The 144,179-nt window shown below is 33.6% G+C and overlaps 3 protein-coding genes across 7 annotated transcripts; 1 reads left to right on the top strand and 2 right to left on the bottom strand.

The window, feature by feature from the left end:
• Positions 1–193: 193 nt before the first annotated feature.
• On the bottom strand, positions 194–25,213 carry LOC143223131 (delta(24)-sterol reductase-like). Its single transcript, XM_076450643.1, has 8 exons — positions 24,919–25,213; positions 21,610–21,871; positions 20,507–20,625; positions 19,436–19,702; positions 18,863–19,003; positions 15,481–15,678; positions 2,067–2,245; positions 194–1,077 (listed from the first exon to the last, which is right to left on the bottom strand). Exons 1-8 carry the CDS (start codon positions 25,093–25,095, stop codon positions 924–926), a joined length of 1,497 nt encoding a protein of 498 aa, XP_076306758.1. The 5' UTR covers positions 25,096–25,213; the 3' UTR covers positions 194–923.
• Positions 25,214–36,601: 11,388 nt separating this feature from the next.
• On the top strand, positions 36,602–94,195 carry LOC143223130 (E3 ubiquitin-protein ligase UHRF1-like). Its single transcript, XM_076450641.1, is given in 17 exon segments — positions 36,602–36,934; positions 45,722–45,898; positions 46,571–46,648; positions 61,043–61,383; positions 62,219–62,434; positions 65,408–65,541; positions 69,529–69,715; positions 70,338–70,419; positions 70,422–70,568; positions 72,507–72,611; positions 73,654–73,760; positions 79,492–79,654; positions 83,123–83,260; positions 86,019–86,106; positions 86,259–86,398; positions 87,290–87,388; positions 91,770–94,195. Coding segments are annotated over 17 exon segments (2,502 nt in total). The 5' UTR covers positions 36,602–36,781; the 3' UTR covers positions 91,917–94,195.
• Positions 94,196–101,413: 7,218 nt separating this feature from the next.
• LOC143223129 (UMP-CMP kinase-like) lies at positions 101,414–129,724 on the bottom strand. Of its 5 annotated transcripts, none has more exons than XM_076450639.1 (9): positions 129,581–129,724; positions 128,471–128,593; positions 120,951–121,097; positions 117,473–117,610; positions 106,427–106,506; positions 105,517–105,667; positions 104,657–104,753; positions 103,510–103,769; positions 101,414–101,834 (listed from the first exon to the last, which is right to left on the bottom strand). In XM_076450639.1, exons 2-6 carry the CDS (start codon positions 128,585–128,587, stop codon positions 105,586–105,588), a joined length of 564 nt encoding a protein of 187 aa, XP_076306754.1. In that variant the 5' UTR covers positions 128,588–128,593; positions 129,581–129,724; the 3' UTR covers positions 101,414–101,834; positions 103,510–103,769; positions 104,657–104,753; positions 105,517–105,585. The 5 variants fall into 5 exon arrangements, with proteins under 5 accessions (XP_076306754.1, XP_076306755.1, XP_076306753.1 ...); XM_076450640.1 differs by having other exon boundaries at positions 105,517–105,649; XM_076450638.1 differs by lacking the exon at positions 105,517–105,667 and having other exon boundaries at positions 103,506–103,769.
• Between the last annotated feature and the right edge of the window lie 14,455 nt (positions 129,725–144,179).

Here is a 144,179-nt window from a genome sequence, read left to right as displayed (position 1 = left end):
TTTAATTTATATTAGTTCATTCTATACTGCAGTCTGTTAATTAATGTTGGCATATATAAAAATGGCCAATAAATGTTAAAGTTTAGATGAAGAATTTATCTTGTATATAGATATCATTTAATCACATCAAATTCACGACCTTTTAAATAATGTTATCAAATATAGAAAAATAATTATTCATATTCACTTATAAATGGGTGACTATTCAATGAAAAGTTGTTTTTATTTTACAAATAGTAATATTTTATCAAGAGATAACAAGCAAATCAATAACAAAATCTTATCTTAACCCTTAAATAGTGGGAATGTTGTAGGTAGCATCATCAGTTGATGATAGCCAATGTTTAAGGGTTAATTCTTCTCTGATAGAAATTCATTTGTTAAACTATAATAAAAATAAATCAATTTCATTATAAAAACTTATAAAATATGCATTTGCTTACCCCAAATAATCTATTAAATTATATTTTTACCAGATGTGTTTTATATAACAATGTTATAAAACTTAGAAAAAGTGGCTCTCTTTCTCAGTTACCATTTCCTTATTTCACAATGTATAATTAAACTTACTAACATAAATCTTGATTTGTTCTTGAAATTGTTTCAACTGTTATATTAACATGAGAACCTACATTTCTTATGAAAACTGAGCAATAACAGAGTTCAAATAAAAGATAACTGATATTCACATTAAAAAAAAACAATACATTATGTTTTTAATTTGTCTTTTTTAACAAGTATAAGAACCTTAGGTCTCAAGAAAAGGCAGCACTGTTGGTACTAATCATATACCTCCAAGACTTTGAGTACTCACAAAAATATATTATTCATTTTTCTCCAAAACATTATATCATTTAGCATGAATCAAGTTCTTAAATCACAAAGAGAATGAAAAGGCATATGTCCTTCTTCTAAGCTTTCTTCTATGGCTGAGCATTCAGACACACTTTATCATAAACATGAGGAAAAGCTGATTTACAGTTTAGCTGTTCTCTCATTTTGTCATAAAGTTTATGGTCAAACATTTCACAGAATTCATCTTTGGTCATGTAAGAGTCTGCATACAGCATCTGAAAACTATAATAGAAGTATTAATGGACTAATTAGGTTATTGTATAGATTGACAATTAACTATTTTATACTAATGATTTTGCAATGTTGGAAAAACTTGCAGGTCCAAAAAAATCAAATCAATTTAAAACAAAAAAGTTGCAAGTCTTTACACTAATAGCTGGTATTATAAACAACAAAAAAATATTAATGAAAACTATAATAAAGATTAATGGACTAATTAGGTGATTGTATGGATCAGCATCATAAACAATAAAAATAATATTAATGAAAACTATAATAGAGATTAATGGACTAATTAGGTGATTGTATGGATCAGCATCATAAACAATAAAAATAATATTAATGGTGTCTGTTACGTTTGTACAGAAATTACAAAACTTACTATGCATTTTAATACTTATGCTTTATCTACTTAGAGAAGTACTAACAATGGAGCTTAAAGATTGATGTATTATTATTGTCAATATATGGATTTTCTATTTCAAACTACACTAAGAAAATCCTACAAAAAAAAAAAACAGTTGTAAGCCATTCTGAATTAAATTCAACTATTGCCCAACTTTTCAGGTCATGTAACATACAGTAAAAATTAATTTAATTTCTTGATCTTTAACTGACAAAGATTATTTAGCTATGTTTTGATACAACTGAATACACAATGTTTTTCTTTCATTCTGAAATATAATGCATGTTTATTCTCCATGAAAGAAGCCTCTAATATATTTTAAGGCCTCAGTACTTCACTTTTTTGTCTGTTTTTGTGTGATGCAACTGTCCTTAAAGCAAAACTCAAATATATAAACCTAACCACATACCTGAATCAACTTTAGTGTACAAATTGTTCATTCATAAAAGTTACTTCCCTTCAGTCGAACTGTAGATAGGTTATGAATTCAATTTGTGTGCACAAAAAGTAATAATATTTATCACCCAAGTCAACTCAAATGGGCAGATTAATTTAGGTAAAAATCTTTTAACATAAATACTTTTACCCTCCTATTTTCCTGCAATATGCTTCCATCTTTCTCGTATCTCTCACAGCTTGGTAACCCTTCACCTGTGGTTCTCCATACAGGCCAACATCAACATACATTTGGTTATTGTCCTGCTTGGGATGGACCATGCCTGGCTCAACACGAAGCAAAAAAGGACAAAGCCATATAGGATAAATCTAAATGAGAAAAATAGATGACTGGTCTTTAAATTCACCCTGATTATGAACAAAGTACCAGTTAAAAGCGAGTCAAGATTTCATCCATTTTCCTATAGTTAAACTTGTGTTATACTTAAGTTACATATGTTTCACACTTTTAAAAAAAATGAAAACATTTTTTATATAACAAACATTTTCTGAGACTATTATTCATCCATAACAATATTTTTCTTTTACCTTGAAAAAAAATTATTAGATAAAAACTATTAGACTACAAAATATTAAGTTCTGTTTATCTTTACTTAAAATTTGTTTAGATTTCTTTGATAATATCAGTATAATTTAATTTTTCACTGACATCAAATTCACATAGACATACATATAGATCTACTACACATTACATGGTGTTCTACATAATCTGATATTCAATATTTTTAAACTGTTTCAATTACTGAATTTCCAAGCTATATCACACTCTCATCCATTGTATAGCAAGGATAAAGCACAACTATCTCTCAGACTGTGCATAATTAAATATTTTCAGCTTGATAAAAAATAAGATAGGAATAACATTTTGATGTATACAGAAAGTATGAGGAAGTTTATTAACATTATGAGTATCACAAAATGTGACAATGAAATTCAAAACATGAAACAGATTATACACTGTTCTGGTTCATTATGACCTCTGCTGATCTGTTCCCCTGGACATAATTATGTGGATTAAGAAAACAAAAGAATATTAAAGATGAAAATGTACTTAAGTTCAGAGGTGATGAAGAATGTTTTGAATGAATAAACATTTAACTTTTGGATTAGCATGTAACTTTTGTATTAGGTGTACCACAGCCATTTATAGAATGTTGTACATTGTACTACAAGTAATTGTAATACAGCCTTTTTTTAATTTGTTTATTGTAAATGATAAACTTTTAAATGTTACATGCTGTTTCTGAAGCTATGTTAATCTTATAATTATGGGCACCCCTGTGCTGCAAACATGTGATTTTACTTTTTTACACTTAATATTTAATCAAGTAACATTACTATCAATATATACCAATGAAGTTAGCATTAAAATTCACATTATAGTTCAAAGTTTTATATTATTCATGTTTTAATTCCATTATTTCAAATGAAACCTTACAAAATATTCTTTAACTTCAAATTGATGCAGAAGCTTACAGAAGATAAAAACTTTATTTCTCTTTGTACACCATACTTCTATGTACAGCCAGAAACTAAGTTAATTGTTCTGTTTACACATTCTCCTTTCAAGCCCCTTATAAGACATTAGGTTGGTTGGATGATTTGGTGTTTTATGGCACAAACGAATTCATTCCCATGAATACCAACATGGCCTGGTATCCAGAAAAGCTGGATAGAAGTAGATGTTAAAGAAAAATGGACCAGTTGGTTTTGAATATCGGTAAAAACAAGATGTGAACTAAGATGATTCCAGGGCCAGTAGAGAACTAAGAGAGTCAGTATAAATAGTGCAGCTTGAGTACTGCTTAGCTTCTATGTGATCCAGGGCAAGAGATATGGCATATAGTACAGCAGTGAACACAGAAGCTGTAGAGGGGATTCTGCGCACAACCACCGAACTGCAAAAAAATGCCAAAACCCACAGAATTACCTAATTTGGAACCATCCTTATAAATTGGAATGGAAAGATTGTTTGAAAGATGTCCAGTAAATAAAAGACGATACTTCCAATCGGAAGTATCTGCTTTTCTCAGATGACTTAAAGATAGATCACCTTTAGGGACTGTAAGAAGCCATGGTGGGATTGGCTGACCAGTGGATACAGCAATGTTATCCAAGAATAGACCCAATTCATACAAATGCACCTGGATGCAAAGGCCAAAAGGAGCAATGGCAAATCATCTGTTCTGAAAAAGTATGGCCCACCAAGGAAGAAAAATAGAACCCCAGGTAGGTTGCTATGATAAGGAACAAAGTTTTGAAGTATACAGTAAAGACAGTTGCAAATTGCAGACATGCAAAAAAGATTCATGATATTCTGTGTATGAGCTCTGAACTGGGGAAGTGCAGAAGGTCCCAGTGCAAAGCCGAAGTCCTTGATGATGAATGGGGTCTGGCATCTTTAAGGCCAGTGATCCATAGTCGAGTTTCGATTGAATAAGAGCACGATATATCTTTAGCACAGAACATCAATCTGCTCCCCATGTGGTGGAAGAAAAACATGGAAGATGTTCAGTGCTCTTGTACATTACACCCATAGCTGCTTGATGTGTGGTATAAAGGTCAGCTTATGATCAAAGATAAGACCCAAGAACTTTATCTCACGGACCACAGGCAGCACAACTTCACTAATACAGAGTTCAGATTCAGGGTGAATAATTCATTGGTGGCAAAAGTGCTTGCAAAAGGTTATATAGAGAGAGAAGTTAAAGCCATTTGCTGTGGTTCACTTCAGTAAATGATCGAGTGCAGTCTGTAGCTGCCGCTCAATATACCTCACGTTCAACGACTGACATGAGATGTGAAAGTCGTCGACATAGAGCCCTTTTGTAACAGTAAGAGGGAATTATCCAGTGATGGCATTAATCTTTATACTGAAAAGTGTGACACTCAAAACACAGAATGGGAAATTGTCAAACCCACACAAACTTGGAATCTCCTGTCCATTAAAATTTTTTTAATACAAATGGGCAAATGGCCATGTAACCCATATATATATATATGGAGGTCTCGCAAAATGCCATACCTGCATGTTGTATCCTAAGCCTTCTCAATGTCAAAGAATATTGATACAAGGTGCTCCACTGTAGAGTGCTGTCGTCAAAACCCACACTAGGTGAGAGAGAGGAGGTTGTTTGATAGAACATTAACCATCGTCTCTAAGATCTTACAGAGACAGCTCATCAAAGCAATTGGACGGTAATTTGAAGGAATTTTGGGATCCTTCCCAGGCTTCCAGGAAGGCAGAACAGCCTGGCGCCAGGCATCAGGAAAAACATTCTCCTGCCAGATCTGGCTAAAAAACAATCAGAAGAATAGCAAGAGAAGCAAGAAATAGATGGCAAAGCATTTCATAGTGTACATCATCAGTTCCAACCAATGCATTGCCAGACCAATGAAAGGCCAGTTTAAGTCCCACCAATGCAAAGGGACAATTATATTCATGGAGACAATTAACTCAAAAGGACAAAGGCATTTGCTCTGCCTGTGTCTTGATGACTAAGAAGGTAAAGGAAGAAGCAGAAGTAATAAATACCTGGTAAAAGCTTTCACCTAGAGTAATGGCGATGCTTCGGGTATCAGCTACTTCCTGGCCATCAAAGAGCAAGATCAAAAGGGGGACAGAATTATATTTTACACTGACCTTTCGAATCTTGTCCCATATGACTTTGGAACTGGTGGTAGAAGATATGCTGGTTGTGAACATAAACCAAGGTTCCTTCTGGCTTTGACGTCTTACCCACCCAGCACTTGCATGGGCCTGCTGGAAAGCAATACAGTGCGAGAGTGTGGGATACCTATGAAAAGTATCCAAGACCCATTTTTGAGCCTTCAGCGCCATGTGATTGGCAGGATTCCACCATGACAACAAAATCATGGAAAACGTATCAAAGGTTTAGGATACATTAAGCAGCTGCTTGTCTTATACAGTCAGTTACTACTGCCACACAGTTATCTGTTGATGGCTTACAGACAATGGCAAGATCAAGTTCTGCAAGAGCAATGAAAGAGGACCAGTTTGCTTGATCCAGCTTCCACCAGGACACATAGGTTGGGCAGCATTGACCATGGCCAGTCTCTCAAAATTATAGGAAAATGATCGCTGCCTCCTGGATTATTGTCAACCCTCCATGAAAAATGGGAGAATAGCAACTGGGAGCAAATTGAGAAATCAATAGCAGTAAAGGACTAACTAGGTGCATGAAAATAAGTAGAAGAACCAGTATTGAAAAGAGAAAGGTTGTGATCAGAGAGCATATGCTCTATGGAGCGACCCATCCTATCAAAATCAGCCCTTCCCCAGAGGGGATGGTGTTCATTAAAGTTCCCCAGGATTAAAAATGGAGACGGCAACTGTTCAATGAGAACAACAAGATCTGATTGATCATAGGTCTCCCAAGGGGACAGGTAGAGAGAACAAACAGTGATGGTATGACCCAAGGAAACATACAGCCTGTCATTTCTGTACAAAGAAAAACTGCTGAAAGATGACTGTATCGGCAAGTTTTAGAAATGTTTCCTCTAAAGAAAGAGATACAGGATGGTAGGAAGCAATCAGCATTTTGATATCATCCAGATTAGAATGTAAACCTCAATAGTTCCATTGTATGAAGTTGGCCATTTTTATTTATGTGTCGGCAAATTAGATGGAGGACCCTTCTGTTTATGACCACACCTTTTTTCTTTACTGCCTTTATTCAAGGGAGGTCAAAAACACTTTTCATTTGTTTTGAAAATCATTCTTTTGGAGGCACAGAGAGATCTGTTTGAACTCCCACTGCAGTGGTGGAACAAATGCAGCAGCATACGTCCAAGATGAAGTAGTGGATAGCAACTTTTGAGCCTCAGGATAAGTAATGTTATGAATCATTTTTAAATGCTGCACCTCTTTTTCTTTCAAAGATTTATGGCAAGAACAAAAGTAGGACGGGTGAGAGCCATCACAAATGATGCAATGAGGGTCCATTTCACACTCAGAGGCATCGTGGTCCTTGCCACCGCAAAGCCCACACATCAAGGAACTATGACAAGACATCTTTGAGTGACTGAACTGCTGACACTGGAAATATTGAAGAGGGTTTGGAATGTATGGCCCTGCCCTACAATTAAAATAGCCTGCCTTGATGGTAGCAGGTGGACGTAGTGATGTAAATGTCAGAATGAGATACTGGTTGGCACTGTAATTCCATCTTTGCAAGTGGAGATACGCCCCACTGCAGAAACTTCTCGGGTGAAGAAACCAGCAAGAATCTCTGACTCGGGGATGTTCTTCAAATCCCTCTCAACAATAACTCTTCATGATGAATTCAAAGTAGTATGAGGTGTACCCTCAATACGTATATCCCTAATCACCTTTGAATGCAAGAGGAGTTCACTGTGTTGAGATGTGGATGTTTCCACCAATATGTCAACAGATCGAAGCTTCTTCACTGAATTTGGAGAGCCCGGCAAGTCCCTCTTGTCCCTTATGAATGAAAAAAGGAGACATATGCCCCAAAGGTTTGTCTAAAAGTGAATGCAATATAAGAAAATGAGGTACAACAGGTGGTACAGATGGTAAGGATTGCTGCTTAGAATCTTCAAGACATGGTTCTTTACCTATGGACTGTTTTTTCACTACTTTAAGTTTTTATTTAGAGGATCCATAGTAAAAAAAGGAATATTTCGGTGCCCACTAACCCCACTCACCATGAAGCCCTACAAGGGGATGCACTGCAATGTCAAACAATGACAATGCAGCAATGCTAGGTTTTCGTGAGCACTACCCAAGCACCAGCATCAGATACAATGTCCACAACTACTGTTGAGAACACCCAACACTGGTACTTGGCTGACCCTAGTCGCAGTGGTCCAGCTGATTGACCCAAGGGGGCTGCCCCAAGGCAGCCTGTCTACAGGAATTCAAGGCCAAAGTGGTATGTTAGGGTTGGATCCCTCAACCACCAGGATCCTCTCCTCCCCTTCACAGGTCACCATGTACAGCAAACATATGGGTGGATGTTTAGATCCCAGAGGAGGTAAATTGAAAGAACAGAACCTCCCATGGGAGTTCCCCTCACCATGTACAGGAATCCACACCAAGGGGAGGACATTAGGATGAAACAGAAATAAATTAATTTGAACTCTTGACAGATACCATGACCCCTCTCTCTCTCTCTCTCTCTACACACACAGTTTGCAATTTCTCAAACAATTGTACTTGATAAATTGGATGTTTATAACTAATGGAAACACCACATTTTGAAATACTGTTTTCCAACAGTTATCTTAAAATTGGCACAAAGAATTAATTTGAATGCTCTTAGCATTGTTGCTGCTTGCATCCAAGATGGAGCTTTAGCTTTGTTTCTCACCTATATAATTTAGTTATATATTAAAATGCACATTAGAAAGGTCTAACAACGTTTTAGAATATAAGCCAAATTGTCTCAGTTGATCAGGATAATGTGGTAGACAAATGTTCCAACCTTCTGATGACAGCTAAAGTACTGTTGCCGAAGAAACCTTGAAAATGCCCATTTAAGCGTGCACAATAAGTTATAATGCTAAAGGATAGAAAAATAAAGTTAAATATCACAAACATTTTGTGATAAAAAGTAAAAAAACTTAATATTAAGAATATAAACTAAGAAGATTTTCAAAATTATTCAATGAAACATTAAAAGGGTTTGTACATTTTTACTCTTTTTAATTTCAAACATTTCACAACACAATACACTGATGATAAAATTTAAAATAATCAGAGCCAGAGTGTAGAAAACTACAATATAAAAATAACAAGTTTTTAATTAAAATAAATATAATTTTTTTGTGTGCAAAAGACTTAACATTTAACAAAACCTTACCAATATATCTAAGGTTAACCTGAAGATGACCTAGGAAGGTTGAAATACTGTTTTTTCCTTATCAATAAAAGTGTTAATACCCATACCAGCAATTCCGAGATGTATTTTTATTTCAAGTGGGTTTCTCGTCATCAAGAATCTTACCAACTGTTGCAAAGATACATTAAGAAAGCTGAACTATTCTAAGCAATTTGAATAAAAGTAGCCAAATGGATTGAACCTTGTAACCATGAGGAGAATGAAATGAGTTCATTATAACTTATTATGATATTCATAAATTAAATTGAATTAAATATTGGATCAAATGTCCTTTACTGAATGATTCTGAAGCAATAATCTAGTGGTAAGACAATTAGTCACCACCACTGCCAATTCCAAGTCACTCTAATTAAACAGTCACTCTTAGAGTGCACCAACAGCTTGAAGTATCAAAGTGTTTATTGCTCTTTTAAGATGGTAACAGGGCTTGAACAGATATTTACATTTCAGCATATGAACCAATGGCCGCACTTGCCGAGACATAAATTTTATTTTTAAAGAAATTGCACTATTATAAAGAAATTAAGTTTCCATTAATAGTGAATGATACTACAATTTTGATGTTTCAATATTATTTCACAATATTTGTGCAATGTAAACACTGATTTGCAAGGATAATAAATATTTAGCCAAGTGGTAACTACATTTTTGTTGTATTATAAATAACAGTTATAAAAATATGACTTAATCATAATTAGCTATATTTTACTGAAAGAAAATTATATCCCATAAAAATCTGTTTTAGAAAATAAGTACATAAAATATAAAATTAAAAATTTATTATACAAAATTTCTCAATATGTATCTGTAGTAATTTGATGGTTGTTTAATGTTTATTGGCACAAAGCAAGTGGGCCATCTGCACCAAACATCCCATATAAAGGTAAAAAATAGTATCAGTAAAATATGCAAAAAGAAATCATGGTAAAACAGAACATCGTCCAATTTTTAGATTAAAATCTTAAATAGAATTAAAAAGACCAATGACTCTTAAAAATTTAAAAACACAATTATCACCCTCGCTACTGACACTGACCAATGTCAAGGATGAACCCACTGTAAAAATATGTTTAAAATTGTGCTGTTGGTCTCGATTGTAATGACGGTATGACAGTAAAATGTGTGCTATTGTAACTTGACAGCTACACAGACCACACATTAGTGCATCAGGACCAGATAAACGAAAGTGGTAAGTTAAACTATGACCAATGCATAGCCTAGCCAGAACAACTTCCTCCCTCTGATCTTTACGAAAGCAAATCAGCCAAAGAGCAATAGAAAGTTTGATTTGGAAAAGCTTATTATCATGTTGCTCACTCCAAGTTGACTGCCAACTGGCTTGGAGCCGAGCCTTAAATACAGGACCATTGTCCATGTATGGGACAGGCATGGCAGTGACAGTACCAGAGCAGACTCACTTAATTGCGATATCAGCAAGCTCATTCCCTCGAATACCAATGTAGCCTAGTATCCAGAAAAACTGGACAGAAGTAAATGATAAAGAGAAACGAGCCAGTCTGTTTTGAATATTTATGAGAATAGGGTGAGAACTGACGTGAAGCGATTCCAGGGCTAACAGAGAGCAAAGTGAATTGGTATAAATAGTACAGTTTGTGTACTGCATAGTTTCTGTGTGATCCAGGGCAAACGAAATGGCGTACAGTTTAGCAGTGAACACAGAAACTGTAGAGGGGATTTTATGTGCAATAACAGAATCCTGGCAAACCATAGCAGAACCCACAGAGTCATCTGATTTTGATCCATCTGCGTAAATGGAAATGGAAGAATGGTTCGAAAGATGTTCAGCAAATAGAAGGTGATACTTCCAATCAGGAGTATCTTCCTTTTTCAGATGACTCAAAGCAAGGCCACATTTGGGGATAGTAATTAGCCATGATGGGATGGGCTGATCTGTTGATACTGCTGTCATTCAAAGATAGACCCAATTCATCCAACTGCACCTGGATATAAAGGCTAAAAGAACAATGGCGGACTGTCTATTTTGAAAAAGCATGGCCCACTGAAGAAGGAAAACACAACCCCATGTGGGATACTGTGGTAAAAATCGAAGTTTTGAAGCATATATTAAAAACAGTTGCAAACTCTGAACTGAAGAAGTGTTGAAAGCCCCTGTGCAGAGTCGAGGACCCTTGATGGTGAACAGGGTCCAACATTCTCAAGACCAATGTCCTGGCAGAGACATAGACCAGAAACCCATAGTCTAGTTTTGATTGAATAAGGGTACGACAAATTTTAAGCATGGAGCATCGATCCACCCCCAAAGAAGTGGAAGAGAGGACAGAGAGGATGTTCAGTGCCCTTGTACACTTGACACAAAGCTGCTTCACATGTGGAATAAAGGTCAGCTTACAGTCAAAGATAAGCCCCAAGAACTTTGCCTCAAGGACCACAAGAAGCACAACTTCATCAATACGAAGTTCAGGATCAGGTTGAATACTCTGGTGACTGCAAAAGTGCATTCAAACAGTTTTGGAAAGAGAGAGGTTAAAACCGTTTGCTGTGGTTTACTTCAGTAATATGATAGAGGGCAGTGTGTAGCTGCTGCTCAATATACCTCATATTTGACAACTGACATGAGATGTGGAAGTCATCCACAAAGAGATCGTTTGCAACTGTAAGGGGTAGTTGTCCACTGATTACATTAAACTTTATAATGAAAAGTGTAACATTCAAGATACAGCCCTGTATCAAACCCACATGAAATTGGAATTCCCAGTTCATTAAAATATGTTTAATAAAAATCGGTAAATTGCTATGCAACATATACAAGTAGTGATCTTTCAAGTTGGCATACCTCCACATTGTATAATAAGCTTTCTCAATGTAAAAAAATACAGAGAAAAAAATGTTGTCATTTGAGGAACTAAACAAGACAAGCATTAACCACCCTCTACAAGATCTTACAGAAACAGCTCATCAAAGCAATTGGACAGTAGTTTAAAGGAATCTGGGAATCCTTCCCAAGTTTAGGAAAAGGGAGTACAATAGCATAGCACCAAGAATCAGTAAAACATTCTCCTGCCAGATCTGGTTAAAAACAACCAGAAGAATAGCAAGAGAAGCAGGAGAGAGAGATGATGCAACATCTCATAACAGATATTATCAAGTCCAACTGATGTACTGCTAGAAAAATGAAGAACAAGTTTATGTTCCACCAGTGTAAGGGGGTGATTATAGTCATAGAGACAATCAGCCCAAAAGGAAAGAGGCAATCATTCTGCCCGTGTTTTGATGGATAAGGAGATGGAGAATGAAGCAGAAGTACTAGATGCATGAGAAAAGCTTTTGCTGAAAGTACTGGCAATGCTCTGGGCATCAGCAACTTCCTGGCCATCACAAAACAAGATCGAAAGGGGGGCAGAAGTATACTGATCACTAATCTTTCGAATTTTGTTCCATATGGCTTTGGAACTAGTGGTAAAAGAAATGCTAGAAGTGTATTTAATCCTTGATTCCTTCTGGGTTTGACATCTGACCTGCTGAGTACGTGCAAGGGCCATTGAAATGCAATGTGGTTTAAAAATGTTGGATTTATATGAAAGGTACCCCAAGCCTCTTTCTAAATTTTTCTTGTCATGTAGCAGGTAGAATTCCACCAAGGACGAGGATACTGTGGGAAAGGTGTCAAAGTTTTAGGAATACACTGAGCAGCTCCCTGGACAATACATTTAATTACTGCTGTAACACAGTCATCTATCAATGGCTTACACACAATGGCAGGAACAAATTCTGAGAGAGTGATGAAAGAAGGCCAGTTAGCCTGGTCGAACTTCCACTGAAGCACATGGGTCAGATGGCATAAACCACACCCAGTCTCTCTCAATATGACAGTAAAACGATCACTGACCCATGGATTACTCTTGACCCTCCAAGAAAAATAAGTGAAAAATGAATGGAGCAGATAGAAAGATCTATAGCAGTAAAAGACTGACTAGGTGCATAAAAATAAATATAAGAACCAGTACTGAAGAGAGATAGGTTGTGGTTCAAGAGCATATGCTGTATAGCACAACCCCTCCAATCAATATAAGCATCATCCCAAAGGGGATTATGTTCATTAAAATCACTCAATACTAAAAAGGGGGATGGTAACTGTTTAATGAGGACATCAAGGTCTGACTGATTATAGATCTCTTCAGGAGGCAGGTAGAGAGAACAAATTGTGATGGTGAACAAATTGTGAAGGAAACACTGATGGCTACAACCTCCAAGAGTGTATCAAGTGACAAAGATAGGGTGGGCACATGCTAATCAACCAGCAATGCCACCCCACCATACACTCGTCCATCAAGTGACCTGTCTTTCTGTACAAGGAAAATTGCCAAAGGGCGACTGTATTAGCAAGTTTCAGAAACATTTCCTGTAAGGAGAGACACACGGTATGGTAAGAGTCAATCAAATCCTTAATGCCATCTATATTTGGTTGATAACCTCAACAATTCCACTGAATCAGTGACCACTTTTTTTTATTTTTGTGGAGGAGAATGTAGCAGGAAAGCCTTCTGTTTCCAACTACATTTTTTTTCTTTATTCGATGAAGATCTATCAATCTCCATGGATCCTGCTCTGGATCAAGTGAGCAGGTCTCTGTCTGTGGACAGAGATTCCAGTGACTAAGGACATAACCAAATGGTCAATTTACTTCTTGGGGCTGCAGCAGAGGATGGACTTGACGAAACACTTGAAACTGGGCAGTCACTGGAAGGAGTGGTAGGGACAGATATGAAAGTAGACACAAGTGCATCAACTTGTTTAATTATGTAGAACACAAGATTCTTAAGATGTTTTGCAAATGGCTCTGTTGGAGTATGGAAAGATCTCTCTGCACTTCCATTGTGGCAGTGGAATGAAGTGCAGCAGCATATGTCCGAAATGAAGTCAGGGACAATAATTTCTGAGCCTCTGAGCAGGTGATATTATTAAGTCTTCAAGCATTGCACCTCTTTCTCTTCAACCCATTTAGGACAAGAAATAGAGTAAAAGGGGTGTAGGCCACTACAGTTAACACAGTATGGTTCCAGGTTGCACTCATAAGAGTCATGTTCTTTACCACCACAACAAGCACATATTAAAGAACCATGACATGATGTTTTTGAGTGACCAAATCGCTGACACTGGAAACATTCCAGAGGGTTAGAAATGTAAGGTTGTACTTTGCAATTCAGATAAACTGCTTTGATTGTGGCAGGAGAATGCAGTTATGTAAATGTTAATATCAGAACATTGGTAGGGTCTGTAATTCCATCTGTAGGAGTGAAGATTTGGCACACAGCAATAACACCTTGGCTGGAGAAACCCGTGAGGATCTCTGACTTTAGAAATGTTCTTTAAATCACTCTCAACTATAACTCCTTTGGAAGAATTCAAAGTGGCATGGGGAGTAACCTTAATGGGTATATCCCAAATGCCCTTTGATTTCAAGAGGAGTTTGATGTTTTGTGGTGAAGATTTTTCCACTAAAATGTCTCCAGAGCATAACCTTTTTACTGATTTTGGGGAGCTATCAAGCCCCTTGAATCCCTTTTGAATAAAAAATTGAAACATTTGCCCCAAGAATCTCTCAATTAAGGAATGGATAATTAGAAATCGAAGTGCAGAATCTGGCTGTAATATTGACTGTACAACAGAGTCATTCATGCATGGCAGTTTTCCAATGATTTGTTGTTTTTTTTCAATTTTTTAATTTGTATTTACTCTGTCAGAAAGAGAGGTATCCATAATAAAGCTACATTTCAGTGCCCATTGACCCCACCCACCACGGAGCCCTACGAAGGGACGCACTACAATGCCAAACACGGACACTGCATAAACACCAGGGTTTCATGAGCACTACACCCAAACACAAGCATTAGATACAATTTCCACAACACCTGTTGAGAACGTCCAACACTAGTACTTGGTTGACCCTAGCCCAGTGGTCCAGCCCACTGACCCAAGGGGGGCCACCCAAAGGCTGTCCATCTACAGGAATTCAAGGCCAAAGTGGTGTGTTAGGGTTGGAACCCTCAACCACCAGGATCTTCTCCTCCCCTTCACAGGTCACCACACACAGCGAACACTCGGGTGGATGTGTAGATCCTAGATGAGATAAACTGAAAGAACAGAATCTTCCCTGGGAGGTCCCCTCACCACGTACAGGAATCCCCACCAAAGGGTATCTGTAGTGAAAAAAATTATTAATGTGGGCTCTTGTGAGTATGAAGAAGTTTGATTTAGTAACAATTTATATCTATACGAATAATATTTTCAATACAAAATATTTTATAAAATATTCTAGCAATTTAATTACATCATCAGTTGGGTTATCTTTCTGCTGAAACATTACAATTAATGTTCACTATGTTTTTATAATTTAGTTTGACCTTTTTACAAATTTATGAGTCACTTACCTCAATTTCTTTGTGTATTTTTGTTTCTATAAAGCAAAACTACAGTAAGCTCTTTTCTTGGGAAAGCTGCTTAAAAGAACATTATATAATTGGAAAGAATGCAGTTTTAGCTAATAAACATTTAAAAAACTATAATTAGAAATAAAATGCCAGTACATTAAACTATCAAATATTCTCTGTTAATAATATTAATAATAAAATTTACTAAATGAGTACATGCTGTATGTACTGCTTTAGTATAAATCTTCACCTTAACTGTGTCATGCAACACACCCATTGCTTCCCTTAGATTGTTCAGAGGGATCATCAAGTCTTGGATAAATTGATGCTCCTCATACAATTTCTGAATAGTTTCTCCTTGAGTCAGCTTTAGTAGAGACACCTTTGGAGGCATCAACCAGCCAAGAAAGTAGCGGAAACATGGGTTGTTCCCAAATGGAATTATATACTAAAGAAAGAAAGAAAAATTAATTTTTTTTATATAATTAGGCATTACTTTCATTCTCTGTAATAACAGATACTGTTATTTAAAACATCCTGAAACTGCAACTTCATAATTCTAAGTGTTTCATCCAAGAAACTAACAACCTTCATTTAAAAAAACAAAAATACATAAGCAGGGGCTTCTTTAAATAAATTATTTTCTATAAATTAAAATCTAATTCATTAAGTCTGTCAGGTAAAAGACATCTTAAACTAGGCTATAAAAGACTATATAATTTTTTTTGCAGAATAGAATTGCAAAATACAATTTCTGTAAGTAAAAATAAATAATAATTAAAAGACATCCAAGATTCATACAAGTTTCATCTGAATATCAATAAACATTTTAACAATTTTAGTAATAAAATGCTAAGCAGTTTATTTTAAAACAGGTACTTAACACATAGAAGAGTAGGGGGACACACCCCAATTCTTTTTCTAGTTGGTGTGCATGCAATATTACCAACAATTCATGTTTAAATAGGGTTTAAATAGGTTTTTAAAATGAACATGGAATCTTTCAAAGGATCATTTGTTTTTGCCTATTTTTCTCCTAATAGTACAAAATTCTTTGGAGAAAGTATTTTTTTTACCATTATTATTCAATACCGCACCTATGATGCATTATTTTGTACATTATTAAATATTTAATTTGCATAGGTAAGCCATATAGTAATGATAAAAATAACTATTTTTGATGCCAACAACTACTCTGTTCACATTCTTCAGTAGTTCAAGTGGGTAACATAATTATTGAACATTAAATATATTTCAACAGTTAAAGGGAAAACAACTTTCATATGAGTTTTCTGCTCTTGTATACCCAAACTATGTCCGAGCACAACTGGTGTTTCATGCTTACAAACAGTGTAAAAACAATAAAACTAGCAAAATAATGTCTGAAATAAATTTTCATCTTAGCCTAAAGAGAGATTAGGTTGTGTGTATTGAGTTCTTAAAACATTGAATTTTTCTAACTCTGGAAGCTGCTGATAAGGAGAAGAATCACATAGCGTTGAACTTAAAACATTTGTAAAACAAGCATATTATTTACAAAGTAGTTAGCAGATCTATTAATAATAAATTTAGTTTACTATACAGTTAATCTTTTGCACTAAAAATTGTTTGATTGAATCACTTGTTTATACTTTTGATGGAGTGTTTTATGATCGAGAAATATTTTGCGATATATATGACATTATTACAGGATTGAGAGTTACAATCAAGTATTTGTATTTGTTTGTCATAAACACACTAAGAATTATTAAAAAATTACTTAACAGACCAAATTATTTTTATTGAAGTTTGTAAGATATTTTTTTGAATCACAAGCATCTTTAAACATTTATCACTAAGGATGGTCATTTAGTTGAACTACTACATAGTAAAAGATTAACAAGACACAAATATTTTATTTCACCCATTAATATGGTCTCATCTGGAAAGAAAAAAAAGTTTTCTAATCATAAGCTGTATCAGCAGTAATAAACTTATAGTATCATAAGAAACAATTTCAATTTAAAATTTGTTTGCAGACCTCCAAACCTATTGGTGTTTTTCTGCTTTTGTAAAAAAAGAAAAAAAAATGATATAAAGGTACATCACTGATTTTCCAGCAACTGATGGTCTGGCATCTCCTTTAACCCAGACAAAAGTACAAGAGTGCACTATGAAATTCCCACAACCACCAGATTAGTTCATTGGGCGACCACAGATTGTATTACATGTGGCATGTGCTCTTTCAGAACGGGCTACTTATTGACTTTACAGGATTTAATGTATCAAAGGAGAAAGAAGTTGTTCAGGAGTTGCTTGAGTATGCACAAAATATGTAAGTAAGCTTAATGAAGAAAATCTGGCCGAGTAGATTAATGTTGACAAAGAAACATCTGTTGTTCATCACTATACAAACTATGAAATTATGGATATTGTTCCAAATCCTGATAAAAACTATGAAAGTGATGAAGATGACAATGATGAAGATAAAACAGATGCAACTGAATGACTTATTATGAACAAGTTAACAGAGTTGACGGATGAATTAAACAGTGAACAACGTACTTTCATGACAGAACAAGAGCTATTGACTCTTCATTTGCTGTATGAAAAATTACACAGGAAAAGATCAATACACATAAAACAACTTTGTTTGGATGAAATATTTAAAAACATAGCCAAGAATAATGTATGTCATAGCAATGGACCTACATCTGATAATTATGTGGTTTCAACTTCAAGTTCCCCAGATGTTCCCCCTGCAACATCATAAATCCATGATGAAACAGTCAACTATGAAACAGATTGTAATCCTAACAACCCTCAACTTCCAGAACTTTGTGATTAGCTCTACAATTCCAGTAAAATTCTAAAATTCTTTGTAAGTACAGTAACTTTTCATTTATACTGTACTTACGAACCTGTATCATTTATACCTGTACCAAAAGTATTTCATTAATTATTTAATTTACATTTAACACAATTTGTTTTATTTAAGTTTTTAGCAGTCTATGGTGCTTTAGAGACATGGGAGGGGGGGTGTATAATTATTGAGTCAGAGGTGTATTGTTGTATTATTAAGTGACCTCTGTTGATTTGGCAAGACAGATAATCTTGAAAGGCTCTGGAACCAAAGGTGCTGGAAATCGGTGGTGTACCTGTATATAAAAAGTTGTATTCTAAAATTAAATATTTTTTTATCCTATAAATTACATTTTTTAAAATATTTTTATAAAATTTTGGACATGACTCATGGACAACAGCTGGAAAAACATGAGCTATAAAACCTAAAACAACATGTTCTATAGTATATAATTAAACAGACAGCCTGATAACTGCTTTCAAACCAGCCTCTAGGCAGTGTTTTTCAAATGCTGTTATGCTTGTACAGATAAGGATTTGGTTATCTTATTAATATAAGGTATTCGGTTTGGCCTCAAACTTATAGAAAAACGTTATTATAAAACCAGAAATATTACCAGACTCTGCAACATCTAATAACCAATTAAATCTACAATGTATTAGTGAAATTCATCTGAATGTCTGAGGTAAGCTCAAGAATTACTACTTATTATGAGTAATACAAAATTTATAGTGCTTACAAGAGTATTGTTTGATGTTTCAAATCTATTACAAATGAGTTATCTGTTTACCTGTAGCTGCCAAAATAGGCTTCTCGTGTGTCGATGAAAGTAGTCTCGAAGAGGAATGTACTCTTCACTAGGGCCCTTCCTCAGGAATGTTTCCACATGCTTGTAGAACCATGGCTTGTAGTAATGTCCTATCTTGTTTATCTGTAAAACCAAAACCACCAGTTTATCCAATCATATATCACTTACAGTCACAATCTTAGATTTCATACTAAATAATTTAACAATTACCTATTTTGAAAATGAAAACAAAAACATTACTTTCATTATTTCTAATATTAAAATAATATTGCTTAGTAGCAGATAAATTAGGTAATAGCTACAGATAATTCTCATAACAGTAAAAATGAAGAAAAGAGTCTTTACATTAATCATTTTTAATACTTCTTGTAATGAGATTCAGTAAGTAGGCATACAGTGCAGATCTATATTAACTGAAGATTACACGATTCTTACACAAGAGAACAAAAATTAGTAACTATTTGTATCCTAATCAGTTGTATTGTGAATAAAATGGTAGTGTACAGTTTTACACTCTCTGGTGACACAGTTTATTTTTTGTATCCACTGTACTACCTTCTTTGGGTCAAGTTGGTCTGTCATATCAGCCACCATAAGGACACTTCTGTCTGGCCCAAATACTAAAGCTTCAACAAACTGATGGGGGTCCTTCCTGGTACTTTCATATGTAAACTTTTTAATCAAATCATCAAGGGTATAGCTTGGAGTGTACTGGAGTTTCACAAACTTTTTAGCTGGAATGATACGAATTTCAGCTGAAAGTAGAAATCCTAGTGTGCCATGTGCCCAAGGTACAGAGTAAAACAGGTCAGGTTCATTGTTCTGCATTCAAACATATAAAAGTTAAGCACAATTTTTCATTATTCTATATTCTAGAAAATATTATTTTAATATTAAATATTTCACATTTATATATTATTAAGTTCACTATAATCAAATTTAAATGAAACAACTGTAATTCAACAGATATTTTTCTGCCTTGCAAGGAAATTGCTCCCTGTTTGCACAGCAGTAGGTCTGCTGAGTTATAATGCTAAAAACTGGGTTTCAATACCCATGGTGGGCAGAGTACAGATTGCCCTTTGTGTAAACTACAAACAAACAAGCAAAAAAAAATTAATGTGGTGAAAATGCCTGTTGGGCTGTTCCAAGTACTTTGTATCATTTAAAAAAAAAATTATTGCCATATTTTACAAAAAGAATGTATTTTTTGTTCATTTATAGAAGTGTTTAGATACAAAGGAGTGCTGTCAAGTTCACAGAATATATATGATTCTTAGATTCAAAATACAGCAGATTGTTCTACTATATCCTAGTACACAGTCGAGGATTTTTAGCTGTTCTACAAAAAAAGTTTTAATCACGTGATTTGGCCTATAACAAAATATTCTGAAATTTGATCTAGCAGACTGAACAATTATGTCATTAGTATTTTCTTGTGATCTACAACTGTTTTTCTAATTTCAACCCTTAATCTGATTCTTGACAACTGAAACTTTAAACTTAATGTATCAAAACATTATTCCAACATGTAACATAAAAAGGTTTACAAGTTCAAATGTCTACTTAGTTTGTTATACACCTGAACTTCTATAAGACAACTGAAGAACTGGCACAGATGATCACCTTTGTACATGTAACAACACTTCCATCAGACAATAATAATTCATAGGACACACAGATGTGTTGAAATAGGCCATAAATATGCGATGAAGTTTCTACTCCAGTCCCATTTATCAACCCACCTATAAATTATAAAAAAATAAAATAAAAAATTAATATAAAAACTGCAACACTAGCATATAAAAAATATTCTATCTAAGTATAGGATATATAAAAAAATGTTAAGATAACCTAATAAGGCATTTCAATGTTTAGTATACGATACACAAAACCTAAATGGGAAAGATAAATCTCAAAGAAACCAATAATCAAATAAATCAGAAAAGAGATATAATACAAATGGAGAGAAAATATATCATTCCAGAAAAGAAACTTAGAGGTACACTACAATGAAACATAGTAGAATATATTAAAAACAAAATTGCACATAAATATGAAAAGTATTTTGAAGAAAACAAAAGCACAGAACAGGGCTGATTGGGACTGTCCCTTAAATGTTGTTTACCCCTCAACTGATACTTTTCATTATCTTAGGTTTGGTCCCCCATCACATACATCTTACTGCCCCCACCCCAGGTTAAGAAAATCTGAACATGAGACTGGTATAAAGGATATATTCATACAAAAGCACAAAAGTGACAATACTCAAACATATCATGTCATACAGGTTATAAACAATGTTTTCTTCTCATACCAAATTCCAGACTGACAATAATATGTTAATATATCAAAAATGGTATCATCATGTGAAACTCTTGCTTACATTTTCATTTCCAATGAACACTAAGTGTTTTAAATGCACTCCAACTATAGTTGTAGTTTACTTGTAACACAGGTACCAAACAATATATGCATCATGTTGATCAAACTGCAATCTCATGTTATTGAAATAGACTGAAATAACAACTGTTGATACTTACTTTAATAAATAATTATTGTATGTCAAGATAGATTTAATTAAAGTGCTATGAAAATAAAATTTTCTAAATAATTTAATATCCAAAATGCAAGTGGATTTAAGAATCCTATTCAATGCCTTACATTGCAGAACTGTTTGTCTGTTTTTAAATGAACATAACAGTAAACTAAAATGAACTAATTATTACCAACTGTGAGATCATCTAATTCAGGAACAATTGGAAGTGTCCATCCCTGAGATAGCAGAGTAGCTGATAGCTGACCCATAGTTACTAATGGTTCAACTCTAACTACCTGTCGACTAGTGTCTATACTTAAAACATCCATCAATGGAAGGTTTATTTGGTGTAGTTTCTTTTTATATTGACCTAACTTTAGACTCATAGTTAGCCATCCAGGTCGACCTGTACACATTGGAGTTTTACATCCTGCTGTTTGCCATTCTTTTACCTAGATTTGGAGAAAATGATTATTTTATACCTTTATAAAAAATGGATTCATCACATACATGCCTGACAATGCTTATATTCATTATCTTTTTTTATGGATAGTTTTCTTTTCTTAACAACATACAACAAGTGACAAAAGTCAAATCACTAATCAAAATTATTTCAATTAAATCTCAAGTATATTTAAATATATACTTGCAACTCAAAATGATCACTTCATTATGTAAACTGTTTCTAAACATCATCCACTGTAAAATAAAAATTGCTATATAAGCAATCCCATAACCTTCAAGTGTATAACTACTAAAATGTTAATGTGAGCATTACTATTGGTTACAAATTCTGGTTTTGGAAGTTTAGATGTGGGCTTATTCTTAGACACTTATACACATGCAGAAATTAGATTTACAGTCAATATGAATAAATTATAAAATATTGGAAAAAAAAATATTGCACACAAACATAAGGAATCACAGTGCATTTCACCTCTTCTAGAAATTGTAAAAAATTCCTGTCAGAGTGGTATCCCTCAATTGAAAAATGACTACAGGGATATGGAAAGTATTATTTTCAGGAAGCCCCATGACCAGTATTCCCTTTCCAATAACATCCACCGATATTTAAAAGTGCCTTGATCTATGATGATCAAATATACTTCTTCAATCAGTTTTCTAAACAATCTAGTAACAACAAATGGTGTTGATCTTGTGTTAGTCTTGCTATATCAGTATAGCAGCCATTCTATTTTGTGCTTAAATATAAACTTGATTTGTCTACAACTTTGCTGTCCCTTAATGTTTCTTTAAGAAGATAATGGAATGTGTTCTCCAAAATCTCTTACATTTCACCTATATGTCACACAATTCACCCTACAAACGGTTTCAAATTTAATAACAATACTATTTGTGTGTGTGTGTGTGTGTGTGTGTGTGTGATATTGCTTCTTGTAGGAGGTAAACACAAAGAACTACAGATATATTCTTCAATATTTAGTTAATTATCCTAGCAATGCTGATTCATTTTTATCTCATGCTTTTAGACAATTCTTTATGATAAAATAGTTTCTGTTGTAATTAATGTATTACATGGACTTATGCTAATGATAAGAATATACTTTTAAAGTTTCATTAATTCTGTTAAGTGTAACAAAAGATTTATAAAATACTTATTACTACTAAAAGTTTGAAATGTCAAATGGTGATTTCACAAATATATGAACTACAGAAATGGTAAAAAAAACACAAAAACAGGAGGGCAACTCATCAAATGCAGTACACCAATGAAACTATCTTATTCTCCTAAAGAAATAACAAGCTAATTTGTTTTCATTCTTAAAGTAATCTAAAAACACTTAAACAATTCTAACTACAAATGAATATCACATCATGATAAAAGCTTATAGTGAAAATGTCAAAAAAAAAGGCAGCTAATTTTTTGTCCAGGCCAAAATAACACCATTCACGCTCCTTTCTCCGACTTTACAATCTGTAATAGTACCTTTGCTGTCTGATCTCTCTCTAAACATTCATAACATGCACCTCCATTATTTCACCCCAGTTTTAACAATTATTTCATTAAGCCACAGTGAGAAAATATATATGATAAAGTGTGGTGTTTGATGCTAGATACAAACACACACAAAGTGAGAGGAGCCCTTTGGGCATACAAGAATCATAAGAAAGACTTCAATGATATAAGTGTGGGAAATTCTACAGAGATTTTCACTGTTTGTCTGTGATGCATATTCATAAGCTTAAAAAGTACAAGTCTCTTTTGCTTATGAGACTTCCTCCATTTCAGCATTTTTAACACATACTTGAATGCTTTTTCTACAGAGCCATCCAGCTCCTCACTTTGAGATTATTGAAATTCCAAAGATTAGTGACACGACCATAAATAGTATTTCTCTTCCAACTTTCTCATCACTTCATCATACTTTACCAGATATGTAATATTCTGCTCAACACTGAAAGTATCAATGGAATTTCAGATGGCACAAAAATCTCAAATGGCATTCCATAGTTAAAGGTTTGTGGCTGCTGTTTCAAGTTTATATGTGCCTTTACAATTCTTTGCAATTTAGTCAATCCTTTTTAGAATTGAATAACTACCATACTATTACCCCAGGTCAAATAAGCATTATTGGTAAATAAATAATGTCAAATATAATGTGTATTACTCCACATACATTTTTCTTTCACAAGATTCTCTTGTAGATATATTAGTGCAGTAATTACATCAGTAATGGACACATCAAGATTTATACTGCAAAAAGGAGAATCTGAAATATCAGGTGATGATAGCTGCAGAAAATCAATTTGATTTGGAATAACCAAATTAACCAAACAATGGTAAGAAAAAAAACATGGAAACAAAAAAAAGAAGGGAATTTTAATGTTTAACTCTTAAAGAGACTGGTCATTTGTATTACAGCTTGCCCTGTCTAACCCAAAATTTTGGTTCCTAATCTGACTTTAACTTTATAATTTATTTTGTGAAGTATACATTGTAAGTGAATAACACTGATAAAATATTTTATAAATTTAATGGAGATCTACTCCTGAATAAAGCCTAAGGATAAACTTATAAATAATCAAATTATAGAATTATACAGGGTGTTCGGAAAGTCACTGTGCAGTTTTGAAAGCAGCGATAACAGAATTCGTTCAGTCTATTTCAAGTCAGCAACTAATAACGGTGTTTAGAAACAAAATAGGAAGGATCCAAGCCTGTATTGATGGCAACGGGGTCACTTTAAACATTGTTTATAATTGTCATTCATGTTTACTTCTTGTATTCTATATTGAAACATGTTTGTTAATAAATATATAAGTGCACACTGACTTTCCGAACACCCTGTGTAATGCTAATACTACTGGTACTAGGCTATGCTCTATATATATTCAACGTTGAATTGAAAGTTGGAACCCAAGTGTATAACATTAAAATCCTAAATTTAAACTAACTTAGTCGTTATTAATTATAGCATTAATCCAATATAAAAGGTGTAATAAAATATATAAAACATGTCATTCCTATTGACCTTACCTGTCTCTGGATGTCACGAACCCGTTTGCTATGTTTTTCTGGGGCACTTCCCAATTTAAAAATTAACCAATTTCTCGCATAAAACCACACATTATATATTGCAGATAGTGGAAGTAGAAAGAAACAGACAAAAATCCATCTGTAATTTATCAAAATATTTTCCAATAAATTACCCATTTCAATTTGATAATGACACCTCCCTTCATGCAACTACCAGTGTTACCATACTGTCACGTGCATGGTTAGGAATTCTTCGTTCATCTTGTGTCAAAAATATAACTTTATGTTTAAGTTTATTTTTAATTTATTCTTAATATGGGCCATTAAAAACAAGAGTAATGAATCGAATATAACTTTTGCCTTTCAAGGAAGCTTAATATGTTATGCAAATTTTGTTAGCATTGATCATAATTCTTATAATTATATATGCCCCCTTCTTTCCTAGTGTGGCCCAGCATGGCCAGGTGGGTTACGGCGTTCGACTCGTAATCCGAGGGTTGAGAGCTCGAATTCCCGTCACACCAAACATGTTCGCCCTTTCAGCCGTGACGGTGTTAAAATGTCACGATCAATCCCACTATTCGTTCGTAAAAGAGTAGCCCAAGAGGTGGTGGTGGGTGGTGATGACTAGCTGCTTTCTCTCTAGTCTTACTGCTAAATTAGGGACGGCTAGCACAGATAGCCCTTGAGTAGCTTTACGCGAAATTGAAAACAAACCAAACAATCCTCGCTGGTGGCACAACGGTATATATAAAGACTCACACCGCTAAAAACTAGGTTTCAATACTCATGGTGGGCAGAGAGAATAGATAGCCCATTGTATAGAGTTGTGCTTAGTTCCAAACAAAGAAATTTCGTAATTATACGTCAAATGAAAAGCAGTGTTGATATGAGAATGAATGATCCTGTTGCATGAAAGAAATTAAGTTTTCACCGAGAGAACCGATCATCAGTATTATCGTAAACAGTGTATATTACAAATACAAGGTATTAAATTATTATACGTTGCAGAACTATTGCAGAATAACACTAGGTATTCTTAGTAATAAATATACATATATGAGAGCTGTAATATTACCTATTCCTATGTTCATATGATGTAAAATGTCTCCGCAAATTTAGTTTTATTTTTTGTGTGATCGATTTTATTGATATAAGCTATTTTTATAATATTGTAGTTTGTTTCTTAGCTAGAAGTATGTAAAGGATCTTATGTCAAGTTTTCTATAAATAGTAGTGTACCAGTCAGTAAGTAAGCAGTACAGTAACACCCTTATAGCAAGCATTTTCTCCACACGGTCTGAAAACAAAGATGTATTGCGTACAGTAGGGTTTATTTTGCTCACAGGAGATCTCATTGAGTAAGAAGTAAAAAGATACCAAATGGACAGAAACAATGGCTACAGTTGGTAATTCCCCAAGCTCCACATTCTAAAACATTCTATTATTTCCACACCTTTTCAAAATCTGGCTTCTTTAACATTACGAAAACACTGGAACATGTTAAAATATGTTTCTACTGGTTTAGGTACAAAGGATCTTTGGTGTAAAACGTGTGAGCTCTGCTGTGAGTAAAAAATCCATATAAGAATCTGCATCGGCAGATATAGCAGTACAACGCTGTAATACCGCTTGAGAGTTGCTGTTAATTAATATGCTTTGTTCTCAACCACAGGGAACAATGTGAATACAGTACTGTGCAAAATTGTGAGGACAAAAGTAAAAAAGATCCTGGCATGGCCAAGTGATTAAGGGACTCGACTCGTAGTCTGAGGGTCGCGGGTTTGAATACCCGTCACACCACACATGCTCTCCATTTCAGCCGTGGGGGCGTTATAATGTCACGGTCAATCCCACTATTCGTTGGTAAAAGAGTAGCCCAAGAGTTGGCGATGGGTGGTGATGACTAGTTGCCTTCCCTCTAGTCTTACACTACTAAATTAGGGACAGCTAGCGCAGATAGACCTTGTGTAGCTTTGCGCGAAATTCAAAACAAAAAAACAAACAAACACAGGTGAAAGATCAAAATGTCATTCATCTTCATATTTAGTACAACAGAACCTCGATGGTGTATGTTTTCTTATAGCAAAGCCACATCGGGCTATCTGCTGAGCCTACCGAGGGGAATCGAACCCCTGATTTTGCGTTGTAATTCCGTAGACATGCCGCTGTACTAGTGGGGTCAACCTCGATGGAAGTGCTTGAGTTCAGCAGACAGTTAGTGTTTTGTTTGTTCTCCTTTTACTTTAATAACATCAGACGGTAGTTCAGGCATTAATGCAACATATTTAATTAAAGTGTCCCTTGACTTTTTATTCCAAATGTCTTCAATACACTCCCATAAAATGTATTTAGAAGTAACCTGGATGTATTAAGTTTTTTTATCTATCAAATTCCAAAGCTACTCAGTTGGGTGAGATCGGGATACTATGGGGACATTGCATCATTTCAATGACTCAGCAGCTTCGTTCTTAGCTAAGTAATTCCTTTATAGGTTGAATGAGCGTTTGGGGGCATTGTCTTCTTGATAGTATAATCCTTTACCAATAATACGCAAACCAGTGGGTAATCAATGATAGATAAGTATCTGACAGCACTTGTGAAGGTCCATTCCATCATTCCATGTGTGTCTCCTGTCGTCTCAACAGAAAAGTATCCCACAACCAATACACTGCCTCTCCCCATTTTTCATGGTTAGTGCTATACATTGAGATAAGTATCTTTTATCTTTCTTCCACTGGACATACAACATACGCATTGAATTATATATTTCAAACCTGGACTTATCCAACATAACACCCTTTTCCAATCATCAACAGTCTAATATTTTATACTTTTTAGCAAACTTCAGTCTCTAGATAATATTTGTAGATTGAAGAAAAGGTTTTGAAGAAATATTTCATTCTCGTTGGGTCTTTTTGATATTGCAAATCTGAACATTTTTCTATTATTTAATTCATGATCATTTATCTTATGCTTGAGATCAATAGCATTCTTTCTCCTGTCCCGAAGGCTGCATAAACAAAGATACTTAACATCAGTATAATTGAGTTTGGCGTTCTTCCTCTTCCTTTCCTATTTTCAAACTTACCAGTCTTGGTCTTACGATCTAATTTACAGTGTACTTGAAAGAATTTGGGAAACATTTAAAGTCTGAAACAATTTGTCAGAGTCCAACTAGCTTGTTTGTTTGTTTTGTTTTTTTTTAATTTCGTGCAACGATATTCAAGGGCTATCTGCTCTAGCCGTCCCTAATTTAGCAGTGTAAGACTAGAGGGAAGGCATCTAATGTCATCACAACCCAACGCCAACTCTTGGGCTACTCTTTTACCAACGAATAGTGGGATTGACCGTCGCATTATAACGTTTTCACGGCTGAAATGGCAAGCATGTTTGATGTGACAGGGATTCGAACCCACGACCCTCAGATTACGAGTCGAACACCTTAACCCACTTGGCTATGCCAGGCCAGGTCCAACTAGCATCATATAGAGTGTTTACATGAACTCCCTGCTCTACTGATAATTCTCTACGTTTCTTTGGGCTGTGGCAAGACAACGAAACTCAATATATTGTTTTAAACATTGTTTTTATAAAGGTTTATTCGTGAGGTGCTATTACATTAATTTCTTCTGGCATTTACCGGTAACACATGCAAGTGAAAGACTTAGTGTTAAAGCAAGACAAAGGCAAAAAAACACTATATCAATTGAGAAGTACAAAAGAATGAATATAAAATGGCTAATCTGAAAGATGAAAAGACAGAAAAACTCTATTCAAATGAGAATAAATGAAAATGATCAGATTAAATTTTGAAAAAAATAAAATAAATGTTTATTGTGAATAAACTTGGAATTGTTGGCAGTGGACTACTTGAAGAAAGCGTACATTATGAACAGGTTCAATAATTCACGAATTGAAGGTAAGATTTGCATCACACATGCTAATCCTTCAAAACCCCAAAACAACTGTGTTTAAAAACACCAATATTGTAGTTAGCATTCACATTATTTTTGTAGCGAATTATTCACAAAATTGAACTACGGGATCCAGAAATATAACACTTCCATCTGTATACTTAAGTGTAGTTCAAATACACAAGATAAAGTAAAATACATGTATTTCACTTATGGAGCAATAGGTAGCTTCCTTGACTGAGTCTACTAGAGAATGAAATATTTAAGGTTGAATTAGCAAATGCCTTAGAGAATATTTTTAGGGCTTGTTGAATTTCGCACAAAGCTACTCGAGGGCTATCTGTGCTAGCCGTCCCTAATTTAGCAGTATAAGACTAGGGAGAAGGCAACTAGTCATCACCACCCACTGCCAACTCTTGGGCTACTCTTTTACCAACGAATAGTGAAATTGACCGTCACATTGTAACGCCTCCACGGCTGATAGGGCGGGCATGTTTGGTGAGACCAGGATTCGAACCCGCGATCCTCAGATTACGAGTCGAACGCCTTAACCCACCTGGCTATGCCGGGCCAGGGTAACAAGAATCGAAACCACTGGACCAGTAACTAATCAAATATAATACAAAAATAATGATGGTCCGATGTTTCGACTACCACCGGCAGATATTATTCAGGGTTTGACAAATTGTGGCAATTATATCGCTAGTTAACTTTAAATAGCTCACTTTGTTGGCTCCGTAAATAGTTATAAAGGTTCGTGAAGTTGAGTTATTGAAGTTGAATTTCAGTTAAATAAAACAAAGTAGAAAAAAAGATTAACGCATGTCACATTGAAAAAAATTAATGGATGTTGTTGTTACTTGTTTTTTTTTTTGTTTTGAGTTTCGTGCAAAGCTACTCGAGGGCTATCTGCGCTAGCCGCCCCTAATTTAGCAGTGTAAGACTAGAGGGAAGGCAGCTAGTCATCACCACCCACTGCCAACTCTTAAGGCTACTTTTTACCATCGAATAGTGGGATTGGTGGTCACAATATAACACCCCCACGACTGAAAGGGCTATCCCGTTTGGTGTGATGGGGATTCGAACTCGCGACTCACAGAGTGAGTAGAGCGCCCTAACCACTCGGAAATCACAATTAGATTATGAAAGATGCAACACAATTTGTTGATTTTTTAATCCAATTCTATATAGTGTGGTTAACAGATCATTGTACATTCTTTATTTTTAATAAGATATTATTAGAATTACAAATGTAGTCTTCTCCCATCGATATTTTGATTGCTTGACCCATCCAAGAATCTACAGGTAACACATTTCTGTCATCTTCTGTTAAGATAGGAAAGAGGTATTTTAACTTTTCTCCAGCTTACTTTAAAACTAAGCATAAAGTTAACATTCACAGGATTCTCTTCCTATCTTAAAATAGTTTTAAGACAATTTAACAATAATTGTTTTAAAAATTTGTTCAACCTGGTAGTATACTTTTTGAAGTGCATGTTTTCCCACAGAAATCAAGAATTAGGGGATTAACTTACTGGTTCGTCAGCTTTTCTGAATGGTTAGTGTGATTAATTAAAGTAAAAATAACTAATAATAAAAAGTATTTTAATGAAATATTATAACATTTACACCTCACAAATTCAATATATTTTACATCAAAAGTTTTATTTCATTCAATTTAAGTTGATAATGCAAACAACGTTTCAAACACTACCATGTCTGCCATATCCCAACATGTCTAATGATTCCTGAAAGTAGGCGAAACTGCCTTGTCAGCTCTGGGTATAGGAAGTAGAGTATAGGTAACATATTGCTACATATTCTTATTTACTTTAACCAACACATTCTTAGAATTCACCTTATACATAGTAAAATTATCATATGAGTTTTCTTTCTTTCCTAGCACGATTATAGATTATTCGAATGTGAAAGTTCTTAATGAAAATACACCTGTATGTGTATTAAATTTATCTTTACCAGCCGTCATGAGACCATCATCTTTAACTGTATTAAGATCTAGACATTCTATTCATTTCGAGTAACTTGCTATCTGCTAATATTCTAGGTTTATAGCTATCATTGTGACTACAACATGCTCTTCGCTGATGTGTGGTCAAACTAATTATAATGGTTTTTTACCAAAAATTGTAAGTTTACAAATATGTATTTTACAAACTGATTTATCTTCTGTGGTATTCTCATTAAAAACTCATTTTACTTACAAGGCATAGATTAAATGGAAGAATAAAAAAAGCTGCTTTGTCCCGAAGTTATTCCGAGTTCTTTGAGTAACTGATTCTCTGAGAAGGAAATAAACAAAAGTGTAACAATTATACATAAATACAATATCTATTGCTTATTTAATATGCACAAACGTACGGATAATGAATTGTTAATTTTATTGGCTCTTATCCTAGTTTCAGTCCAAACAGCCTGGATAGCTATTCAGTTAAATGTTAACATCAGACTTATCCAGAGCGACTAGCGCTACTCACTTGTCTTGTCATTATCATTCAAATATGAGAGGTTACAGCCTAGTATTTGAGGACAGCGTTTGTTACGCTCATGCACAACGTGTATATATTTACAGTCATACATGCCAACAGGTACACGAAATGTTATCTCTAGAGAATCACAAAGAACAAAAGCAACTCAAGGACATTTTGAACCACGCACTATATGAAAACTGAACATAATAACAAAGAAATCCTGCAGTACTAATTTAAAATAAAAAGGTAGAAACCTCATCAAAATTAGTAAAAACAACGGATAAACTATGTTTTGGGTTGGTCTATTGGTTACGTATAACCAGCGGGTTAAGATACTCAACGCGTAGGGCAAGAGTCAAGGGTTCCAATCCACATCACGTCACATATGCTTTTTTCTCAGCCCTTTATTAACGTAAAGTAACATAGTCAAATATTAACATCTGCAGCTACATGGCCTTATTTTAGTCAGAAACCTAATTCAATTCACGATAAATGAAAATAAGATAAATATTCAAGTAAAATTAATTGGAAAAGGGTAACTGTACAATGTATCAAAATATTGAAACGATCACCAATAGTAAAATTCATGACGTCAAAAAAGCACGTAAACTCAAGAATTATTGATAGAAAGAGATAAAAATGCTATACCTCCAACACTTGAAATGTGGACTCTTATTCTTCAAGGACAAAAGACACTCTGCATTTTTCGATGTCTTTCACTTCATCCTCAGAAGTGAAACATGTAGTGTCTTTTACTACCGTTGACCAGTTTCTAAATAAACGTATAATTGCATATTATACAACGTTGATACTTTGACCATTTTAAGTATTTACACAAGTTCTTTGAGCTTTAACATATGGGTAACAATTTGAATATATCAACAACAATATATATATAAAAATATCCAAAGCTCAATACAGGACAAGCCAGTACGAAATAGCTAAATATATTTACTGTGGTTTATAAGAAACAGCTATACTGGCTTCACAAAATAAATAAAAATAGGTGAAATTAAGTGAAGTAAATACTTTTATGATGTGATTTATCATAGCCTGTGTGTTCTGTTGTATTGTTTAAAAACATAATTTTTCACTGTATTTTTCAAACATTTTTCTCGCAATATTCATCTCAAATGGTACGATCTTGTACGTGCTTAAAAAACAAATTACGTACACATACATCAACACAATTGATCGTAGGTGTTTTCTCACATAAACATCTACCAGTGTTTACCATAAAGTTCTTTTTGAGGACTTGCAAAATAAGAGGTGTTTATCCTTTCAGTTTTCAAATGGATTACATATTCTGTAGCTTATCGCTATTTATTCCAATTGTCTTGACTGTTGTAATCGAGTAACAAAAACAAGATATTATTTAGCTGTTTCACTATGAAACTTCTTTTTATTGCTTGAAAAGCAGAGGGCATGAGTCCTGTTAGAATATTATAACTAGTATTTTTGTTTTCTGCAGCCGCTATGACTGTAAAAATACAATGCACTTCAAGCAGTCTTGGTCACAGTAATACTGCATCATTTCAGTAGGTAGTTTGAAAAAGTAAGAATCATAATATAATCATCGCGGTCGCGCCAAACATGCTCGCCCTTTCAGCCGTGGGGGCGTTATAATGTGACGGTCAATCCCACTATTCGTTGGTAAAAGAGTAGCCCAAGGGTTGGCGGTGGGTGGTGATGACTAGCTGCCTTCCCTCTAGTCTTACACTGCAAAAGTAGAGACGGCTAGCACAGATAGCCCTCGAGTAGCTTTGTGCGAGATTCCAAAACAAAACAAACAAACATAATATAATTTCATCTGTTTATATAATAGTTGCTAACGTTGCACCTCACGCAACTACTGTGATTGAATAACATTTGAATGAATTATTCTTGAGAGTTTTTTTGTTTTCTGAATTTCGCACAATGCTACTCGAGGTCTATCTGCGCTAGCCGTCCCTAATTTAGCAGTATATGACTAGAGAGAAAGCAGCTAGTCATCACCACCCACCGCCAACTGTTGGCCTATTCTTTTACCAACGAATAATGAGATTGACCGTCGAATCATAACGCCCCCACGGCTGAAAGAGCGAGCATATTTGGTGCGACGGGAATTCGAACCCGCGACCCTCAGATTACGAGTCGAACGCCTTAACTCACCTGGCCATACTGGGCCTATTGTAGAGAACCATCTAAAATTTCATAGTGACCAGTTTTAATTTGAGTCGTGTCACATTTCATTTTTCAGGAAGTTATCTGTGTCACCTCCAACTTATGTTCTCTGACTCATCAATCTACCCAACCTCCTATTCGTAGTCTAGCCGTTCTCCGGTGGAACAACGGTAAGTCTTTGAATTTACAACTCCAAAATCGGGGATTTGATTACCCTCGGTAGACACAGCAGATAGCCAAATGTGGCTTTGCTATAAGAAAACAAACACGCTAATGCAAAACAAATTTATCAAAGGCATGTAGAGTTAGCTTGTTAATTAATATGTTTAACACTCTTTCTCGCGCAAAGTATCTGTTTTAGCTAATATTTTGACAAATAAAACTGTGTAAGAATAAAATAAGCATCAGTTTAGCCAGAACTCAGCTGTTCTTGCCCTGCAGGTACATTTCAAACTCATACATGGTCTCGAGACTCCTGTTTTTATTCCTTTGTTTTCTTTGCTTTACTTACCTAAGTTGGTTCACGAAATTGTTCAAATTCGTGTCCTTCTTTACAAAACCTCATTGTATTAGTGAGCTAATCTATTTTAAACTGTCCCATTTATATTGGACAGTAAATACAGTCGCCTATTTGCATCCACTATTGTTAGAACAAGAAGTTTATAGGGAAACAAGTTTATAGATCAGTATAGCGATGTGTTGCGGATGCATACTCGATAGTTTGTAATAGTATCTTCTCTAGCCTTCTGACAGCTTTAGCAGCTCATACTTCAGAAGCTCTTAGCTATACAAAAGCTCACTAATGTTCTGGTAAGGTGTTTTCCATTCCAAATAATGGAAGTGCAGATCGTTCTGGTGGCTTTATCCTCAGGGCTAACTCAAATCTTTTCTTGACCATTTGTGACTGGACAGTGACGGATTTTAGCAATGGTAATTAGTGGTATCCTCAGAGTTTTTCAGAAATGACATCGTCTCAGAATGTCAAAATGTCTTATCACTATGGCAACCAGGTCTGATAACAATCTTCTCCCACAAACTGAAAATAACACTAATAGGTGTGCCTTTTAAGCAATTTGGGGTGTTTCTAGCTGCGGCTCAACTTCTTTGGTCAAAAACTGGATTGAGAATATTGTCATTGCCCTTTGCTTCTGTAATACAAAGTATTTTTAAATCTCAGCTTCATTTCAGTTGCTATTTCTTTCTTTCCATAATTTTGGAGAAAATTGTTCCATCTCAATGAAATATAGTTTCAACGATATAAAGAAAATGTAAGTGAAAAACAAAGAAGCTATTTGACTTAAACTCCTAAAAACAAATTTTTGGTCACAGCATCACAATACAGCGTATTAATTTAGACTGTCATATTCTCAAGTGAAATTAAAGTCAACAAGTAATTTGTATACAGAAAGATGAATAAGTGAAACTCAACCCCCCAAAAATGGGGTTGTTTATTGAGAGCAATAGCATTTTAATGAAGTATATAAAAAGACTAAGTGAAAGTGATGCAAAGTTATTGCATTATCATGATTTGAGCATCTGGCTAGATATTCTGTGGCAAAAACTTGAAGCACTTTTGACAGTTTCACAAGAAATTCGCGATAGATATTCTAATTAATTAATTACATATTTTTTGTGTAACTATTTTCAAATCCATAACGTTTCAGGACTTCCAAGAATGTCATGCTACTCCAGGAAGAAGACAAGAATAATTAGCTATCGAAAAACAAAATAATCTTTTCTGTTTCTCTGTGACAATGTATGTAATAAGCAGATACTACATATCTTTCTCTTATATATGAAGAAAACAATTATTGAATTTTCTAAGTTTTAAACATCCCAAATCCTGTCGAGGTCAAATAATGAACTCAATCTGAGGTGTTACTCTTTTGTAAACTGATTGTTCTATGAACTTTTCTATTGTTTCTTGAGATAGGTGAGCTATGTCTTTCTTGATTTTGTGTTTGGGGATACTTTGAAGTTCTCAAACTTAACAGGGATACTCCTACATCCACGGCCACCCGTTAGTACAGCGGTAAGTCTACTGATTTACAACGCTTAAATCATGGGTTCGATTCCCCTCGGTAAGGTCAGCAGATAGCTCGATATGGCTTTGCTATAAGAAAACATACTCCTGAATCCCGCACCCTTACTGATATATCAGCTGTAAGATTTGGTTTGTTTTGACTTTCGCGCAAACCTACACGAGGGCTACCTCTGGTAGCCGTCCCTAATTTAATAGTGTAAGACTAGAGGAAAGGCAACTAGTCATCAACACCTACCGCCAACTCTTGGGCTGCTATTTTACCAATGAGTGAAATTTACCGTAATAATGTAACATTCTCCACAGCTGAAAGGGCAAGCATGTTTAGTGTGACTAGGATTAGAACCAGAGACCCTCAGATTAGGAATCGAGTGCCTTAACCACTTGGCCAGCTATAAGGAGATCGTGGTTGGAGACACATCTTGTAAATAGTTTTAAGAATTTGGGTTGAGCTTAAGCATAGCGGTTGGCATTGAAGACATGGCCAGGACTTATTGTGAAAGTCCCGTCTTGATCCTGTAGTGCCGAATTATTGAAAAAACAACTATCTGAATATATGTGAATAAAAATATATCCAGTTTCTAACTTGAGAATAGGTTACATGTATTTTTATCATTACAAAGTTACGACTTGTAACTGCTTTTTTACCAAAACAATAAAATTAGCCTGTATTTGAAAATTACGAAAACTTAAAAGCATTTTCAACAAACACCATTAAAATACATGTTAAATATTTGTAATCTCAAATATACTTAATTCATTTTACTGATACAAGCAATGGTTAGTAGGTAGGGAAAAGGAGAACTTTTATCTAACAGAGGAAATGAGATGAACATGATTCAACCAACGAACTCCAAATTTTGATAGTTTCTTAGCTACTCAGTTTTTTATGAAAAATTGTACACATAGTTTATAATGTAATGGAATCAATGATAAAATATCTTAATTTGTTGCAGTGCAAAAAAGAAAACGTTCAACTTACAATTTTAATAGAACAAAATGCTTTTAAAAAAATAGTAGTGATGCTTCAGGACGTCCAATCAAGTTGTATTTCGTCACGCATACCACGTGACTCTTTCCCGCGGATCTCTTTCCCGCCAACTTTTGCACGTGGATTATGTGCGTCTTGTTCATTTTTTTATATTACCGCTTGTGGTTTCTCTCGGTATATCTTAGTAATATTGTGACTTATTATTATTTTACAAGACTGTATAATATATTTTATAATAACTGGAGCTCCTTAAAAGATAAAAATGTGGATTCAAGTGCGAAGTATGGACGGTCTTAAGTCTGCTCGCGTGGATGAGCTATCAAAACTGACAAAAATAGAAGATTTAAGAAAGAAGATAGAAGATAAGTTCGATACACCTCCTGAACGTCAGCGATTGTTCTATCGTGGAAAACAGGTAAAACGTCATAAAATGGTATACTTTTAATTAGCTTGTACGTATTTGTGGTTAGAAAACTGAAAAATCAACACTCGTTTGAAAGAAAAACGTAAAAAGTTGTATGATAATTGATATCGATTCGTTTTATAACTAACAAAGCATATGGCAATGCAGTGCTACCGGTGGACATATAGCAGTTGCTACTATGCGCTGTTGATCTATAGTAATATATTACTATAATTATGTCAGTAGTAAATGACAAAGTGAGTTTTGTTTCAGATAATTTTTCTTGTATTAGTTTGAACACATGGATGTGCAAAAATTGAAAGCCGGGTTGATCTATAACTTTTCTAATTCCAGTAGGACTGATACGTATATTGAGTTTTATTCTGGAACATTTAAGTTATTTTTGCTTTAGTGGTTTATCCTTTTATAGGCCTTAAGTTATATTGTCAAAACCGAATAAAATGAGCATATAAAGTATCAATCACAAGACCATTTTTTGGCTTAAAGTGAGTTAAACATTCTAAGAGTGTGGTTTCTGTCAAGGGCAATATAAATATTTCAATTTCAAGTAATTGCAGCAAAAAGTAAGTGATAACTAATCTGGTATACATTAAATAAAGATTAAACTTACTCAGTGTAAGGAATGAAATGTTTATAGATTTGGGTTTAGGTGTGGGAACAGGTTATTTGAGTTCGAATTATTAACTTGAAGACTTGTGCAAGAGGTTTCTGTGTTTTACAAGGAAAGATTAAGGTTTGCAGTAATTTTGTTTTTTAAACCTTTTTGTCATCCTATATAGTTTTTTACACTAGAAGACAGTATGAAGATATGTTTGTCCAACTGTTCTGCTAACAGTATATATAAATTTCTATTAACATTTATTTTGAGAATGAAGTCATATTGGCATATCCTTAATTTTGACCTTGATAAACTGTGATACCAGTAACTTAGTAGATGTTTTCTTTACAAAATATGATCCATTTAGAAAGAGGAAGCAAACAACATTGTTCATTGACAGCTGGTTTAAGAATCACTCTTAATATTATACAATAAAACTACTTCTATTAAGTCTGTATATGAAAAATATTTGTTTATACATCATCAGTTTAAGAAGGGGTCTATTGGTCCATATACAATATTTTAACCACTGTACTAAATTCCAAAATAAAAATAAAAGAATCAAAGTCAATCCTTATCTTTCATATCTTTATCAAGACTTTCTTTAACCTATTAAATTACTTGCATCTACCACATCTAAAAGCAACTATTAGAAAACTAAAAGTGTTTTAGTTGAAGATGATTTCTACTCTTCCAAAAATTTATATTTGTCTCCTAATCTTGTCATTTTGATTTAAGAAAAAAAGGATGATGCATTAACACTACCAATTCCTTAAACAACCTCAAACTCCTCAATCAGATTCCTTCCAACTCTTCTTTCCAATAATTTAATGCCCTTTCAACTGCAATGAGTCCAAGACTGGACATACTATTACAAATGGAGGTCTATCTAATGACCTATATAACAACATTATAAGCTCTTTAGACTTGTATTTGATATTTTTATAGGTACAACTTAGAATTCTGTCTTTCATGTTATTGGCAACAGCACAGTATTTGGATAGCCTAAGAGACTGATCAACCAGAATAAAATATTTTTTTCCATAGCATCATTAAATTTATTCCCATCAAAACTATACTCATAATTCAAATTGTGATATTCCACTTACATTATCTTACACTTATAATCAAAAGCCATTTATGTTCAATTTGGCAAATAATCCTTTTGTAAAGCAGCAGTATTCTACTCACAGCCAGGAACAAATAAGTAAAATTGGAGAATAATTGCACAGAATAAATATGTTTTGTAAAACTTTTATTGCATTTAGATATGTATGTGTGCTAAATTTAACCTTTTCACCCTGACTCAAAATTTTAGTTCCCTGGCTTTAATCAAGGAAATGTTTCTTAAAATTAGTTTTAATATTACAAGGAAAGTTTAAAGAACAGAATTAAAGATTCATGGAATGAAAGTAAAAATTTTCAAGTTTTGTTTACTCAACATTTAAAATACTCTTCTTGCAAGAATAGACTGAAGAATGTTGTACGAGATAACAGTGATTTGTTGCTGTTAATATGGTTGTTTCAGAAGAGTAATATGGTGAAGTTCAAAATGTTTATTTAAAAGGCATATCTGAGAATTTTTAATTGATCAATATGCTTAATGCACATGTTATAAAATTAATGATTTTGGTAGACCATTTCTGCATATTTCAGTATCCAAGTTTGTTTTAGTAAGAAAACTGAACATTAAATTCAGTGTAACAAGAGTCTAATGCAAGTTAAATTATAAAAAGCATCATACTTTGCTAACCTCTTTCAATGCAGTGAAGCAAATACAAATTTTAAAATTCATTTATAATAATTCTTGCATTTTTTGGGACCATGATGGAATCTGCTGTACACATAGGTGAGTAATATATCAGCTGAACTGAACATAAATTTTCAGTCAGCAAAGATTTCAGTATTTGAATAATTATGGTAATTACATAATAATAATAATAAAAAAAAAAAGATGACAGTCCCTTTAAGGTCTCCCACTTGTACACCAAAACAAGCAATAAAAATGAAATTAAATGCAGTCCTTCATTAGAGCTGGGCAGTTAATGCTATTTGCTAATTAAATACTTGATGGCCTCATACTGTTCTTGCTGTTGAATATGAAAAAATATGATGCTTTAAAACTATCAATTACTTTTACAATCTTAAATATGTCAATCAGATCTCCTCTAACTCTTTTTTTTTTTTTTTTTTAAGAGAAAACAATTTAAGAAATTTCAGTCTCCACTTATGAAAACCCCTCCATTCCAGGCACCATTCTAGTAACTCTTCTCTGAACCAACACTTCAGTGTCTTTCCTAATGTAAGGAGCCCAAAACTGAATACAGTATTTCAAATGTAGCATAACTAATGACCTGTATAGTGAAATTATAACATCTTTAGACTTGTGTTTAGTATTTCTGTAGAAACGACCTGAAATCCTACTTGCCCTACCACTAGCTATGGCATACTGCTTGAATGGCTTTGGAGACTGGTTAACTAATCACCATACTCCTTTACTTATATGACACTCTTAAGGTTATTTCCATCCAAATTATACTTATAATCTAAATTGTGATAACCCACATGCATTACATTGCATTTATTATAATAAAAACCCACCTGCCCAACTCACTAAATGATCTACATTCTTTTGTAAATTGGCATCCTCTTCACAGCTAACAGCAGTCATACCTTAACCCTTTCACTACAGACTTGGTGTAGTGGACACAATTTCATTTTGCACATGTTAAGTATTTACACTATAATTTTTGTTACAACATATGTATCTTCACAAAATGTGGTAGACATTTAGTAAAGATTATATATATTTTGTATATAAAAAATCAAATTTTTCAATGAAATATTTTTACTAAAGACTTATTTGTAAAAATAATGTTTTATTGCAAGTCTTTGTGCAAAGTAATTTCATGTTGTGATTAAAAACTATTCTTTGTCCCCAAAATCTTTAAGACCTAAATACATTTCAAATGCTTGTTTTCAGTAAGACTTTATATTTTCTTATTTTCTAAACTGTGGCTGTGGGGTCTGTCACTTGACCAACCTTATTAACATAATACATATATTAGGAAATAAATATAAATTATGCTTTTTTTATGCTAGAGTGAATACATTATAACATGAAAATAAAAATATTTAGCCTAAGTAGCTTAAGTTTTGTAACATTATACCTTTATTATATTGACCTTCCAGTCATGACTAGCTAACATTACTTAACTTGCATTGATGTAGTGCATGTGCACTCATGTTATGTATTCATTAATATAAAACTGAACTTTAGTCTTCCTTGTCCTAGCTGTGTTTTAGTGGATTAGTATTTTGTAGTATAGTCACATTTCAATTATTTATTGTGTGTACACACACACACACACACACACACAGAGATTATTACTATTTAGAAATCATTTATTTATTTAGAATGTGGTAGCTTTTATACAGATTAAAAAAATGGCAGAGAAAACCATGCTGGGGATATTCTAGCTGTTGATTGGTTATTCACATCATATGTTTTCAAAAATGGAAAGAGGTGAATGGTATCACTGTTTGATTCAGTACATAAAACATATCTCAGCAGAATAAAAAGGCATGAGGTTCTTATTTTATATTCTAGCTTGATAATATTTGTATGAAAATATAGACTAAGTATTTTGACATCACTAACGTCTAATTTTAAATAGTGCTGTATTCAATGTACCACTTGACTCACAAAATTATATATTTAGGTGTGTGTTTTAAATACTTACTTTTAAATTAAGAAAGTAATTCACATAAAATATTAAAGTTTGAATTATAATATACAGTTTGATTCCAGTATTTTGAATGCAAGTCAACAAATGTGATGACATGGCCTTTAACCCATGACCAGTAGCAAAAGGGTTAATACCATCTGCAAATTTAAGTAATTTATTGAGTATTCCTTCATTTTTATCATTGATGTAAATCAAAATCAGCAAGGATTCTAAGACTGAGCTCTGAGGAACCCCACTTGTAACATTATTCCAGTTTGACTGTATTTCATTTGTAAGAACCCTCTCATTCTTCCATCCAGCCACTCTTGTATTCAATTTGTTAACTTATCCCTCACACCTATAAATATTTTACTTTGTTTACAAGCTTTTTAAGTGTGACCTTTCCAAATGCTTTCTGAAAATCTAGATATGCCAAATATACACCCTCACTCTCATTTACATAAGCAGTAACCTTTTCAAGAATGTCAAAAGATATTTAAGATTTTTCCATTAGAGAAACCATGGTGACTGTCTGATAAATGACTTTGTTAAATGATTTTGCAAAATATATTTTAACAGACTTTCCAAAACTTTTCCCATAACAGATGTTAATGAGTCTATAATTACTGGACAATTTTTATCATCTCCATTAAAAAGAGAAGTGATATTAGCTAACTTCCATCCTGTGGTACCTGTTCATTATTCAAGGAATGACAAAAAGTAGTAGTTAGTGGTTTACATATTCAATCTTTAAAACCTTTTGGGAAATATTATTTGGCATGTGAGGCTTATCATTTTTAAACTTCTCAATGTTTTCTTAACTAACTCAAAATTAATGCAATCATCTTTTTTTGCTTATTATCTGTTCAAGATGTGGAATGCTTAAACTTTGTTGGTAAAAAAATGGAGAAAAAAGCAAACTTTAATAATCCAGCAACCTCATAGTTATCAGATACTAGCCTTCCTTTATTTTCCCTCAAGGGTCTTGTCCCTATTTTAATGTTTACCTTTAATGTATTTAAAGAAATCCTTACTGTTAATTTTTACATTTTCAATCACCTTTGTCTCATAACATCCTTTTTGATGTCCTAATTTCCTTTTTCACCAATTTCTTTGATATTTTCTAATCTTCTGAGTCTCCTATTGTACCAGTCAATTTAAATTTCTTAAGTTTAAGATGCTCTTCTACAGTTTTATCTCTTAAACTCTTTGTGAGCCAAATTTTATTTTTACTTTAAATTACTTTTTTCTTTCTATAAGGAATATATCTCTGTGAAGAATTAAAAAATATTCTTTAAAATTTTTCCATGTCTGATCAAATAATGCAGCTGCCAAAATTGCAACAGGTAATTATTGTCATACTCTTTCATAATTTGCTTTTTTGAAATTTTTAACCAAAATGTTATTCCTTATCTCCATATGCAACAAAACATTGAACCTGATAGAGCAATGATCACTTGCATCTAGATATTCTACCCTCTTGATCATTTCTTTATTTGAAGTTAATAAATCTAAAACAGTATTGTTTTAAATATATTCCTTAACTAATTGGTGAAGAAAGCCATCCTGAACAGTATCAAATAACCTTTCTATTTCGTGGTTTGACTAGTATTTCCCACTCTGTATGCCTGAGGTTAAAATCATCCATAATCATAACTTCATTAACAGCCAAAATATTCTCATTTTAAAGTTTCTCACTAATTTCAAAAATAACATTTGGTCATTTACAACAAATTCCCATTAAGTCTTTTCCCTTTATATCTACTAATAGAAATCTAAATGGATTTAGTTCCCTTGCTATTGTCTTTAATATTTTCAACAGGATGTAATAAAGCCACTTCTCTCCCTTTAATACCCTATCCTTATTCAAAAGTCTGCAACCCTGTATTTCATGAAATTTTTGTTACCAAAATCATCTGTATTTAACCATGTTTTGGTCCTCCATTCTTATTAATGCTCTAAAGTCAACAATTTTACTTAACTGTTATTATTGTAATGCTAAAAGTATAAGTCTGTCCTTATAACTCTTTCTATACTTATTTCCTATGCTAAACTTTTCTCTGCCTCTTGTTCTTTTTTCAATTAGTTTTCTTAGCACTCACCACTGGACATTAAGAATTGTATTTTCCTTTATAATTGATTTTGCATGGTTTAGTCTTTCAAGTTTTGAGCAGCCTTGAAAGATAACAAATTAAAGAAATAGATGCTTGTTTTTTCATTCCTTTTTGTATATAAAAATGGGACTGCATTAGCATTCACAAAGTGCTTAGAAAATAGTGTAGTGTTCAGTACCTTTATAAAATAAAATGATTAAAGTCTACAGCTTCTCTCTTTTTTCAGTCTGTGGAAAATCTGGTCAAGGTGACAACTTTTGCTTTCAAGAAGTTTCTCAGCCTTTGCTAAATAGGGCTTTGTTGTCAACAGTAAAACTTAAGAATGTTTATCCACACTTAAAAAAACTGATTAAACAAAGCCATTCTTATTTTTTGTCATTATTGAAAGCACCAGTAAAGTTTTCTTTCACTTCGTAATAAAAATCCTGTTAAAATCTCTTTAAACATCAAGAACTTTACATGTGCCTGAAACTTGATGAAAGTATAGATAAAAATGTTATGAACGTCTGATGAACTGGTTTGTTTTAGCTGTGTAGGCTAGAACAACCTATCCTAGTGGTTTAAACCTGATTCTGTTGTAACTGTGCTACTAGGTTTCAAGGAAACTTCTGATTCTGTTATAAGACATCATGCTTTCAGTAAGTTTATATTATTCTTGAACATATTTAAAGACAAATGTGTGAACAAGCAATGCCACACTACCAGTAATTAACTAGTTAACTCAAGCTCTTTTGTTATCATTTTTAACAAAACAACCACTAGGGAGAAGAAAATTCCACTAGAAGCAATCTCAATGAAAGAGTAAGCTAAAATTTCTCTGCTCTTTTCTTAGCATATCCCATTTCAGTTACTCAGTACATCTAAAGTATATTTAACATTTCACCCACTCTTTTTTTATTTTCCATTGTAATAAGGAAACAAGTAGAATTCTAATTTCTTCAAAACTGAAAGTAAAGTAAATGTGTGATACTTTTGCATCACTTTTTTCTAATTATTCTTTATCTTTTTTACATTGAGTTTAAAAAATGGCAAAATCATTTATGTAGGGCCTGAATGTATGGCTACTTGTGCATTAGTTGAAAGCATTTGTAGAGCTCAAAGCAACATTTTTATTATACTCTACCTTCCAAAAACAACTATATATCAAATGAAGGATTTACCCTGAAGAAAGTCCTTAACTAATGTTTAGTTAGAACTAAAATAAGTTATTTCTAATTATTGGCTATAACAAGTTTTTGTTTCAAGATGAAGAAAAAAAGAGATTAATGATAGACATTTGAATCCACTCAACATTAAGAATTGCATTTTTGTATTTTTTTACTGAATTTAAATGGTTCTGTAGTAAGTTTTTCAAGCCAACTTGTAAGAATGAGAAAAACAAATTTTTGAAGTCTAATAAGTGAATTGAAAGTTTTTGAGACACTACAAGCTAGTATATGTGTAATTAAATTGCAATCACCTTATATTTGTTTTTAATCTGTAGTTATAAACTATAAAATGAAAAACTAATTACATTTTCATGAAATATTTCAACAGAAGTATATTGTACTAACATTTTAATTTGCATTTCACAGATAACATTATTTAGAGAAGTCATGAACTTTAAAGCATAATGAAGTACCTGTAAATCTGAAAAGATAAATATATACAACTAGAACATAACTTATTATTTTAATATTTGAAACTGTAGAATGGACAGCAACTGCCTGTTGTGTAGATGCAAATGTAGAGGACAGTATTTTGAAAGTCTTCCACCTATCATCTTCAGGAAACGTTGTCCTCTACACTTGCGTCTACACAACAGGCAGTTGCTGTTCATTCTACAAAGTTTCATCATGAATACTCTGCTCAAACAGTCTATCAAAGAATGTTAGTATTTGTTGTGACATTAAAAGTTTTAATCAGAAGTTGCTCATGGTCATTACTTACAAGTATTTAGTAGATAATTTTTGTGAATTAACATTGTTTTAATTTATCATTTTATGTGTCATTTTTTCTTTTGAGAAGTGAACCCAAATATTTTGACACTGAAACATTTATGACAAATCATCTATTTGAAGTAAAACTTTAAGGGAATCAATGGAAAACTTCTCATACATAAAATAAACAAATACAGTAGTTTTAAGAATATTTTAAAAAGATTTTCAAATATTCTTTACAAGTACTAGCTCAATTCATCTTTATCACTGTAGTAATAATCAATTAAAGTATGAAATAAACAAATTCCTAATACATCAATATTGTCAATTTCTCAAGTCAAATTAAAATTTGTAGGAATGTTCTTTAATCATCAGTATTATTGCATTTAATTATGAGGAAATCAAAATATTTTTTTTAGCTCGAAGATGGACACACATTATTTGATTATGACGTTGGTCTCAACGACATTATTCAGATCCTTGTCCGTCCCACTTTTAATGAACAACCAATCAGCAGTTTACCGAAATCTGTCAAAGAGGTAGAAGGAATAAGTAGCAGTGATGAGAGCACAGGATCCAACAAAGAAAACAAACTGGTAGGTTGGTTTGTATTTGGTAACAAACTTAAATCTTTTTATTTATTTCAAAAGTATATCTTTTGTTGTAGTTCTAACATTTAGGAATACTGAATTTTCAGACATAAAAGCTCAACACAACATTGGGAAACTAGTTAGTCAGCAGTTTCTTTTTAATATAAATACTGTAACAAAAATATGTATATAGTTGTCTTCTTGTGTGTTTAGAGATTATGAAAAAGATGCAATGAGTTGGTACAAGAGAACAATTCTACAAGATAATACAAATGGTCTAATAGAGATTTTGGATAAGAACTAGTTAATAATTAACATTAGTGATTAAAAAAAAATGGTAAATAATACTTTGAGTTAGGTAATCATATAGACTACTAATTATACTAACAACTGATATTTGATTGCCACAAACATATTGTAAGTACCAGAAATGTCTAAACTTCTGCAGATAAACACTTGGTTGGTGAGTTAGAGTAACTTATATTTGTTACTTTGAAAATATTTTAATTAAAGTAGGCTATGAAAAGGATAAATTCTATGAATTTAGTATTGTATCCTTTCAGTATGTAAATGTTTCATTGTTTTAGCCACAATTAATTATGTTATATTTTTCAACCGTCTAAGTAGTTTAAGGTAATATTGCTGATATGCATGTGTAATTTTTTTTTTTAACTGAAGGACACTGGACATGAAGAGAGCAGCACAGCAGCAAGATCAGTCAACAGACTGGAGCCAAGTCTCAGTAAATACTTCCAGGTTGACCTTTAGTGTTTGATTTCACATACTACTAATTTTTTATTACAGTTATTTAATATATATAGAACAGTGTTCAATGTGTTTGGTCTAGGTTATTTAGTTTTTTATCCCCTGAAAATATATAGTTATCTTGGTGAGTCAGTTTTACACCAGCTAATGAATGTAAACATGTTGATTAATTTACTTTTTCTAAACTTGCACGAAACAAATGATTTGTTCAACTAAGGCATTCATGATCTTTCAGTGTGGGATATAAAACAAGTATAACTTTTACAAATGAAATCACAATAGTCTGTTTTTTTAATTATTAATAAATTTAATGTCCCTTCTCTTAGTGGTACAGTGCATGTCTGCAGACATACAATGCTAGAAACCAGGTTTAAATACCTATGGTGAGCAGAGCACAGATAGCCTGTTGTATAGCTTTGTGCTTAACTTCAAACAAACAAACAAAAACAATTAAGTAATATTTCAGGTTGGCCACATTAAGTTTTCTTTGCTTGTTTTCTTCAGTTATGAAAACAAACAATTTTTAAAATTTTCTATTGTTAGTTCAGTATGATTGTTTATAGCCTTTAAAAACATACCTTTTGAACTCTGACTTCAGTATATATCTTAACAGATTTTAAGTCATTGCTATCCTGTTTAAACATTTATGGTTCTAAAAAAGGGGTGAATATCTTTTATCTTAGGTTTAGGAAAGAAATTATTTGATGATCCTCAAAGGTGTTTTCTTTTTTTTATAAATATTGTTCTGGATTTTGTATCTGATTACTCATGTTTAATGCTGATATTTCTATAACTGAGATGGAATATATAAAAAACAGTAGATCTATTTTGTAACATTTGTTTAATTTTTCTGGTTTAAATGTGGCAATGAGGAAGTAAGTTTTATATATACATACATCTGCTATTTTGGCCTATTAATTAGTTTAATATCTTTGAAGTATTTCATAATAATATAGTGATCATTTCTAGATTTTAAGTGAATATCCTTTATTATTGCTTTCAGTTAAAATGACTTGTCACAAAATAAATTGTAATGTATCAGGCTATTGCATATGAAATGTTGTAATTTCATGTGCTTATTTGAAACTTGATTTTTAGTCCTGAAAGAGAAGCATTATCATAATTTTGTCAGCATAATATAGAATATTATCTAGTTTGTTTCAAGCTCACTTTATTTTTCTTATTTCAGAAACTAAATCATATTTTTAAATCTAATTTTTTGGTATGAGTTCAAGCTTGGTCTCAGTACTGTGACAGTAGCTTGTAATAACAATCATGTGTTTGGTGATGGCACAGATAATGAGCACTCAACACAGCATTGGTTTAGGAGATTTTGCTGGTGACCCAAGCCTTGGGGCTGCCCTTAGACATCCATTAATGAGGAAGAATTGAAGGCCTCAATTGAATCAGATACCTACCAAGCCATGAGAGAACATGCTGACAAACTTAATGTTCATTATTCAACAATTGCATGGCATCTTGATGAAATTGGTAAGGTGAAAAACCTTGAAAAATGGATACCTTGTGAATTGACTGAAAACCTTCAAACAAGTTGGGTTGAAATTTGTTTCTCACTTGCAACATACACGATCCATTTTTTCCATATAATTGTCATTTGTGAAGAAAAATGGATCCTTAATGACAGTCAAAATAGTGGTTTGACTATGAAGAATCATTAAAACATATTAAACTAGCTCTTCACACTAAGAAGCTTATGGTCAGTGGTTGTCAGCAGATGTGGTTCATTATTCATTCTTAAACCCAAAAGAAACAATCACAGCAGAGAAATATTGTTGTGAATTTGAAATTAAATTTTAAAAGTTGTTGCAAAAACATCCAGCAATAGTCATTTGCAGTGGGTCCATACTACTTTGTGACTATGTGTGATCTCATGTCTCGCGTGTTACTGTTCAAAAACTAAACAAACTTCAGTGTGAAACTTTACCTCATTCACCATGTTCACCAAATCTTTTCCTTACAGATTACCATTTATTGTGTTACTGTTGAAAAACTAAACGAACTTCGGTATAAAACTTTACCTCATTCATCATGTTCACCAAATCTTTCCCTTACAGATTACCATTTTTTAAACATTTGTTTTTTTTAAACAAAGAAAGTTGGGAAACCAAAAGTCAATTGAAAGTGCCTTTAAAGACTTCATTGCATCAAAGGTTATCCAACTCTAAAGATGGCATTTATAAACATATAACTCATTGGCAATATTGAGTCTAAAGGAGCTTATTTTGATCAGCTAAATTAAACAACAAAAGATGTACTGGTTCTTTTAAAAATCCAACATTTCATAAGTATAACAGTCTGATACGTAGTTTACATTTTCAAAATATCAGTATGTTTGAAAGTCACTTCTCTTTAGATAACTATATTCAGTAAACCAGTGTTTTGAAACTTGGTGTGTACACCAATTTTATTGTGCAAAAGACTGTTGTTATTGTAGCTATTCATTTTAATTGTATGGTTCAATCCTATTAATTTATTTTTCACATTTGATAAGAATTAACTAAATATTTGGTCTAGTGTAGCCAAAACCTTTGTTGTTTTAAAATCACTTATTGTAATAACCTTTAATACTTGTAGAAAAATGGACTGGTGTATGTAGGGTGCTTGACTTGTAATGTTGGAGTTGTAGAGTCAAAATCAGTCACCAAACATACTTGCCCTTTCAGAAGTTTGAGTTTTATAATGTGATGGTCAATCCCAAAATTTGCTGTTAAGAGTAGCCCGATAGTTGACAGTGGGTGCTATAGGCAAGTTGCATTCCCTGTGGCCAGCAGCAGATAACTTTACTAGTTTTTCTGTAAAGAAATGAAAAGAAAGAAAACAAATAATTAGAAAATGTTTGTGGGTGAGCACATAGCATGAACAAAAACAGTAATATTTTGTTTATTTGCAAAAGATAAGGTCATGGTGAAGGATGATGTTAAAAGTTTACATAATTCAAGAGTTCCTTTTTTTAGTAGTGTCTAGACTCTAGATCAACAAAAACTAAGTTATGTTGCAGTAAAGTATTATTGGTCTTCTATCTGTACCATCTAAGAACTTGTCATGGACAAACAAAACATAAACAGGGAGTTGCCCATTGATTAACCATATCTTCAAACTTCTAGATATTTCTATAAACTTATTTCCCACAAGTAATAAATAGGGAAGTTAATGAGGCAGCTGCTAGTTTCATCAAAATAATACTACACATATTTGTAGCATTATTTATCAAATATGTTTTGTGCAGAAATATAGTAGCAGATTGTAAAAGAACTTTTATGCCATTAGTATATAAATATAGACTATCAGAAAGTGAAATAAAGAACTGACTTTTGTTAGTTCATGGCAGGAATTAAGAAGGTATAGTATTATCAAACACAGGTTGGGAACATGGTAACTCTTTGTGGTTTGTTTAATGTAAGTTTAACCAATACACTTAGGGCTGGAGTTTCATTTATTTGACTTTATAGATATTTCTTACTTGTTATTATTATAATATGCTGAGCATTATTGATGTTTAATTGTAAGCTTTCTTAAAATTAACATTTTAAAACATGTTTACCTCCACAGCACTAGATACTTAAACCCTTATTAGAAGATATGAGAACTAGATTTCTTATAAAAAAGTGTATTCTTACTTCCACACAGTACATCATCCATTTAGGGGTGTTTTTCAATTCCAGCACAAGCCAGGCCCAACCTTCTCTACATCTTTACACTATGGAAAAAGCAGTTCTTCAAATTCATTTGTCTAATTCTCCACTGGCATGCCCAGTTTTTTCCTTTGTTGATGTAGGCATCCTTGAAATCATTCCTTTAAGTTATATGAGGGCTTTTCAGTAAGTTGTTAAAGGACCAGTGGAATACTTGCATAGATGTACTAGATTTTCCAGAGAATGTTGGATTGAGCTGGTGGATGAACAGGACAACACAGATGGCTAAAGATATATCTATTCAAGGCTAGAGTGCTTGTTTAAACAATTTGGTATTCAAGGGATAGTAGACAGTAAAGGAAGCTTCTTTCCATGTCAATCTCTTAGACCTTTCAGCAGTTCAACATGCTATGACTCAAGGCTTTGAATCTTTTTAGGAAAGGTAGTAGTGCTTCATTTGGACAATTCCTTAGTAGTCTTATACACTTCAAAGAAAGCAGGCACTTGTTCTAGATCTCGTTTTCTCAGATTTTTTTCCTTTTTTTTTTTCAGGGGTAAAGAATTTATTGGCTGATTGGTTATCTCTTCCCAAGAGAATGAATGTTTGATCTTCAAATTTTTTGCTGGATTTGCTCTTGTGTAGAGATACCACAGATTGATGCTTTCACTACTCACTGGAATTCTCAGCTCTAGTCCTTGAGGTTTCCTGTACCTCACTTTCTGGCTTTGGAAGTAGATGTTTCTAGCCAGGATTGGATGGGCCTTCATCTTTGTGCATTTCCTTTGATTTGTTTGCTGCCCCAAGTTCTAGCACTGATTTACTCCCTGTCAAGTTCTTTTGGTGGCACCATATTGGCTGCATCAGCCCTGATTTCCACTCTTCCAGTATCTTCTGGAGTGTCGACCTTTTGCATTTCAGGGACCTACTCATCGTTCTCATTTGTATCCCATTCAGTGGTGAGTGTTGCCTGGTCAGGTATACTTTTTTAAATCTGCATTAGTTGGCCAGTGGATTAATAACTAAATTCCTGGTAGCACCTAACTTCATTGAAATGAGGTGTTCCATAAGACAACCTTGGTGCTATCTGGGTGGTGAACAATTATTCTGTCATGTTATGTTTGCCAGTTCTCAGTATAAATACTGTAACAAGTATTTCTTTATAATATACATATATACTGTGTTGTTCTTGTTAGGCTTAGGATTTTTTTGCAGTAGGTGTGTCTGATTTATTAATGGTAAATTCGATAATAAATGAAAAGCATGCACTCCACTTGTTTTCAAAATAATATAAATTTGTATATGTAAACTATTTAAATTTATGTATAACAAATTCTTTACACTGTAGAGATCATAGCAAAAAACACTTTATATTCTATATTCTTCTGTTTTTGTACAAGGCCATTCAATTGCTTTAGAATTTCAATTGATAAACCAAACTACATTTCTCTATTTCTATTGCACCAGAAATCTGTGTATAATTCACTTACTGTCATTGAATTACCAAAGTTGTATACTGTTCCAGTAATCATTTAGTCCTCATACTTCACATATGTTCCTTTTGTCAGAGTACACTTGAACTGGATCAACTACTTTAGAACTCACTTTTATGAAGTAAGCTATAATTGTTTTTTAAAAACTGTTAGATTTCCTAAACATACTAAGTGTTAAGCCTTTCACCCCTGCATCAGTTTATTTTGTGTTTAATTTTCCTTGATTTAGCTGCTACTTTCTGTGATTTTACTTTCTTGTGTGCTTTATCATTCTTTCTGTTTGCTGTGTCCAGCTCATCTCATACTATCACTTTATCACTTAATTGTTTGCCTGCTTTCTAGGAATTTCTATATTCTCAACATCAGTGTATTGCATGAGATGTTCAGAAGGACTATTTCCAATAATAGTCTGCTTTTAACTCTATCATAACAAAACAGCTAAACAATCATGAAATATTAACACAAAATAATTAATTAATAATACTTTAAAGTATTTTATATTATGACATAAGCCCTTCGAGAGAGAAATATTTACAGTATTTTTTTTACTATATACAAAGACTACTCTTCAGTGGTGTCGAGAAAACCCACTTGTAGAGAAAAATATATATGTAAAAATGGCTCGTTTGGGTTGAGAAAATTTTTTTACATAGAGGAGCGAACAATTAACTCCAAGAAAGATCTGACTTGCTGCTTGGTCTCATCAGATTATCTTTCCCATGGCTGTCTGTTGGTCTCCCACTTTATGCCCAACAAATTCCATCAGAGAATATTTGATGTAGCTCTGAGGTGATCTAGTGAGACCTACTGCCATCACTTGTCAGAACAGCTCTCTAAATTTATTCAGGGGATCTTTTCATCTTACAGTGTCATAATGACATTTACATAGTGCTTGATGTTGGTTGTGTTGCACAAAATCTCATCATCATATGGTTGAATGTTGTTGCTGAGTTGATTAACTCAAGTAGTATCCACTTAAATTGGTGTTATCTATCTGATATCATAAATGCTGTCTTCTTTAGACAATCTCAATCAGAATTTACCTGTAATCTTTACTGGCTCTATCTAGTTTTTCCATGATGGTCTCTGTGTTGCTCGTAGGTTCAAAGTTGAACTTCATCACAAGATTCAGCTTCTGGAAGTCTATGCAGAAACATTTTGATCCATCCCTTTTCTTTACAATTATAACTGGTGAACAGTAGGCTGAATTTGAAAACTTCATGACTTCAACTTCCTGTTTTATCAGTTCTTTCATTGGGTAAGGCATCTAAGAGGAATGATCTTTGACTGGATTCCTGGTTATGATATCGATTTTATGCTGTACCAGGCCCATCTTTTTTGCTTTATCCAGGAAGATAATTGTATACTGGCGCAATAGGTCTCATAACTCTTTTCTAATTGCCAGTCAGTTCTTCATTGATGTTAACATCTTGTATTTCATCTCCACCTAATGGTTTTAGGTCGAGTAGACCCACATCTTCTAAGACAAAGTCATTGTCTTTTGGTTCTATATCTTTGGCCACACCTGCAACATCCATCTTTGTTTCAATACCTGTACCTGTTAGGTTTTCTTCTCTCTTGGCATACTTCAACTGATTGGCTTGTTATATCTTGGTTTTCACATTCACCTTGTAGTCCATTCTAATGAATACTTCAAAACATCTTTTCCATTGTAAGATGAGTGTGTCATGGTCTGTGGGCAGAAAACTAAGACCTTCTCTTCAACCTTGAGACATTGATCCTTGGCCATCTTGTCACAGAAATGCCTCTGAATGCTTTGAGCCACATATAAGCTCTGTTGAACATGTTGACAATTATCCTCCAGTCTGCATCTGATGTCTAACATGTTGGTATGTGTTCCTTACGTCTGACTCTTTGTTTCATATTTATAGCTCTATCAATATTTGCATCAGACCCCATACTTTTCTTTTATACATTAACTCAAAGGGTGAAAATCCTGTCCTTGCTTGTGGGATTTCTCGATAAGAAGATAATACTGCTTGCAAATACCTTTCCCAGTCACAAGTTGTATCTTTTCTCTCTTGACACGTCTTCATTAACATGTTTTTCAAAACTATCGACTCTCTCTCAAAATCCATTACATTTAGAATTTTATGAGGTGATAAAGAGCTGCTGAGTAGTGATGAGTCTAGACACTTACTGCATAAGTTTTCAAGTAGAGTGGATCTTTTTGTTATTCTTGATTTTTCTTTAAAAAAACAACTGTGCAAAATATCTTCAAACGGGATTCTTCTACTCTCTCTGTCTCTATCTTTACAAGTGCTTTTTCTTCCAGATAATGTGGTGTATAGTCGATTACTTTCAGCACATACTTGTTGTCCTTGTCAAACACAGATGCTGGTGGTCCAATTCAGTTCACAGCTACTTTGGCAAATGGCTCTTCTATGAGAGACATCTTTCCTATTGGCACCTTGGCAACCTTTCTTCTAGATATTGCCCTTTTTTGCAGATGTGACATAATCTGCAGAATTTGCTCTAATCTCCAATGACTTCCAGCCAACAGAAGTTATTGTTGATTTTATCTGCCATATTCTTTGTAGGTGTCCTTACACAATTGATTCATGAGCCAACTTCATGAGTCCTGTATTCTGTTGGTATTATCTGTTTAACTTCCCTAGTATAACTGCCTTGATAGATTTGGTCCTCTATTCTATAAATATGTTTCCGTCTTTGTTTAGTGCTTGATTTGTTTCAACGTTTCTACAGAGAAGGGTCTTCTATGCTACCTTCATTTCCTGCAAATCTGTGTATAGGATATTGCCTTTTGACTCTTTCATGGACTTGATTTCTTGTTTGCTCTTCTTTTCTTGAGCTCTTGTGGTGACAGCAAATGCTTCAACAAATCTTCTTTCTGGCCAGTTGTTCCAAATTTCTACTACCTGTTATGTTTCTTATCACCAAGTTATGTATTGGTTTCTTGTGGTACATGGCCTCAAAGCCTCCTACATAATATCCACTTTTTTTGCTGTGGGGGAACTTTCTTACTGTCCCATCAATGAGCACCCACAAGCATACTTTGCCTGTCATTTTACCATTGAATACTTGACTGGTTCTCACTGCTGCACTACTGCACCTAGTGTCTCATTTGAACCTTCACTTTCTTATCCCCAACATAACCTTCACATATCATGATTTATTATCACGTTTTGATGTTTGTCACATACTACTTTCATTATTGACACTATTGGTTCATTTGCTAGCTTAAGCTGACCATTAGTCATGAACTGATCAATCATGAATTCTTGTATTGAATCTGATGAGTAGACTTCACTTTCTTCTCTTCTGGCAGTAACATCCGTAGTGCCAGTCACTCGTTTCTTACCAACACCATCTTTTTTAATAGCTCCAGCTGCTTCATGTTGAGGTTTTTGCTGTTGTTTCCTGGTAATGGATGTGCACTCCTTTGCAGCATAGCATCTTTTCTCACCCCTGTCACCTTTGATAGACTCTTGCTTTTGGTCAGCCATTGCTGGTTTTAAATTTAACTGAATATTCTTGGACTTGCCAGTTATGTTACCTTCATGAGCTTCAATATACTGTTCTGTCAGCTTGATCATCTCCTTCACATCTTTTGGTGCTCTCTTTAAGAACATAACATAACAGCTGATCATGCAATTCAGAACCATTCTTGCATTATTAGGTCTGTCATTCCCTGAAAAGTATTTTCACACATGGCCATGTCAGTCCATCTGCAGAAATATTGCCATAGATGTGCCACAAACTGAAATACAGTTTCTTCAGGTTTGGCTTCTTTGAACTTCCAATAAAAACCTTCAGTAAGTTCATATCATTTCAGTAAAGCCACTTGCAAGTTATCATTGTCCATGGCATCATCTAATGTTATGCCTCAATGTACTTGTAGACCTCTCTCTGTGTGAAGTGGAATGAGATAGACTACCTACTCACCTTTTTTCCAGTTCAGACTTTGGATGAATCTTTCATATCTCTGGGAGAGCATCCATGCCATCTGTTTATTACATTTGGGGAGCTTGGGCTAGCTAAGACTTCATTGTCATTTTTGTCAATCTGGGGTTCTACTTCCTTTGGTTAGGTGAGTTTTGCTGTTCAGGTTTGTGCTATTATTCTCTCTATTTTTCACGTTGTACTGTTATTCTTTCTTTCTCTCTTTATTTTAAATTTTCTCATTTTCTCTCTATATCTCTCCTTTTTGTCTTTATTTCTTTGTGCTTGTATTCTTTCTGTTTCTTGCTTCTCCTCTCTCTTTCTCAATTTGTCTCTTTTGTTGCAGTTATTCTCTCTTTAGTTTTCTCTGGACAATTTTTTTTTTCCTATCTCATTGTTAAATCTCAACATGTGAAAATTCCAAGAGCATTCAGTCAGAGGCACAGGAATCAGTTTGGCAGCATAGGCTGTTGCCCATCCTGAGACTGGGTACTAAGGGCATTACACTAAGAAGAAAAACTGTAAAATACTCACTATATTTAAAGTTAAATTCAAACATTCCTTGGGTAGGTAAAAGTAGAGTGTTAACAGATATGAACAAAAACTTGTAACTCATGAAATTACTAACCTCAACTATAAAGCCATACAATCCCGTTTAGGAAAAGGTCCATGATTGGCTTTGTTGACCAAGAAGACCCACCCACCCAAGCAAAATATACTTCTGCTGCATTCTCTAAAAATTACCGATATCTATCTTTTTTGTTGTCTGAAAGATACAAAGTCAAGTTTATGTTTACTGAATAGTGAATTAATATTTGGTAAAACACTAATACTTGTAATACTGTATCCTGTTGTCATTGTTACTTGTATTGACAAATGTTCACATCTGTTTACATATTGCTATTTTCTTCTGTTTTTCTTGACCACCAAGCTCTTGTTCAATGTATAGAATCCATTCCAGTTATAAACATAACACAAGTTTTGTATTTGTTGTTGCTACAGTGGGAAAACCATACACATTGGCACTCATTTCTTTCAACAAGAAGATGGAAAGTCATCAGAAAAAAGAGCCACAGTTTTAATCTGAACACATGATAATTTGTAGAGACCATTTAATCAACAATATCTATTTTAAATACAAGCATTCTGAGCTCATTCTGGAGTGGGTATAAAAGAGATTTAGTGTAATTCTTTAACATTCTGTATGCTGATCCTTGATTATAATCACTGCCTGAAGCCAACAAGGAATGCCTTCATCAAATTTCAGGAGATAATGTGAAATGAAGTACAGGTATTTTGAAATATCACCCAGACTTTTTTTAATTCCAGCTGCATACGTAGTGAAGAGTTGGGCTATAGTCTGAGAGGACATACTAAAAATTCAAGGGTTCTGTTTGTTTCTTTTTTATTAAAATATTCATTTACTATTCTCTATTTGTTTGAGATCATTATTACTCTGGTAAACTTTCTTGTATTAAACTATGTGCAGAAAGAAGGACATGGTAATGAATATATCCCTATATTAGACAAAATCCAATGTCCCATTAATACAGTACAGAAAACAAACTTTGTTGTGGTTAAAAAGCCTCATACTTGGATGCTACCATTACCATACTTAATTGATCACTGCAGATGCTTTTATCTTGTCATGCTCTGCTATAAACATTCTGGCACTTGCTGATTTCTAAGATCTCAAATTTTGAATCATGGATCAAAAGTGTTCTCTATACACAGGTTGTCCAATTTTTGTACTTCATTTTACAAAATTGAGCCTCTAATGTTTGTTTCTTTTTCAGTACAAAGGTTTTTTTCTTGCTGCAGTGCATCCTTGCAATCCTTTTTGGCATATTCTGTTTTGCACTGTAGAAGGGTAAATTTTAATATCAGTGATTTCTTGACAGTTCTGCAACAAGTAGCTGCTGAACTTGTGTTTGTGTATGAGTGAAGTATGTTAAAGACATAAGTATCTGAACTGGAAAACTAAGATGGTCTTCTTGACCTGCAATTATTGTAAAAGTGTTGTTGTTGATGACATTCTTTTATTATTTTTTAACTTGAACTTTTGATACTTTTTTTATAGATATTTCCTACTAACTATATATATTCCTCTTTCTATAAATCTATTATGCTGTCTTATTTCTTCTGAAATTGTTCATCTTAGGTCTGTATTTGATACTTGAAAGAAAATGTTGTTAGTCATAGACTACAGTAAATTATATATACCTTTTACAAAAGCAAATTATTATAAGAATTAAGGAAAAGTTAATACTTTTACAATATAAAATTAAAATAATATGCAATGATGTACCTCAATATAATAACCACATGACAGCTACATGTCTCACCTTTATATATAAAAAAATTAGCATTCCTGAAATTTTTGTCATTTTTTAAGATTAAGGGTTTCAAATTAGTATTATAACTATATTTTACCCAGAACACCTTCTGCATTGGAAACTGAATGCTTTTGTTTTTAATGCAGAGTCAATCAGTTAATATATTTTCTTTTTCTCTGCTATACAGTCTTGACTACATGATAAACACATTTCTAAGTATTATCACTGCTTCTTAAATTCAATTTATAACTTGCAATTTATTTACAGTTTAAAATTTTATGAAGACTAAACCTTTAGTCACATACTAAGTTACTGTAATGTTCTATCACTGTCTGTGACGAGTGTTTCCAAGCTTAAAACTATAAATTTATTTCTTGCAAATGTTTCAACAGTTAACTATGCTTTCACTCTCTTAGATTTTACTGTATGAAGTTTTTTCTTGTGCAGCACTAACTCCATATTAATAATAATTTTTTCTATACAACTCATGGGCTTGCTACCAGAATAATCATTGTACAAAAAAAAATTCTTGCACCAGTAATGTTTGAAAATATGTTTTGCACTTTTTAAAGATTGTATCACTCACCAAGTATAATAAGGCTGTGTTTAATAACAGATAAAATTCTAATTTCAGATTCCTGCCAATGAAGCAATAATCAAAATTTTTGATTTGAACTACTGCCAAATAATTTAAAAACAGATCCAAAACTAGCAAAAATTTGCATCGTAATCCATTTTGAATTTATGTGGAAATAAATAAAATTATTGATGTTGACATAAAAAGCATGAAATTGTAATTTTCAGATATATCTTGTGTACAAGTAACTACTTAGTAAAAGCAGTAATTCTAAAACTGTGACAGGTGACAAAATTTGGAAGCAGGGGTTTGAAATTCATATCCCTGCATTACTGGAAATTTTTACCATTATATTTTGCATATTGGATAAGTTTGTTGTTTTTTTACTCAAATCCTTCTTTCTATTGTTAGAAAAACTTGTAGATATATGTGTAGCCAATGAAGTTCCTGAAAATTCTGAGTTGCAGATGCATGTTACAAAATGAATACCTCTAATTTTCAAATCATTACTACATAAAAAATACATTTAATTCACAGGGGATCCCTGTCAAAATTTGCCAGGTATGACATCACAATGAGGGTCAAGCTATATATAAGGTTCCCAATAATTTATCTTATTCACTACTGGCAAGATTATCAGACCTGAACTCTGGCTGTTGTGGAGAGGAAGGGCAGGATAGAGTATTATCTGAAATACATTTTCAGTCTAGGAAAATGTAAACTTTCAAAACACACCTCTACTCACAACAGATAAAATCCCACACTGACTAGATGGAAGTGCTAGTGAGGGCAAAATTCACACAGAGCATCTGCATAGAATAACAGGTGTGCAAATTTGAGACATTAAAACATGGTATTGGGGGGTCTGCACTACTTCTGAAACAGGATTGCTATTCCCATAGATAAAGTGAAATCTAAATGTGGGCAGTAAAGGACAAGGATGACACTACTCACTATCATGAAATTTATCCAGACTCCAACCACACAGATGAAGTTCCATATTTCATTGTTGAAATTGTAGCTCTAAGAACACAAAGCTAGATCAAAGTTGTAGTGGCTAGAGTGTAAAGACTGCAATATAATATAAGGGAATCCAACCCAAAAGTTACAAGATGTTGCACAGCAAGCTGCAGAAATTACAAAGATAAGACAAGCAATACCAAAGTGAACAAACCCTCATTCCAAGCTGAAGAAATCAAAAATGCAACAAACTGAACTTGGAATTATAGGTGGAAGTACTCAACCTAAGTCTAAATGCAACATAAGAGCCACTGGAATTAGAAATGGAAAGCAAGTAACATTCAAAGGAACAAGTCTTTCCCCCAACCTGAAGAACTCCAGAATGCAGCAACCAAACTCAAAATTACAGAGCCAATTGATGTCTCACTCAACCTCAGGAAACAGAGATCATTCAGTCTGGGATTACAACTGAAATCCTAACTCCTCAACCTAGGAGACAAGGTAACATCTCCTGCCCCTTGGATTACAAGAAGGATGTGGGATAAATGAAGTTCAAACAATGACTTGTGGATGTGACACTTGGCAGGCAAAGTAAGTAGTAGTCAAGGGCTCTCTTCCACAATCATGAAATGTAAGAAAATAACCAAATAGAAAGGCTACACTCATACAACTGGATAGCAAAGTGTCATCTCTGAACCAGAATTACAAGGAGATTCCCATGTAGGCCACACCATCTTTGTTGTACAAAAACTGAGAAAATTATCCAGGGTTAATGCTGAGAAAGTATCCTTTTTACTTTCATGAGTGGAATAGGAAATACCAATATCACTTAGAAGGAATAACCCTCTGTCCATCACTCCAGCAACTGGAAACTCAGAGTAGTAAAAATTTCCTGGAGAGTCTAGAGGAACAACATCCCCTATTTGGAAAAGTAATCCAACCTTGATTTGTTCAGTTCAAGGGTTAGTAGGGATAGGCAAATTCTATTTTATGCTTTACTTATGACAATGTCCAGTATTGTACATCATTTTTGACATAGAATGCCATGATATAAAAGGTTGTTTAATGTTAGTATTATTAATTAATCATTGTATGAGTTGATATTTCATGATTTTCTTTTTTATACTAAAAAACTCGTACTTGCAGAATTGAAAGATGCAGTTTAACATTTTAAGGCAACTAAATTCTTAGAATGTAAAATTTCCTTTTGTTCCTAATATATTTTGCTCAGAATTGGTTAATACCTTTGTGTTAATTTGCGTAGCAGACTGTCAGAATTTTCCATTTATTGGTTTTTGTCTTTTGCAAGTAGGATTCCTAATTTCAGGTGTGTTTTGTTAAATTCTGTTTTTAAAATGTTAATGAATAAAGTGAGGTAAGTTTGACTCTTTGAGAATCTTACATTATAGTTTGTTACGTATATCATGAAAATAATTCTCCATAGATTGGATCTCTGGTGGATGCCAAAGATATTAGTCTTGGAGCTTGGTTTGAAGCAAAGATTTTAAACATCTACGAGGGTGATAATATGTGTGAAGTTGAGACAGATAACAGTGATGAGAATATTAGTAACTCTAACAAGAAGCTTGTAGAGAGAAAAGACAAGGAAACAGATTGTGTAAATAATGTGCCAGTAAAGGAAAAGTGTTCTGACCTTGAACAGAATGGTAGCTCTGGGTATAATAGTGGTCTTAATGCAGTGTATCAAAGGAAGACTTTGTCATCATTAGGAATAAAGGATCACGATTCCAGTGATACCCTTGTGTACGAAGTGATGTTTGAAGAGTAAGTACAGTAAAAATGGATAAAAACTGAAAGGTGAAATTTCTTATAATTAAACAAATATTACATTATTATTTTTTCCTTAGTTTTTTTTTTTATTGGAACAAAAGTACTGTAGCAAAATGTTAATGATTTAACTATTATAGTTATAAATTTGGAAAAAAAAACTAGTTATAATTTGTGACTTGATATATAAAACATATTTTAGTGTAACAAATTGAAAAACTTGTAACTATTGATTAAGACCTGGCAGGTTAAGAAAAATTTTGATGAATTGTGGTTTTCTGCTTGTTTAGATGGATTGAGAGTTGGGATATTTTTCAACCATTGTGAACTCTCATAAGGCTTCACTGATTTAAAATAAATTTACTTGATTTTATTCTTTTTTGTTGAAATTTTGTTTAGGCATCCAAGAGCTTGTTCTTACTAGATAACTTTTTGCAGTATGTGATTAATTTGAAAGGGTTTCATAGAAAGTAGTTTGTTACGTTGTTAAGTTTTCCAGTTATGTGTTGCATGAAGTCATTATTATTGTTTTTTTAAGATTAATTGCAATGGACCAAGTTGTTTTAAAAGTTTTTAGGCTTTTTTCTTATGCATCTGAAACAGGATTATGCTATTAATTGACATTATGGGAAGTTTTTGTCTGTTTGCAGAGATGATTAACACAATAAGACTAACATATACATCAAGGAAGAACCTATCTTGTTAATATATTTTTTAAGGATTGTGTAATGGTAGTAATAGTTGCTCAGGTTTTTCTGATTTTTTTGCAAAAAGCCTTTTAAGGTATATTTTCAGTATAACAGTTTTTAATGTTTTTTTAAATCAAATTCAGCTATGAAGAGGAAGAACCATTAAAGCTCAGACTAAGTGAGATCCGTCCACGAGCACAAACAATCGTGAAATTTGATGATATTAAAGTAGATGAAACCTATATGGTCAATTACAATATAGAGGAACCAGATGAAAGAGGTTACTGGTATGACTGTTTAATTTCAAAGAAGAAGAACACTAGAACTGTTAATGAGATTTATGGAACAATATACATGGGGTATGTACATGTGTAAAAAGCAAGTATTTGATATTTTAAAAGATTTTACACTGTTTTTGCACTTCTATTAAATGTGTGAAAATTAACCTTAATAACTAGAATAAAAACTGTGATTTGAGTAATTTGTAACATGTGTATTAACATGAGTTCTACTTTCTAAAACTTGTTTTTTATTTTTACGTCAAACCATGGTAGGCAGTACAACCTATATCAAAATAAGATGTGTACTTCAGTTCTGAGCAAAGTCAACCCTCATCAGCAATGTCAGAAATTGTCATTTAATAAAGCTTTTCCTGATGTAATGTATGAAAGCTTGCTTGGTTTAATTTCTTGTACACCTTTATAAAGCTTTCTTTTCCAAAGTGAGTTTAAGACCATTCTTCTATCTTACTAAATCTGGCATAAGCCTTTTAATGACAGAGAAGCCTTTCTCAAATGACAACATCTTGTATCAATATTCTTTGACATTGAGAAGGCTTATGACACTTTATGAAAGTATGGCATTTTGCAAGACCTTCATATATATGGGTTATGTGGCCATTTATTCATTTTTATTAACTTTTTAATGGACAGGAGATTCCAAGTTCGTGTGGGTTCAACACTTTCCTGTTCTTTTCTACAAGAACTTGTACCACAAGAGCTACCCCCACTTGGGGAGCAGATTGATGTTCTATGCTAAAGATATATTGTGCTCTTATTCGATCGAAACTCTACTATAGATCACTGGTCTATGGCTCTGCTAGACCCTTGGCCTTAAAGATGCTTGTCCCCATTCCTCATCAAGGACTTTGGCTTTGCACTGGGGCTTTCTGCCCTTCCCCAATTCAGAGCTTATACATAGTCTCATGAACCTTCTTTGTACCTTTGCCATTTTCAACTGTGTTTACTATATACTTTGAAAGTTCATTCTTTATCAAAGCATCTCACCTGGGATTGTGTTTTCCTTCCTCAGTGGGCCATACTTTTATAGAAGAGATGATCTACCATTGCTCCTTTTCACTTTTATATCCAGACGCAGTTGAATGAATTGGGTCTGTCCATGGATAACATTGCAGTGTCCACTGATCAGCCCATCCCACCATGGCTTCTTATAGTCCCCAAATGTAATCTATCTTTAAGTCATTTGAGAAAAGCAGATGCTCCCGATTAGAAGTACCTTCTTTTATTTATGAACATCTTTCAAACAATCTTTCCATTCCTACTTATACAGATAGTTCAAAATCAGCTGATTCTGTGGGCTCTGCCGTGGTTTGTTGCAGTTTGGTGGTTGCATGCAGAATCCTCTCTACATCTTCTGTGTTCACTGCTGAAGTTTATGCCATTTCTCTTGCCCTGGATCAAATAGAAGCTGAGCAGTCCTCCAACTGCACTATTTATACTGATTCTCTTAGTTCTCTACTGGCTCTGGAATTGCTTCATGTTGGTTCTCACCCTGTTCTCGTTGCTATTCAAAACCGACTGGCCCATTTCTCTTTAACATCTACTTCTTTCCAGTTTTCCTGGATACCGGGCCACATTGGTATTTGGGGAACAAGCTTACAGACACAGCACCTAAATCTATCTGCTCTGGCACTATTATCACTGTGCTTATTCCATACATGGACTATGGTCCTGTATTCAAAGCTTGGCTCTGTGCCAGCTGGCAGTCGACTTGGAGTGAGCAATGGAAAATAAGCTTTTCCAAATCAAATCCTATATTTGACTTTGGCCATATTGCTTTCGTAAGGATCGGAAGGAGGAAGTTGTTCTAACTAGACTACATATTGGCCACAGTTTTTTAACTCATCGTTTTTTTTTACCTGGAACTGATGCACCAGTGTGTAGTCTGAGTAACACTCAGATCACAATAAGCCACATTTTACTTTCTTGCCATCGTTACGACTCTTGACGATGGCACCATTTTAAACGTGTTCTGTCCCAGGGTTTGTTCAAAACGTTAAACAGTGTTCTTGGTGATGGTGATGCTGTCCACCTTGATAAAGGTTTTTAGTTTTTTAAAGGCCATTAATCTTTTTAATGCCACTTGCATTTTTTAATTTGTACATTACATCTTTTTTAATGTGGTTCCCTTTTAATAATCACACTCTCTAGTTCGATTTAAAATTAGAAAATGACTAACATTGAATAACACCAGGACTGGAAAGACCAACTTCAGGTGGCTAACGCTGCTGTTTGAACTACCCGTTAGTCATCCTGGCAAGTTATTATTAAAATTTTGCTACATGTCTTTTAACACTTTTATTACTTTACTTTTTCGAAAATGGCCATAATGACACACAACTTGGAACCAGGACTGGAAAGGCCAACTTTAGGTGACTGACGGTGGTTCTTGTACTTATGGTTTATTATAATTACCATTATGCTACAGAAAGTCCTTTACAACTTCTCTTACTGTAGTTTCTCTCTTAATGTTATAGATCTCAACATTGGTTTTATGCTATTTGTTTTGTTTTACCTTCATTTCCTTTTATGAATTTTACTGCATTGTACTTTACTTTTACCTTTTTACTGGATGTTTGGTGCAGATAGCCCTGCTGCTTTGTGCCATAAAAAAACTAAATCAAGCAACAAACCTTTTAATGAATCAAATTTTTATGTTTTTATCACTTTTAAAACATTAGATAAGTATTAGATGGAAGAATGTACTTTTATATATGAAGTAATGTATTTCTAAGTTTTAAACACTAATTCATATTTTATAAAAGTTAATCGAACAAACAAATTTAAATGTAATATTTTTTTAGGATTAACTATGAATGTTCATTAGAACATTTTCAAAGTTCTTTTGTGGGTTTTATGTTTACAATTAAACAGACTTTTGTGCTGTGATAAATATATTTCTTCAAATGTGCAACTAAATATTTTGAATTAGCTTTCCCCTTTCATGCAAATAATGTAACATTTTAAAGATATTCTCTGTTGTGAAGCATGAGTAGGCCTGAAGTGTTTGAAAGTTTGTTTTTTTTTTGACAGGTCTGATTTGGCTCCATTGGACAACTGCAAGGTTGTATTCACAGATGAAGTGTTCAAGATTGAGGATACTAAGGAAATTGATTTAAGTAGTGAAAGAAGTGATACATCTACCTCTTTAGAATCACCAGTCAAAAGTATGATTTTTTTCCCATTTAAAATATAATAAAAATGTACGTTTGTTTTTTCCAATCACAACATTCTGTAGCATTTAAAAAAAATTAAAGTTCTCTTTTTTTTATTCACATTCACATGCTTATATTTTCTTTTGCTGACTAAATGAAGCATGCTTGTGGAATGTAGATAAAAAAACTTTCAAATATATATTCACTGGAGTAATTTCTTATGATTGGTACAAATATTAATTGGCAATCTTATAGTGAGTGTAATCATTTTAGATTTAATCTAGTTTGTACTGGCTGGTTGAATGGGCAGGACTAGAGATATAGACAAAGTTTGCAGTTTTTTCTTTTTTGTTCTTCTCTATCAAAATACCTTGGAATTCAGATTTTTTTCTAAAGTCTTGAAGGAAAATTGTTTAATTGTTTTAAATCTCTATTAATAACAATAAGGATAACTTATTTTGAGTCTGATAGAGAGCGATTTTTGGTTATTGTTCAGTTTACTTTTGTACACCCACTTTTGATGGAATATAAATGATAGGAAACTTTGTTAGGTTTAATATTAGCATCCAATGTGGATGTGATATATAGAGTTGGTGATGGTGAGCATTTAAGTACAAGTAACCATTGTGCTATTGTGGGATTTTACTACATGTAGAATTGAGGAAGAAGAGTACTCTGATCCCAAATTTCAGGAAAGCCAATTTTGAAGGAATGAGACATGATCTGGTTTCTGTAGATTGGAATAAAGAGCTAGGAAGGGATCTTGAACAGAAGTGGAAAGTATTTAGGTAAAAATTAATGCATAAAGAACATGTGTATTCCCTATAGAAGCAAAAGAGCAATGGAGTGGAATAAGTCAATATGGCTTAATGAAGGTTTGAAATATTATATCATGGATAAATATAAATTCAAGAAATTTAAAATTGCTGGAACAAGTAAGGATTTGGAAGACTTGTAAATTAAGAGAACTGGTTGAAAAGAAAGTAGGGCAAAATCTGTGTATGAAAGAGGGTTGGTTGAGAGAGATAAATGAAAAAATAAAGAATTTTTTAAGCATATGATGGGTAAGCAAAATGTTAGGATGGAGATTGGGCCTTGTAAAAATGGTAGTGGGAACTGATCTCAGAAGACTGAGATTGAAATTTATTAAATTATATGTTCTCTTTAGTTTTTATGAAGGAAGTAACAAGTGTTATGTCTCAACTACAGCCCTTAATGTATGGGAAACATTTTGATGTGAAGGATATCATTTTTAAAGTTTTAAAATTATAAGAGGAAAGTTGGGAAACCTTAAAATTGACAAACTGGACCAGACAACTTTTATCCTAGAGTTTTAAAGAAATTTAAAGATTTGATTTGTGAAATGCAAGTTAATATGTTTTATAGATCAGTGAGCAGTGGAAGATTATTAGAATATGGGAAGTTGGCTAATGTAAGTTCAATATTTAAAGGTGGTGATAAGCATTGTCCTTGCAATTACAGGCCAGTTAGTCTTGCATTAGTAGTTTGAAAAGATTTTGAAGAGTGTGATAAAAGTTGCATTCCAGGGTCACTTAATTCAAAAAGCACTTGATAAGGTACCTTACAAAAGACATTTTACAAAACTTAAATTTGTGGGTGTGTGAAGGAATATTATTAGATTAGATAGAAAATTATCTGGAGAGTAGAAAGGAGAGAGTAGTTAACATATGGAGTTAGATCTGACTGAATCACAATTACTAGTGGTGTGTCTCAGGGCTTTTTGTTAGGTCCTCTGCTATTTGTGATTTATATTAATGATACTGATTTTGGAATGAATAATAAAATATTGAAGTTTGCAGATGACATTAAGATTTTTGGGATGGCTAAATGTATCAGATATGCTGAAGATTTAGATCACTTGATTCAGTGGGCCTATAGATGGCAGATATTTAACTATCCAGAATGTAAGGTGATGTATCTAGGTTTTCACAGTTCAATTATTGTTACAATTTAAATAGGAATACATTAAATATTATGGTTGAAGAAAATGGTCTTGATGTTATTGTAAAATCACCTAAGTCACCTAAACAGTGTACTATAGCTTGTAACAGGCTAATAGGATTTTGGGTAGCATCTATAGAAATATTGAATACAAGACAAGGGATATTATTGTTCCACGGTACAGAACACATGTAATGCATCATTTAGAGTATTGTGTACAATGTTAGGCTTCCTGAAGGAGGACACTGAATTGTTGGAGAAGGTTAAAAAAAGAGCCACTAAGATGATACCTGGAATGATGGGACTGTCATATGAGGAGAGATTTAAATCTAAACTTGTTTTTTGTGGAAAGTTCAAGGATCAGAGGGGATTTGATTTAAGTGTTTAAGATTATAAGAGTATTGATAATACATATAGATCCATCAAATGTTTGTGTTTAACAGTGAAAACAGTAGAACAAGGGGTAATAAGCTCAAATTTTGGCAGTGTAGGAGTTGTCTGCAGTTTATACAGTATCACTTTTCTAACAGGGTTGTTGACTTTTGGAATGAGCTACCTTCAAGTGTGGTGTAGGCAGAAAATTTAACTGAGTTCAAGAAAAGATTGAATGAATACAAGTAGTAAGGGGTGATTATAGTTGGGCACTAGAAGGGACATCTTTGATGGACTGAAGCTCTTTTTTTTTGTCTCTTTAAAATTGTGTGAAATTTATGAAAGTTTTACTTATCTTAGTCAATAATATATATTTCGTGTTTTGTCATTTATTGAAGTAATACATGTAAAATGTAAAAGTGGCCTAGAGACATTTATATTTAAATTATATTTCAGGTATCTTGGTATTTATTAAAACTTGTAAAAACCAAATTGAAAAAATATTTATTGTTTCTTTTCAGTTTTGAACAATTGCTTTTATTAATATTTTGTGTTAAAGTTTTTTACTTATTTGTATGAGTCTGATATTTTGTTGGTCAGCTTGTGACATGGACTTTTTGTTACAAAAAACATTTCATTATGCCATCCAAGTTACTATCACATCATTATGAAATATTTCACTACAAGTTTTTTTTATGAATTTGAATATTGTTACAAGAATACATGTCACCCCTACATCCCTGTAATCCATCATTGTATAAGCTTAGACACCCTCTAACTTCCATACCATTATGCAATTTTTTAATGGCCCCCCAAATTGTACAGTTTATGATCAGTTGTCATTTTCTTTTTTGTTATTGTAATCAGTCAGTTTTGTATTTAAATTAAATAAAAGTATCTGTCACAAAATCAGTATTTGTAACAAAAATTGTAGTCAGAAAAATGATGCAACAAAAATGCACTCATCACAAGTTGTCTTAGTAATAATGAAATGTCCAGTAACTAAATGTTCATAACAAAATATCCAGATCCTGTTTGTATCACCTGTATTTAAATAGTATCAATTCATGAACATGATAAATGATGGGGTGGGAGAATGATTATTTGGTCTGTGAGATTTGTAGAAAATGAATCTCACTGAACTAATAACATCATCAAAAGCTAGTTTAATGCACATAGGAACTTTTTCAAAATGACAACTTTTCAATCATTTTCTCTGCACAATTTAACTTTTGAAGAGTTAAAATGTATCTTGTGCTTTTATTGAGTGCAAATTTGGAGTAGTGCACTTTAAATATGTAAAATGTACAACCATTTTTTCCTGTTTTTATTTCATATTCATTCCTTAACTGAGTTCTTCTGATTAATGTTCTCTGCCATCAAAATAATATTCAAAAATTTGTTTTCTTTGCTGATTTTCTTCTCAGTATGGGGAATATATTTGAAATAAAAAAAAATTTGAAGTCTAATGAGATTTCTATAAAAATCAAGATTTTTGTCTTTGTGAAAGTATGAAAAACAGACATGCTTTAATTTTGTCTCTGATCTCATTGCAATAACAACTCAGTTCAAAATGTAGTTGTAATTAACAAAAAGAATGTGTAAGCCTAATTAGACATATTTGTATAATAAATTTTAATAGTAGTGTAACCTAACAAAATTTAGGGCAAGTCAAACCTGATTGTTCTCACTGTAAAGACATTGCAAGTCGCAAGTGTCGTTTCTGTAATTGCCATATTTGTGGAGGTAAAGACGAACCAGGAAAGCAGATAATGTGCGATGAGTGTGACATGTCTTATCACATATGGTGCCTTACTCCTCCTCTTCCAGATATTCCTGATGCTGAAGAATGGTAATAAAATATGTAATATATTAGTTTACCTTAGAATTTTTACATAACTAAATATTTTATTTCATATGTTTTTTATTCTTTTAGTACATTGAATTTGGTATTTTATTTTAAAATATTTGAATATACACAAATTTGGAAACTAGTTAAATCTATATTGTATCTTTGTTAAAGTCAATAATACTTCAAATATTTAATAAAATGTAAATACCCTGGTATAGAGTATTGGTGCAAAGAGATTTCCACTTCTGCAAATAGCGACATAAGGTTTTTTTTGTAGAGAAAGTATTGTGGAAGAAGAAATTACATCATTTGAAGTTTATGTATAATCATGTAAGCTTATTATCTGAACAATTGTTTCTCAGAGTGGTTGTCCATGGGCTCCTTCAGGTGATTAGATGAAATGTTGCATAATTATAGAAGGGAGGCAGTAACATGTATAGATTCAATTGTGGTTTATGAACAAGAAAATTGAGAACCACTAATCTAGACAGTAGATATTTAACAAGAGTTTTATATGTGCTGTTTGGCATCTATCATTATGTATTTTCATATTAAAATGAGTCTTTTTAACAACACACAGTTCTACCAAAGGAAAAATTTTAAAAAAATTATATCTTCATAGGTATTGTCCAGAATGTAAAAATGATGAAACAGAGGTTGTGCGAGCAGGAGAAAAGTTGAAGAAAAGTAAAAAGAAAGCAAAATGGCCTCTGCAAATTCAGCCTCTAACCGTGATTGGGGTAAAGGCATGGCTTGTGTCGGCAGAACCAAAGAATGTACCCTTGTGCCTCCCAATCACTTTGGTTCAATTCCTGGAATTGAAGTTGGGATGATGTGGAAGTTTCGAGTACAGGTGTGTTTCTCATTTGTGTCAGTGTATTGCAGCTTTTAAAATATTTTTTTATTCATTAAAGTCAATGCTATTTAGATGTGTTTACATTTTCTTGTAATTGGCTCTTCGTGTCTCATTTTATTTTGTATTGTCACTTGTAGTATACCAGGAGTTACAAACTTATTTAGCCATTTCGTACAATTTTGCATATTAACATCACTTGATAATTTAGCACAGTAAGTTTTTACCAGTGCTATTAAACTAATGTAAATTAATTCATTTACAAAAACACAGGTCTACATTTTATTTCCTTTGTTTGTGAAGTAAAATTATGAAATTTATTTAAAACAAAATGATGTTTTGGAGTATAAAGATGAATTAAGCAGCATTTCATCTAACATTATTGGACCAATTTTTGATCAAGTTGTTGTGTTTGTAAAATCCTTATTTCTAAATTTTTAGGAAGAATGTTAAAATATTTAGAAAAATAAAATTGGATAGTAACATTTAACAGTTTTTTTACGAGTTCAGTACATGGTAGTTTGAATAAGTTAAAGATGGTATAATTTAGTTTTTGTATCAAAGTTTTATAAATATTTTTATTTGGTACTACTGTTTTACTTCGAACTAGATGTTTATTTCGTTGGTTTTTATTTCTACTGTCTAGGGTTGTTAGATGATTTAATTATATCACATTTTCACAAAAATTACTGTTAGCAGTTTATATTGAACATTTATTAGTGTTGTATGTGTTCTTTGTGACAGTATCAAGATCAAACAAATTGGCTTAAGGTATTTATATTTAGTGATAATAGAGATAACAAATAGCGAAATTAATGAATAACACTTGAAATGATGTGTAGAAGAATTTGCTTTTGATAGATAGGATAGGAAAATAGTAGTTCTCGTCATATTTTGGATAAGGAGATACTAGATCTGGAAATGCATATTAAAAACTCATCACAAATAGTAGTAAAATATTAAACAATAGTGGTATCTTCAGAGATTTAGTACAATCAGTATGGAATCCAGCTTTGCTTATCTCAGTTTTAATATTAAGGGTACCTTGCTTTGGAGGACATTTGGATGTAATTTGAAGGGTTCCCTTAATGTTGAGGTTCTACTGTAGTTACTTCATTGTATATTAAAAGTTTGATAAATATGTATAGTTATGCATGAGTAAGGAACCATTGCTGGCCCTTTATAAAGTATTATGGTGCATTGGTGGCATGAGGTAGTGTTTCACTCCCCAATTCCCTTCTGAGACTATTGTTTGGTTTGAACTTGCCATTGCTACTGCTACTACCCATGATATACAGTGGCAACACAGCAGGTGGGTATGATATCTAAACTATTTAATGACTATCTGTATTTCAGCTATTGCAACTATCGAGGCTCCCACTTTAGTAACAGGGAAAATATATCTGTGTTTAGAGGCTAGTATAAACCAATAGATGAGGCAATATCTATTATGTATGCATAAGTAGTATCATGAATGTAATGTTGTGATATAATCCATTGATGCGAGTGATGCAATCATCCAGTTCATTGAAAAATTAATATCCATTCCTACTTAATACCATTCCTAAAACATATTTTTTGCAGGTAAATACTTTCTTCATACTTCATTTAATATACATTTTATATCAGAAATTAGTCATGGATATGGGTTTGAAACAAATAATAAGCAAAGTATAATAAGGAAAAAAGAGTGAATATGAAAATTAATACATGTGTTAACCCATTAGTGTTTTGAATATTTATACATTCAATCATCACAAGTTTTACAGGTCATTCAGTTTTAAAGTTAAGTCTTTTAGATGTTTGTGTTGATAATCTTGTATGGAAATCTGTTTGAGGAAATTCCTTTTATTATTATCCTTAAAATGTTAAGACTTATGAAAATATATATATATATATAAAATGAATGTCATAAAGTAAGTGCGTAATAACATCTAGGCCTCAGAAGCTGGAGTCCATCGGCCGCATGTTGCTGGCATCCATGGAAGGGAAAATGAAGGATCATATTCTATTGTTCTGGCTGGAGGCTATGAAGATGATGCAGTAAGGAAGAAATTCTATTATTAGTGATAGAATTATCTTTTCTAATAATTTTGATCATACTTTATTTGAGATAAATGTTCATTGCATTTTCAAGTACAGAATTATCTATAGATCTGTAAGTGCAATAGTTAATAGGCCTAGTCTGTGGCTCAAAATACAATAACCTAAACAACAGTAGCTATTTTTATAACAGTTCATGGTTGCAATGGCAACTTGTAGCAATTCAAAAAGTTCCATGTGCATGGATAATGGTAATGCAGTAACCATAGCTATTCAAATGTTGTTTTGACTGCTGTAAATATAGTCACTGCCCACATTTATTGATAGCAATTGAATTGTATATAATTTTATATTCTGATAAGTCTGAATTCTCTTCTCAACCATTTAACAAGTATGCAGTACTCATAGCCACCATCATAATCATATAAGAGAATGAGAACTATTTTTGTACTATGTTGCTGGTCAGGGAGATGCAGCTATTCAAATTGAATGAAATGTAAACTTTGCCATGTTTCTTTTTAAGTTTATGGATTTCCATTGTCAGTGTGGTAAATAGCAGGCTTTCATACTAGCCAGTTTGTGATACTAACTGTAATTAGCAAAGTGGTGAACATTTAGTTCTAGCACAGATTATAGGAATTAAATTAGCTAATTTTTATCAGTGAAGAAAATATTCAGTAATTTTGTTTGTTGAATATCACATATATTACAAAGTTTATGAAGATACTTTGCTACTGAATGTAACAACATAAAAAAATCTTGTACCATGGATTACTAAGCCTAACTTTTTAAAGCATCCAAGATTACCTACCAACAGTACAAGATTGATGCCGTATAATACATTGCTGTTAAACTTGACATATGAATTATTAGTTATTTTAAATTCAGAAAATGCTACAGTTTATTCTATGAACCTTTGGGTCTACTAAAAACTCTTGTTCTTGGTACATTTTTTTTTTATATAAACATCTTTCTTGTTGAGAAAATATTGGTATACTTTTGCTTTAGTCAGCTTTGAATTATTGTTATTTTTTAATTTTAGGATAATGGAGAAGAATTCTTCTATACAGGCAGTGGAGGTCGTGACCTGTCAGGAAATAAAAGAACAGCAGAACAGTCCTGTGATCAGACACTTACAAGAATGAACAAGTATGGAATTATTGACTTTTTTGTAGGAATTATGATATTAAAATACTAAGTATTAAAATTTTTATAGTTTTTGTGTTTTACAATATTGGGAGACAATAGTGTAAAACTGACAAATTTTATTTTGGAGCGTTAAGCCATATACTTCTGTTAAAATCATTTGCCAGGAACTTCAGTCTTAGTTGCGGACAACCTTTCTTGGCCATTTTGTATTCTCTCAGTGGAGTAGCCACTATAGTCCCATGTGCCATGGGGTTTAATCTTGTGTCTCAGAACAGCTGGTATAGGTATAAACACTTTTACCAATAAAGCAGAGAACAACAATTTAATCTTCTTCCTAGGTCATCTAGGATGACCTTCAACCTGAAGATGGACAAGAAAGTTTGAAACGTTCTCTGCCTTATTAGTAAAAGTGTTAATACCTATACCAACCATTTTGAGATACATTTTTATTTAAAGTGGGTTTCTCGTCATCAAGGGGTTTACTCTTGATTGGACATATCCATTTTGGATGCTCTTGCTATTCTACTTATCTCTAGGTTTCCTCTCTCATGATCCTGTATTCCTTATTCTTTGGCTATGATAGCCAGTTTTCTTAGCCAGGCCTGTTTGTGTTGCTTTCTACCTACTTATTTTGTTACTGGTCTCCTATTTCTATAGCTCGGCTTACACAATACTTTTCTTGAGCCCTATTGTTGGCACTTCTTTGGCTATTTTCACCTTGGTCTGGTTGATATATTGACCTCCCTTTCCTTTTTATCCTCCCTCTCTCTTGCTTTACACTGTCATACCTTCCTTCAACTTTTTATCACGTTTTTCTCATGTTCCATTCAAGCTACAGACTTCCTGGCTCTTGTTTGATCCTTAGCTTCTAACTTCATTCCTTCTGCTTTTGCCCAAGTTGCTTCTCTTATCTTTTTCCACTGCACTTTTCTTTTCCCAATTTGTTTCTTCCTTGGACTTGGACCACTTGAAAGGTATATCATTTTTCACTCTCCCTTCCATCTCTTGGACCATTTGCACCATATTCTTCTCCTGTTCTTACCTTCATTTGTCCCTTACCTGAGACCCCTCTTTTTTATCGACTTTTTTCTTCTTCCTTTATGGGTTTAGTCCATCAACTCTTTCATTAAGATACTTGTCTTAGGACACAATTGTTTGCAGACTATTTCATCTTTCTTTGCATTTGATTCATCATCTTTTCTCATTTTATGTTTCTTCTTTGCTAGCCCTAGGATAGGCTCCTCCAAAGTGACATGAGGACTTTCCACACATTAATCTATTTCTCCATATCTTTCGGGTGCCTCTACTGAGGGTTTTCAGCTTCCACAGGTTGCCATATTTCATTCACCTGTTGTTACAATTGCCACATCCACCTGCCATCATCAAGGCAGATTACTTGAACTGTAATGTACAGCCATATATTCCAAACCCTCTCCTGTGTTTTCAGTGTGAGTGGTTCGATCATTCAAAGGTGTCTCGTTGAGATTCTTTGATGTGTGCTTGTTGTGATGGCAAAGGCCACAATTCCTACAAGTGTGAACTGAAACCTCACTGTGTTAACTGTAATGGTTTCCACCCATTTTATTTCATTCTTGTCCTAAATGGGTGGAGAAGAAAGAGGTACAATGTTTAAAGATGGTGATGCTCGATTTGAAAAGTTGTTATCTCCCTAATTAATCTTACAGGACTTTAATGGACATAATCCTCTCTGTAATGGTGCTGATATTGATGGGATCAGTTGTTCTATCAAGTGTATGCTCTTGGATCACAATCTTTCTTCAGTATTGGTTCTTACACTTATTTTCATGTGGTTAGTCAGTCTTTTACCGCTGTTGATCTACCTACTCACTTTCCTTGGAGAGTCAAGAGTGAACCACGATTCTGTGATAAGTTTCTTATTTTGAGAGGAGACTGGTCATGGTTGATGCCACTTGATCCTTGTGCCTCGGTGGAAGTTAGATTAGCCCATCTGACCCTATTTCACTGTTCTTTTGGAACTTGATCCTTCCATCATCTGTATGCCATTAATAGATGACTGCAATGCAGCAGTGACTGACTGTATTGTCTAACTGCAGTGTATTCCTGAATCCTCGACAGATTTTCTATGATGTCTTTGTCTGTGGTAGGTTCCTAAAAACTGCATTGCTTTTCAGTAGGCCCGTGCCCACTCTCAGCATGTAAGATGTCAGATCCAGAAGGAATCTTGGTTTAAGTTCACAACTACCATCTCTTCCACCACCTGTTCCAAAATAATATGGGACAAGATTCAGAAGGTCAGCAGGCATCCATCCCCTTTTTTATCTTGTTCTTTGATAGCCAGGAAGTTGCTGATGCCCAGAACATCATCAGTACTCTCAGTGAAAGCATTTTTCATGCATCTAGAACTAATGTTAGGTCTCCCATCTTCTTGGCCATAAAGTCTTGTGTAGAATGATTGCTTCTTTCCTTTTGGACTGATTGTCTCTTATGATGAATCTCCTCTTTACCCTGCTGGAACTCAAGCTTGCTTTTCATCAGTCTGGCAGTATGTCAGTTGGACTTGATGATATTCACTAAGAGATGCTGTGTTATCTCTCTTCTGCCTTTCTTACTGTTCTTATTCTTGTTGACCTGGCAAGAAAATGGTTTTGCTGGTGCTGAGCTGTTGTGTCCTCCTTTACTTAAACCTGGGAAGGATCCCAAGATTCCTTCTAACTATTGTCCAATTTCTTTGAACTGTCTCTGTAAGGTTATGAGAAGGATGGTTAATGCTTGTCTTGTTTGGTTCTTTGAATCAAACATCCTTCTCTCACCCATCTAGTGTGGATTCTGATGACAGTGCTTCACCATGGACTACCTAATTTGACTTGAAATGTCAATCAGAGAAGCCTTTCTAAAACAACATCTTGTTTCCATATTCTTTGACCTTGAAAAGGATTATGATGCGACATGGAGGTACTGCATTATGTGAAACCTCCACTCATGGGTTGTATGGCCATTTACCCACTTTTGTACAGAACATTTTTTAACGGACTGATGATTCCAAGACCATGTGGGCTCAACACTTTTCCATAGGAACTTGGAGTTCTTCAGGGCTGTGTCTTGAATAATGCATTTTTCCCTGTGAATATTAATGCTACTGCTGCACAACTCCTACTGTTGTAAATGGGGTCAATGTCAATTACTTCCACATCTCGTATCACTTGTCGAATACAAGTTTTATTGACCAGAAGCTTCAGACTGTCCTCAATCATTTGTTGAAATGGATGACAACAAATGGTTTTACCTTTTTCTAAAACCATTTGTATACACTTTTGCCACCAACAAGGGTATTCACCCTATTTCAGTGGTGTTTTTTCCATGGTCACTTAAGCAAAGTTTCTGGGGGCTTATCTTTGACTTTAAGCTGATCTTTATTTCAAATATCAAGCAGCTATGTATCAAGTATACAAGGGAATTAAACATCCTCTGTGCTCTCTCTTCCACATCTTGGAGAGCAGGTCAATGTTCTATGCTAAAAATCTATAGTGCCCTCAGTTGATCGAAACTGAACTATTGGTTTATGGTCTACGGTTCTGCTAGGATCTTGACTTTGAAGACGTTAGACCCTATTCACCATTTCAGGCTTTGGTTCTGTGTGGGGGCTTTCCACCTTTCTCTAGTCCAGAATTTGAACACTGTGTGCTTCTTGCAACTTTATTTACTGTATGCTTCAAAACTTCAGTCATTACCACAGCATCCCCCTTGGGGTCGTGTCTTCTTCCCTCGGGGGGTTATGCTTTCTCAGGAGAGACAGTCTGCCATTCTTTCTTTTGGTCTTCATATCCAGATGCAACTGGCTCAATATGGTCTCTCTTTGGATGATGATGTCTCCACTGGCCAGCCCATTCTACCATGGCTTATTACTATCCCCACCTATGACCTTTCTTTAAGACTTCTGAGAAATACTGCCTTTTGTTTGCTGAACATCTTTCAAGTCATCGTTCCATTCCCATCTATGTAGGTGGTTCAAAATCAGGTGACTCTGTGGGTTCTGCTATGGTTTATTGTGTTTTTGTGGTTGCACACAGGATCCCATTTACAGTTTGAGTGTCCACTGCTGAGTTGTACACCATTTCTCTTGACCTGGATTATGTAGAAGCTATGCAGTGCACCACTTATACTATTTATACTGATTCTGGAATCAATTCACATTCATTCTCACCCTCTTCTTGTTAATATTTAAAACTGAGTGTCCTGTTTCTTTTTATCTTCTGTTTTTATCCAGTTTTTCTGAATAAAGGCCATGTTGACATTTGTAGTAATGAGCTTGCTGACACTGCAGCTAATTCTGTCTGGTTTGGTGCTACCATTGTTGTGCCTGTCTGATATATGGACTATGGTCTTATATTCAAGGTTTGGCTCCTTGCTAGTTGGCTGTTGACTTGGAGTGAGTAACACATGACAACAAGCTTTTTCAGGTCAAATTTTCTGTTGCTCTGTGGCCATCTTGTTTGTGTCCTTAGAAGGAAGAAGTTATCTTGGCTGGGAAACACATTAGACATAGTTTTTCTAACTCATTGATTTCTTTTATCTGGGACTGATGCACCAATATGTGGCCTTTGTGACACTCAGTCACAATAGCCTACATTTTACTGTCATGCTATTATTACAACTCTGAATGATGGCATCATTTTAGACATGTTTTTACCAGAGATGCTGACCAGTGTTATTGGTGATGGTGACACTGTCCATCTTACTTGTGTTTTTAAAGTTTAAGGGCCATTGGCCTTTTTAATTCTATTTAAGTTTTTATACCTGTTTTTTTAAAGTTTTTTTTTAGTTTACCTTGATTAATTTTTACATTTTACAATGATTTTACTTTTACATTTTTTTTTGTCAGTTTGCAAATAGCCCAGTTGCTTTGTGTCAGTGAATACTAATCAATCAACCAACTTCGAGCTTCACAATAGTAACAATTAAGCCTATCCTTATTACTACTTGTATACTCATTCCCCATGCTACGTTTTCTTTGCCTCTTTTTCTTTTTGCATTTAGTTTTTCTTGTTCTCACCACTGTTTAGTCTTAGTTTAAAATTTCTTTCACACTTGAGGTAATAGCCTTAGCGAACAAGTCAATCCCTACCCTATTTAAATGTAAATCATCCCTTCCAAAAAGCTCCTGAAATGTTTCCACAAGTCCTATCAGCCTATTTGCTCGTTTTTACATACTAACCTCAGCCTAGCTTTTAGACCTAATGATGTACTTATAATTTCATCTCCACAGTTAATTCTGGACATTATCTCTGACAAAATTAATCAGTCCTTTATACTTATTAATTAGCTACTCTGACCTACCTTTTCATAAATCATTATTCCCTACATTGACCATATAAATTGCATCTTTGCTATCTCCTTTTATTATATTTCCCTCTTTGTCAGTTATCTTTCACCTGTGCTTCTGGATAACATGATCTGATTCTTTTCTCCCAAAGTTTTAAATGAGTATGTACATTTTTAAGTGTTATTTGCATAATACTTTACAACATCCTGATTTTGTTTTATTTATTATATTATTTTCTGTTCAGCTAGTAGTTTATAATGTTATGAAGTTGCTGTTCAATAAAAAATGGCTTCAAGAACAGTCTTTATATGATTTATTGAAAGCAGGTTTGTAATTATCTTCTTTATTATGATGTTTTTTTATTTATTTATGCTCTCTTCTGTAATATTTTGTTTGTTCAGTATTAATTCTTTCCATCTTGTTTTTTAGGGCATTGGCCTTAAACTGTGCTGCTCAGCTGAATGATAAGACAGGTGCCGAAGCTAAGAACTGGAAAGAAGGAAAACCTGTGCGAGTAGTACGTAGTTCTAAAGGCAAGAAGCACTCAAAATATTGTCCTGAAGATGGTATTCGATATGATGGGCTATACAAGGTTAGTATTTTATCACTTAAAAAAAATTATCTATAGTCTGTTTTTGTTCTGTGTAAACATTGAAATAAATATATGTATGTGTGTGGAGAACTGAAAAATCAAGCAAACACTTTATTAGCCTTTTGGATAATTTGAGATGATGTAGTACTAGTGTAAACTTCTGTGGACTTCATCAGTCATGAATCTCAATTGTGTGGAGACTTAAGTAATGTCTATTTTATTACTATGGGTATACAGTGTCCTGACGCTTCTTTCCTACAAAGTCACCTTCAAATTTTTTTTAACTTTATCATAGTCAGAAAGTTCACACATGCTTCTTAAGTTTCAAATCTTAAAATAATAATTCCATGTTTCATTTCAATGATTATTTTACTCAACAATACTTTAGTATTGATATTTTGTCATCTATTTAGTGTAATTCTTAAATGTGAAAAAATTTCAGAAATACATTTCAGGCAACTGAAGAATTTAGTTTTAAAACAACACATATTTTAATATTTTTCTGTTAATCTCAAAAGATAGGTTTTATAATGAAAATAAAATATACTTGTTACATATAAATTGATTTTGACTAAGAGTATTGTTAATTATTCTTACATGACACCATTCGAAAGATCTGGTCTTAGGTCACTGATGTTTTTTAGTTTGAGGTATTTTTTGCAGATTACAGCAATAAATGATTACTACTGCACTTATATAAATTGTCAAAATAGATATGTTAGAAAAGATACATAACATCAAGTTGAAATTAACTGATTATATAAAGTGGAAATGTCTGATCACATATATTAAAAAATAAAGTTCTAAGATAAAATTATTTTCAATCAAGTTTTCAAGAGTATTGAAATTTAGTGATATAAAAAAATAAACTAAATCAAACTAAAATATTTTGACAAATATAGATACTGTTCACTAACTTTGTAGCAAGTTTTGTACAGTCTAGTTATGTATTTCTAATTTGTGAGAAGGAGCACATCAAGTGATATTAGTAATATCTTACCTGTCTCCCTGGTAAGGGGCTAAACGAAATATGGTGCAAGTTTGTTTTTTTCTTGTATAGATACTGTATATAATTTTTGCTTTGGTCAATAAATCTTGATTTGTTGGAATTAAAAGATAATTAATATTTTTCATGTTTATATGTTCTTATTGTTCATGACTCTAGTATACTGACTTGGTTAGTTGAAAAACAATTATCAGTAATTATGATGAGGCTGATAGTATTTTATGTTCCACTTGATCTTTCTTTTAAATCTGGTAAAAAATAAATAAAATGTATATAATTCAGGAAATGCATTCATTTACTTTAAACAACTTATGCCACTGGAAATTGAAATTCAACTAAAACACAAGATAAACCAGGAAAGGGCATCAACTTCTTTAGTTAATTATGATCGAGAAATTGAAGGACCTCTATATCATTATTGTTTGCTGACAATGTAATGTTTGTGTCTATTCCTAAAAAAGAAAGTACCACTTGTTACAACCTTGTAACGTAGTTATAGACTATTATGATGATTATGGCAAGATGTTTTGCAAAATTTTGCAGTCAATTTTAAAGTTAAAAATATTTGGAATTATCCAATAACCAGTTAAGTGCAGTATACAGGTGCAAACACATACTTAAAATTCTAGCACACAAGAAGTGCTTTTCCAAGGATTCTTTTATAGAGACTTAGGCAAAGTATTCATAAAGATCAAAAGTGAAACTTTTGAACCCACTCACACACACATGCTTCAAGTGATAACTGCTAGAAATTGTATACACAGACAACAATCTCTATGGTTAAAAATTATTATTATTATACTTAAAGTATATTTTAGGAGCAATACATATTATCATAGTGTATTTGTTGTTGTTTGGGTACAATTCTTGTGCACCTCCTAACTTGCGTGAAAAACAAAGTGTTTCTGACATTCATTGCATTTAGGTTTCGAAGTGGCCTTTTCTGCAAATGGTCAGGAACAACAAGGAATTTTCAGTACTTGAATGTATGAAAATGTCATACGAAGATAATGTATCAAAAGTATCAATAACAAAGATGAATGTACGTACTTAGAAGTACAGACTTAGATTCTATTTATGGAACAACTGTAGGTTTATAAAAACTAATATAGAAATCCTTCTTGATTGACCCTTGAAATATTTTGAATGATTATCTTAAGTGTAAACCCTAAAAAATAAAAACTATTACATAAACGAAAGGCTTCACTTTTTCAGCTTGTTTTTTTTCCTTTATGAATATACGAGGGCTGTTCAAAAAATACGCGGACTGATGTCATAAAACAAAATGTACTTTATTTAGTAGTTACTGGTGTGGGACCCCTTCAAAGTACTCTCCTCCCCAACGCACACACTTATCCCAACGGTGTTTCTACTTGTTGAAACAGTCCTGGTACGCTTCTTTTGTAATGTCCTCCAGCTCCTTTGTTGCATTTGCCTTACTCTCGGGAATGGTCTCTAATCTTCTTCCTTTCAAGGGTCTTTTGAGTTTGGGGAACAAGAAAAAATTGCATGGAGCAAGTTCAGGTGAGTAGGGGGGGTGGGGAAGAACAGTGATTGAGTGTTTGGCCAAAAATTCACGAGTTCTGAGGCACAAATTTCGCAGCAACGTGGTGCATCTTCAATTTTTCGGTCAAAATCTCGTAACAAGATCCAACTGGTATTCCACACTCTTCAGCAAGCTCCCTGACAGTCAGACGTCAATTTGCTCGCACCAGGGTGTTGATTTTGTCGACGTGTGGGTCGTCAGTTGACGTGGAAGGATGCCCAGGATGCTCATCATCTTCAATGGACTGTTGACCATCCTTAAAACGTTCATGCCACTTGAAACATGCCATACGCTTCATAGCAACATCACCGTAAGCCGTGTTAAGCATAGCAAAAGTTTCAGTCGCAGATTTTCGAAGTTTAACACACAATTTCACAGCAAGTCGTTGCTTCTTCAGGTCATTCATTCTGAAATCAGGTCATTCATTCTTTTGGGTTTAAGTTGTTGTATAAGTATATATACAACAACTTAAACCCAAAATAAACCAATATAAAGGAACGCCTTTATACCTATATTAATATAATAAATAAAATCACACTTCACTTAAAACCGCATAGCTAATACACAAATGAAGATATCTGCAATCGGGAAATGGGGTCATAATCAGCTGATCTGTGCAAACCTAGCGACACCAAGTGGATTCCCCTGGAACCAACTGGAGCCGCACAATTCAAACAGTCCGCGTATTTTTTTAACAGACCTTGTAAGTTATTTTATCTCTGTAATAGAGTTTGAATAGAATAAATGCTCTTGGAAGGTTGTTTGACTTGCAGAAGTTTGTTAGATGCTGCTAAAAATTTAAACTACATTAAAATAATTCTACCTGAAAATAAAAGACCATGCCTTTTATTATTATAAATCCAGAAACTTACTACACATACCTGAGAATGAAGCATTTTGTTACTTATATGTTTAGGTAGTAAAATATTGGGCAGAGAAAGGCAAATCTGGATTCTTGGTGTGGCGATACCTCTTACGGCGTGACGACCCTGCTCCTGCACCATGGACAAAAGCAGGAAAATTGCGTATTAAAGAACTTGGACTTAAGATGCAGGTAAGGAGAAATAGTTTTAATAATTTTCAAGCTGAGTGTTTATTATTTTTCAAGCTAAGTAGTCTACATTGATTAGTTTATAACAGTCCAAGTTTGATATTACATAACTAAATTTACTTGAAAAGTTGTGATTAAATTATGCATTTATAGAAACTGATCACAATATAATCTTGTGATTTATATTTACTATGTTGCAAGTTTGATAGCCCATGAAGACTTTTCTTTACAGTTTGTTCTCTTGAGAAAAAACAGAAAACTTTTCAAGAATATTTTAATAATAACTATTAGAATAATGAGTGTTGCATTTTCTTTTTACTCAATAGTTATTTTTAAATTATTTTTCATGCAAGTTTAAGATAATAATAAAAACCTTTAAAAGTTGTGTTGAAATTATGCTAAGAAAATACTCATTATTATTTTAGAACTTAGATCATAAGATTAAGTACATTACGCAGTTTTTTCTCTTGATAAAAATCAAATCAGGATTTGTGATTATAAACTTGTATTTATTGATTGGAATCTTAATACTTCAGCAATTACAGATATATGTTATATTTTGAACTTTAATGTATCTTCAGCAGTTGAAATTGGCATATTTACATATACAGCAAGATCATTAGAGTATTTAATAGAAGACATTGATAAAGTATGTTGTAACACTAAGTTCTTGAGGAGGTTCTTTTGCATTATTTGCCAAAAGAAAGAACAAGTCCAGTTCACTTAATTCAAATATCTACAACTTGTAAAGTTTCATTAATTAATAGTAGGCTTAACTCCACAGATAACTTTAAACAGTTACTTACTACTTTCTGTCATATGTAAAATTCTTCTTGTACCTCTATTATTCAATGAAAAGTTAAAAACTTACTGTGCTGAAATACCAATCTGGCTAACTCTATTCTCTCCTAACACGTTTTTGTACAGCTCTAAGTTATATTTCCAGTGCTCGATTTAGCTTTAGATGAAGCTATTAACCATAATGGTATAATAATTAAGAATCTTTTTAACTTATAGAGACACTATTCATAAGTAATGAGCTAGTGAAATATTCAGTGTACAGATGATTAAAAGATGCTCAAATAAAGTTTTTCATTAAGAATTGTACTTCTGTAAGCTAATCATTCAGTTAGTCAGTATTTGTTGCTAGTAAATTAGGCCTACAGTAGTTTCTGTCAAAGTTTTCTCTTTGAAATTAGATCTGCAGGTGAAAGTGGCTATATTAGGTGTTAAAAAAGAAAATTATCAATTGGTTATATGGACTGGACCTTGCTATATTTTTATCAAATAATCCAACAGATCCTGTGTGGTGATATAACATGTTTAAATAGTTTCCCAAATTTTCAAGAAAGTTCCATACTTTGAGATTATCACTTGGAAGTGACACTAACATAAATAAATTTGTTAACTTGTAAATAAAAAACATAGACTATTACAATTCTTTTAAGGGAATCGGTATTTATATATTTGTAGTTACCAATCAACAAAAATATGAATTTGAAATTAAGCATTAGTAATGCAGTTTTTAGAACTATTTTCATGTAAAGTCACCAAATGTTGCAATTTTCTATATGAGAGTTAAGATATTGCATACATTACAGTTAATAATTGACCTGCACACTGTGCACTTAGTCAAATAAATGCACCTAACTTAGGTTTGGAAACAAGATAAAAACACCCACTCCTAATAGCTGTAAAAGAAGAAATTAATGAGAGGGGAAATTCTTACTTTGCAAATCTTTGATAAGTGTGTGTAACATCAGTAAGTGAAATTTAATTTATTATTTAAATTTAATGCAGTTTTTCTAATTTACACAAGATGCTTGGTATGAGTAGGTGTCAAAAATTTACAAAGATGCTATATACATGTGTATCATATAGAGGGCTTATATTTCTCTGTATTTATTAATTTCATATTTTGTTCATTTGTAGCTATAATAGTTTTATGTAAGTAAATTGTCGTTTTGAAGGGAAGTTTGCTTTTTAACCATTTTTCATCTCTGCACAAGGTCTTATTTACTTTGTATAGTGTTTTAATTTTACAAGCAAGAACAATCTTTCATATATGATTCTCATTTTAAATATCTCAAGTATGTACATCCATCTGCTATCTGAGTCTAATGCAAATATTGAAACTTATTATATCTCTATAGTTGGGGGTCATTTAAAGCATCCAGAATAAACTAGTAGTTGGATACAAGTTATTAAATAGGGACATTCATAAGTGACTGCACAAGAAAAGAGTTAAAGTTAATATTAGTGCATAACTATTTCCATTGCTTTCCCAGAGTTTATTTGGTGTAAGCCAATTTAATTTTTTTATTATGGGATTATTAATGGTATTCATCTGTTAAAAACCAGAAAACAGAAGCCCTATATATAGTTACGTGTGTGTGTGTTTCAAGTTTTTCATGCACATTTAATATCCTTTTGGCATATTAAGAAATAAATGTATATCAGGTATTTATATTAATTTATGCGGTACATTTTTCTGTACTGAAGATTTTTGAAGTTATTTATAGCAGAATTTTACAGTATACATAACTGGATGACTACTACAGCTGTAAAGGTCATAGTCACCAGTTGATAATTTAAATTCTTTACTTATTTTACTGATCTCATTCAAGTCATATATTCTGATACCTCCATCCAGGAAAAATTCATTATGCTAAAAAAACCTTGCTTTTGTATGTTTGGGGAAGTGAATTTTGTTGTACAAATATGTTTCTCGTTAAATAAAATTTAATAACATTATTTAAAGTATCCTGAAGGTTACCTGGAGATTATGGCAGAGAAAGAGAAAAGTGAACAAAATGTAAAGAAAGGCAAAGGGAAGAGATCTCAAGAGGGTAGGTTGTAGCAATTTTGAGATAGCTCTTCATATAGTTAAACTGAGTATATAAAAAAAGATTAACTGTTTTAATAATATTCATTGATATGTAAAGATACTGTAAAACATCAAAGTGAAATGTGACATTCACAGGATATCTGATTCTTCTAGGAGAACCAGGTTTAAGTCCTAAAAAGAAAAAATCAGCAGTGTTTTGCATTCCTGAAGATATAAGCAAACTGATAAAGGAAGATAAGTTAAATCAGAAACTTTGGAATGAATGTAAAGCTGTTGTGAATGAGGGTCAACAGGTATGTTAACAAGATTAAAGACAAAAAAACAAAACAACTAATATATGCATATTTAACAGCTATCATAGAATTGATAAACTCTATGTAGGGATAGGCAAGGTACTTAATAGGCAAATACGTGCTACACTATCAACAGTGACACTTTCACTTTAAAAGGTGCTTGCCACTGACTTTCTTTTATTTCTAAGATACCAAACATGCAGGTGAATAACCAATCAAGTTGTTGTTCATCTTTGTTCTTTTTTTCAGTCAAGATAACTCTACAACAACGTTATCACTAATGTTAGTTTAAACCTAAATACACTCTGTGTATTTCTAGACAGTGCACAATATCTTCATTTAGTTGTAATAACTACTAGTAATTGAAATGTAATTCTAGTGTAATATTAAATTTTAACAGTGAACGTTATGTAGGGATGATCCTTGTATAGTTGTATCATCCTTGTTTGTTATTACTTACAATTAATTTTAGATCTCAGTTGAACACCTTGATGTGAAATGTATTGGTTGTCCTTACAACTTGTTATAATAACTATTCATGAGAATTTATATATCATAACATTACCTGAAGCAAAGTTTGGTAAAAAATAATAATAACTTTGTCTCCCTTAGTTCTTTTCAATTTTGGGTTGACTAATAAAGTTGAATTCCTCATATGACAGTACTTATTCCTTGAATTGAAAAAATACCAAAAGTGTACGTTCTTGAAGTACAATATCATATGTTGTGTGGATGACTTAGATTTCTTGTTTCATGAAAACTTTTCATGAAAGTTGTTAGAAATGGTCTTTTAGTGGAAATCTTTATAGTATATTATAGTAAGTAATGTCACTAGAATGCAGTTTGTTTTCAAAGTAACTTGAGTGTGGTTATTTTCTCATTAATTACCAGGTCTTCTTGAAAAAGGTTGAAGAGCTGTTTTTGTGTATTTGCTGCCAAGAGGTTGTCTTCCAGCCTGTTACCACAGATTGTTTGCACAATATATGCAAGGTATCTTAACTACCAATATATATTTACTTCTGAAACTTTTGTTAGCAAATCATCATAAGCTAAAGTAATTCTGTAAAGTAATGTATATTTTAACAAGTGTTGTGAAAGTAGTTAAAATGTATATTTTATTGAAATTCTACCATTAGAGTAATCATTTATTAAACATTATTAAATCAAGCTAACAAAAGAACGTTTTAGTATTGGAAACATAAAACAGTGTCTTTGTTTAAAAGCAAAAAAAAAAAAATACTGAATCTTCGGTACAAATAATTTATGGATGATCTGACACTGTGCAGGAAGAATCTGCATATGATGTGATTTTTTTTATCTGACAGGAATATTTGTTTTCAGTGAAGGAAAAATTTATTTCTTTTTGCACGAGATCTGCTGCAGATTGTGCAGTATTGTTACAAACCTCCATATTACGTCTAGGTTTAAATCAGTCCAAATGATTTTTTAAAGAGGTTCATGCTACAGGTCAGCTAAAAGTGCAACTCTTTTTATTGAGCTTATTCTTTAACTCAGATGGGCCATTCTTGTTAACAACATGCTTGATGTCAAATAGAAGAGTTACTATTCTTTCAAGGTTTATGCTTCAGATCTTATAAATGTGACTGTTGTGAGACCAATGCTTCAGGTCTGATAAAAGGATTTGTTTTTATGACTTTTTTTTTTAATGGAGTCAGGTCATAAATCTTATTGTGGGAATGGTGAGGACTTCTGCTTTAGTTCTGGAAATAATGGGACATCAACTTTAGAGTATTTATGGTTTTTATTTTGTGGATTGGAGAGAGTAGTGATCTCATGGCTAGACCATCTGTTTGTTTGTAGAATTCCTTGTTGTATTGTAGAAAATGGTTGTTAGTTCTATTATGGTGTCTATTTTCATATCTGTTCTGTGTGGTAGAGTTGTCATTCAGAAAGTTTGGGATGACGTAATCCCTGCAGCATAGTAGGAAGGTCACATGATTAGAGCAGTATGTGAGCTTTGTAAGGTTCTTATTGTAGTCATTGATTTTCTTGATAGAGGCTGGTCCATAACTCATTAGGTATTCTTTGATAGATACTCTGCCTAAACAATCTATCAAAGAAAATTTTTTTTTCAAACATTGTCTTGTAGAATTTGAAACTTAAAACATATGCTATTAAAATATGGATTATTAGCTAAGAGTTTATGCTATACTAATTGATATATCATAAACAAAATAGTTTTATAAAAATTGTAATATAAGATACAATCTTTTTGTCATCCTCTACACTTGTGTCTCCGCAACAGGTAGTTGCTGTCCATTCTACAAAGTATCATCAAGAATGTCCTCATATATGATACACATTTTCTCCAGGATTCTTGTCTTCTCTATTCCTTTCCAACACTCCTTCAAAGGTTAAGAAATTAAAAGTAAATTACTAACTATAGAATCATCATTGCTCAGACAAACCATAATTCTTGTAGGTGTCAGTTCTGTTTTGTTACAGAGCTATCCAATGGAAAATTAGACCCCTCCTACTACACCATCTGTCACATCTGCTCTTTCAGGATATATTAATAGTTCTTTTTTACATTTAATGGTATATTATGTGTAACATAGAAATTCAAGATTTTTGTTTATCAGATGGCATATTGTGTATAACAGTGTGTTCTGAACAGATAGTAGTCAATTTCACTGAGTACAAACAGCATTCCAGTGAGAATCTTATTCATTAGATTGGATGAATTTGTAATGGCTCTTTTTGCATAGTTAGAAAGCCAGAAAAATTGTAAGAGTTATGAAAGTTGTCTACTTTTTGCATGTTCTTCATCTACGTTGCTTGGTGCATTATCTAATTAAATAAAAATTTAGTGTATTGCTACTATTAATATAAAAAAGTAGGCTTAACTGCCCTTGACAGTCAACAAGAAGAAATTAAGTATTTTATTTTTTTGTTTATACTTTTTTCATTATTATAAAAGTAATTAAGACATAAGAATAGAGATCCTTTTAGGTTAGTTAATATATAAATATATACTCTTCAAAAAAAGAAATGCAAAAGGCAAAATTTGAGACAAATTGTTAACAAGTTTATTCTGGGTAGTTTCGTATGACATGTGTGAAACTTTGCACATTCACTGCTGAACATCCAAAGTCTGCAAAGGCGAAGTCCACGCTCACTAGTTGAAGTTTAACATCACTCAACGTCAATAACGAGTATGCCCCACGTGAGTATCAATAACTGCTTGGCATCTCCTGCCCATGGAAGCAATGAGATGATGAATCACATCCTGTGGAATGGCTGTTCACTCAGCCTGCAAAGCTGCTGCAAGCTGAGATAGAGTCTGCGGTTGAGGTTGTTGCCGTCGCAGACATTGGTCCAATTCATCCCAAAGATGTTCGATGGGGTTTAAATCTGGTGATCTGGAGGGCCAGGAAAGAACGTTGATGTTGTGGTGTCTCAAGAAGACAGTGGTGAGTCGGGCTGTGTGAGGACGGGCGTTGTCATGTTGAAAACGCCGTTGACGTTCACCATGATGGGTTGCACATGGAGGCCTAAGAATCTCGTCAACGTATCGTTGAGCCATAAGATTCCTTCAAATGTGCAAAAAGTCTGTTCTGGCATTGTAGGCGATGGCAGCCCACTTCATGACGCTGCCACCACCAAATCTGTCAACTTCCTGCACACAGTTTGCTGCAAAACGTTCACCTCGGCGACAATAAAAACATCCTTCCATCCTGCCTACGAAGCATAAAACGTGATTCATTGCTGAACCAAACATGCCTCCATCGTCGATGAGGCCATACCCGATGTGCCCTAGTCCACTGCAGCTGTGCTTGACGATGTTGCAGGGTGAGGATGACGCCTCTGACTGGATGTCGAGGTCGGATTCCTGCATCTCATAGACGGTTGCGTATGATCTGATCGGAAATCCTACGCAGCCCTGGTATGGTTGAGGCAGTAGAAGTCGCAGTGGTGGTCCTATCCTGAAGGTGACGTAACCGGATGTAGCGATCTTGTGCAGGTATGTTCACATGAGGTCTGTCAGATCGTGAATGGTCACGAGTTGATCCATGTTGTTGGTGACAATTCCATAGCCTTGTGATGGTGCTTGGGTGGACATTTACAGCTCTGGCAACATCTGATCGAGATTTGCTTGCTTCCAAGCGACCAATGGCGTTGTTGCGTTGTGCTTCAGTCAGTCTTGGCGTAACTGTATTGCGTGTCGGTGGCTTAACACTGAGCTATGGAAACCGAGAACCCGTCACTTTTATAGGGACTTGCAGAACATGCAGATCTCTCAAACAAATTTATTGGACACGAATGCGTTTTGGAGAAAAATCCGATGTTTTCCTCCGTTTTCAAAGTGCACAACTTTTATTGTCATTTTGGTCTGACAATCAGTGCCTTAACACGTGTAACATCACATACTCTGAGCTTGTAACCTTATTACATATATTTCTCTTTAAAATAAAAAAAATATCCTTTTTGCATTTCTTTTTTTGAAGAGTATATATAAAGCATTAAAAACATTTCATGAAGAACTTAAATGGCCAAGTGGGTAATGTAATCCAGTTAGGGCATATACACCTAATGTTACAAGTGATTTACATACTTTTTTTATAGCATAGGTAGTAGTTAGACATGGTTCAAAGGGTAATAAAACAATGAAATTTAATTATAAATAGATGTATTATTTTATGAGCTTTAAAGCTACTTAGGTTAAATAAATGTAGTTTTCATGTTACAATTTGAAGTTATTGTATAAAAAAAATAGATAATTTAGATTGATTTTTTCTTTGGTTACAAGGCTAGTCATATTGACTGAACTGTGGTAGAAAAAATAAAGTTTTGCAGGAAAAAACATGTTAGAAATATTTTTAGTTTTAAGGGATTAAACAAAATTTGAGATTTTTGAGATGAGGAAAAATAGTTGTAATCTTAACATGAAAATATTTTGTATATGGACTTTCAAAACAAATATCAATATATTTGTTTGTTAAAAGTACTTTGCAATAAAAAATGATTTTTTTGTTTGAAAGATGCAAAATGTGAAGATACATACACACACTGCATTGAAAGCTAGAAGTATTAAATCTATGAAAACTTTAAATGAGTACAAAGAGATTGTGTGTTTTTTTTTAAATTGACTGAGCCTGTTGAAAGTTTAGTGATACTAGTGGTTGATTTTTAAGTAATTGTTATAAGGTGCTGGACCTACTAGTAAAAATGTGTAATGCAAAATCTATATGTATATAATATACCCATGTTATTAAGCAAAGAGTTAATTTTTCAGATGATTTTTATAGTTTGAATTTTATACATTTATGTGTACTGAAACAGGTTTAGAGCATAATATATATGTATGTGTGTGTGCATACATATATATATATATATTGTTCTTCTTCAGGTTTGCTTACAACGATCATTCCAGGCAGAAGTCTATTCGTGTCCAGCATGTCGCAAAGAACTAGGTAAAAATTACCATTTTGAAACAAACAAATTTCTTAGTGAGGCATTACATCTAATATTCCCAGGATATGAGGCCAGTCGATGACAGATGTGGAATATAAGAAGAGAATAAACTTTCTTTTCTTATGTTTGTTAATATTTACCATAGTTTATACACTTTTTTTTTCTGAGTCTTGCATAATTCCCTTGTACATAAGGAAAGTTGGTAATTGTTTTAGTTGGCTAATGAATTTTGAAAATACTAACAGCTTATAAAGCCAATCATTTACTAGATACACAATGCAATAACCAAATAGTTGACTTTTGTGTAATACTGAAATCTATTATCAACACCTCTTCATACTAGATTTGAGTCTCTTCTAATTGTAACAAAAAACTTGCTGCTCTTTCACAAAAGTTGACTGTAAGATATGTTACTTTACTGAAATATTTCGTAATTAGACTTTGATAAACCTAACATTTATAAGAAAATACATACAACAAAAGTTGCTGAAGATGTATTTTCGTGTTTTAAAACTACTTAAGTAGTAATTCAGCTGTATGCATATTTTGTTCGTCTAAATTTATATTTCAGAAACCTTAGTCTTATGTTGATAAGTAATAAGATAGCCTGAATTTCATCTCTTCTCTTATTGTGTTTATTAAGTGTTTGTAAAAGTGATGTAACTAGTTTAACATAAATATATTGTTTCCAGTGTTTTCTTGAGTGAACCTAGACTGGATGGTGGTTATTTGTTAAAATTAGAGATTAATCATATGTTGAGCACTGAATATTTTTTTATGTATGTTACAATAAAAGTAAGCACATTTTCCATATTTTATGTTACATATTTCTAATGTAAGAATTTTTTATTATTAATTTCACCAAATTCAAGTCAACAGTTTCAAAATAAATGAACATGTTGCCCCATCTCATTGTGGTTTGTACATACCACTACCTAATATCACGTATAATACAAAAAGCATAATCAAAATGATAAACAGTTATACAAAAAAAACTATTTTTGTTTTTAACAGCACAATTTTTAAAATTATTTCACACAAGCAATTCACTTCTAAAAGTTTTTGGTATTGGTGATAAGAACCTGTAACGCTTAAGTGTTTCTGCTAAAGTCATTAAGTTAAGCTGAGAGTGGTATTGGTGACATTAAGGGATATTTTGAAAGGTCTCTTGCAATTGAGAGTTTACACAGGTAAAGCATCAAGTACTAGAGAATGGGGGTTGTTGAGTAAGTTCTTAATTGTTTAATCATTTTGGTAGGCTTTATGTCCATGGCTTTAATTTTAAAGTCTTGAACATGAATTTCTTATTTTAATCATGGGAGTTACAGAAAACAGATTAATACAAGATCCAATGCTGAGTTACCAATACAGATAAAATCAAGCTACTTATATCAATCAGAATAAAACATTAATGCAGTAACCTAAGTAGTTTCAAAATTAAGCCATAAATAATATAGCAACTTTTATATAGTATTAATTAAGAGTATGTAGTTTTATATGATTGTAGTAAAACATTAGTGGGGCACCTTCATGTTATCAATATCTTCAGCTCTAATTCTAATATCTTGAGATTTTACAGGCTGTGAGACTTAGGCTAGTCTTACACCCATATACTTGGCTAACAGTTCAAAATAATCTTTATTAAATGAAAAATGATAATATATTAACAAATACAGTTAATGTAACTTCTATTAACGAATGGATTATAAGTTAAAAAGTACAACTATATGTTTCCTTTATACACTGAATTAGTTTTTTGGTTTTTTTTATAAATGTTATGTATACAATATAAATCTATGGTTTCTGACCAAAAAAAGTGCTATGTTGAGATTTTAGGTAATTTTTTTCAAATGTATGCAGTTAGTGTAGAGCAGTTCTTGAAAATTCAAACCACTGTTAGTTTTTCTTACCCAACCAAAAAAATGGATCTACTACAATAATTCTGAGTTTTGAATCCAGTTTAAAATCTTGCAATGAATTTTATTTCCTATGTTTTATGTGTAGTTTTAAAGCTGTTGATTTCTACAAATTATTTAAGGATTTATACATCTTCCACTGGTTTCTTATTGATCTACATATTTTGACCTGTATTTCATAAACAGTATTGTAGAAATAACTCATTGGTATTTTCCTTAAACTATTTTCCTTCCATTTGTTTGAATGGAGAGCTACAACACTTAATTTTTTTGAGCACGTATTTCAGTGATTTACTTTAGAAAATTATTCATTCTGTGTGATATATGCATTTTCAAGTGCCTCTCATTTTATGGAGCATGTAAATACATATATATATATATATATAAAACTGTATTTTTATGACATTTTTGTGTTCTCTCAATAAATCATTGAATTTTTTTGGTACAACTGTATTGTGTTTATTAACTTTTGTATTTAAAGAAAATTTGACAGTAAGGGGGAGAGAGGGAATACATTTTTCACAATGTTACTCAAAATTTCATTTACTGAAATGAAAAAAACAATTTTCATTGTGAACTATTTGAAGAAGCAAAGGTTTAATGTTAAAATTAGGAAATGAAGTTCATATTATCGTTGCAGATAACAGCATCTTACACAAATATCTCGTGCATTCTTCTGCACATTAGAACTTGTAAATAATAGAGGTTATTTAACATACTAGACTTACTAGAAGTATGCAGTGTCTTAAAACTTGCAATTACTAGAATGCAGCAGTTCATCAGTTGGGCATCATCACTGTTATCTGAAGTTGTGAAAGTAGTACTACAGTAATATGAAAGTTTCGAATGGATTTCTTTTATGGTACAGTTCAGGTATTTTCAAACACTTTTGTGACTACAGAGTCTGTTACATTTGAATAACAATAAAAATGGAATGAAATAAAGATTGAAAAATGGACTAACTACCCATCCTGTAATTACAAATTCACATATCCTACAGCAATCATTTTGAGTTACTGGCTTGATGGAGCAGAGATAAAAACAATATAAACAGCTAGAAATATGTGAAAATCCCAAGGACTTGGAAACAGGTGAGCAATAACAGACAATAATAATAAAACCTAAGGTATAGTAATAATTAAGTGTAGAAAAGACAACAGACAGATCAAGTATGTGTGAGAGAAGCCACTTATTGTACTAAACAGTAACATTGTTCTTTTTTATGATGTAAAAATTTACGGAACTATAAATGTAATAACTGGTAACTTATTACTTATGAGGTAGTGCAGAATTATTCTATTCTTCAATGGTATAAGTGATAAATTCAACTTTACCGTTACATATCTAAAAGGTCAAATCTTTAAGATGCTTAAAGAAGCTTGGATATACTTTTAAAACTGTACCTACCTTTATTAAAATAAAACTACATTCTGAAGTATGCTAAGATGCAGTATAATTTAATATACTTTAATAAATTAAGAAACATTGAATTCACACAATGAGGGAAGGTTCTCTACTAGTTATTTTCAATCTTACTATTCACATGTTGATGTGATATTGCAAACAGAGCTTTGGGACACAAACAGTATATAAGCTATAATTTATTACACAATATAAAAAAGTAGCATATGACATTGAGGATAGAGCATAGCTGTTTTACAAGTATTTTTGTTAGTTTTAACTTCTAATGAAATGCACCAATGTAGTGAAAAGATTATTTAAAATATCAGTAACAAATGCTTTTGAAAGCTGTATTCCTTGTTTATAATTATTGTATTTTAAAATGCAATATTCAAAATATGTAGGTCTGCATATAAGAAATTCAGTTGGCCATTTCTTGACTTGTAAAAAAAAAAAAAAATTACAAGTATTTTGGTACAAGGAGTTATTTTACAAAAACAAATCTGCCAAAACTGTGGTTAGAGAATTGAAAAGCAAAATGTCCACCAAATAATCAGTGAACATTATCCTATACATCCAAAAAGAGAAGAGAAATTTATGTCTCAAGCATTTAGTCACAATGTTTTCTGTCTTTGTTACAGACCTAAATGGTTCTTTGAATAAAAAAGAGGGCTCAATAGCCAAGGCACTAGAAATTCTTTTAAGGATTGGAATAAATTAATCTACAAGGCATTTGTTTCCTTTTTATTAGCTATATTTTTGTGTGCCACTAATGTGAAGTGTGGGGTTGAACATATATTCAATTCAGTTTTATTACTCATCACGTCTCTCTCTACCGGCCTACCCTCAAAATTATATTATTTCAGGCATGATTAGAATGAGAGTTTGCTAGCATTGTTAAAGTGAAAGCCTCGGGTATGAGAAAGGATAAAATCAAGACAATTAAAGTTGATTGGACTTTCTTACAATAACTGGTTGTTGTATACGAAGCTATGCAGACTGTTGGCCTGAATGAAAACATGAACTGTCTGTCACCAGTCCCTATTTCTTTAGCAGCCCTTTGAGATTAGGACCAAAGTCACTTTTAGCTGATGAACTGACAGCAAAGATCAGTTGCCCTAACAGTCTATCTCCATATGAATATGAAACTGTGACTATTGATGGTATGTCTTTAATTCACATCCTTGTAGAATTTCAAGGGCCAAAAACCTTTGAAAATTTTGCTAGTGTTATTTGTGCACTGGTTTTTAAGGCAGGAGGAGAATTCAAACATGTTGACATTGTGTTTGACCATTATCAAATTTTGTCTGAATTATGCTACTTGACACAGGTGCAGCAAAACCAAGATACCCACATCAATTAGTATGGGAATTCAATTTTTTGATGTTCCTTTATTTCATGATGGGCTTTTTTAGCTCTCACTGAAAACAAGATTGAAAGGATTGAGTTCTTTCAAAGCAAGTAATGCAAACAAATATCTGTGACTGTAAATGCAGGGAGATTTATTCAACAAAGTTAAGTCTTTTGCAGCCAATTGTACATTGCTGTGACATTCCCTCAAATGAAGCAGATACAGACATAATATTGCACTTTATCCATTCTAGCACTTCTGTCATTACAATACAAGCCCAAGATACACATATACTGCTGTTGCTATTTGCTCATTTTGAAAAATTTCATTGTAAGGATGCATGAATGAAAGTTGGTCCTCAGAAGCTTCCCAAATTCATTCCATTCCATGAACTTGTAACTGCTGTGCACTTTGGACAATCTTATGTCATTTCAAGCTCTTAGCAGCAGTAACTTGACATCCTTTCCGGCAGGCCATAGCAAGAAATCAGCTTTGAGATGCTTTTTTTCAGTACAGTACTTTTCTAAATGGACTTTGGCATTGCCCTTTGACATAAAAAAAAATGTTGAAAATTAAGTATGTAAAATTTTTGAATTGCTTTTGAAGGTAACAGCATTGACTGGATATGAGTGATCCAGCTCACAGATAACAATCATCCTCCAATTTGTGATATTCTCAAATTTCATACCATAAGAATACCCTGCTAGGCTCTCATTGGGCTACAAGCACATGTCCTATTTCCAGAGCTTCCCTCTGTAACTGATTAAGGTTTGGTACCTGAAGATGGTCAGTTGCAGCCAGGTTTGTCCTTTCTACCTCCAGTACCACATGAATATGAAGAACTAATTACATGTCAGTGCAAGATGAGATGTTCAACAATGTGATGCAAGTATTAAAAGACCAAGCTGGAATGCTGTTGGCAATTGCATAAACATGGACATCTAATTGTTCCATCTCATAAAATTTGCTAAATTAATATGTGACCAAAAGCTAGCCTCTACTATTGAGCATTGACTTTTTGTTTCAATTTGAACATACCAGGTACTATTTAATGCAATTATGCAGCCATGGAAATGAAAATAGCAGCCATATGCCTAACAAATGCAGTCTCTAGGACACCACTGTGGGTTCTGTTTTCATTTTTGTTTTGTAAGAAGGAGACAAAACTTAGATTTTTAATAACTATTTTTGAACTCAACATTCACAAATTGACCCAGTCTGCATACTAAAAGAAAATTTAACTCTTATGTATTACAAGATATATAACCAATCCCCAGGGGTAAATGGTAGCCATATTATTTTTCAGTTTTGAGGGTGAAGGAGCTATTTGCCAGGCAAGCAATCAAGAGTTTTGAATTCAGCACCTTCAAACTGACCAAAATTGTTTGCCAAAAATTACTCCATAATAATAATTATAATTATCAAATAATAATCATAATAATGTAATCAAAATTACAACATAAAAATTAAACAAATAAAATACATATTAGGAAAACCTGTAATTTAAATGAAGACTGCATATAGTTCAGTGCTGGTGAAAGTTATGTGATATTGAGGGTTTCTTCAAACAGTGTTGACTTTGCAAAGGACACTGAAATTTGATAAGTTAATTTCATATCCTGCTTCTTCATTATGTAAGTGTATAGAAGTTATTCAACTTTTTTTGTGTTTTCATGGATATTCCCATATGTTCAATGGTTCTAGCTTGTGACTGGCATTTGGTTTTGTCAGTGTAGGAGGACTTACAGACTCCACATATACATATATACAAGCTAAACACATCAACTGCTAATATCTTAATACGACAATATGGAAACAAACTGTTGCCAGTATATCATGCCTGTAAGAAATGAGACTTTAAAAAAGTCAACCTTGGCATTTACTTCCTTTTGGAATGCAGACTACAACAAGTTTTTCCAAAGTTTCTCCAGTTTAAACAGTCAAACTAAAAGTTGCAAAATTCTCATCTTCTCTGCTTTGTCAAAAGAGACTACTGTATCAAGAACTTTGATAAAACATCAACAGAACTGACAACTTACTGAAAAGTTCAATATGTATACTACTAACCTCCATAGCATCATTAGGAATTTTGATTACACACATTTACTGAATAAGTGGAGCCAACACAAAAACAGAAAATTGCCCAACATGAACATGTCCAAAATTTGCAGCTGAGTAGACTGACTAACAGATTTTCAATCAACTTTGATCCTAACAATCTGATTATTTTAAGTAATCTGATAATAAATGTAAATCCACCTTAGCTAATTCTTCTATTCCAACACATAAACTGAACTTTTCTAATTTTCTTTATCCTTTCAAATTATTATACAAGAACGTAAAAGACTTTATGTACACAGTAAAGAAACTCTTGATCAACCAAGTGATTATTTTATTATGAAAATAAGAAACTATGCTATCTAAACTTACTATAATTTTAATACTATGCAACATCTCCAGGCCCTGAACAATTCTAAGTCTTCAAAGAACTGTCACTAAATGAAGATATTCATGTTACATGGCCCAACAAATGCAATGTCATTGTTATTCTCCCAAAAAAAGGATATTTAAGTAAAATGCAGATGGTTCTTGATGGCTCTATGAAACTTCAAATCCTTAATAATGATAATTTATTGCTTACCATCCAACAAGAGGAAAAAATTTCAAAGATACCTGAATGAAAGAACAAAATATTAAAAACTTCATCTTCAAAAATCAAGCTACCTCATTAATACCTGACAGTTATTTTACATGGTTTTATCTAAAATTCACAAAGCAGACACCCCCATTTTAGATTTAGTACCTATACTACAGCCACTCATTTCCAACAAATTCACTATTCCCAATTCTTTCCACTTTGCACATGAATTAAGCCAACTAGCCCTCCTAAAAACTACTTTTATGACTAGCTTTGATATTTACCTCCCCCTCTTTACAAATATACCTCTAAATAAATCTCTGTTTCATCTTATAATATCACACTGCATGGCTTTTCAGATATTCAAATTAAGAATATGTTGAATCTTACAACCAAAATTTCATATTTTCTGTTCAACAATACCTTATTTGAATAAACAGATGCATTGTGATGGGCTCTCTGCTGGGTCCAACATAATATAACATTTTTTTCTATCACAAATAGGAATGACTGGATATCTGCCACACTGACTTCAAACCAATTGTTTACAGAAGGTATGAATATGATGCTTTTATTATTTTTTTCACAATGAGGATCACTGCAGTAAATTTTTAGAATACCTGCCATTAAGTTCACTTGCAAGGTTGAAAACAGTAATAATTTACTTTTTTTTTCTCACTAACCATAATACTAGTGGATTTGGTACATTGGTATACAGAAAAAAGACATCTGCTGGACTCAGTATACAATTGGACAGCTTTATCCTGTTCACACACAAAAGAAATCTGGTTACATGTTTATTAAACAGAGCTTATAATTTGTGTTCTATGTACTTTAATTTACACTCTGAAATTTCATTCATCTAGGATACTTTAAAATTGTAATGGCTATCCACAACATCTCTTACAAAAAGTTACTAATACTTCTCTAACTAATAAATATAATAATCTACCCAAACTACTAACCATACCCAAACTTGCTGTTTACTAGTACATAAAAGACATTGTTACTACCCTCAAGCTGATTTCTGATTAGTTTTTGAACTCATATCTCACATCCAAGATTTTTTACTTATTAAAGGCTTTCTCCCAATTTCTCTTTGTTCTTGGCTTGTGTATATTAACATTTGGAAGCTGTAAGACTCCTAAATTGACAAAATCAAATGCCACCTACAAGCAAAAGCCAATGTACATATGGGAATTACCACAAAAACATACAAAAGAGTTACCCTGTGTTTTTTCTATACCCAATACAAAAATGTACACAAACTTATCAAATTTCAACATCCTTTGCAAAGCCAACATTGACCTGGAATTACTAATTAAAGAAATCCTCGACATCACACAATTTTCTCCAACACTGAAGAACATGTAGTCTTCATTTAAATTATATTTGCTAATATGTAGAGTATTGTGTTTGTTACCAATTTAATTTTTATGTTGTTGCAATTTTAATTAAATTACTGTTATTATATAGCTATGTATTTCTGTTACTTACTTAGGAATGATGTAATTCTTTTATTTTGCTTTAAATACTGAATAAGGATTCTGTTGAATTCCAAAATGTTTATTTGTGTTCCACTGTGTTATAAGTAAACAATGTTGTTTATCTTAAGTATCATTATCCTTTTTATCGTGAAACTTTGTTTTCTTGAACACATCAATTGCTAATTTGTGTGTATAATAAATACTAATAATCACAAAGACACTGACATTTGTTCACAGGAAGTAATTTACATGCTCACTTACCAGAGTAGTTATGAATAACATTTAAACAACTGCTAAATATAAAGTATTCTAAAATATTTCTTAACTTTTCTCTTCAGAGATTTTGAGCATTTCATAAAAAGATATATCTTGAAATTTCTGAAGAACTAGAGAAGATTGATGTAACAAACACAAAGATATGGATCTATCACAATGTTGAAGATATTGATGTGGGAAAAGTTTTGAAGGTAAATACAGCAATAAATGTTTAACATTATTATTAATATACATGTTTGTGTTAGTAATATAATATGCTATTTACCTATATATTGTTTATGTGAAGGTGTTTATGTACAGAAACATATTTATGCTTTGAAAATGTTTTATGTATTAATTTCTGATAGGAGCTTTGAAGAAAAACATTATTGTCCAGCTCACAAACATGGACTTCAGAAATGATTGCAAAAAGGTTTATCAGTTTGACAAGTATCAAACTGTGTAATAAATGAGTAGCTTCTTGATGACAAGAAACCCACTTGAAATAAAAATGTATCTCAGAAAGGCTGGTACGGGTATTAACACTTTTATTGATAAGGAGACAACAACGTTTCGACCTTCATAGGTCATCTTCAGGTTAAGAAAAATGACTATTATATAAATGATAAGTCACAAAGAGAACAATAATATGATATAACTTGATTCATTTATTGCATAACAATTTCATGTCTACTAAGAATGTATAATATGTATGTATTTATATGTTATTTTGCAACAAATTCCAATTTAACATCTGATTTCAATACAGGTGATGAAGACATTCAGGACTAATTACTTTCTAGATGTAGCAGCTAAGAATGAGGGCTTCTAGGCATTCAACACTTCAGACCCTAGTGTAAGGTTTGAAGAGCATAGCCTACCCTGAACTGTGGAACATCTATAGGAAGTTGTCTCTCCTATCATGCATGCAAGCATCAGTAGAATGAAGGATCTTCATAAATAAAAAAAAAGTAAAGTTGTTTAATGTAAAAGTACACAAATTAGTATTTGACAAAGTATAGAAAAAGTTCAAGACATGAGAAAAGAATATTATGTACTTTTCTTTAATTATTAACTTTTCTTTTATTCTCTGTGTCATGTACAATCTATCATTTCAACTAAGAAATTAACCCACTGCCATTTACATCTAGTTACCTAAGTTTATAATTTTGTACATAAAAGTTTGTATGACAAAACTGCTAAACAAGCAGAGGGCAATACAGTGGCCCATATGGCAAAACTAATCACCAAGTCCAAAACACCATGACACAGAGAATGAAAGAAAAGTTAACTTAGATGAAGACTTAAGTACTGAGTCACTTGCAGAATTCATATGCACAGAGATCAGTCTATGAATTGTATTGACTTTAGATTCATACAAAGATTCATGTTTACTTTTCTCACACAAAATTGATGAAAACTTGTCATTTTAATTAAAAAGAAGCCTTCATCATTTAACACATTTCTCACACTGTATATGCTTCAAACATTTTAATAAATAATTTGAAGATGGTACCTGAATGATCATTATTATCTATAATTTGTACTATTTTCCAATTTCTACAGATCAAATTTAAAACTTTTTAAAGGGCACTCTTTCAAAAATTTCTTATGATGATCAAGCCTCCCTAGATCATCAGTACTAGAGAAGTACTGGGACCCAAATGTTATAAAACAGATTACCAGAGAAATCAATTAAGACTCTGGCATATGGTACACAATACATTTAACAAAAACACCAAACTCCAAGTAGCCTTTTGGTTTGTTATTTTAGTGAATCAGTAGGACATGTACAAGTTATATTTATTCAGTTTTGTTCTGGGGCATGTATTTCTAAAAAATGTGACATACTCAATCCAAAAGACACACAGAGTTCAATCTATTCTTAGATAGAATAGAATTTTTTTACCATTTTACCAGACTAATAACCTGATTAAAATACAACTAGCAGTGAAAAGCTTAAATGAATGTAACAAAAGTCTAGTTTATGTGGAGTTTTGCAGTATCCATACTGTTCACAATGCATTCTGCAAAATACTTGATGTGTACAGATAAGATTACTAAGCATGAGATGTGTACTGTTTTCTCAAGCTGTCTGCAGCAAGAGCAAATGATCTTGAAACATGAATGTGAATTACTGAAAAACTCTTTAGAAATGTAGAAAGTTATTTGCTACCAATAAAATTATTCCATTGGCATTTATATCTAGTTATAGAAGGTGTGTTTCATTTTCATTACTGTAGTGTGTAACATGTTTGGTTCAGGTTGAAAAAAGCTATACTTTTACTTCTTAACAACCTACAAAACTTATTCTTTTAAAACATGACCTACACTTTGATAAAACTGGAATGAGAAGCCTGTAGTAGTTTTTTTTTAAATAAAGTGGCCTTGACACTGTAAACTACACTACAATATCAAATTTTTGTAATATAATGAAAGTGTAAAAAGTACCAGTTTGGAGTAAACATAATGTGAAGAATACTTTATATATCAAACATAAATGTAGGTCCCTGTTTATGTGACAAAGTTAACCTCAACAACTAAGGAATGTACTTCAGAATGTTAAATAACCATTACTTTAATTAAGCATTTAAAAACTGGATTATAATATAAAAACATATACCTACTGTAAAGTTCCTTGAAATATTTTTCTTCTTATACATGTTCATGATGCTTTGGCAAAATAAATTATAAAATCGCCTTTCTACACTTAAAACTCAACACACGTGATATTACAAGTATAATTGTACATGAAAATTTAAGTTTATTAATTTAATATTAGCACATGGTTTTCATAAACCAGAGTCAATACTAAGTAACAATTCACAATACAAATTATTTTCTCTCACAAGACTTCTTTGAAGCATTTTTTCACCTCTTCAAATACCTGAAATCAAAAATGGTAAACACAAGAATCTAAGAATTTAATGTAGTTTCACCACCACAATGTTATGAAAATAACTTTTACATAAACAGTAAAAATATGTAAGATAATTTTGTCCTGAAAAATTAAGATCAAGCAGGTGTTTTTCTTATTTATTCAGATGTAGTCTTAAATATTTTGAAAGCTGCACATCTGTTACACAAGGCTTTGTAATAGGTCAAAGATCAGACAATCCCAAACACATTTATGTTTTAATTTTAAGCTCTCGTTTTGAATGTAACTGAACTGAGACTTTTGTTCTCATGTTTTAAAAATTAGACATACAATAATAAAATGTCAAGATACAACAGATGTTACATTGTAGATATATGTAAGCATTCCATTAATGACACAAGCATCTGTTTTGTTATATGTACCATGCTAGATGCCTGATTATTTCATTATGCACCCCAAAAAGTCAGAGATGAAAAAACAGAACAGTGAGTATACAGTTTTGGTAACAAACCCTTTTTTCACAGTAAAGAATCTGTAATATTTGTTTTCTTTCTTTAAGAAAGAATGAAAAATGCATTCATACTGAAGTTATTTAATCTTGTTTTGCTTTATTTCCTTTAACAAGCATATCTTAACTTCACCATTGCTTTCTCATAATTATATTTAAAATATTTTTTAATACTTAGAACTGCACATGCACATTTAAATAGTATGGTGCAAATACATTTTAAAGATAGAGGAAAAACTGAATATTATCATAGTAGACTTTCTGAATGCAAGGTTCAGAGGTTTACAATAATAACACTTAATGTACATAAAACCTAATGATACTTTTCAATAAACAACTTTTCATTTTGTCAAAAACCTTGTACTGATATTCATACAAATTCTCTTACCTTATGTTCTGAATTGTTGGCATCAATTTTTCTAACCAAGTTTTGTTTTTGATAGTGTTCAATAATTGGCAGAGTATCTTTGAAATATGTAACAAACCTACATAAAAAATTTTTTTTTAAAGAAAAGCAACAATATTTTGTGCATATCAGAGCATTATTTCTATAGCCTAAGAGTTCAGTTTTTTATCAAATGTTAAGCTTCAGCAATTAAAAGAACATTCAACAAAGCTTAAGTTTTGTACAACAGAAAGTCCAGGTCTGGGATTATATGGGTGAGTGCTAAATTTGCTCCTTCCAGTATGATAGTTCTCTGTTGCTGTTTTACATGTCAAAAACTGTCTTCTAAGTATATAATTATCATCCTTAAATTGAAGGTCATTTTGTAAGCAATATAAAGATTAATCATGTAAACATTTAAGGGAAGTATCAAAAAGGCACAATCTATCAAATTGTATTTCACTCTAATTTGAAGTCTCAGTTTTTTAATTGGTTTTGTTTCTGTATCAGTGCCAATAAATTTTCAACAATGGACAATGAGATGCATAGAAAAGATAATGGAAAGAAGTTACTAAGGTATTAAAATGGTATAGATCAAGTTGGAATCCATATTTTAGTTCCTTAAAAGAATTAGAACCAAGTCAAAGATAGTGTTATACTTATGTATTCTCTTTCTGTGGAAGAACTTAATTGAGTTAATGAACAAACAAGCACAAAATGCAAGGTTTTGAGACATATGACCTGGCTCTTCTTTACTGTCCAATGGCCTAGTTTTAAACCACCACTATATAACAGTGAACAATATCTAAGATAACAGGAAATGACTGATAGCTTTTGTTGTTACAATAGTGAAGTGAACATACTTGTCAATTCTGTGACACACTGAAATGCTTCATCCAAAACACCAGTGAAGGTATAAAGGAAATTACTCCTCAGTAGTTTCCATATAGCAAATACTTCCTCCAGGAGCCATGAGTAAAATGCATGAGATCATTCCTCAGGAAAAAGACACAACTGTTAATGCAAAATGTGTTAATGCTTCTCAATTGTAAGTTACTTAGAACCTAAAAATTAGATGGCATAATTAAAAAAGCAAAGAAAAGCACACCACCACCAGATTCTACTCTCATTGTTAAGATAATATTGTCAGCCCCATGATACTGAAGTTGGGGCTGTTCTGAAGAAGAAAAGAAACTAAGTGAGTGATATGCATGAATATAAAAGTATGCAATGTGCATTATTGCCAAAAAGAGCTGGATGGTGGAAAAAAAGATACTTGGCACAGTTTGTAATGTAAAGTTATGTCAAACATCGCTTGGTTGTGTGAAGAAATACTTTGTACAGTCAGTGATGTATCTTAATGTCCAGTAAAGCTCAGTGATACAGAGGAATAACTGGCACAGACAGCAACATGTTTTAATGTCAAACATAGCTTAATGGTATGGAAGGATAGCTGGCAAAGTGAGGAATATGAATAAATGTCAGAAATATAAAAATACAAAGTATTGGAATGTAGCAATAATAAAACAAGAAAATATAAATATGCAGTAAAACATATTAACAAGAGAGTTAATAATTGTAGATTATCACTGAAACAAAAGTTGAAAATCTCATAAAAATAATTATAAGGTATAGCAAAATAAAGGTTGAACAAAATTGTTCACAATGACAATATAATCAAAGATTTATTATCAATTATATTACAAATAAAGATATTTAAATAATAAAAATTATTAAACACAGGAGTTACAACAGAATTATAGAAAATATCACCTTTTCTTCAAACTTTCTGCATTATCATCCGTACGACCACTTCCAGATGAACCTCTCTTCAGACACCTATCAATACATACCTGCAAAAAAAACAACCAACTTTCAAAAGACTAAGTTAATGGTAACACAGATAAATGTATTCAATTTTTAAAAAGTATTACATATTTATAAATCTTTCAAACATTATACTTATAGGTGTTATACATTTTCCCAATTATAATTATAAACAAACATATTTACATAACATTTAGTACATAAAATGAGAAACTTTGAGGGCACAACATCTCAACAAATTAGACTTGATTTTGTTTAATATCTGATTTAGCTGTAGACACAGTTTTAGTGTAAATAGAAACCTTCCAGGAACCTCTGAGTGGCCCTACCTCATAGTGGTAGAATAAAAACTTTTTTTTTTTTTTTTAATTTTAAGGACATTTATCTTATGATTAAAAAAAATAATTTGTTACCTATAAACTGCTTGCATGGATGAATGTGTGGGTTCTACAACTAGATGGATGTCATTTTGTATAAAAAAAACTATGTTCCTTAGGAAATGGAAAATGTGCTATGCAATACATAAAATATTTTAACCCTATGAAAATGGGGTGGTCATTAAATCACCGAGTGATAGCCTATGGTAAAGAAACTAGTACGTTACATCACATGGCTGCATTCCTTGAAGACACTAAAAGTTTGTTTTCATTTGTTTTCTTATCTAGTCTAATAAGTTCTAATTTTAAAATTCTAGTTACTTTGTTAAAAAACAACACTACACATAAAAACTAAAAAATATTAACACTTTCCAACATTGAAAATATGCTTCCAATAGATGCTTACTTCCATTTACATAGCTTTCTATATGCACAATTTTTTATTTGCCACTAGCCCTGATGCCTCAAACTATACTCACATCCCCACTTGACATTGCTGTGTTGTAGCACACAAAGATCCTTCCACCAACAGGGGTACAACACCCCTCCTAGCAGAGCTGATTTCCTCCATACTGATTTTTCAATTATCACTTAAAGATTAGGCAAGAGGAGATGCATTAAAAGTGGAAAGGATGGGTGTGAAGTGTTAGTAGAGATAAGTGTCTGTTAAAAACACATTTACAGCATTGAAAAATCTTAACTTCTAATAGAATTCCTCATCTATGCTCACATAATATCTATAATCTCACATTGAAGTGATGGAGGGAGTGGTACAAAAGTAGATGAGCCTCCTTCAGAATGTGCCTGAAGATAACTCATGTATCAGGACATTTTATACCACGAAAGGTATATGAGAATACCCATGAAAGGCCACATCCTTTTGTACCAGGGCATACTCTTTGCCTGTACTGAAGGAACATGTTGCCAAGTTGAGTGGAAAAGAAGCCATTCTAGTGGCAAGAAATTGGTGAGTGACAAGGACTCCCATACTCCACTAGAAGAAGGAGTAAAAAACACATTGTGAAGCCCAGAGAAATGCAACACTATAAGTATGTCCAATGGGTGACCATAATAATACCTTACTTTTTTGTTAAAAGCTGGCCAATACAGATACATTTAACTAGGACTGGTAAGATGGCTGGTAATCTCAACACTGCTTTACACATGATAGTTTAGGAGTAAGTAAAGTCTTGATCACGCCTTGTTTAGGAATCAACACACTACAAGTAAACTCTAGTGATGTTGTGGAACACTTCATGTCATAATTGGGTATTTCAGATCTGAATGGTCTCATGATGCAGATTTAAACCTAAGTATACCTTGGCAAGCACCACATGCCACTCAGCTGTAAAAGTAAGATACATGGAATTAAGGTAAAAAAAAGTAAAAAAAAACAACATAAATAGCATAAAACCAATATTTCCATCTAGTCTACAATGTTAAGAGAAAAACTACAGTAATTCAAGTTGTAAAGGACTTTTTGTAGCGTAACTGTAATTATCATAACTCGCCAGGAAGACTAACAGGTAAGTACAGAAACCTCCATCAGCCACCTAAAGTTGGCCTATCCAGTCCTGGTTCCGAGTTATTTGACATTATGGCTATTTTCAAAAAGGAAAGTAATAAAAAAGTTTTAAAAGACGTGTAGCCAAATTATAATAATAACTCACCAGGATGACTAATGGGTAGTTCAAACAGCAGCATTAGTTGCCTAAAGTTGGCCTTTCCAGTCATGGTTTCTATTTATTTGATTTTATGACCATTTTCTAATTTCAAATCAAACTAGATGGACTGTGATTCTTAAAAGGGAATCATATTTTAAAAAGTCTAATGTATAAATTAAAAAACTTAAATGGCATTAAAAAGATTAATGGCCTTTAAAAAACTAAAAATGATGAACAGTGTCACCATCATCAATAACATTATCTAACATTATGGACAAACCTTTGGACAGAACATGTTTAAAATAGTGCCATCGTTGAGAGTCGTAACGATGACAAGAAAGTAAAACGTGGCTTATTGTGATCTGAGTGTCACACAAACTACACACTGGTGCATCAGTTCCAGATAAAAGAAAACGATGAGTTAAAAAACTGTGACCAATGTGTAGTCTAGTTAGAACAACTTCCTCATTCTGATCCTTACGGAAGCAAGACAGCCAAAGTCCAATATAGGGTTTTATTTGGAAAAGCTTGTTTTCGTGTTTCTCACTCCAAGTCGACTGCCAGCTGGCACGGAGCTGAGCCTTGAATACAGGACCTTAGTCCACATATGGAACAGGCACAGTGGTGATAGTGCCAGAGCAGATAGACTTAACTGTGGTGACGACAAGCTCCTTCCCACAAATGCCAACATGGACCAGTATCTAGAAAAACTGGAAAGAAGTAAATTTAAAAAGAAATGGATCAGTCAGTTTTGAATATCGGTGAGAACAGGGTGTGAACCAAAGTGAAGCGATTCAAAGGCCAGTAGAGAACTAAGCAAGTAAGTATAAATAGTACAGTTTGAGTACTGCTTAGCTTCTATGTGATCCAGGGCAAGAGAAATGGTGTACAGTTCAGTAGTGAACACAGAAGCTGTAGAAGGGATTCTGCATGCAACCACCAAACTACAACAAACCATGGCAGAGCCCATACAGTCACCTGATTTCAAACCATCTGTATAAATAGGAATGGAAGAATGGTTCAAAAAAGATGTTCAGCAAATAACAGATAGTATTTCCAATCGGGAGTGTCTACTTTTTTCAGATGACTTAAAGATAGGTCACAATTGGGGGCTAAGAAGCAATGGCAGGCTGTCTGTTCTAAAAAAGTACAGGCCACCAAGGAAATAAAACACAACCCCAGGTGGGATGCTTTGGTAAGGAATGAAGTTTTGAAGCATATAGTAAAAACAGTTGCAAACTGCAGAGATGCAAAGAAGGTTCATGAGACTCTATGTATAAGCTCTGAACTGGGGAAGTGTAGAAAGCCCCAGTGCAGAGCTGAAGTCCTTGATGATGAATATGGTCTAGCATCTTTAAGGCCGATGGTCTGGCAGAGCCATATAACAGTGATCAATAGTCATTTCGAACGAATAAGAGCATGTTACTTCTTTAGCATAGAACATTGTTCTTCTCCCCAAGTAGTGGAAGAGAGGACATGGGGGATGTTCAGTGCTCTTGTACATTTGACCCATAACTGCTTGATGTGGATGTGTGATATAAAGGTCAGCTTATGGTCAAAGATAAGCCCCAAGAACTCTGTCTCAGGGATCACAGACAGCACAACTTCACTGGTACAGAGTCCAGGATCAAGGTGAATATCCCGTTGGCAGCAAAAGTGCATGCAAACGGTTTTAGAGAGAGAGTAGTTAAAGCCGTTTGCTGTGGTCTACTTCAGTAAACGATTGAGGACAGTCTGTAGCTGTCGCTCAATGTACCTCATGTTTGACGACTGACATGAGATGTGAAAGTCGTCGACATAGAACCCATTTGCAACAGGGAGAGGGAGTTGTGCAGTGATGGCATTAATTTTGATACTAAAAAGTGTGACACTCAGAACACAGCCCTGAGGGATAGTTGAAAGGAATCTTGGGATCCTTCCCAGGCTTGAAGAAATGTAAGACAATAGCCTGGCACCAGGCATCAGGAAAAATATTCTCCTACCAGATCTGGTTAAAAACAATAAAAAAAATAGCAAGAGAAGCAGGAGATAAATGGTACAGCATGTCATAGTGGATACTGTCAGGTCCAACTGATGTACTGCCAGGCCGATGAAAGGCCAGTGTGAGTTTCACCAGTGTAAAGGGAAGATTATAGTCATAGAGACAATCAGCTCGAAAGGAAAGAGGTGATTGCTCTGCCTGAGTCTTGATGGCTAAGAATGTGGTAGAAGAAGCAGAAGTGCTAGATATCCGGCAAAAGCTTTCACCTAGAATATCAGTGATGCTCCTGGTATCAGCTACTTCCTGGCCATCAGAGAGCAAGGTCGAGAGAGAGACAGAATTATATTGCCCACTGATCTTTTGACTCTTGTCCCATATGACTTTGGAAGTGGTGGTAGAAGATATGCTGTTTGTGAACTTAATCCAAGATTCCTTCTGACTTTGATGTCTTACCCACCAAGCATGTACACAGGCCCACTGTAAAGCGATGCAGTTCGAGAGTGTGGGATATCTATGGAAAGTATCCCAGGCCTGTTTTTGAGCCTTCTGTGCCATGTGGCAGACAGGATTCCATCATGGACGAGGATATAGTGGAAAATATGTTGAGGTTTTAGGAATACATTGAGCAGCTGCTTGTATAATACAGTCAGTAACTGCTCCCACACAGTCATCTATTGATACGCTTACAGACAATGGCAGGATCAAGTTCTGTGATAGCAGTGAAAGAGGGCCAGTTTGCCTGATCCAGGTTCCACCAGGGCACGTGGGTTGGGTGGCATCGACCACGGCCAGTCTCTCTCAAGATTATAGGAAAATGATCACTGCCTTGTGAATTATTGTCAACCCTCCATGAAAAATGGGAGAATAAGTAAGGGGAGCACAATGAGAGATCAATAGCAGTAAAGGACTGACTAGGTGCATGGAAATAAGTAGAAGAACCAGTATTGAAAAGAGAAAGGTTGTGTTCAGAGAGCATATGCTGTACAAAGCGACCCCTCCTACCAATATCAGCCCTTCCCCAGAGGAGATAATGTCCGTTAAAGTCCTCCAGGATGAAAAATTGAGATAGCAACTGTTCAGTGAGAGCATCAAGGACTGATTGATCATAGGTCTCTCCAGACAACAGGTAAAGAGAACAAACAGTGATGGTATGACCCAAGGAAACTCAGATGGCTACTGCCTCTGAGAGTGTGTTGGGTGGCAAAGTCAGGGTGGGCACATGCTGATCAACCAACAGTGCCACCCCTCTATGCATTAATCCATCTCACAGCCATTTCTGTACAAAGAAAACTGCTGAGAGGTGACTGTATTAGCAGGTTTCAGAAATGTTTCCCATAAGGAAAGACATACAGGATGATAGGAGGCAATCAGTGTTTTGATGTCATCCAGATTAGAATGTAAACTTCGACAGTTCCATTGTATCAGGGTGGCCATTTTTATTTGCGTGTAGGCTAATTGGGCGGAGAACCCTTCTGTTTACGACCATGTCTATGGACCTTCTTGGATCCTGCCCTTGGTCGATTGGGTAGGTCTTTGCTGTTGGAAGGGGATTCCAGTGACTGAGGATGTGAACAAATGACTGTTTTGTATCTTGGGGTGGGAGAATAAAATGTATTCGAGGAAACGCATCTACCTGGAACCAAAGGATGTGGATCTTGGGGTTTGTTGGAATATATCAGAGATAAGTGTTGAAGTTGATTCATCAATTTTTAAAACCATGGAGGTCAAAAGACTTTTCATTTGTTTGGAGAATGATTCTTTTGGAAGCACAGAAAGATCTGTCTGCACTCCCACTGTAGTAGTGGAACGAAGTGCAGCAACATACTTCCGAATTGAAGTGGTGGACAGCAACTTTCTAGCCTCAGGATAAGTAATATTATGAATCGTTTTTAAATGCTGCACCTCTTTTTCTTCCAACCAGTTAGGGCAAGAATGTCAAGGAACCATGACATGACATCTTTGAGTGACCAAACCGATGACACTGGAAACATTGGAGCGAGTTTGGAATGTACAACAGCTAGAACAGATGGTGAGGATTGCTGCTCAGAATCTTCAAGACATGGTTGTTTACCTACACACTGTTTTTTCACTGTTTATTGAGATTTTTAATTAGAGTATCCATAATAAAGAAAAGGAAATTTCAGTGCCCACTGAACCCACCCACCATTAAGTCCTACAAGGGGATGTACTACAATGTCAAACAAGGACACTGCAGCAATGCCAGGGTTTTGCCAAGCATTATACCCAAACACCAGCATCAGATACAATGTCCAAAACACCTGTTGAGAACATCCAACACTGGTACTTGGTTGACCCCAGCTTGAGTGGACCAGCCGATTGACCCAAGGGGGCCACCCCAAAGCTGCCCGCCTACAGGAATTCAAGGCCAAAGTGGTGTGTTTGGGTTGGACCCCTCAACTACCAGAATCCTCTCCTCCCCTTCACAGGTTGCCATGCACGGCAAACACGTGGGTGGATGTTTAGATCCCAGAGGAGGTAAATTGAAAGAACAGAACCTTCCCTGGTTCTCAATGTGGATTCCTGTACATGGTGAGGGGGTTGGGTGTATGTAGAATGGTAATGGGAGGAAGTTAATATCCTGATAAAGAAGAAAAAGCCAGATGAAGAAGTTATAGTGCGATGAAAGTATATGTGGCAGTTCACTTACATACCAGTCAGCATAATCTCCTCCAACAAATGAGGGAGCAAGGTGTCAGAAGTGGTAAGAGAAGACCTCAAAGAGTCAAACTGAATCTACATGCAATGAAACTTAAGCTAGATCAATGAGCTGTCAAAGCCATCCCATGAGGATAATAGAAGAAATATCTAGGAGAAATGAGTAATTCCAAAGAACTAAGAGGCAGGAGAATTAACTACAAAAAGGAAGAGTGTGAGCCAAATTACAACAAACCATACAAATGGGACAGAGAATATGAAATGGATCAGAATGAGTATATAAGTTATTAATGGAAGAAAGTGGAGTGAATGTGCAATCTCCTTCATAAGCCATAAATGTTTGAGGAAGAAAAGTATGAGCATGATAATGGAGAATGATGGAGAAGAATACAGGAAGCAGCAACAGCATGCAAGTCAGATCTCCCAAGACCACAGGGAAGTGTAAGAAACAGAACCTAAGCAAAAAAATGGCACAAGAAACAAGAGACTAAACATCAAAAAGAGGAAAAGTAAGGACATGGAGAACAGCATTAAGATCCCAATCAGGAATAAATGTAGAATAAAGGTTGCAAAAAAAAAAAAAAGAGCATAGAAAGGAGAGCAGAAGAAAATATCTGACAGTAGTGATGGGGAACCCAGGTTGACAAAGAAGAATGAATAAAAAGAAAAGGAAGGCTGTATATGAAGATAGTCTGTAACATCTTACATGAGACCAGACAAAACCCATAAATGCCAGATGGAAGAGAGAAGAGTGAGGTTGAAGAGGCAGGAAATACAACAGAGGTAAAGAAAGAGAAGAAGAGGACTAAATAAGATTCAATATTGGAAACCATGGCTTAGACAGCTCATACAGAGCTATCATGAGAACTGAAAACATACTGTCCTGAATGAGGGAAAGCCCACAAAGGATAATATGATTTGGAGAAGAACAGGCACAGAAAAAAAGGTTGGATTCAGTTGTGGCTGGTTGCATCCACACCTAAAGCTGATGGAAGAAGAACAAGGACCCAGAAAAGGGGAAGTATGGTGTTGAGATAAAAGGTAAGAAAATCTTAAAGACGACTGCCCAGATAACCACTTAAACTCCAGAGGAATGAGGGACCACTCCAAAGGCAATATTTTGGTTGGCCTAGGGATCAATGACAAGATTCAGAGCACTAAGAATAAAACAGACTATTAAGCTTATGTGTAGAAAAGGGCACAGGCAGGGAAGTCAAGTGTGTGGAAAAAGAGAACATGAATGAGAATCCCTTTGGTGACTAATATAGGAGACAACTGTTGACTGTATTTATCATCACTAGACATTCACAAACCACCATAAGAAAATTATCCAAAACTTAAAGTACCCCCAAAAGGTTTAATTGATGGATACGAAGAGATGATTTGTCATGGGACCACTGACCTAAATTCACATGCGAGTCTGGACATGTTTCTTCCATCTCATCAAGGAAGCATCTGGAAACAGATGGACACCTGGACAAGAAAAAGGAAGAGGAACACCTACTGTGTTCGCTGTGAAGTCTTTAAGTAAGGAAGGATAATGGTGGAGGAGAAGAGAGCCTAATCAAGGATTCAGTGATTATGCAGAATCCATTGTAGATGAGTCATATGAGCATGACCCAATGAGGGTATTCCATGGAAGTTCAAGTACCCAAAGGATAGTGAACATCCCATACAATTACAGAAGGAGAAGAATGGGCATGGGAAAATAAAACTGCTCAAAAGAAGAGGAGAAGGCTAGATCCTGTGGAGGGGTGAACTGAAAACACTGAAATGAATGAAAACTAAATGGCTGTGAGATGCGACTTTGTCGGGTTGACCAACCCAACTGAAGAAGGAAAATAAAATGGATGTAGAAAGCTCAATGGGATGAAGCCAAATGAGAAATTAAGCATCTGAGGTGTTTGCCTCTGTCATCCCAAGACTTGGGACAAAAGACCACTGTAAGGTATGAAGAGTTCTTATGATAAATTGAAGGAGGTTTAGAAAACTATTGAGACATGAATGGATACCCATTTTCCTTAGGAATCACAAAAAGATGATAAACCTATTCAATAATGACTTCAGTCTTTAGGTCTGACACTGCCACAGACTAATACTGGAAAGAAACAAGAACCCTTGGAGGAGGAAAAATAACAGAAATTGGAGAACAAAGAAGGAGAAGAGGAAAGACAAACAAAAGGTAATATTCTCTGATAGAACTTCTAGTTCCAATAACAGACCACAAATGGAGACCTAAGGTCTGGAAACCAAACTAATAAAGTCCAACTAACTCTCAGCCTGTAAGACAGCTACCACCATGACTTGCTACACTACGTCCATGAGCAACAGAAGGATAAATGATGACATAAAAATGGTAAGTGGTGACAGTGAGAGAAGAGGAAAAATAACAGAAAAAAGTAGAGGGTTAGGCAAAGATGGAAAAGCTTAAGCCGAAGAAAGATGGACAAAAAAACACAGAAAATCTTATCCCCAAGTCTGAAAAAAAGGACTCAAAAGTTTAGAAGGTAATGAAATTTAATACTACAGCATGAAGATTTGTCTGGTCATACGAGGAAACAAAATAAAAAGGATGAGGCATGCATGCACCAAAGTACTAGGAAAAGTAATCAAAGATAGACTTGCAATTCTGTCTAGTAAGTAAAAGACATAAAAGAAGAAAGCATAGAACAATTTGCAAAGTAAAGGAAACATATAAATCCAGTCCCAAAATTATGAAAAAAGTTTGGGTAGATTAAAAATAGCATTGGTTAAAAGACTAGAGAAAGATAGGTGGTGGGAAAACATCACTTCTCCCAACAGACAAAAACAAACCAGACATTAATGTAGTTGCTAGAGCAAACAATGTTTTATTGTCTAAAACATAACAAAAGTGGAAGTTACTGACTTTTATAAGATATTAATGTAGAAATTAAAGGCCCCGAAATCTACACGTGCAAAAAACATTGAATAACAAAAATTGAACAACAAATACTTCCACAACATGTTGTTGGAGAGACTTCCACTAAAAAATACCAAATTGAAAATTTACAATTGAACAATCAGTACAGAAGAAGTTACACTCCTATGGGTAGAGGACTGTCACATGCTCATTTGCATTCTACAGTGCAGCAAAACCATATGGAAACATGAGTTTAGGTGGAAGCCTCCATTCTGCTGTTAAGCAAAAAAACTGTGTATATAGATGGAAGTACAAAGTTGAGGAAAGCTATTAGGTGAGAAAGGTATGGTATTGCATCAGAGTTAGATTACGCTTTAGCCTTGAAGTTTTTTTTCTACTTTGTTGTGTGGTTTAGTTAACCTATTTGTGTCACTATATTGGCTATTTATGAAGTTCATGTAGTTTTCAAGTATGCATTTTCATGCACATAAAAATATATAAGGCACTAGAACAGAATTTCTTAAATCTACTATAATTTACCTGCTTTCTAACCAATCTACAAAGAATTTAAAAACTTCCATTACTACGAGAAGCAACATCTTTTGTCTTGCAAACTATTGATCTTTACCAGTAAAATGAAATAGACAATCATTAATCACGTGGTTTATGTTGTTCAGAATATGCTCTTTTTTATTGGTTATAAACATATCCAGTAGTAATATTAAATAAAGTTAGAGACATCTCTTAAAAGACAGAAGAGATAGGAGAGGGAATACATATGAGTTAAACAAATATAGTGATATCTCAGTAAAGCAATAAGAGGATGATGTTTCGTACTCTAGCTTGCTGAAATTTATAGTATGTATTTGTCCGAGTGCCACTAAACACGTGACTCAGAAAGGTGCAGATTGAGAATTTATTTAAATGTATCCTTTTAAAACTAAAAATTAAAACTTTGGTAACATATAAATTTGAAATATAATCTATATTTTTATGCAAATTTATTTACATACATCAATAATAAACTAGTTTAATTATATTTTCAATGCAACTCTGTAACAAAGGTTATGATTTGAGCACTTTAACCCTCCTGCATACATAAGATTATGCAAGTTTAACACTACTACTACAATAACTTGGTGATAGTAAATCATGATAAGTAGTAACAGAATATCTGTGAAAAGTGTACAGCTTACAAAACTCAAGCTGACATTAAAATCAAACACAAACATACAGCCATAATATAACTGTTAAAGTTCATAAGTGGGTTTAGATTGCTATGTCCAACTGTAGAAATTCAAACAAGTGAATAACTAGATTCAGAAACTTTGTTTCTATTAAACCATACGTTTCTGGAGGAATCGTGTAAGAGTGGTTAATAAAACCAAACAATATGATAGCATAAAAGCTTACCTGTTCATTACAATCAAAGAACAAAACAAACTGTAAGTTGACTTTGGCTGCCATTTCACGATTCCAACCTTCTAAATTATCTTGATTACGAGGAAATCCATCAATAAGAAACCTGTCTCTTCTACTGTTGTTCATTGCCTGTTATTTTATATCAGTATTCTTTAGAATGGTGTTCACTACTATCATGTTACGATATTATTTCCATTCATAACCATTTTAAAAATATGGAAACACATTTGGTGAGAAAACAAACTTTTCATTTCCATTGTTAATGCAATTACTACAATGATTAATAAACTAATTATTTGTTGTTAAATGCAAACCTGCAGAATGAGCTATCTGTGATGTGTCTACTGTATGAATCAATAGGTAAATTTTAAAGTTATGAAATTATTTTTAAAGATTATAGAAAATCTGGTTTTTTTTCAAAGCAAGAAGGTTTTTGAAGTTTATTTTTTTATATAAAAAGCAGAGTACTTCAAGAATAGCTGGATTATTAAATCTTACTTGTAACATTTTGAACATTTTAAAACATTATTCTATAAGTCACACACAAATAAGTGTAATGAAACATTGTGTGTATGATGTTTAGAATTATTTAATAAGACAGAATCTCTTTTTAAGCCATATAAAAATGGAAACTTATGCCAAATGAGTACAGGAGACCTGCAAATGCTCTGAATACTCAAGAAAAGAGATATGTAGCCAAGGATAGACCAGCAGGAAGAGTTTGAAATTGGAAAGCCTCTTCCTTATAGCAAAAATAGCTGAACTGACTGGTGAACGAGGATATGCAAAGAGGTATCCTTTAAATCCACTTTGGTTTTCCAATGGTTTCTTAAAAGAAACATTCATGATAATTTCATATTTTATACTTTAAAATTAAATACATTGAGACAGTTTTTAAGTAAGGTAAAATCTATTACAACTCTCCACCCCCTATCATTTTTTTAAAAACAAAAGAGATGAGTTAAAACCTGGATATTGACAATGTACAATTCCTATTTGCACTGGTATTGATCCAGACATTGCTGAAAAACTGGACACAAAAACTGTTTAAGTTTAAATTCTGATTTCATGAATGAACATTTCTATTTATTTTACAGATCAACCTTTTTCTCTCTGTAATGTATTTTGGTATATTAAATTTGTGTTGATTTCAGTATGCTAGCTTTAACAATATTCAAAACTACAAATTCTCAACTTTTCAATATATAATTTTTTTAAAGATTGATTACTTTAGTCAATTTCTCTACAATCTAATATTTTGTCAATTCTTCATAACAGTATTTTTCTACACAAAGTGGTTATACCTAAAATAAAATGTCTTATGAATGTGCACAACAAATGCTTTAATGTATATTTATATTTAACTAATAGTAATAACACAATTTGTTTGAAATAAATAGATCACAACTATATTGAACCTTCATGGTTATACCTAAATATTACACTTAGAGCAGTCTAAGTAGTTATACTGAATGACAAACGAATGAGCCAACTCAAGAAGGAACTTCCATTCTTTGTATGAATAACATGGCAACAGTTAGCACAAAGTGTTAATTATAAATTTTTAACTGAAAACTTTGTATGTGTAGTCTGGAGATAAAAACAGGAAGAGGAACTCAGAGTAAAAAAAATCCCTTTAAAACTGAGAGGACATGACACCAATGATGCTTGTGTAGGCAATTCAAGTAAATGATTAGAATTGACTTGCCCCAGAACACTGCAAGAAACACTGGTTAACCATAAAAAAAGCAGTAATCTACTTTTAATTAATACAACTGTACCACAAAAACATATTATCTATTAGATAAAATATAATAAGCTGTAAATAAATAATAAAACATAACATTATTAAACAACATATATGAGTAGGTAGTTGCAACTGACCAGAGGAATCAGAATGATCATTCAGAGTATTTCTTCTGAGAAATGACTAAATATAAATGGAGAAAAAAACAAACAGCAGCTCAGAGAAGAGAGATTTGTAGTCAGATGATAGTACAAAATCTTTTATTGAGACAAACTACAAAAGGGAATAAACTATCAGTGAATTGATCACATAACTATGTTATTATCTTTGTAGAACATTTGTGAACTTGCAAGTCCAAAATATCCACATATAATGATTAGAGGAAGTAAAAAAACAACAACAAAGAGGGGCCAATTAAAAAATTAAAAAATGTTAAAGATACATGGAAAGTCTAATGACTGTGGAGGAAAAAAAAAACAGGTGCAAAAAACAAGATGTCTACTAGGAACAAAATGAGTTAGAATAATACAATCCTGATCATTAACAATCAGAAGACTGTTTCAGGGCAACCAAAGACCAGTCCTTTGTCACTAGAAGCTACAGAAAAACATCAAGTAACAAGGCAGAACCTAATACAAGAAGGCTTACTTGCAAAATATACCAAGAGGAAGAAAAGATAATGAAGTCTGATTTTATGAAACAAGCAGTTAAGGAGTTCCTGCTTAACAAAATGTGCAAGAAAGAGGGGTACTGTGAGGTGGGAAACTATTTATCTAAAACAAAAGAAAGAAAAGATATAAGAAGAGAGCATCAGCAAAAGTAAAATCATTTTAGATATGAGATAATAATAAAAAAAGAATCTCAGAAAGAGACACTGGCATGGACAACGTACCTTTTCTCATGCTTGATTTATTTTAAATATCTTGTAAAGCTACACTAGGGCTATCTGCACTATCCATCCCCAATTTAGCAGTGTAAGACTAGAAGAAAGGCAGCTAGTCATCACCACTCACCACCAGCTCTTGGGGTACTCTTTTACCAATGAACAGTGGGATTGACTGTCACATTATAATATCCCCACAACTGAAAGGGTGAGCATGTTTTGGTGTGACAGGATTTGATTCCATAACTCTTTGACTGCAACTTGAGCACCCTAATCATTTAATAATGTCTTTGAAGAAAAAACTCCTATACTTTTATACAAACTTACTTACATTTCTAGTGTGATGTGGCCAATATAAAACTCAAATATATGGTGTATGAATAAGCACTTAAGCACAAGCTTTAAGGCTGTTTCACAAAGTATCTCAGCCTCTTGTGGGAAGACAAAACTTCATTATTAAGCAAAATAAATTTACATATACATATGTAATGTTTCAAAAGACATGCTTCTATGGTTGCCTTCATTTTCTCGTTATGTCTAACAGTCTAAATACAGCACCAATAACAATATTTCACAATTATATTAATGGAAACAGAGAAAAGTACCTTACCTGAAGTGTATTAAATTAACCTATTTTCCACCCCTTTAATTTAATTTGTAGCTAATCATTTAGTACAGTTAACAGATATAACAGAGCAAAAAACAAAACATATCACAACATTTATAATCTATTACTTGTAAATATACTGATTGCTTTATTACATATAAAAATCTTAATATACTTTTATTTTCATTTTGTTCCTTTAATGTTTTAGAATTAAAAAATTGAGGGCACTTACAGCATGCAACAGACTGCAGGTGATTTCAACAGGTACAATTGTTCCACTTTGAATATGTTTTTCAATGAGTTCTCCATATCTAGATCCTGGATTATCTCTTTCCGTTCTTAAGAGATCTCCAGCTGATAGATGAACATAGTCAAACTCCTGTAAACTTAAACAGAGTTAACAGAGCATGATGAACTAAACATACTGCTACAAAACAAATAATATTCATGATTCAAAGTTTAATATATACTTCAGTAAGCCTAAACAGTGTTGAAAAATTCAAATATTCAAGATAAAAAGTTTGATACATATTCCTCTATGTAATACTAATGTTCAAAAATTATATTCATTAAACTTCAACAGTGTTCAACATTACATTTTGTAACTAAAGAATCTACCATTACATCTTTTATATCTATGCAATGTTCAATAATTACATCCTTATATCTCCTCACGTTCAGCATTACATCTTTTTAACCTTTCACTGTCATGTATGTATTTAAATATTAATGTTTGTTTAAGTTAAATTTATACTCAGAAATATACATAATGTATACTGTTAAATCTGCACTGTGACATCCACCTTAGTCATCCAAAAACCTGGAACAAAAGATCACCTAAGGGTGAGGAAAGACTTCATAGTGAATCAAGGTAGATATCAAAACTGACTGAAATATTAAAGAATTATGACCATTCATCAATCCTTTTTCTTGGGAACAAGAAACAGATATAAAATTATGGAGAAAGATGAAAAAACCCATTCAATAGCATATTTGGCCTACAGTGCTTCAGTCAGATGCTGTGCTGGCAAGAATCAGGATCCCTGGAAGAAGAAAATAAAATGGGACCAGGAGATAATGGAGAAGGAAAGGAAAAATGAAAGGGAAGGCACCCTTACAGAATTGAAAGTACTCAATAATGGGGATCAAATGGATACCAATGATCTGCAAAGTACGTCAAATGGGCCCCTAGTCTCCCCACGTCTATATAATATTCACCAAAAAGATTGAAAGTGCAGAAGTAGTGGTGGAAGGACAGATTGAATCAGAAGAACAAAAGGTGGGGGAGTATGAGAAGAATCAGGAGAATGGAAGACAGGAAAAAGTAATGAGCATGGGAAAAATGGGAAATTAAAGGAGGAAAGGGAAGAATGTTGGCACACAGCTTCAATGCATGATTGCTCGAAAGTCAGGTACTCTCCAAAAACATTTGAGCACAGAAAAAGAACCAAGAAAGTGTCTTCCAAATAAGATGAAGGAAACACACCTTAGTAAGAAGGGTATTCCTCCCTAATAAATCCCAGCAACAAAGCAGTTACAAATTTATTGACAAGGCAAAGAAGATAAATACACCAAAGTAGAAAAATTAACAAATATCCACTAAATACTTCTAAGGAGAATGGAAGATAGCCTTGAAAAGTAGGTGAATGTAGGACAAACAGTTTAAGAGAGTAAAAAAGGTAAGACAAAAAAGGAGGCCAATGTCATAGTTGTTTGTCCAGAATGAATAATGTTTTGTTGATCAATACCAGACAAAGTAGAAATGACATTAATTTGAGAGTTCATAATGTGGAAAGAAAAAAAAAAAGACCAAGAAAAAACTGCAGGCATAGTATAAAATTGAATAATAAAGAACAAAGGAAGCTTTTCACCAAAAAGTATTTAAAAAGTTGGGAAAAAATTCAAAAACAATTCCAATTTTTCAAAATTACATGAGCAAACAAATACACACATCTTAACTTGTGAGTGCCAACTTGAGAAGTGAGAATTGAATAATTAGTACAGAAGGAGTAAGCTGTACTAGAAGGGTATGTCACTCTTCTATTGGTGAAAAGTTGTTGAATACTCATTTATATGCAACAACACAGCAATATGATATGGAAATGTGAGGTTTTGGGTGAGGGTTTCAAGGCTATTGGTGAGCAAAAATTGTGCTCATAAAGGGTAGCACTGAATTAGAAAAGCTATATGTGAGATGAGTTAAGATACTATATTGGAAGTTTAAAATATTGCTACACTACTAGGCAGAAATAAGGGTTGTGGTAGGAAAATAAAACCATTTCTTTCAAATATTTTACACTGCCTTTGTCTTCCTATATTACTTCCTTTTCACATTTATTACATAACTTTTGAAAGATTTTCTTACTCAAACATTTTAGATGAAAATAAATTGAATTGTTCTTTTAGGGCTTTGCTAAGTAGTAGTTAGTTCATTATTTACTAATGTAGAAGATAACCTTTGCAGAATGTGCCAGGTTTGATGATTCAATACATCTAGAGAAGATAAGAGTGCCAAAGCAGTGAGCTATTTTAATGTTTGATATAAATCTAATCATTTCAGTAAATTGCTTATAAAGCATACAATTGGCTATATTATCCTTAAACACTCTATACATTTTTTAACCTGCTGCCAAATATTTAATACTAAATCATAAACATAAGTCTTTTAATGTCATAAGTCTACTTAACAATATTAACTCTTAATTCAAATTTGAATAACAAATAATACACACATTACAGCTGTAAAAATTAATCTTTTCTTTTTAAAAGTGTCAGCTTTATGTAACTTACAAGTCATTTACATCTACTGCACTTGAATATCAATATAACCAATATATACATGCCATGACTATTGATAATACTGCACAACAAAGTTTTTGCTTCTTGAAAACTGTTGGGTGTTTCTTATAAATTTTTGGCTGCTGATCACGAAAACCACACCCAAATTTGCCCATCATGTACCATTTCATCGAAATCTTCAGTTTCACCAGAACATTGCTACAATGGAAAAAAGATATCAGGGCAACTGAAATCCGTCAATGCTTGCTGACTACTATTGGACACTGCAATGTGATGCACTGAACATTGAATATAAATGAAAATCAGAAGCAAAACACTTTTAATTATGTTGAACTTAATAGTGTATTAGAAACATAAATGCAATTAAATACATTATTGCTGTTAAACAGTTAATTGTCTATTTCTCAGAGTTTCTACATGATGAAGCAAAACCAAAACTATATTTTTGCATACCCACCAGGTACCTGTCACAATCAGCAAAAACTTTTCAAAAAAATTGTTGTGCAGTGTAAATTATGAACAAATTTATCACACAAGCAAATGTGTGAAATGTTTATTCTGTATATACCATTCTTGAAAATTATAAGTAGATTCTTGTATGCATTGTATAAAGTTAACATTATCTTTTCCTGTACATATATTTGCACTAGATACTCACTTTTACATAGGAATTAGCTATCTTACCCACATGTTTGTGTATTTTGTGAAAGAGATTTGCACGTTACTGGTCTCACGAAAACCCATACAAAATTTCATGTAAATTTGCATGACTACATGTTGACATCATCATGCAACAAAAGCCCTCCACCAATGGGTGCACTATGTATTTACACTTGTGATCTTCATTCTTTGATACGGCAAGCAATAAAATGTGCACCAGGAGTGAGGAGGATGGGTGGGAATGCATGTAAAGGTGACTATCAGAAATACATTTTCAAAGAAAAGTGTTAACTCCTAAGTCTATGACTCCCCTTAACATGCATATTAATTAGAATTTCATACTGATATGATGAAGGAACTGATGCACCCTTCATAAAATGTTTAAAGGATGCCCATGGCAAGGGCTCCATAGGGACACAGTTGTGGGATACTGCACCTCAATCTCATTCAGAGTACACTTTTTGTCAATCTAGGCATGGGAAAAGGTGAAGAATCCAGGATTGTGTTACAGGAGGGGGTAAAATGGAGCATGATCATCCAAATACTTGCAAATAAGTTGTCAAACAGTCAGTATGTGTAGTGTGATTAAGACTTGTTCAGACTGTACCTTATTTGCACACTTCAACACTTCTACTCTCAAACTCTATGGGAATGGCTTCAGCTATGTGGGGAGAACACTTCAGTATATATACTGTGGATACTTTTATACATTAACTCAACCATCAGTATTTACAGGTCCAATACCAGCTGCAGGAGAGGGTGAGAGATACATCACAAGCATACATATGGAGTGCTCCCCTCAATTCTACTGTCAAATGCTATGAGACTTACACCATCTGTAGGAGGAGAGCACATTTGATATGTAGTAAGGTCAAGTAGTGGCTGTGGCCATCTTAACTCTACTAAACAGACAGTAGCTAGAGGAGGAGGACATGAAATACAACTATTTATTGTTTGGATACAGTGAGTGTTCACCTCTACCCAACTGAACAGATGTTGAGAGAGAGACTATCTGTAGGTGAAGGGCATGCAGTATGCAGCATTGGTCCATGTGTATTCCATTCATATCTGAACCATATTGAACAGGTTCTGACTGCAGTAGGAGAACACATGTGGCATATATTATGCATTGGAGTTGATATGTGAGGTGACCCACACAACACCCACAGTACTACCACTGCCCAACATCTCTCCATATTGAAACCCACTGCTTTAGCCCCATCAGTCAGGTTCCAATTGTTAGAATTCTCCATGGTTTATAACCCTCAGAGACTAGGAACAGGTTAGTGGGCATAGTCCACTCAAAGCTGGAGAAAGAACTTGTGATGGAAAGATCCACAGGAAGTGCCCAGACCCCCTTTCAGTCTGGAAAGTTGTTTTTGGTTTTTTTGGAGACAATGTAATGGGTGACCATGAAATTCTATTTAGAAAAGTCAGCAACCTCAAACCAGAGAAATGGGCAGAAACACCTCTATGATGCTAGCTTTTTTCAATGATAATGCATGGAAAAGATACAATCTGGATTAGACACAAAGTAGAATAAAGATATAATTATACCACCAGGACACCTCAAGAGGTCTTGCAGAACACCCCAATTTACAGTGGGTGCATACAGAACCAGGGCAGAAGGTCTGAGCAATTTCCAAGATCCTAAAAAGGTGGCTAATGTTGTTTACCAGTGTATGCTCATCCAAAATCTGTACTAATTCAGGATTACAGAAATTGTTCAGACCATCTGCCCTGGTTCTGTATGTATCCACTGTAAATGGAATGTTCCACAAGACATTTGAGATGTCATTGTGGAATACCACACATTCCTCACCCACTATCTCCACATTCCAGCCTGGTGGATTTTGTCCAGAAGACAGTGAAAGTGAACAGTAATAAAAGGTGTAAGATGGTGAACTTGGTGTGAAGAGATGTTGATAAACCTACAAGTATCCACTTCCAGAAATGAGTGTACCAGACAGAAGGTATGGCAAATACATCCAGTGAAAGTGGAAAGTGAAGTATGGGATAAATAATACTGAATAGCCCAGACCAGGAACAGTAGTCTGTCCAAAATAAAACAATCATCAAAATAGGATAAAAAGTGTGACTACCTTTCCTTGTGGCTAAAGCCTTATGAAAAATGTATAAGAGGAATAAATGACACAAACCTCTGAATGATGGCAACCACAAGCATGAAGGAAATAGATCTTTAGAAAAAGGCAATACACAGAACAAGATACCAGAGATTCAAAAGGGTCCCAGGTAAGCACATGTAGAACCAAATTAAAATATTAAGATCTCAGTCCAGGAAGGGACCTGGATAGAAGGGTCTGTGGAGAAGGAATTAACAGGAGAAGGTAAAAAGGACAGGAAAAGAAAACATTCTGCAGTAGCAAGAAAGGCAAAAAAATGGTAGATAACACCATCCAATAACCAGAAGTGGTGGGGATAGACAAACCATCATTAAAAACAAGCTATTAGTAGTATGCAAATATGCTGTCTTTTAAAGACAAAAGTCTGTGATGAGATGGTATATGTTAACATTTGGTTGTAACTCATATATTAGTGTGTACTTGTATTTTCAGGTCATTGTAATACTGAAAAAAACACTAAAAAACTACAAGTCATAACAATTTGATGAATAAATGTCTAATATTACTAGCAAAATAGTGCTGTAACAACTGTTAATATGTTATGACAACTGTCATAGATAAGTTATTAGGTTTTCTAGAAATAAATGTCAGAATTCTCACAATGACATTTAGAAGATGAATATTGAGTAACTTATCATTGGTTGGTTTGGTGTTTAATCCAACGCTTAGAAGATGTCTTACTTGTCTCCTATTTCAACTCTACTAAGAGTGAGTTTTGCATCCCCCAAAACAGCATGGACAAGGAGGACTTTCATCTGATTTTCCTCTATGACTTCAAACTTGGACAAAAAGCTACAGAAACTACATGGAACATCAACCAGGCATTCAACTATGTATCTGTTACTGAATGTATAGATTTCGACATGGAGATAAAAGTCTCGAAAACCATGAAGGTCATGGAAGGAAGCCATCCTTAGATGAAAACACATTAAGGGAAGCAGTTGAGACAGACCCTTGCATAACAGTGTGTGAGCTAGCAGAAAAGTTAGGCACAAGCAAATCAAGCATTGCCAATTACCCGAGTATGATTGGAAAGACAAAAAGTTGGACAAGTGGGTTCTGCATGCAATGACTGAAGATCAACAAAATCGGCATTATGAGATCTGTCACAGATGACGCTCCAAAAATTGAAAAAATTTGGAATCGAGGTTCTGCCTCATCCACTTTATTCTCCAGACCTTTCCCCTACAGATTTTCATTTTTGACAACTTTCTGAACAATAAACACTTTCAAAACCAGGCAGCTACAGATGAAACTTTCAGGAAGTTCATTGACCACAGAAACAGCATCATTACACATTGGCAAAAGCTTGTTCAAGCAAATGGTGCTTACTTATGATTAAAGCATGTTTTACAACACAGATTTATATTTTTCCAAACTTCACAGTTCAAAAATGACATTTATTTTTGGTCAAGTTAATAAAATAGCACACAGAGTTTGTGTTTAAACCACATTTCCTATGAGAACTGTCATGGTAATAATAAAACACTAAATTAAAACTATATAGATTTTACTATCCAAGAAATTATAATAAAACCTAAGTGAATAAACTGCATGATCAAATATCATGACTACTCACAGAGTAAACAAACCTTTTAAAGAAATGTCTAAACAAATATTATAATAATTAATTATGCTGCTGTTTAAAGACTATGGATTTGTGTGTTTGTTTGGAATTTCGTGCAAAGCTACATGAGGGATATCTGCACTAGCTGTCCAAAGTTTAGCACTGTAAGGCTACAGGGAAGACAACTAGTCATCACCACCAACTCTTTGACTACTCTTTCACCAATGAAGAGTGGAATTGGTTATAACATTATAACACCCTCACAGCTGAAAGGGTAAGTATGTTTTTTGTGATGGTCACTTGAACCTGCAACCTCCAGTTTACAAGTCGAGCACCCTAACTAAATGGTCAAGCTGGGCCATAAAGACTATGGAACAAAAAATAATGCCCATGGGTGAATTTATGTTCATATAATTTGTGTTCTAAATGTAATGATACAATATCATATTTTACATAATAAACCTACTATACAACTTGTCTTATAACTTTAAAAACAAAACATTCAATTTGTCACCATTCTAAAACATTACAAAAATATAAGTATATACAATATAGAAGTGCAAAATTAAATAATCCTTCTACCTTTATAATTTTAGCACACTGGGTTCCTTTGCCTGATCCAGGTCCACCAAGAACAAATACAATGCTTGGTTTTACACTGGCCATGGACAGCCTTCTCAATGTGGTAATTAACAACATAAATTACTGAGAATAAAAAAATAATAATTAATAAGAAAAGTATGAACATTACACTTAAATTTATGTGAATGGTAAATTAATTAATAAGATTAAAAATGATGCATGTTACTAGGTTTCTTGGAATTCATAGATATTGAGAATGTTAAGATATCTAAATACTTAAAAAAAACAAAAAAAGAGCCCCTCCAAGAATCCCTGCATTTGGAATCACCTTGGTTAAAATGTCTTCCTACGCTTCTGCATGTACACTCAAGGTTATGCAATAATAATGATTTCTCATGCAGTGAAAACATATGGTTCAGTTTATGAGTGATAACAATTACACAAGATAGGCTGAGATACATGTGTATATTTACATGACAGGAGGAATACCTATGAGCATCCACAGGTTTATAAGAATCCACCAAAATTAATCTCACTTTGGTGACTTAATTTTCCAAAATGTTTATGCACATGACTCTTCAAAATAATTTATTTAAACAAGCAAAATGAAATATGGAAAGTTAGTACTACAAGTTCCTTATTTGTAAACATTGCAATTTCCCAAATCTGTATTATTAAGCACGTAATGTACATATCCAATGCTACGAGGTAAAAAAAGTGATAATTAACTTTCAATGTTAAATTAAGAAGAAATGATGAATATTCTTTCCTTATGAAAACAAATATGGAATAGTTATTTGAATTTCTAATTTTTTTATACTCCAGACTTAATGTCCAATATTAATGTAGATGGTGAGGTAAACAAAAGAAACACTAGGTGTTATTTTCAAACAAATACTACTCTTCAGCTATAGCTTATGAGGTAAATAGCTACAAGAATCGTGAACAACTAAAACTCAGAATAATTATTACTACTATTACTAATACTATACAAATACTATATTATATAGCAACAATTTCGCAAATATGCAAGAGGGTTGGCGGAACAAAAGTTTGGAAAGATAGTGTGTATTAAAATACTTATAAATATTTTATAAACTACAAACATACTTCGATAAAAGCCTGGTTCAATATAATACATTAAATATTTACGAGAATGTAAAATGCTAATAAAAATATGCGATTTCAATTTCAAACACAAAAACTCCGTTATCGGAAACACACTCTGAAACAACATGCAACCACGACATACCTGACATCTGATGGAGTTTTTTATTATTTGGCTTGAAATGGTTGATTATAATTAAATTCTGTTGTTTCTTTATTTCTTCTACAGAGGGGGCTATCTGCGATATGCAAAACTCAGGTTCGAAACCCGACTTTTAGCGTTATAAGCCTCAGACATATCACTGAGCCACCTATGGTAAGTGAATTCTGACATGACCACTTCAAGTAAAATGGGACCTACGTAATGAATTGGATGTTTGTTGTTTGGTGATTATTGGTGTTTACCACGCTCACAGTATGAACGTTTATATTTTTGTAGTAGATTCAGTGCAGGTATAAGCGAAAACAAAACGGTCGAGACGATCAGAAAACACTCTTAAAAACCTAAAGTACTGGAGTAGTTCGTATTTCTGGCAGAGTCAGTTAATCTATCTGATGTCGTTCTTAATTAACTTGAGGGGGAGAGCAGGTTAAAAGTACTTCATCATCTACGCTAAGGATTGATTATTACTCTTATGACATACCCACATATTAAAAGGCTTGAAATATTTTGTGATATCACAAGAATTCTTGCCCAGCTCGCTAGTTTTGAAATCCAGAACTCTACCGCAGAGCCAACCCGCTTCTAAATTATTATTAACATTATGTATACACAAAATTGATATTGTGGTGATAGTTTTTTCATTTCCACGATGCATTTCAGAAAGTAAGAAATATTTAAACCGTTAAAGATTGAGATAAGATTTGGAAAGAAGCAGAATAGTTAGCGTATTGAAGCAAAACATTATAAATAATTTCAGATACTCTTTTACTTGACCGACATGGTGGTGAATGGCAGATGCTCATATTATACAAGTACAATAGAAAAGGCAGGTGAAAAGCCAACGATGGATAAGTATTTGTAGTTCAAAAAATGATATGAAGGAGTAGAAGGTAAAACTTTAAACGCGAAGTGTCCATTGGGAGAAAAAGCCTATTAAGAAGAACAGAGGCCCAGCATGGCCAGGTGGTTAAGGCACTCGACTCGTAATCCGAGGGTCGCGGGTTCGAATCCTCATCACATCAAACATGTTTGCTATTTCAGCCGTGAGGCGTTATTATGTTACAATCAATCCCACTATTCGTTGGTAAAAGAGAAGCCCAGGAATTGGCGGTGGGTAGTGGTGACTAGCTGCCTTCACTCTAGTCTTACACTGTTAGATTAGGGACGGCTAGCGCAGATAGCTTTCGTGTAACTTTGCGCAAGATTCAAAACAAACCAAACCAAGAAGAACGTACAGCTGCGGTGCAAGCATTTAATCAAAAGCTACGAACTTCTCAGCAGCTCAGAAGTAGATAGATACCCAGGGATAATCGAAGATAGACAGTCACATATTTCACTAGTTTCCAATATACACAAATATATATATATACAGGGTATTTGGAAAGTCACTATGCATTTATATATTTATTAACAGACATGTTTCAATATAGAATACAGGAGGTAAATATTAATAACAATTATAAACAATGTTGAAAGTTACCCTTGTTGGCATCAATACAGGCTTGGGTCCTTCTTATTTATTTTGTTTCTAAATACCGCTATCAGTTGCTGGCTTGAAATAGATGGAATGAATACTGTTATCGCTGCTTTCAAGTCATTCAGCGTGCGCGGACGATCTCGATACACTGCAGATTTTGCTGCTCCCCGTAGATACAAGTCTGGTGGATTGAGATCTGGTGAGCGTGGGGACCACAAGTCTTTGGAAATAATGCGGTCTCCAAAACATTCCTTTAATAACCGCATAGATCTGTGAGATGTGTGGGCAGTAGCACCATCCTGTTTAAACCACGAGTAATTGATTTCGTCATTTGTCATCTGACCGATGAAGGTGTGAAGAATCTCCGAACAATAGCGCTCGCTGTTTATTGTGTTCATAAAGAAAATAAGGCCAACAATTCGACGTCTGGAAATTGCAACCCACACATCAACCTTGAAACTATGTAGGGGTGTTTCGTGCAAACTGTGAGGACTATCGGATGAACACAATCTTAAATTTTGTAAATTAACGTAACCCCAGAGATAGAACCATGCTTCGTCGATGAAAAAGGTCACAGCCAATACATTAGTTGCAGTCTCTTCGATAAATCAGTTAAACCATCTGCAATAGCTTATTTGTTTTTCATTATCAGTTGCTTTCAGCCATTAGTTTGTATGGAAAGAGCTTTAATTTCTTTCTGACGGCCTTATGAGCAGTTTCAAGACCAATATCATGCTGCTGAGCTAGCTTTGTAATGATTTTGATAGACTCTGCATCACACTGTCAGAAATATCCAACAGTTTCTCCTCCGATAGCTTTGATGGCCTTCCACAGCGTTTGGAATCATCCACTGATCCTGTTTCCCGAAACTTATCAACAAGGTTACGAACTGCATTGCGATGTGGAACAGGTGTATCTGGGAATTTTTCAGGAAATCGCTGTCGCACCACATCTGTGTATCTACCACCTTCTCAGAATACGTGTTCGACGAGCTATTCACGTTCTTCAGTTTTTAAAACCATATTGGGATCAAAATCTGAAATGTAATAACATATGATTACAAAACTGCACAGTGACTTTCCGAACACCCTGTATATATAAAACAAATTCTACGTAACTTTGATCTTGATGTAAAAGTCGGAGTTGATTTCATAAACATATTAATTTACGTAACACTGTCAATCGCTAAATCCTTAAGGAAAAAACTATCCAGCCCTTTTCACCCTCCCGTATGAAAGTCAAACTCTGTCTGTGAACCAAATAAAACTTATCGTTTGAGATGTTCCAAATAGTTAAGATAGAACAGTATTTTCAAACCACAGCCGACCTTTTTTTTTTTATTTCGCGCAAAGCTACTCGAGGGCTATCTGCGCTAGCCGTCCCTAATTTAGCAGTGTAAAACTAGAGGGAAGGCAGCTAGTCATCACCACCCACCGCCAACTCTTGGACTACTCTTTTACTTACGAATAGTGGAATTGACCGTCACATTATAACACCTCACGGCTGAAAGGGCGAGCATGTTTGGTGTGACGGGGGATTCGAACCCTCGACCTCTCAGATTACGAGCCGAATGTCTTAACCAATCTGGCCATGCCGGGCCACAGCCAACCAAAGGAGATAAAAATCTGAAAAAGCTTGAAGGCTACGTTTAGAATTACATATACAGTCATGTGAAAAAGTCAGGACACCCTATGAAAGCCTGTGTATTTTTGTAACATTTTTGGATATATAGATATTTAATCTCAATTTCAACAATACTGAGAGATTATAGGCATATAACTAAACAATTAAAACTGAAGAGAAGACTTTTCAAGATCTTCTGTAAATGTAATTCTACAAAAATGCATATTCTAAGTGAGGAAAAGTTAGAACACCCTATTCCCTAATAGCTAGTGTTACCCCTTTTGGCTGAAATAACTGCAGTGAGATGCTTCTTGCAGCCATCTACCAGTCTCTGACATCCGTCTGAAGAAAGTTTTCCCCACTTCTCAATGCAGAATTCTTTCAGCTGTGAAAAGTTTGAGGGGTTTCTTGCATGTACAGCCCGTTTCAAGTCACCCCACAGCATCTCAATGGGATTAAGATCTGGGCCAAGACTCGGCCATTCCACGACTCTCCATTTCTTAGTTTTCAGCCAGTCCTTGAAGGATTTACTGTTATGTTTTTGATCATTGTCATGTTGCAGGGTCCAGTTCTGCTTCAGCTTTAATTTTCGTACAGATTGTCTCACATGATCCTCAAACACCCTCTAATATACAGTAGAATTCATGGTGGATTCTATGATTGTGAGCTGTTCAGGTCTTGCTGTTGCAAAGCAGCCCCAAACCATGACACTTCCACCTCTATGCTTCACAGTTGGTACGAGGTTATTTTACTGGAATGCTGTATTTGGTTTACGTCAAACATATCCTCTGTTCTTGTATCCAAATAACTCAATCTTGGACTCATCTGTCCAAAGAACATTATTTCAGAAGTCCTGGTCTTTATCTACATTCACTCTGGCAAACTTCAGTCTGGCCTTGATGTTTCTCTTAGAGAGCAAAGGTTTCCTCCTTGCACACCTCCCATGCAAGTTAAACTTGTGTAGTCTCTTTCTGATTGTAGAGGCATGCACTTTCACATCAACAGTAGCCAGAGCCTGCTGTAGGTCCCGTGATGACATGTTAGGGTGTTTGGAGACCACTTTTAGCATCTTGCGGTCTGCTCTTGGGGTGAAATTGCTTGGACGACCAGACCTGGGCATGTTGGCAGTTGTTTTGAAAGCCCTCCACTTGTTGACTATTTTCCGGACAGTGGTATGGTTGATTTCAAAATTTTTGGGATCTTTTTAAATCCCTTACCAGACTCATAAGTTGCTACAATTTTCTTTCTGAAAGCCTCAGACAGCTCTTTTGCTCTCACCATGGTACTCACTCTCACTTCAACAGTCAGGAGTACACCAAACTAAATGTCTGAGGTTTAAATAGGGCAAGCCTCATTCAAAATGCTGAGTAACGATCTTCTAATCACATGCACCTAGTGTGATACACCTGTGTGTGAGTTGAGCCAATTTAAGTGGGAATAAATGTGGGGGTGTCCAAACTTTTTCTTCAGTTAGAATATGCATTTTTGTAGTATTACATTTACAGAAGATCTTGAAAAGTCTTTTCTTCAGTTTTAATTGTTCTGTTATATTCCTATAATCTCTCAGTATTGTTAAAATTGAGATTAAATATCTATATATCCAAAAATGTTACAAAAATACACAGACTTTCATATGGTGTCCTAACTTTTTCATATGACTGTATATGAGAACGATTTTATTATTCAATTATAACCAACTTTAAGGAAAGAACAAACGCAGCACTTTCAACGTAAAAAATCTTAGCTTTACCAGAAACAAGGAGGGATTTAGATATTTTTAACGAGCGTACATAAAAGGTAAGTGCAGTGCGACTAGAATACGACCTAAGTAAACTATTGCGTTTAAGTACCATGAGAACTAACAAAAACTTAAAACATAGATGAAAGAGACTTGCATTACATGGTGGATTAATAAGGTTATAATCAACATTCACATTAGTTAGTAAGCAAGGTGGAGGGAAGTAATAAATTGAAGATTAATTTTAATGGAGAAAAGAAAAGCCAAGAAGAACCTAGAACCAGAAATAGCCAGTACAATATTGAGTCTATCACTACAGTTCTTCTCTAGAGATAAATGTTGTGGTAAACATGGCACTACCCATATACGATCTTGAAAGCCAAATGAAAAAGAGTAAAACTGTTAAATTCTAACTTGACTTATCTGTTACCAGGGATGTAAAACAAAAATTTCGATTAGAAGCCCAAGTTTCTAGATTAAGGAGTATAAAACTCACCTCTGGTGCCAAATAAAGACAGATGCACTCATAATGGTCGGATAATATAACATTATGTTACTTGTACATTACACAATTCCATTTGAAATAAACATTCAATTGACACAAAACCAACAGAATTCCTGAACCAACTTCATAGGTTTATATGGGAGTAGACTTGAGATACCACATACTATGATTGAAGTTTGATTTATAACGCTATAATTTAATTCTTGTTATGTAACAGGAGGAGGCTGCTAATGAATTAGAAGTGTTCATGAGTTTGCATCTTGAGATAATGTCAACGGTTAAGTTGTTAAGATGTCACTGAAGAATGGGAGAAAACCAGAAAGTATTTCAGAAAACAAACGCAGCAAAACAATGTACTTTGAGATTTACTTATTTTGCTCAGCTTTCTTCTATAGTTAATTTTATTGGACAGAAAATCACGGCGTTTCCTATGCAAGTCTTTTGTCTTCTTATGTGCGTTTATCTGTGTCAGGCAGAAAATAATATAGAAACAATCTTTATGTTATTTTTAGTATACAGGTTTTGAAAATTAAATTTAACTTTATCTGAACTTTCAATCAACAGACTTTATTACATATCTGATTTTGTTCACCTTTCTGGAATAGCATGCTTTCCTGTTAAAATATTATTATTCTTATTATTTGGGTAACTTGACGTCTCATATCTCAAATCCATATTTAGCAAGAATCATAAGTTGTCACAATAGGAACCCTGACAGGAAACAATTTAATATCCTTTCTGAATTTCTAAAAGTATTTTACGTTTGACGATGTTATATTTTCCTCTTTGGAAATGTAATTATTCATTCCATCAGCAAGATAAAACACCGAAATAATGAAGATGCATCCATCTGTACCTACAACCATCATCAGCTTTCTAATGGCTTATTTTTGTGGGTGTCCATGAAATATACTGAGCTGGAAACTAAGATTAATACTGATCTTGGTATAATTATATGTACCAAAAACAATGAAACTATGATTAATACTGATCTTAGTTTAATTACATGTACCAAAAACAAGGAAACTATGATTAATACTGATCTTAGTTTAATTACACGTACCAAAAACAAGGAAACTATGATTAAAACTGATCTTGGTATAATTGTATGTACCAAAAACAAGGAAAGTATGATTATATATTTCAGAACGGCTGGTATGGGTATTAACACTTTTACTAAAGCAGAGAACAACGTTTCGATCTTCTTAGGTCACCTTGAGGTTAATCTCTGCTTTATTAGTAAAGGTGTTAATATCTATACCAGCCGTTCTGAAATAAATTTTTATTTTTTTGTCATCAAGCAACTATGATGTTGTTGTTTTGAATTAAGCACAAAGCTACACAATGGGCTATTTCTGCACCGCTCACCACGGGTATCGAAACCTAGTTTTTAGCGTTGTAAGTCTACAGACATACCGCTGAGCCACTGGGGGCAACTTTGATTAATAAGTAAACTTTGTCTCAGTGTTTATTGAAACCTCAAATACTGTAACACAACATTTTCAGAAGAGTTATCTTCTACTTCTGGAACATATTATTGTTCTTGCTTTTGAGATTTATGTTTTAAATTCTGTGTTTGAAAATATTGAAATTATCGTATGTTTAAACTGATTACTTCAAAATTAAATAGTGTACACAAATAATATATTTATAATTTTTATGATATGGAAATGCTATATAAAATACACATAATTTATCTGTTGTAGATTTATGACCCTGTTATGATAGTTGGTTGTATAAGCTTATTTTACAAGTGTCTGTTATTTATAAACAAACTAAATGCTTGAAATGATCCCTATGCCTACATTTTTATTTCAAGAGTCTATTGATTCACATCATACAAAGGGGCTTACTTAACTCACTTGTAAATATTTCCTGCTCCGGAGTTGACCATGTAATGAAAGTACACGTAAACAAACATAGGAAAGCGTAGTAGAGATTTACATACAGAAAGAATAAGAGGCAATACATTTAATCCATATTTTAGGAGAAGAAAAACTTTGTAATCGTAATATCTCTCATGAGAGAAACAAAGTTTTTGAACACAAACAAATGTGTTCTGTTCAAGTGATGTATAATTCCACTACTTTTATTAGGCACAAAAATGCATCAGAATCTGACAAATAGTCATACGTGGGTAAACAAATTAATAATAGAGGAACGAGGGCAACCTCATTAAGCAACACTATTCTTTGATTAAAAAAAGTTGTTAAAGTACAGGAAGATTAATCCACTAGAACTTCGTGCACATTAAACGTGTATTAGACCTCTAATGAGTAGAAGTCAGAAAAAAAAGATATATGGAAAGACCAAGCCAAAGGTGGTCCAGGTATAGCCAATTAGAAGAAGAGCCAGAAGAGATATACGGTCTGGTCTCAAGCTCAAAGGAGGCCTCAAATGTAGACACGTAAAATTTCGTGACTTCTTTTTTATGCGCCTCCAAATCAAATCAAAGTTTGAACCAAACTATTGTTTGTTTGTTTTTGAATTTCACTCAAAGCTATACGAGGTGTATCTGCACTGCCCATCCCTAATTTGGCACTGTAAGACTAATGGGAAGCCAACTCTAGGGCTACTCTTTTATCAACGAATAGTATGATTGAGCGTAACATTATAACGCCCCCACGGCTGAAAGGGCGAGCATGTCTAGTGCGACGGGAATTCGAACCCGTGATCCTCAGATTAAAAGTCGAGCTTCCTAACCACCCGGCCATGCCGGGTCTGACATAAACTCTTACAGCTGCAAATAATATATTTGATAAGAAAATACTGATTGGACAAATAAAATGAAACAAGGATGGGACGACACGTTAATTTCTCTGTTTATGGTCCATGTAATTATACCAAGATCAATATTAACCATAGTTTTCTTATTTATAATACAATAAGATTCAGTAAGAAGTACCACATGTTAATTATCCAAATTATCTTTCACTTTTCTTTATGGCTAATGGCTATCTTATTTTGTTTTCATGCGTCATCACATTTATTTCTGTTATAGCAATGTTCCTCAAAAGATAGAGGTGGCCTCTTTGAATCTCTGAAAAGGTCTGGGCTCAAGGAGTAAAAATGTTTAAAAACAGTTTGTAAATATTAATATAATACCTTAGTAAGAACGATACACTATTATATTTAATATATTTCAATAGCTATGATTGTATTAAGAGCAGGGCCCGGCATGGCCAAGCGTGTTAAGGCGTGCGACTCGTAATCTGAGGGTCGCAGGTTCGCATCCCTGTTGCGCTAAACGTGCTCGCCCTTTCAGCCGTGGGGGCGTTATAAAGTTACGGTCAATCCCACTATTCGTTGGTAAAAGAGTAGCCCAAGAGTTGGCGGTGGGTGGTAATGACTAGCTGCCTTCCCTCTAGTCTTACACTGCTAAATTAGGGACGGCTAGCGCAGATAGCCCTCGAGTAGCTTTATGCAAAATTAAAAAAAAAATTAAGAGCAGAAATAATAGTTCAATGCAGCCAGGTAAACTCCAATAGAAGAAACAAATAAATTGTCTCTCGTCAAAAGGAAAGAAATGGATGTCACTCTATAAAAAATGATAGCACTCTTGAAAAAATACTTAAATTTTGATTAATAAATTCGAGGCCGACTTGAAGAAAATAGTTTGAACTTCTTGGTTGATCAGGACAAGAGATTAATTGTTTTAATAATAGCGTAAATGTGGGCCAAGTATGATAAAAATTAATTGTAGTGAAACATATTTAAAAAACGTGAATACACGCTCTTTGTAAATTAAAATATTCAAAGTAAAAAAAAAATTATACGTAATTTCGGTTTTCTAAACACACAACAATACAAATTTATTTATAATCTAAACTGAATTTATATTATAAATTATCAAAAACTTATGAACATATGCAGAGGAGTACGATAAAAAGCTGTTTTCAGCTGAAATTTGTTCGTTGGTATTCACGCAAAGCGATATAAGGAGCTATTTGCGCATAGTCGTCCCTAATTTTGAGCTGACAGACTATAGGGAAGACAACTAGTCAACATCATCCCCCTGGCACGCATTGGACTACTCTTATTTAACCGAATAAGTGGATGTTAAGGTTACTCTTATAGTGCACTCATAGCTCTAAGTGTGGAGCGTGTTTTTTGGTGTGTTTTTTTTCAGATTAGCCACGAACCACGAAAACTTAATTTTCCAGTCCGAGTACGTTAGCTAGTAGGCTATGTTTTGCTCAGTACTCATTTAGTTATGCATACTATAGTTACTGATGTGATTTTAAATTTAAGAATATTAGAAAATAAGGAAAAAAAAACTTCAACTTTGCGATGAGATTATTTGCGGTAATTATAATTATACAAAATCAATGTGGCAATATAGAAGTTTGATAATTTGTCAGGTTTGTCAAAAATTGCATGACTTAATATTTATCATTAACAGTTTAAATATTTTAATATGTACATTTTTTTAAATGTTTGGAATATTGGTTTCCCATTAAAAATATATAATGCACTATATCAAACGTGTATAAAGTAGATGTGAGTGATATTATTAAATTCATTACTTTTAGATATGTGATTACAGTTAGTTTATCTAACGAAGAGTGAAATAATCAAACAACATTATTAACACACGTGACTTTTATTTTCATTCACTGCTATTCACAATTTAAATACTGTTATCAAGTGCTTCATTCAGGGCTAGTATTTTATTTTTTTATATATGAGATGCAATACTTACAAATTGTTCTTGGAGCAAAATAAAAGTTTCTATTACACGTAGCTTATGAAAATACAATATAAAAAGGAAGACTGTTAGTTGAATTCACCTTTGATAAATGAAATTAATGAAAGAAAAAATTATATTATGAACTGAGAATTTTCAATCTATTGTTAACTCTTCAAAGATTCAACAGATGACGCTACTATAAGAGCTACTGTAACAGCATAAAAAGCAAAACTCTGTAATACTGTTTAGTTTGTTTGTTTTTTGAATTTTGCTCAAAGCTACTCGAGAGCTATATGCGCTAACCGTCCGTAATTTAGCAGTGTAAGATTAGAGGGAAGGCAGATAGTCATCACGACCTACTACCAATTCTTGGGCTACTCTTTTACCAACGAATAGTGGGATTGACCGTAACATTATAACGCCCCCATGACTGAAAGGGCGAGCATCTTCGGTGCGACGAAGAATCAAGTCTGCGACCCTCGGGTTACGAATCGAGTGCCTTTACCGCTTGAGCATTCCCTGGCCCCTTTAATACTGACCACATCATACATAACTACTACCCAAATAAACAATTAGAACATAAAACTACTGCAATCATTAAAATTATTAGCACTTTTCAGGATTAATCAATATAAATCGTATAGTGAACTAGTAATTCCGATGGGGCGACATGTCTGCAAGTCAGTAGAAGAATCTTATCGTTTTTAATAGAAATATGTTACACACGCAGACATTCGCTCGTAAGAAGTTTGTTTGGAATTAAGCAGAAAGCTACACAATGAGCTATCTGTGCTCTGCTCACTACAAGTATCGAAACGCAGTTTCTTGCGTTGTAAGTCCGTAGACGTACCGCTACTCCACTGTGGGGTGGGGGCCCATACGAAGTAATAATGAAAGCTATAATAAACGAAGAAACCTAAAAAAAGTGTGTTCTGCAAGAAGACTATTAACAACCCAGATAAATTTCTAAAAACTTGAATGGTTCATTGTTTCTAAACTTTTTTAAATATTAAATAATTATAGCGACAGTTATTTTGTTAGTTCAACCCATCCTTTAGCTACACAGCCCATAGGAGTCAGCGCCGAACTCCGGTTTTTAGTCCCAAGTGGATGAGAATGGTAATTACTCTTGGATGGGACGCTAATTCGTAACAGGTTAACCCCCAGCTACAACAACTAGGTTGGTTGACTGATACAATTGTGGTAAAGTCTCTTGCGCTGTGCCCAAAGGTTACTATACATATAAGACGCAAATAATTTCCGCCTACCTGTTAATACTTCCAAAATTACTGCCAAGGAATGAGCGGACCGTGTCGCTGTTTGGTGGATAGTTTTAATTATCATACACCTTACGTTAATATACCACTCGTGAGCAGTGAAATAGAACAAATTTCTTTGTGTAACATAAAACATGAAAAAGTAATAAAGAGGAAAAATGAATTGACAAAAAAGTGATAGATTAGAAAGAACTAATTATATTAACATCAGATTGGGAAAATGGATAAAAATATTCTACATTAATCTATAGATGAGGGGACACAGGATGTCATAGCATGAACCCAATTTACAAATTCTGGATTCTTTTTATAATGGGACCGACATGGCTAAGCGTGTTAAGGTCGCGGGTTCGCATAACAGTCGCGCCAAACATGCTCGCCCTTTCAGCCGTGGGGGTGTTATAATGTGACGGTCAATCCCACTATTCGTTGGTAAAAGAGTAGCCCAAGAGTTAGCGGTGGGTGGTGATGACTAGCTGCCTTCCATCTAGTCTTACACTGCTAAATTAGGGACGGCTAGCACAGATAGCCCTCGAGTAGCTTTCTGCGAATTAAAAACAAACAAACAAACTTTTTATAATGTAAAGATATTGTAGATGTAATCAGAAAATCTGTTTTTAATCGATTTTGTGCAAATGATCGATTATAAATAATGTAAAAGTGGCTAATACTTATTTAAGATAGGGAACCATGAAATGAAAAATATTTTTGTTTTCATTAGACAATGTAATATTAAATTGGTACTGCGATTTTCCAGTAAACAAAAACATGATAACTAAGCTATGTTAGATAAGGCATCTACTTATATCATAATTACTATATTGTTGATCAATTAGCATTGTTTGAAATGTTGTAGCCAAGCAAAAAGCTTGGAGGACGGAAATGGTGTTTTTGTAATCAGAGAAAAACGGTTAAAACAAGAGAACAAAACCAGAATATATATATATTTATATCTTTTTTGAAATTTCTAGGGGCATAGTAAAACCCAGTAGATTTCCCACATTTCATTGGATAAAGTCTATGGTTTAAGGTATGTGTTTCACATAATCATTAATAGATGCAATGAGGAATTACGTCTTGTTTGTTTGTTTTTCAATTTCGCGCAAATCTACTCGAGGGTTTGTTTGTTTGTTTTTGGATTTCACACAAAGCTACTCGAGGGCTATCTGTGCTAGCCGTCCCTAATTTAGCAGTGTAAGACTAGAGGGAAGTCAGCTAATCATCACCACCCACCGCCAACTCTTGGGCTACTCTTTTACCGACGAATAGTGGGATTGACCGTCACATTATAACGCCCCCACGGCTGATAGGGCGAGCATGTTTGGCGCGACGGGGATGCGAACCCGCGACCCTCAGATTACGAGTCGCACGCCTTAACGCGCTTGGCCATGCCGGGCCTATTTATTTCTGTTTCGGCTTGTTTTTGGTATAAGAAAATAACATATAGCAATCACATCTGAGTCCATCTGATTTTTGTATTTCAACATTCTACTACAGTGAGTCCTATGCTATAATTTAGGGATGATGCAAGTGCACTTTGAGCCGTGGGGCGTTATAATGTTACGGTCAATCCCACTATTCGTTGGTAAAAGAGTAGCCCAAGAGTTGGCGGTGGGTGGTGATGATTAGCTGACTTCCCTCTAGTCTTACACTGCTAAATTAGGGACGGCTAGCACAGATAGCCCTCGAGTAGCTTTCTGCGAATTAAAAACAAACAAACAAACTTTTTATAATGTAAAGATATTGTAGATGTAATCAGAAAATCTGTTTTTAATCGATTTTGTGCAAATGATCGATTATAAATAATGTAAAAGTGGCTAATACTTATTTAAGATAGGGAACCATGAAATGAAAAATATTTTTGTTTTAATTAGACAATGTAATATTAAATTGGTACTGCGATTTTCCAGTAAACAAAAACATGATAACTAAGCTATGTTAGATAAGGCATCTACTTATATCATAATTACTATATTGTTGATCAATTAGCATTGTTTGAAATGTTGTAGCCAAGCAAAAAGCTTGGAGGACGGAAATGGTGTTTTTGTAATCAGAGAAAAACGGTTAAAACAAGAGAACAAAACCAGAATATATATATATTTATATCTTTTTTGAAATTTCTAGGGGCATAGTAAAACCCAGTAGATTTCCCACATTTCATTGGATAAAGTCTATGGTTTAAGGTATGTGTTTCACATAATCATTAATAGATGCAATGAGGAATTACGTCTTGTTTGTTTGTTTTTCAATTTCGCGCAAATCTACTCGAGGGTTTGTTTGTTTGTTTTTGGATTTCACACAAAGCTACTCGAGGGCTATCTGTGCTAGCCGTTTCTAATTTAGCAGTGTAAGACTAGAGGGAAGGCAGCTAGTCATCACTACCCACCCCCAATTCTTGGGCTACTCTTTTACCAATGAATAGTGGGATTGACCGTCACATTTTAACACCGTCACAGCTGAAAAGGCAAACATGTTTGGTGAGACGGGGATTCGAACACTCAACCCTCGGATTACGAGTCGAATGCCTTAACCACCTGGCCATACCAGACCGAGGAATTACGTTCTTGAGATAGATGGTAGCGCTGCTTACATAGAGATGGCTGGAATTATTAATCGAAATGGTATTTTAAATATCACCTCAATAGGTCATCAGAACTTTACAGTCCTTTACAGGTTTTTTTTTTTAATAATATTACCTATGTAATAACTGAGTCATAAGTTCTGGTAACGTCTGTAAATATCGTAGCAAAAATGTTTGTATTTCTTGTCCTTCTTTCTTCTGCTTCTTTTCTTATTCCATGATAACTCATAAACATAAACAGTGATATCAACTGTGGTGTCGTAGTTTCATATGGAATATCTGTTTTTATAAATATTATTAACAACTACTTGTAATTTGTAAAAAATATATTGTTGTAGTGTAAATGGTGTTATCACTACCTCTTAAAGTTAGCTTTCTTACACCAACTTGGTGTTCCTCAAAAAAAACTTAAGTACGGGGCGAAACAGGAAATTCCACCCAACAATAGATGAACAATAAATATTGCACTTCGAATCTCATTGAATTTGAAACTTGATTATTAATACAACCTTTTTATGTCTATTTGAAGAATACATTTAAAAAGCAAG

Source organism: Tachypleus tridentatus, chromosome 8 (genome assembly GCF_004210375.1).
Source record: "Tachypleus tridentatus isolate NWPU-2018 chromosome 8, ASM421037v1, whole genome shotgun sequence".
In the NCBI taxonomy this organism is placed as follows: Eukaryota; Metazoa; Arthropoda; class Merostomata; order Xiphosura; family Limulidae; genus Tachypleus; species Tachypleus tridentatus.
Note: the sequence above shows the minus strand (reverse complement) of the source record. Positions and strands in the feature narration are given on the sequence as shown.

What these genes read in the sequence shown, in the direction of transcription:
- LOC143223131 (XM_076450643.1), bottom strand. Translation starts at nt 25,095, where the DNA reads ATGGGTAATTTATTGGAAAATATTTTGATAAATTACAGATGGATTTTT. An exon ending in ATTAGATGATCTCACAGTTG is followed by an intron (nt 20,626 to 21,609) that starts GTAATAATTAGT and finishes TATAATTTATAG; the next exon opens with GTGGGTTGATAAATGGGACT. An exon ending in GCCTATTTTGGCAGCTACAG is followed by an intron (nt 15,679 to 18,862) that starts GTAAACAGATAA and finishes TTCTTTCTTTAG; the next exon opens with TATATAATTCCATTTGGGAA.
- LOC143223129 (XM_076450636.1), bottom strand. Translation starts at nt 128,587, where the DNA reads ATGTTGTTAATTACCACATTGAGAAGGCTGTCCATGGCCAGTGTAAAA. An exon ending in AGTGTGCTAAAATTATAAAG is followed by an intron (nt 121,098 to 128,470) that starts GTAGAAGGATTA and finishes TTAAGTTTACAG; the next exon opens with GAGTTTGACTATGTTCATCT. An exon ending in TCTTTGATTGTAATGAACAG is followed by an intron (nt 106,507 to 117,472) that starts GTAAGCTTTTAT and finishes TTTTTTTTGCAG; the next exon opens with GTATGTATTGATAGGTGTCT.